Genomic DNA, 118950 nt, shown 5'->3' on the forward strand with positions numbered 1-118950 from the left:
CACCATTTTCTCTCACAACAGATGGAATCTGCAACAGAGCCACTGATGTGTATGTAGCAATGGGTAGACAGATGAGCTACATTTTTTTGTAAATCTCTGAAAATGTCAGTGGGAAAAGAAGAGAGGGAAGGAAAGGGAATGTGAAGGCCTTACTTAATGTTTTCCTGGTTTGCCACAGTATGAACTTGTGCCTGTCATCTTAGATGTTCTTCACAGATGGTCTGCTCCTGTTCCAGCGTTCACAGAGGAATTCTTTCTAATTATTTGATCTGAAATCCATGGTTATCTTATTTTCCTCCAGAAATCAGGACTGGGACACCTTACAATTTTTCTTAATCAGTTCATGGCTAAAATACAGCTTGTGATAGTATCTGTAGTCACACAGTCCTATTCTATGGCTGAAGGGAGAAGCATGAATCACACCTCTATCTTTGAACTGGTAAGACAGACACAACTATGGATAAGCTTCATTTAATCAGATCATAGCTGTGTAATGTCTCTTCTACCACTCATATCTTCTGGCAGAAAAGACCACATGTGAACACTTTAGTCTCACTAGAAAAACATCCTTAGCCAAGATGATCCTTAAAGGCTGCCAAATATATAAATCTTACACCAGCAAATGTAAAAATCCTACTCAGACAGAAAATGCAATTAATGGGGAAGCATCACAGACAGAAGACAGAAAGAAGAGGTCAGCCAAAAAGAACTCTCCTGCTGGAATGCTTCACCAGCGCACTGTTCCTGTACTTTGTAATATCCTGCTCTGATAGAGGCAAACACCACTTCGTTAGAACTGAGTTTACTCTGATCCAAGTTCTAATTTACATTTCACTCACTTCCTCAGTGAACTTATTTTGCTTTTGTAAATAGTTTGAATTTAATTTTTTAATGACATTGTAATGTATGAACCATGCCATTAAAAGACAACACTTTAGCTGTGTATGACATTGTTTATCCTTTAGGAGAAGATTTGGTGCATTAGCCATAATATACATAACCAATGTGTTTATGAGTACCAACTTTGTCTTCATGTTCAGAAAGGTTTACTGGTTCAAATTTACAGATTTGTGTCCTAAGTGTGAAAACAGTAGTTTGCATGTCACATGATATATCCATCTGCTTTTACAGTGCTGCATAAGCACAACAGTTGTGAATATACTCTGGATTTACAACACTACTGAGGTCTTCCACAAAGAGATACATATAAAGCTGTCATTTCCATGACTATGTTGTCTGAAGTTAGAGAATTTTGACACAGAACATTGCTGACTCTAAAGAAGTCCTGGCTTTTCTGTCAATGGGGAGAGAGACAGAGCCCTGAACAGGAAAAAGCTTTCCTAGAAACAAATTTTAAGTATTCATTGTAATCCTGTGTCTTCAGCAGCAGCTACAGCTGGCAGTCTTAGGGCTGACTTTTTTTCGCACTTGTCAGATTGATGGAAGGAAAGATGTGAAGAAAGAGATCTGTTAAAAAGCGAGTTTCCTAGAAGCCTGCAATGCCAATGAAATCATAAGAATGCTAATGTTTAAAGAAGCCTGAACATTTTACAACAAAGCAGTACATGGACTTTATCAATCTGATGTTTTAATGAGAACAAAAATGCCACCACTAGCTTGCCAAGCCAAAATTTCTCTATTTCTAAGGATACCATTGACATATCCTTAGATACAATCAGAGAAACATCTGCTTTGTTTCTACTCTGATGCTGCTTCTGCTAGAAACCAGGGCTGTATTTTAAGATATGTAAAAGCTGACATAAAAATAAGTCAGCTTCCAGGTAGCTGTTGTGGGATTACATTTAAATCCATCAAGGTCTATTTTGAACTGAAAACCAGTATTCAATGCAAGTCTTTGGGGCCTCTAATGAAGATTACCTAGAATTTAATGGGTTAAATAAGGGTGACTCTCCAATCTGTTTCACCATCCAAAGCATTAGTTTGTCAACCAAAACTGTGGGATATACCATCTAAAGCATCATGATACCAGCATATGCTTCCAGAAGCAGAGAAAATATGGCATCCAGCAAAGTATATGGAATCTAAAAACTGAAGGAAAAGCAATGCTTTCAATGGTGTTAACAATTACACTAAGTAATTTGTCACATAAAATACAATGTGAAATTATATTTCTGAGAGCATTTCCCAGTGAGGTGCTATTAACACAACTGATCTTTTTGCTATTCATCCCAGGTTCCTTTGCTTGCAGTCACAAATTTTATCATCTTCATAGAATCATAGAGTAATTTGTGTTGGAAGGGGCCTTCAAAGATCAGCTAGACCAAATGCCTGCCATGAGCAGGGACATCTTAGACTAGACTAGGTTGCTCAGAAATCTGCTGTTTGCTCAGACCAATTGAAATTTCCCAGACTGTTCCTACTTTTTTCTTACAGTTCTTCATATCAGTGTGTGACAAAACTGAAAATCAGTTTTGTCATTAAAACATTTAATGACAATATACTAAGAAAAAGTACTGACATTTATGGCTTAGCAGTCTTGCTTCACAGGAAATACAGAGAACACAAATGGCAAGTGGTAAATTGCCATCAGCATCAGTTTCTGATAAATTAAATATTGAGAAGTGACAGCTGTATGAGCAAATTTTCATTCCAGACAATTGCATTTCCATACATTATGCATATTCTATATATGTTGTAAGAAATTCTTGTTTTAAAATGTTTTGTGCAGTCTTCAGGGCTTAGGGGGTTGATGACACTAAAAAAATCATTAGAATGTTACCATTTTTTCACTAGCTTAACTGTAAAATCTAAAAGCAGTACTGAAAAGTTCCACCATGGCTGAAAGCTCCTTTCCCAAAAGTGAACAAGGTATTTAAAATCCCCAACTTTCATGTCAGACCTCCTGGTTCCTCTTTTGACAATGGGAATTCAATGCTGAGATCCTCCACGTACCTCTGAACACCAGAACTATGAATATAGAGGTGTAGTGGGTCTGGCTGGGACAGATTCTTTTCCTCACAACAGCCCTCACCTTGCTGCGCTGTGAGCTGATGGCTGGAGAGGTGCTGATTGTGCTCTGGCTGCTGCTGAGCAGCACTGGCACAGAACCAGCATTGTCTCCTCAGCATTCTGCCTCCTCCCTCACCTCAGCAACTGGTAGGTGTACTGAAGCCCTAATTCCTGGGAAGTGGCTGGATATCACCTGCAGATGGGAAGTGGACAATAAATCTTTCACTTTCCTTTCCTTTCCTTTGCTTTTTTTTTTTTTTTTTTTTTTTTTTTTTTTTTTTTTTTTTTTTAACTTCCCTCTTCTTAACTCATTGCTGCTTTCTCCATCTTATTTTCTTCCCCCTCATTCTGCTGAGAAGAGTGATAGAGCAACTTGGTGGGCATCTTGTATGCAGCCAAGGCTCTCCCCCACAGAGAGGTCCTGCTCCCATCAGTGCAGCTCTCCAAAGCTGAGAGAGAGAATTATTTCCTAATTACCCACAATTCCTTTCTCAAAAATAACACACTTCCATTCATTACAAGCACTACAATGACGAAATGCAAGGTTGACTGCTGGAATAAGTTAATGAGCAGAAAATGTAGCATTTACAAAGCACTTGAGAATAGGATTTTTATTGAAAAGAATCACTTAGAAAAGAGATAATCGACTTAACACAGACAATGGTAAGAGAAGGAGGAATAGTTTCAATGGTGTTTGTTTGAACATACACAGCAAATGCCACTAAAATGCCAATACATGCAGAGTTATTGTATTGTGCTCATGAGAATAGTTTCTTTTTCTTTTAAGTATGAGAAATCATTACTTTTTCCTAGATAATGTGACATGGAAATTCTTAATGAACATTAGTGTAGAGAATTTTACTTGTGACTGACTGTAATGCTGTTCAAATAAAAGATATTAAGTAAAAACACCAACTATATATATTAGCTAACAGCTGACCAATTAATGGCCACCTTGTGTGCAGGACTATTGTCCTTTCCTTGATCCTTACACAATCTTGATAGAGTTCCTCTAGCTGTTGCATTTTGTTATATTTTGTTATATTTTGTTAATATACAAAAATGCATACAAAATTATTTCATATAGACAAAGGATCATGGTAGGTATTTCTCAGAAATTTGATCTCTGACTGGCAAGATCTCCAAGAAGAATATTACAGCGCTAATTAAATACTTTGTTTACTTCAGTGTATATTTTCTGAAAGACCTAAAACATGCAACAAATAGGGTGGTATCTAAGTCAAGTGTATGCAGTTACCTATATATGCATACGAATAAAATCTTAATAAAAGTTAAAGTAAATATAGAGGTGAAGAACTAGACACAACTCTTTCTTAAGATAGATTAAGATATCTTTTTTACATAGTGCTATCTGTCAGATAGCAAATTAATACATCTTTTCAGAAACACTGCATCTTACTGAATAGAAATTAGAAAGAAACTAGACAGATGAAGTCCTCGACCAGACACTACTTTTAACATGGTAATAACAATGCAGAACTTCAGGGATACTGAAATTACACCTATTTTTTCCCCCTGTCTCTTCCCCTGTATCTTCTAACCCATATTTCCTGTACTAATGAGGCTAGCTTTGTACTTCTGTCAGCCCAGAAGGCTCCAGAGTGAGTTGGAGAGAGAAATATCATGTATATGTACCTTTCACTCATCTTGAAACAAATGACATATTTTCCTTCCATTTAAAATATCCTGGCAGCAGATCTTCCCTTGTTCTAGATGCTCAGGTCTTTTCTAAAATGATCAGTTTTCATACAAAATCTCTCTAGATATCCAATGCTTTTGTTATGATTTGTAAAGAAAAACTCTTGCAATTTTCACTTTCCTTTTGAACAGCTTCAAGTTTCATTTTCCTTTTTATTACTACAACCTCATCTAGTATTTGGAAGGTCAGGGCCAAACCCATTCATATGCCTTAGCACTGCTGATTATGTTTGTTTTTCTCTGAGTGTTACTCCGGGGTTGCCATTTACCTCCTGGACAATTAATGAGCTTTCACTGTTTCACTCTTCCTACATCCTTCTTTCCCTACCTTTCTCCTGCTCCGCCACCAAGAACAACAGTAATAATAATTGAAAATATCACAATGAAAAGAACAAACCTGTGCCTAATATTCACCACAGACATGTGATGGAATGCTACTTTTTCAGTTTCCCATTTCCATATTTGAGGAAGGAATTATCTTTTTTTCTTAAGAGCCTAGAAACACAGACTATATATTCTGATTTGCACCTCTGGGCATTATCAGGCTGGAAGTGTAGATTTCTGGAATTTAAATTTAATGACAAAGACATACTTTTCAAACAGCTATGTACTTACCTTTAGGTGTAAGTAGTTTCATGGAAAACAGATTGCAGCCATAATTTATGGACATGCAATAGTGTTTGGAGAACTGGAATGAACAACTTACTATAATTGGAAATAATATTTGGGGAAGGGGAAAAAAATAGGATCCTATTCAGTTTCAGCTTTTTTTTTCCCTAAGTTTTAGGGTTTTTTTTGCCTTGAAAACAAAGAAATCTTACTGTACATTTCCTCACAGCCATGCTTTACTGAAAAAAAAAATCAGTTTTGCCCTAAGGGATCTTATGCAACCACAGATGCTATGAAAAACAGAACTTAAATGAATGACTATGTGCTAAATGAGATGTGCAATTACAGATAGCTCTGATATCCTATAAACATATAGGCTCAAAATGGTTCTGCCTCCAGCTGCACTATTTTGAAAACACATTGCTGGTATCACCTAAATAAATGCTTTGACCATTAGAGTGGAAAGGGTGACACTTAAAATTGTGTTTGGATACAAAATTTAAAAAGCTTAAAAACTATTCACCATAAGGAAGACACTTATCCGGGGCATAGGACACATTTATTTTGCATAAGTGCATCAGATGACAGGAGCAGTCTAAGCCATTTTACAAGTGGTTTAATAGAAGAGACAGCACATACAATACACTCCATCTTTCTGAAGTCACATAAAGGAAAAGACAAAAAAACACAAACAAAACTTCCCATAAACCTCTTTCTTCATTATTCATGAGGGCAATATACAGTGACTTACAATTTGCAGACCTTAAGCTGTTTTTTTTTTAACTGTTGCATCTCAGAATCATATGTCAGGTCACAATGGCTCTGATCTTTTAACACTTTAACCATTTTATTATTCAGCTGGTATATATATGTACTGTGGCATTTCTTAGTCTTTATGGGATTAAAGCTTGGCTTTAAACTTATGATTTTATTCTGCCAGTGATACATTAAATAAACAAGACAAGTAACAATATGTCAGTGTGAAACTTTATGGACAAAGATCAGTCCTGGAAGAGATGACACACTTTCAGTGATTCAGCCTTGAGAATCAAAAACCCATTTTGTGAGAAAATAAAAGTGAGAAAATAAAAATAAAAGCTCAGTTACAGCAGTCTTACAGAACACAATGCATACTCCAGGTTTTGTCTTGGCAGCTATCAAGCAGTTAACACCGATGAAAGCGCCTACAGAACCATAAAGCATTGTTACATGTACCAGAATTCCTTTACCTGTATAACATGATATACTACAGCAATTTGGATATTAAATATTTCTATATAATGACAACAAATCGTAGCTCATATCATGCCATAGTGCTGAAGGGATTACTAGAATTACTGCCAATGCTAGTACTACTAGAAATCAAAATCTGTCAGATTCTATACGCTCAATAGTTCTCTCTTCTGTAGCCATTTTAAATTATAGAGAGCCTGTAAGAAATAATGAAACATCTCATTACAGACACTATTACTTAAATCAAAGACTGTCAAACAGTAGCAAATTATTCTTTTAAAAGGTTGGTGACTTCAAGAGACAAGCACCCAAATAACACATCAGCTAGCTCTAAAACGCAACATGTTCTGTACACCATAATACAAACACAAGATAGCCTAAGCATATTCTTTGAATAGGGTACACAATCTTTGCCACAACAGCCTTATGTCACTTGAATACTTAGAAATAAAGGAAAAAAAAAAAAAAGGCAAGAAATGACAAATGTGCTTATCTGTAGCTTCTACTCATGTGTAAGGACAAAGGTAATATTTCGACTAAAAGCTATACATCCAGATGACACCTACTCTAATACTTGACCCATGTGGAAAGATAGAAGGAATTGGGGTTGTTTAGTCTACAGGAAAGAAAACTGAGGGAAGAAATGATAACAGTTCTTTCAAATCAGCTTCACTGAAGAGGTGAACAAATTGTTCATGGCTAGGAAAGATGGAAAGATGGTTTTCTGTTGTAGACCCTCTCTTGATTTTGCACCTTTTTAAAAATTTTTAATATGGAGAAGCTATCTCTGTGCAAAGCCACAGTGCATTCAGTGTAGTTCTCAGCACACTGTATTCAGCTGGTATAAAGAGTTTGCAAAGACCTCCAAATTCTTCAAGAAAGCAATGAATAATTAAGGCAAAAAAAAAAAAATAAAGACTTCATAACAAGTTTTTACACATTGTCTAGCTTCATTGAAAGGATTCCTTTCTTTTCACAGCTAGCACAAAGTTTACTGTCAAGTCTGGCTTTTGTGTACATCCAATTTGATAGTCAAGACATTAAACCCCTACAAAAAGAACATGTACTTCTTTTAGCATCAGGAAGAGATTTTCTGTGTAAAATTGACTTTTCACTGAACATATTAAGTTTCTGCCTCTTTTCAAGATTTCCTCTCTAAACATTGTTTTATCTTCTTCCAAAAATTATTTAGCAGCATCACCAGTATACATAAGGTTTCCAAGATAATATAAACCAGATCCCATCTCATCTTCTCATCTTACTGTTTTTTAAATATCTTCAGTGCTATCAAGCACTCCTTTCATTCTTTCTGCCTCATATTGCCCTCTTGTACATGGATGAAACATATTTACACGTCAATAAACAGGGAAGTCATCCTTGCAAACACCAATATTTTTATTGAGGGAGAGTGAATGGGAACTCTTGGGAGTACTGTGACTTGATAGTGTCATTCAACATACCTATACCTACATACACTCTGTACAAAGGAATATTAAATCAAAGAACCTCTCAGCCAGATCATCTTTTTTGTGTCTTTCCAGCTCCTTGCTCATTCTTCTGCACCTCCTGGTTTGAGTCAATGTACTACTCTGAATTGCTCGGAGACAATACAGTCTCATCAGCCAGCTGTGGTCTTCTTTCAAATTCAAAACCTGGAATTAACTGTGGCTCCACCTTTTTCCTTATTTCTTTACACATTCACCTGGTGACCTACATACATTTGAAGTAACAAAAATGTCCTGTCCCTTGCATGTCAAACTTAAAAATACTTCAAATTAAAAGACTAAAAGGTTTAGGTCAGATATTAAGAAAATTCTTTATGGTGGAGGTGGTGAGGCACTGGAGCAGGCTGCCCAGAGAAGCTGTGGCTGCCCCATCCCTGGAAGAGTTCATGGCCAGGTTGGATGGGCTTTGAGCAACCTGGTCTAGTGAAAGGTGTACCTGCTCATGGCAAGTGAATTGGAACTAGATGATCTTTAAGGTTCCTTCCAACTCAAATCATTCTATGTTTCTATGATTTTCTAAACAGAGATGGAAATGGTAAGTTCACACCTCCTGGATTTTAAATATAGAGACTTATGTGATTAGATACATATGTAGACTGAAAATGTTTCTGTCACTATTTGACAGAATCCTTAACTATTGTCTAATGCTTTGATACAGCAATACAGATTTTTTAAAGTTTATATCCAACTACTGGAACAAACTAGTAAGCCTTTGGACTTTTGGATTGTTATATTTCTGCAGTAAATCTTAATGCCAGAGTTAGTTGAGCACTATTGCTACGTGTTTGCAGCACAAGGAATGTAGCTGAATCATAATATTAAATTCTCAGTACCTTATCAAATTGGCAGAGAATATAAACACATATGCAGTTTACTCCGAGTAAACGCTTATATTAGCATACCTGCTGAAAAAGCAGTGACATATTAAAGAATATACCATATGAGACATGTTTCCTTTTGGGCCTACTTTGATATTTAAAGGATATTACTGTGCAATATTGTGCTCATTAGCAATGGGATCAGAGAAGTGCCATAAGCACCTACATACACATGAACTAGTTTTGGTTTACTAAAATGAACAGATCTAGATAGCTACAGGATGTCTTCAATGTCTTGAACCATGTCCTGAAGCCCCATATCCCCTAGTGCTGAAGGCAGGTCCCAGGGGCAGGGCTTTGGTAAAACCATCAGTTGTACAAAATGCTAACACATAATTCAGACGTCAAAGTCCTAAATTAGTCCAGATCACTCTTTGACTTAGGAGCTACAAGTATGTTTTACACCTCTTGAGGAAAAAGGATCTATTTGTGTCAGTTATCAATTAAGCAAAATGAGGATTTGGTGTTTCTGCTCATGTGCTATGTAATGTGGAATCTGTAACCATGCCCTCTGCTGTGCCTGTGAAATTAATTTTTACTGTAGTCGCCTGATGAGAAATCTTGTTACACTCAGATAGACTTGTGCAGGCAGCATGTGGGCAGAATGGAAAAGAGCAGAAAAGTTACATCGCCTATGAAAAATCGTCTGTGATCACCCCATAGAGTCAAAAATGAGCATCAGGGTATGCTATGTTTTGGATTGGATGAGGAATGACTTTTGAAGTGGATCTTTCCAATGTACCAGCTTACTCTGTTTGTTTCAGAGAAGCCTTGCCATACACGAACGAGGTGACTGTCAAGTGTCTACATGAGCGAACATGTTCCACAAGTATGCCTGAACTCTTCAAGTGTTGAAGGCATTTGGTCAGCTGCACAAGCCACCTGAAAACACACAGTGAAGACATTCTCTGCTCATGCAAAAGTGCACCTTTTGCTGCCCAAAACCAGCTGGATGACCAGGCCCAGGGAGTGGAGGTGAATGGAATTACATCCAGCTTGTGGCCAGTCATAAGTGCTGTTCCCCAGGGCTCAGTGTTGGGGACAGCCTTGTTTAAAATCTTTATCCATGATCTGGATGTGGGGATCAAGTGCACCCTCTGTCAGTTTGCAGATGACACTAAGTTGGGTAGCAGTGTTGATCTGCGGGAAGGTAGGAAGGCTCTGCAGAGGGATCTGGATAGGCTGGATTGGGCTGAAGCCAAGATTATAAGGTTTAACAGAGGAAGTGCCAGGTTGTGCACTTTGGTCACAACAAACCCAAGCAGTGCTACAGGCTGGGGGCAGAGAGGCTGGAAAGTGGCCCAGCAGAAAATAACCTGGGTGTGCTGGTCAACAGAGGCTGAACATGAGCCAACTGTGCCCAGGTGGCCAGAAAGGCCAATGATATCCTATCCTGTATCAAAAATGGTGTGACCAACACGACCAAAAAAGAGACTGTCACCCTGTATTGGGCAGTGGGGAGGCCACCTCAAAATGTGGGTTAAGTTTTGGGCCCCTCACTACAAGAAAGATGTTGAAGTGCTGAAGTGTGTCCAGAGAAGGTCAGCAAAGGTGGGGAACAGTCTGTTGCTCAGGTGTGATGAGGAGCAGCTGAGGGAGCTGAGGGGATGTTCATTCAGCCTGGAGAAAATGATAACCAGGGGGAGACCTGATCACTCTTTACAACAACCTGAAAGGAGACTGTAGCGAGGGCATTAGCCTCTTTCTCTCAAGTAGAAAGCCTTAGGACAAGAGCAAATATCCCTAAACTGGAGGCTTAAGTTGGTTATTATGAAAAATTCTTTCATGAAAAGGGCTGTTAAGCACCAAACAGGCTGTCCAGGGAAGTGGTAGAATTACCAACTCTGGAGGTATTTAAAAGACACTTGGATGTGGTGCCTAAGGACATAGTTAAGTGCTGGGCTTAGCGGTGCTGGGTTAATGCCTGGATTCAATGATCCTAATCAATTCTATGAGGCTGTGGCTATTGTCTCTACTACTTGTCAGCTGAGGCACAGTCTCAAGCTGAGGGGTTTGGCAGACATGCAGTGCACGTGCAGTGGTGTAGAGCACATTCTCCCTTGGGCACTGCACCTGAGCTCTGGGCTGGCTTTGCAATTGTCTAAGTGCTATGCCATACACCCAGAACCACAGCGCTGCTGGCTTTAAGCGTGAGTGTGTTTACATCAGCCACTGACAGCTTCCTGCTTGCAGTGTATTGGCATCTATTTTAACTTTCATGTGCTGGCAGCCGAGAGGCCACAAAATTTCAGTGTGTGCTATAATTTACAAATTTTCTAGGGACTGCAGCAGCAGCACCATTTGAAACAGGTCCTGAATGCAAATGACTTTTTAGCACATAATGGCTTGGGAGAAATGTTTGTGTTTGATGAATGCTGTTTATTGTCCAAAGCCAGAGGTGCGAGCTGGCATGGGTGCCAAGCAGTGCACCACCACTGCTAACACAAATGAACCCAAAAGTATTACAAGTGCCTCACAGGCTCCTGTTTCTACTCAGCACATTACATACAACAAATACAAAAGACCAATGACCCCCTCTCAAACTCACAGTATCAGAGAACTGGTCAGGTTGGAAGGGACCACAGGGTTGTCATGTTGGTTGTCCTAGAGCACATGGCACAGGATTGCACCCAGATGGTTTTTCAGTATTTCCAGTAAGGGAGACTCTGCAATCTCTCTGGGCAATCTGTTTCAATGTACAGTCATCTGCACAGTAAAGAAGTACTTGCTTCTATTCACGTGGACCATCCTGTGCATCAGTTTCTGCCTGTTGCCTCTTATCCTTTTGCTGGGCACTACCAAGCAGAGCCTGGTCCATCCTCTTGACACTCTCCCTTCAGATACTCATAGACACTGATATGGTCCCATCTCAGTCATGCTTTCTCCAGGCTGAACAGGGCCAGCTCTCTCAGCCTTTCCTCATAAGAGACATGCTCCAGTCCCTTTCTTGTCCTGTGCTGGACCTGCTCCAGGAGCTCCACACTTCTCTTATGCTGAGGAGAGAGCACTCCAGATGTGTCCTCACCAGGGCTGAGGAGCAGCATCACCTCCCTCCACTTGCTGGCAAACACTCTTTCGATTGCAGCCCAGGATACCACTGCCCTTTCCCACAAGGGCACACTGCTGGCTCAATCTCTTAAGCGTTTACTGTTTTTGCTACTTCACCCACATGTGGGACCCTGCTGGGTGCACAGCCTGGCCGAAGCCGAAGACTGGGCGATCGGGCCCCTCTCAGGTACTGCAGTTCCTGTTGGGCGAGACTGGCCCGGGGGAGGGCACACGGCTCCCCGCCGCCCATCAGGAACCTGCACCACCGAGCCCTCCGCCCCTGCACCCGCCCCAAATCCAGCCAGGGCGCCAGGCCCGTCCTGGGAGCCCCCGCACCCGGGCAAGCGCCGGGAGCGGAGCTCAGCCCCCGGGCGTGTCACCGCTCCTGCCGGGATGGGTGACGGTTTCTCCAGGATGGGTGACCGATCCCTGGCATGCGTGACCACTTCCCGGGATGAGTGATCGCTCCCTGGCATGGATGGCCATTCCCCGGAGTAGATGATGGCTCCTCAGGACGGATGACCTTTCCCCGGGATGCGTAGCATCTCCTCCGGATGGGTGACCTTTCCCCCGAGATTGGTGGCCTCTCCCCTGGGATGGATGACCGCTCCGTGGGGCGGGGGCCGCTCCCCGGAGTCCCCCGCCCCGGCGCAGGAGGAGCCGCCCTTCCCCGGCGCAGGCGCCGCAGAGGTCGGCCGCCGCCATGGCCCGCGGGGCGCTGCTGGGCGCCGTGGCTGCCGTGGCCTGTCTGTGCTTCCTAGCCCCCGCGGCCGAGGCCTTCAAGAGGAGGGGACCCAGCGTGACAGCCAAGGTGACTCTCGCCCGCGGCCGGGACGGTGTCTCCGCCGCCGGGAAGCCTCGGGACGCGTCGGGCGGGGCCCGCGGCTGGGTTGTTCCGCGGCCGGGATGTCTCGGGGCCGTGGCGGCGGTGCCGGGAGAAGCCGGCCGGCCTCTGCCCTGCCCCGCTCCCACAGCCGACCCCGCGCCGAATCCCGGGCACAGAGGGCTTGGGGCGGGCTTGGTCTAACGCCAGAACTTCACCGTTTTAATAGGTTTTCTTGGCTGGTTGGTTACTTGGTTTTTAACCCCTTCGGGCATGCCGCCTTTCTGTAGGCGCTGGCGTACCGCAGAGTTCGGGCCAGCAAAGCCTCCCTCTGGCTTGCAGAAGTGGCAGCTTTTAAATTCCTCACCCCCCCAGCGCTGCTGCAGCCTCTGCTGCTGCCAGGGCAGTTTGTGGCTGCTGGTGCTGCCAGGTTGCCCCGAGCAGGGCAGGGTTTAACTGCGCTGCGGCTCGCCTGTGCCATGGGTTTAATTCATTCCTCCCTGCTCTCTCTGCTATAACTCCTGGAGTTATACCGACCGAGGGCTACTGAGTTGGTCAGGGGAGTGAAGCATCTCTCTTGCCGGGAAGGCTGGGGGAACTGGGCTTGTTCAGCCTGGAGAAAGGACTGAGAAGGGGCCTTATCAATGTCTATGAGTGTGTGAGGGGAGGGTGCCAAGAGGACGGACCAGGCTCTGCTCGGTGGTACCAAGCTGATGTGCAGGAAGTTCCACCTGAATATGAGGAAGAACTTCTTTACTGTGCAGGTGACTGAGCACTGGAACAGATTGCCTAGAGAGGCTGTGGAGTTTCCCTCACAGGAGATATCCAGGAACCATCTGGACACAATTCTCTGCCGTGTGCTCTGGGATGGCCCTGGTTGAGCGGGGAGGTTGGGCCAGATGATTTGCTGTGTCCTTTCCACTTTGACCCATTCTGTCATTGTATGAAGCTCTTGGTATTCAGAGCAGTCCCTTTGTTAGCCCCGTAGGAGGTGTACGTGGTGCGTGCGAGGCGCTGCCAGCAGAGATCTGTGGATCCAGGATCCATGGGGCTCAGTGCTGCAGGGCCCCTGGGCAGGCAGGATGCCTGGGCTGTGCGCCTGTGGCACACGTGGACATTGCAATGGCACTGCCCAGGAGATGGACTTGTGGGCTGTGGGGCTGGTTGGTGGCATAGGGATGCACCTAACTACAGCAGCAGGATAGCATCTCTTTCCAAAAAATGTTTGTTAGGTGCAGGAGATGGGATGTTTAGCCCAGCTTTTGAATTCCATGTTTCAGCCCCCAAGTGTTTTCCATCTGCATTCAGGAGAGAACGCACACATGCTGGGAAAGACACCTACACTGATGGAAGTGTGACAGGGAAGGGCAGGGGCAGAACTGCTTCCTCTAGCATGGCTTCAGCATCCTAAGCCATTGACTGTTCCTTTGTCTCTGTACTTCATTGCCACTGTTGTCTGCAACTGCTTATAGTTGCATTGCCATGGACTCCTAGACCACAGATTTGATTTTTTTTTGGAGGGAGGGTAAATTTGACATCCAAATAATCTTCTGGAAATATATTCCCATTTAATTATGCATAAAGTACTTTCCTTCTTCATTCCTTCTGTCTGGACTATAATTTTATGCCCTTCTCTGATTGTTGTGGCACATAAAGAATTGCATTGCTAATTTTTCGTGTCCTAGGCAGTGGTAACTTTACAAGACTCATGAAATCACACCATTTTTCTCTCTTCCAGTTTAAGTAGTTTTCTGTAACCTTTCTTCATATAAAAGATATTCCATACCTGTTGAGCATCTGTTCTGCCCATTTTTCTGCATTTTTTTAGGTTGGTTTTATCATTCTGTGATAGAGAGGTCAGAATTACATGCAGCACTCAGGGTGTGAACTCACAGTACAGATGTAGCTATGCCCATCTCTTTACTATATCCATTTTAATTATTTCTAGTATTTGTTTTCCTTCTCTGACCTTCACAAGCCCAAAGCCAAACCTTTCACTAAACTACTCAGGATGATTCCAGATGTATTTTGGCCCCCTTGTTGGGGCCCTTGTTGTGGCTCTACACCATATACAGGATTTTTGCATTTATGAGGTTATTACATTACCTGGTCTCTAAGAATCATTAGATCTTCCTTTCAAAGTCACTTTAGTGTCCCTGAATAATTAAATGCTCTTGTCCATTTTTTCAGTTAGATGTACAGCATCTTGTGTAAATTATATGTGAATATTTTTATGAGAACCAGCCACTCTTACTGGTGTTTTCTTTTTTAATTTCAGTCTTGAAATACTTAACTGTAGATTGAAAATACGATTAAATATTTATAAAATATTAATAAGACTGAAAATTTATAATATTTATTTCAGAGTTTTTGGAGAAGAATTTGGCCAGATGTTTTTTGAGATTTAAAAGTGCTGTATCAACCAGGTCACAAATGTCTACATGCTTACTGAATTTCCAGAGAACCTGTGGAAATACCCTCATAAGAACATGGCTTTTCTATACAGAAATAGTGTAAAGGGCTACCAAATATTTCTGTACTTGATTTTGTGGCCAAAAATATGCAGAGACACATTTTTAAAAGTACTGGGTTTGCTGCTTAGGCAAGCAGCAGTGCCACATATGAAGCCCTGTGGCTGTGCTAGGCTTACAGCGTATGACAAAATTGTCTCCTTGTGCTGTCAACAAAGTGTATGATGTTCCTGATCTGTGGGATGATTGTTTGGTTGCCTTGGTCTTGTTACTTATATATGCCTATGTATTTCAGGCAGTCCTACTAGAACAACATTTCCAGGCAAAATAGACAGGCAATGAGTTTAGAAAACGCTGGTAGGCAATACTCCTTACCTAGATAACCCTGGCGGCACAATTCCGAGAGCTTTGTTTATAAAACCGTTAAAATGTTAGTGAAAGGGTGCTGTTAATACTTTGGGAGCCACACATCTCAGAGGCATGTTATTCAGTGCCAAGTGCCAAGGAAATGAATGAGGTGTATCAAAAGGAATTTTATTTCCTTTATAGCGCTTTTATAGTGTTAGCCAAAAGTTCAACAGTCAAAACCACATAGAAGATCAAGAAATGGTAGAAATGTTTAGTAGGAGAGCGTGAAAGAGGCATTCACATTGGAGAGACTGTGGTCATTTATTATCATTATTGGACTAATTTCTTAGCATTACAGACAAGTAATACTTGGTTGAGTGCCACAAGGAACAGCAAATACCACATCATAGGAATACACATTGCTGTTTCCTAGACGTTGTAATAGCCTTTATGTAACTTCTTCAGAACTCCAAAATGCCTCATTTCCTGACAGCTGTTCCTGTTTTCAGTAATTACTGGAACATTTTTGCACGCTCAAATATGCATTCATAGATTCTAAACTATATTAAAATGTCTTGTAACTCATTTGTCTTTTTGAAGTTGTTTTTCAGTGACATATACATTGAAGATGTAGGCAATCAGCTGAATAATCTGGCCTGGTTATTTCTCTGCTGGGTTTGAATTAATGTTTAGGAAGGCAACTGCTTGCTTGAGCCATAGGATTTTCTTCTCACTGTTTGTCAGTTCAACGGAATTTAGGCTTTTGTGTATACGTACTGATGCCTAAAACAGTGAAGATTATGAGTGGATAGCAAATGGTCATTTGTAGGGAGTATCAGTACTATAGTTCTTTGTTTTTTTCCCCCATATGGGAATAGAATTGTTGTTCTTCCTTACTTTCATATTTCATTTTTTCCATTCAGCTTTAAAGATGTGCATGTTTGGGAAAAATCTTCTTGAACACTATCTTCAAACTTGAGATACAGCAGTCTCACCAAGCCAGTTAAAAGCAGTAAGAATCAAAACATATAATCACCGGTTCTCAAACAGTTTCCTGCATAACCTGATTTTGTTGGCTCTGAAAGGATTTCTCTGAAACAGCACCCTTAGGAATTGCAGGATACTATTAATACAGACCAGCCAGAAGTAATTTCTTACCACCTTACTCTTTGAAAAGCTTGGCTGTTTGCTCACATCTTTATCACTTTTGTTCCCTTCATAAAAATATTCAGGTGTTCTTTGATGTGAAGATTGGAGACAAAGATGTTGGCAGAATTGTAATTGGATTGTTTGGAAAAGTTGTCCCAAAGACTGCGGAGAACTTCATTGCATTGGCAACTGGAGAAGTATGTTTGCAGTTTTCTTCCACTGTGTACTCAAGTTTGGCTTGGGAAGGCAGTGTCTGTTTAATGCTGTTTCAGTTGTGAACTGTCAATCTTCATTCACTGGAGCCTGTGCACAAGTGCATCCCCAAGGATGTGCACTAGTGTGTGTCTTCTCAGGTCCTTGGTTCACAAGATGTAATTACGAGATGCTGGATATGAGCACCTCAATTGTCCCTGCCTTGTAGATCTAGCATGTGGAGTTACTGTGGTCAGATACCAGTCAAATAAAGACAATGGCTTTGATCACCTGAATAAATACCACCTTTGTGGTAGTGCAGTCCAGCTGTGTTTACATGCACCTCAGTTTGATGTGTTTCTGGACAGTATTATATCCCTTGGTGGTATATTCTGTGAAATCTAGCTGTTCACAACTTGTGTATTTCCATATAATTGTATATAGAGCTGGATGTTATATTCATTTAAAGAATTATTTCATTTTCTTAGAGAGGATATGGATACAAAGGAAGTAAATTTCATCGTGTGATCAAAGACTTCATGATTCAAGGAGGAGACTTTACAGCTGGAGATGGATCAGGAGGTAACATACTTAGTATCTTCCAGGTTCAAATATCTGCTGAAAGTATGGGTAAACTAGCATATTCCTTCATGGTGTCTGCTCATATAAATGAAAAAACACCAAACCAACCCACATTTGTTTTAGATCGTCTAGTACTTTTCCAAGTGTCTTGTAGTCTAAGCTGCAGCTCTTTGGTTTATCTGATTTATAAATATGTGTAGCTCTTCCTTTATCCTCAATTTTTGCAGATAGCTCTTTTCTCTTTGTGACTTGTCCCCATTCAAGAAGCATGGCTTTATGTGCTGAGCTGGAGCCACGTGACCAGCTGAGCTGCTCCTACAACTTACCGTCTCCAAAAGATGGATGTCTCCACCCTTCCCCTGCTCTGGCTTTGTGACAGCGCTCTTTCCCTGAGGCATTCACTGATTGCATGTATAGGTGAACCAATTCAAGTCATCCAGCAGAAGTCTAATCCATGATGAAACAGTGAAAGCATGTAGAGGGAAGGCAGGTAGGGAAGGAGAAGGCTGTCCTCTCTGGCCTCAGCTCAGTCTGTTCTGAGGAACCTCTGAAATGTGCTGTGAGAAGGAATTTCTTAACAGGGAGAGAGAAAGAAATCAGGAAAGTCATGCCCTCTCCTCGTTTTTCTCTTACTAAAACTGAAACCATAAACTTGCTGGTGCTGAGAGTCCTGGCTGTGTGTATCACTTCTCCCTCCTGAGCCTCCAGAAGAACAGTTCAGTACACTCAGAGGGGCAATGCCAGCACAGCATCTCTTGCACTGCACTCATTCTGGCTGCAGATTTCTTCTCTTCCTTTACATGCACGTTCTTGACATGCTGTGATTTGAACTGTCTTCATGAACTGTTAGTGATTTCCCTGCTGGGATAGAATGGAAAACACACATTCCTTTCCCTAGCAGGCAACAATGGGGAAGACCATAATACCAAAGACATAGTTTTACCATTAAAGGTAGGCGGCATTTATTTGCCTGCTGATGTTGTTTATTGGGATAGCATCTGGTGATGTTGGGAACAGTGTCCTCATTGTGCTAGGCACTGCACAAGTAAAGAATGAGGCAGACAGCCTCCACTTTTCAGAGTGATGGTGGTTTAACCATGACTGATGTGTTTTCACTCTTAACTATTAGAAACATCAGAATCTTTATGTCGTGATTGTACAGATACACACCAAGTATTTTAGTCTAACTTCCATTTGGTCTTTATATGCTTCTAAACATGCCTAAAGCAATTTCTTACCATAAGGGAAAGGTTTAAATACTGAAATTGTCACAAAACATGGCTGTCTTATTGTTAGTGGCCCTAAGTATGTGCTTTAATTTGCTCAATAGGATGAAGTATACTATTGTTCAGTGGTGTCTGTAAACCAGACCTTTGAAGGTATTCAGCTTTTTTAAATTCAAGGGATAAAGCATCATCAGCTTTTACTGTTTTTTCCTTATGTGTGGTGGTTTAGCTTACCTTTACACACAAAATGATTTTAGTTATGGAGTTGCCGATGGTTGAACAGTGATGCTGCTGTGTTTACTCAAACAGTGAATCTTCAAGTCCTGAATTCATACTTCATTTTTCATTTTTGAACAAAAAGGGGCTTTGTTTGATTTATTTTTTTAAAGTTTGTTTTCTTATTTTTTTTGTCATAGGAAGAAGCATCTATGGAGAAAGGTTTCCTGATGAGAACTTCAAGCTCAAACACTATGGAATTGGATGGGTTAGCATGGCTAATTCTGGCCCAGACACCAATGGATCCCAATTCTTCATCAGTGTGACAAAGCCTTCCTGGTTAGACGGAAAACACGTAGTATTTGGCAAAGTCCTTGATGGAATGGTAAGTTTAAAGTATTTGTTGATCTGGACAAATTGTGCCCCATTATACCCCTGTTACCATGGTTCAGAAACAATTGAGTATTCATCTAATATTTACACGGTAGAAGATGATTGTGAAGAGCTCCAGCTGGACAATTTAGAACTGAAATAGCAGAAATGGAAACCTGTACCACGCTTTTGGCTTTCATAGCCCTTATTTCAGACTGCTAAGCACTGACACCTTTGCAAATTACAAACGGAGAAAGGTCAGCTCCTCCTTTCAGTAACACTGTTACCCATGAAATAATTATTTTTCTACAGGCTAAAATCAAATTTCGTAGCACATGCTAGTTATGGGTAACACTTTCACTGTTAAGTTTTTAGAAGCATGTGAATGTAAAGCAGGCAAACACATACTGATGAGAGGCCAAACAGAATTTTAAACTAAAAAATTGTATTTTCAAGTGATTATACTTTTTTTAGTCTGGTTCTCCTTATTATTCCTTTTTAATCCGTGTTTTGAAATTATTGGGGAAAACGTGAGCTGCTGGATGGACTTGGAGGGGTTTGAAAATTTCATCAGAATACTTGCCCCTCACTCCCACATTCATACTGAATTCCATTTTCATGATCTACAGTAGTAGCTGTAAATTTTTGAGAAGTTATTTAGACTTAAGTTTCAGTTTAGTTAGATTAATGGACAAATATAAAAAACCAAGTTATCAAAATTAATTTTGTCCCTTAAAAATATTGGTACCATACTAAAAGTGTGTATGTGTTATATGCTAAAGGTAAAAGCAGTAACCAGATTTCTGGAAGCATAGTTATGCTGTACAATTAGAAAAATAATAATGCTTGCCTTTTCTGTTCTCTGGATTCACTTTCTGCTCATAGGCCACAAATAGAATCCTGTATGTGCTAGCTTAATCAGCTGAATGTACATTTTCAATTGCCCCTTCAAAATGTTTTTGTTGGCTGAAGGATTTTCTAGAAGGGCAAACAGCCTTCCCTGTGCTTCTGTCAGCTGTGTGTGATTTACAGAGTGGCACAGTTGCCAGTGTGGGAAGAAAAGGACGTTGACAGGGTAAAAGTCTTTGTTCGCAAGCTGGTTAATAAGCAGTGATGTTAGGTGCACTTTGTTGTTTCTGTGGCTCCAGACTTCAGCCACTGGAGTTTGTTTGGCTAAAATGATCCTTTTTTTTTCTTTTTTTGACAGTCTGTGGTGCACTCGATAGAACTCCAGCAGACAGATGAACGTGATCGGCCCCTTCAAGACTGTGTGATTGTGAACAGTGGCAAAATAGCTGTAAAGGAACCATTTGTAGTTGAAGTTGGTGACTGGTGAGACCAATAGTCAGCATGGAAAGTGAAACTTAATCACTTCTCTTTAATGCCGTTTTTTGACCAATCTCAATGATCCATTAAATTTTCTTCTCTAAACATATGAAGTTACATTTAGTAATACTTAAAATTTGCCAAATACAGAAGAGATACGACTATTTCTATAATAACTTGTTGGAGCTGCCACTCCTTGAAATTCAAGATATATCCACCGATTTCCAGATCTTGCAGAAAAAGTCTTTAATGAAAAATTATAGCAGTAATTCTATTTTTCCAGGGTTTAAAATACAGTAATTTTGTTCTGTTTGGAAATTTTAGCGATATTTGTTTTTGTCTTTTCAACTGAAAATTTTGTCTTTCCAACAGAAAATATTTACTGTAACATTACCAGCATTTCTAAAAACTTAAAAAAAAAAAGTAAAATATAGAAGTGTTTTGAATAAATAAATTTTGCTTTCAGATAAATACTTCAGAGCATTTTTTACTCCACCCCCCAAGGTCTTTTTTCTTACCTCAGTTGATTCCACAAAATATGTAGGGGTTTTTGTTTTTCAGGAGATAAGGTCGTAAGGTTAGAGTAGAGATGGTAAATTTTCCTAATCTAAACATGTCAGATAAAAGTCCCTACTGTCTTTCAGAGGAGCACAGTATTCAGATACCATTCTGTGATCAAGAACAAGCAGCTTTTCTGTCTATTATTGAATCAGGTAATCAGTTAGAAACTGATTAAAACAGAAGAATTTTTGTTTTACAGCATGGTGAATTTTGTAACACTTAACTAATGTTACTTATTTTAAAGCTCAAACGCTTTTTCTTTACGTTTTGCTGGAAGTTTGAGAACTTCAGGTTCATTTTTGTTGTGATTCTTTATAAATACTCTTAAGCTGACAACTAGTAGATTTCAGAGAAGGTCAGTGTAGGGTAACACTTAAGAGACAGCTGTGTTAAGTTCAGGGCAGATATGTGGATTTTTTCCTTTTGAGTTGACTGTTTTACAACTCAAGATGGAAGAGGTAGTACCAAGATCTGATGAAGGGCTCATCCACCTGAACCACGGGCAGACAGCACACCACTCCTCTTTGTAGTGACTCGTTTCCTGAAAGGTGTCTCGAAGGAGCTCTGAGGTATCCAGAGCCAAAGTGGATGTATCCAGAGCCAAAGTAGATTCCTCTGTAGAAGAGGCTGCTACAGCACAGAGCTCGTAGGTACCTACTGGCACAAGGAAACAGGAAAAAACTGTGGGCAGAGATTTATCCTGGGTTCTTCTGACATGTCATTTGCAGTTAGAGGATGCTCCTACTGGTTCTTCATCCACAGCCCTGGGACCTCTCCTGAAGGTAAATACTGACACTTCTTTTCAGAGACCTGTGAAAGAATTACCGTCCTCTGCAAACAGAACTGGAGGAGAACTTGGCAAGGGCCTCTAAATTTGCCTAGTGCTAGGCAATCAGGTTTCCATTTTACCCCTGATCACTTTTCTTTCTACTACCTCTTTAAAGTAAAATTCTCCGAAAAGCAGTTCTGGGAGCAGGGTTAGCAAGCAGGAGTGAGAATGCCTCAGTCTGCCAGCTGAAAGCCCTCCTGAAGGCTGAGCCTACAGACCTCATAAAGTTATGCTACCTGAACAAGTGCTGCAGTCACAGCCTACCTTTTTTTGAAGTCCCAGCTTTCCACTCTCCCCAAATGCTACCAAACACATATAGTAGTTAGAGCAGGCAACCTGTGTGTCTCCAGGACTTGACTTACATTTGTGCCCAGATTTGCCATTGCTCCTTTTATGTAACACTCCCTTCTGCTGATGAGCCCAGTGTTCCATTAACCTTAATTTTTGTAAGGCTACCATGTTCAGCTAAGCTAAGAGTTAAGAGCTTTAAATGAGCTGACACACAGATATTTTCTTACACTTCATGGGGAGACAGACATCTGTGAGACCCATCTCAGATGACAGAATCTCAGAAAAATTTCAACAGAAAAATTTCACAAAAAAACCACATTCATGTCCCAGTAATTTATTTTGCAATGTCCAGTAGCACACATACAAATTTCCAGTTAAATCTGAACATACATACATATCTATCAGTTTTAGTTTGATCATCATAATATTCTTGCTTTAGTTTTACCACAGAGTTGTATGTTCTGTGACTTATAAAATGTTAATATATGGAATACAGTCAGCAAGTTGGTGTGGAGAGTAAACAAACACACAGGTTAAATGTCATAACTGAATGGAGATGTGCAAAAGCCACATAAAAGCTCCTGGTAAGTAAAATAATTTCAATGAAATTTAGAAAATTTCCTCAGAGAGAGCTATGTGTTTCAGAATGTGAAAGCATGTTTCCAGTTCTGCACACACTCTCTTCAGCACTTTTAATCCATCCAGTGCTAACAATGGGTAATGTGCTGGGAAATATCCTGGTGCAAAATGGTTTAGTGTTTGCTTTAAGAGATATTATAGAAATAATTAGTAAAACTTTTCTCTTCAAAGGTTAGCATAATTCAGTGTATGACTTAGAACATTTAGTGTTAAATAGAGCATGTCAATATATAGAAAGTATAAATAATGTCAATACTGTTGTTTCCGTATCTTTTTTTAAAAGCAGCAACTGTAATGACAGTGATTTCATTTAAAAAGATATAATGCTTGAACTTAATCTGAGCTTGTGTCTCTTGTTTCTGAGCATAATTTTCACATCACAGAATTTTATTCCTGTTAATTCTATTAACCATGACTTCGGCTTCTTCTTGCCTTGTATTACCTTCTACCTGGGCAGTAAGTGAGGATAAAATATTCCATGTAGAATGCCATCTATCACTACATTTGGAAAGTCATCTGAAAAGGAAAAAAAAAAAAAAAGAAAGAAAGAAGCTTACTTTCTTATCCATGTCAGTACAATAAAAATGTTTTTGTGAAAATTAACTAGGTAAGGCCTTATTAACTTTGGGTTACTGCATCACTCAACTGTTTATCCATGTTGAGGATGTGCTATTAGTAATGCTGTTTCAGCACTAAAGCCACTTTAGGGTAGCACTGGGCATTGCATGAATGTGCTGCCAGATTTGTAGCTTATTGATTTAAAGGGATATTCTAATACTTAAGGCTGCTAGGCTCCAGCTCTTTATCTGCATCTTTTCTCAAAAGGAAGATGGATTACACTGGCTATTCAGTTTCTAACAAAATCTCAATATACTTGAAGAAATTTCTAGATTACTACTGGGAATACTTCAAAGCTGTTTTTTGTATTGTGGTTTACAGCAATGTTTAGACTGAGAAGACTTGAGGATGCCTGTACAAAAATGATTATTTGAAGCAAGAAATTTTCAGGTTGTCCAATCAACATAAAATGTCATGTTACAAAATGTCATCCTACAGTACTTGAATGAAAAAATCCCCACTACTTTGTTGTCATGGATGCAGAAGAAACTGCCAGTTAATTTTCACATTCCATTCGACATGAAAGAATTGCCTGATAGAAGACAATAATAGATCCATGTACATGGAGGTACACTGTTGAATTGAAAAGAGTTTTGAAATGCACCAACACCTGAGTTTTTAATGAAGGGTCTATTTAAATCACCAGGCACTAAAACAAAGAATTTCTGATCACATCTTACAACCCTAAAATTGTTAGTATACTAGTACTGGATTTCCTGCTCAGAGCAGATAGTTCCTGATGTGGAACTTTCCACACAAAACAAACCTTCAACTATCAGCCTACAGGTATTCACAAAGGGGAGATGCAACTTTTATAAAGATCATTAGTACTTGATAAATTAGATCACCTAATGTGGGTGGGAATTAGGGTTTGCCCTATTCTTTCACATAAATTATTTTGGAAGTAAAAATACTGAACAAAGGTAGATTTGGACCCTATAAAAGCAATTCTTGTTGTCATAAATGTGTTATTTCATTGTTTAATTAATAAAGTGATTTCAGAATATTACAGATGCTATGAACATAAATAGTTTAGGATGTTTTTATGAACGGTCGGTAACGTCCACTGTAAACAATATATGCATAATTCTACCCAGCTTCTCATAGTAAGTCATAATTATAAATGACTTGCTAATATTTTGTATCCAGTAGTGTTTCCTCATATCCTGTAAGATCATCCCAAGTTACCCTGGCAGAATAACCCTATGCAGTTGTCATTAATGTTACCAAAATATACTCGTAAAAGTGATCTGATGCTTTCCTTGTAAATTAAATGATGCAGTTCCAGTAACAAGTTTTTATTGTTCTTCTATAACACACACTATATATAGGAAAATAAGGATTAATTTTCAAAATTATACAACCTCACAACATTAGATTTAGTGTGAGCCTTTTCTGCTTAAAAAATCAAGCATTTCAATTTAAGTTAAATACAACTAAAGTATATATATAACTAAAAACAACAAAGCACAGTCTTGCAGATCTGTAACACTTGCATGGCTTAAAGAATCATTCGAACAATTTTCAAACAACTGACAGTAAATCTAAGTTACCACTTTTTTAGCTTCCAAAGTATCATCTCGAAGCATATTAGGTTTTTCCTTTATTTTTCTTGAGAACATTAATTTTTTTCTTTCTCCCCATACCCTTACACAAAAAGTAATGAATACATAATGAAAAAGGGAATCTGAAAATCAATGAGGTTCGTAACTGTGGATCTTATCTCTGGAAAAACTGTCTTGCAACTCAACAGTGCTTAAAGCCCAGTCACTAGAATAATGGCAAGATTGTATTTTATAAAGACAAGTCACAGTGCGATGACAAGGTTAAAATTTTCTTTGAATATTATATTCCAGAAATATTTATTTTGTTTAAAACTCACACTATTTCCTATTTATAGAAGTATGTTAACACAGGCATTCCTGTATCCAGGGAAGACTTCTAATTGAAATTCACTGCCTTAAAAGAAAACATACAATAAATAGTTATTTGTTAATGGACACTTACTTTTGGTCATAGGTTGAACAACTTTGGCTGTTTTTACAAAGGAATCAGAGTCTATCAATGTTAGAACTGATCTGAGAGGGAAAATTTTAGAAAGCTCATCTATATTTTCTGTGCTGCAAACTAAAAACAAGAATTAAAGGTAATGGTAGTTTTGTAAAAACTTTGTTTCTTTCTAACTAGACTGGAGTCAACTAGTAGAGGCTCTAGACTCAGGACTTGGTTTTCTTCTTCCTTTTTTAAACCACAATTCACATTCTAATTTGTGTTTTAATTCATTTAGTTAAAGAATGACTTGCAGTGAATTTGATGTTTTAGGGTTTTCAAATACAAAGAATATTCCCTGCCATATAAAATTCTAAATACTGTGGATCAAGGTCAGAAAATGCCTTGGCGCTAAAGTCTGAAATGTCCTTTATATCATATGTCATTAATGAGGCCTACTCAATATTTAAACATGTTATTCATTAGAAGATGACTTTATGCTTTTTTGCATTACTTCAAAGGACAGTTACAAAATTCATTGGAAAGTTACTAATGATTTCACAAAAAGGAACCTTAGCCTTATTCAGAGTACACATTATGGAAGGGAGATAAATACCGTCCCAGAACTGCAGAATCTTGAAGTCTTACAGCAAAATGTTACCTGTGGGCTGGAAATACTAAGCACCATCTCAGTTTTTTGGGATAACTGTATATGAAATCCATTTTCTCTCTTCAGAATGGTATGAAGTTACATGATGTTTGTAATTTATACCAGGATCAAGTATTTTGATTGTAATTTTGAGGATCAAGTATACAATTAGGAGGAGCATTAAACACTAAGATTAAGACATGCAATGTGGCTCACTCGAAATATTAGTATAGGCAGCATCAGGACCAAATTTTAAACAGAGGTTACTCTGTGGGTGATTCTTCATTACTGTTGTCACTTGGGTCAGACATGACCCTGTGCAGTGACCCTCTCCCCTTACCATGCTTTGGTTCATCGATTTTGTGATCTGCACTTCAGCTTCAAATGAACATTCAGTCTGTGAAATCAGACTAGTGCTAAGTCAAAGTAAAAGCTAAACAACCTTGTAATGTGTCTTCTGATGTGGACCTGAATCACACTGGACCTCTGCTGTCTGTGTTTCACTCTAGTTACACATTGGAGTTCAGTAAGATTTCATAGGGTCAATAGTGTTTGGCCCCACTAATAGCTAGCATGGACATTGCCTGCAAGAGAGACTACTTAACCCTCTCAAAATATATGAGCTTGTCCCTATGGTTTTGGTGAAAAAACAGCAGAACCACAGAACATCTGCAGCTTGGAGATGACTGGAGGTGATCTGGTCCAAACCCCTTTTCAAGAAGGAGCACCTACAGGCAGTCACCCAGGACCATTGCCAGGCAGCTTCCGAGTGTCTCCAAGAGTGGAGACCCAACACAACTCTGGACAACCTGTGTCTGGGCTTGGGAAAATGTTCCTTATGTTCTAGTCCTATCACTGGGCAGCACTGAAAAGAGATTGGCTTTGTCTTCCCTATTCCTTCCCCTCAAGTATTTATAAACACCTTGAGAAAATATCAAGGAAGTACACTCCATTGTCTAGGAAAAGCAAAAAAGTGTTCTTTCCTAAATTTATTCCTAAAAATTTAATGAATTTTAAGGCAGTGTGAGAATCTGATTTTGATACAGTATTTTGTAAAATGAAACAAAATGCCACATTAAAAAAGAATTTATGTGCAGCTCAGGGAGAAAATTATCTTCTGAAATCATATTACATTTTCTAATAAAACATTTATTAGAAACAACAAGTTCAAACAAGTAAAATGACAAAGCCAAGAGGAGCCCACTCTGAAAATGGTACATTTTTTCCCTGCACACATTGAATTTGAGACAGGGTAAATTCTTTGAATTATTAATTCAAATAACTTTTTATATTAAAAAGAAGAGTTTCTAACAATTTCCAATGCTTTTTTAACCATGTAAGTCTAATGTAAATGTCCTGTGAAATACATCACTTACACTTAAAGTACACTTTTTTTCCTGATAAAGAACTCCAGGGGTTACAAATGATAAGAAATAATAAAAATAATCCAAATGGAAATACAAACATGCTTGCAGTAGATCAGCTGGTGTTTAGGGAAAAAGAACTTACAAAGGACTGGGCCTCCATGTTCAAATCCTTCAGGCAAAACAGCCAAAGGGTCAACAACAAGAACAGCAAAGCAGTGTTCTTCTTTTGATTTGAATTCTCAGTAAGTTTGCCTGAGAGAACAACTGGGGGGAAAATTCCACCCTTTTACAAATCACCCGCCCCACTTACTGTTTTAATGGTTTCTTATCATTTTATTGGCAGGTTATTAGATTTTGGACCAGTGTCATTTGACTAGGCTGGTATTAATAATAATGTGGTTTATGCAGTGCAGGGTCAGATCAGTAAAGTGCTGTTAACAGATGACAGGTTTGATTACCGTTGGCTTTAGGCAAGACATATGGATCCCTTAGGAACAGCAGCACAGGCTGGTGGGACAGTTTGCTGGAAAGGTCAAGAACAGGGATGTCAGTATCAAGGGACAGCAAACAGACTGTTCTACAAACTAGCTTTGATAAAGTGAGGTGGTCGAGCTGCCAGGAGCCATACAGTGCAGTTCCACACACCAGCGTTGCCCAGAAGGGCAGGCTGCATCTCTGGGAAGCAAAGCTTGCTGCTCCTCAGCCATACAGCAAAACCCTCAATGTCAAGCCGAAGTGAAGGAGCTGCATCCAGGAGGAGTGGCTTGCAGCTCTGAGACTCCCTGATGCTGCTCTGCTCCCTAGCACATGGTGTCATGCAGGCTACAAGACCATCTACAATCCATAGGCTCTCCAGGCCACCGAGTTAACTCAAAATGTCACCATGTTCTTACAGCCCCCAAAGCAGTTGCTGTACCCATCACCCACAGAGAGAAGCCCTTGGAAGCCCCCCCAGCCCTCTCCTCTCTGCTCTGTACATATACATTCCAAGTAGTGCAACCAGATGCAGACGAAGCTCTATCAAATTAGTGGGGAAGAACCCAGACCTCCAATTTCTTCTGCTAAATCTTCTTGCCACAAAAAATACATTCCCAAATATATTTCAGAGCTGGCAGTGTTCTGTCAGTTTTGTAAGGAATTTCTCAGCACTAGCATAAGGATGTTCAAGCCACACTAAAAATATATAGATATAGCACAGCTTTTGGTAATATTTAACAAATACAATTTTAATGCTAAACTACTTCTAATTTGTTAACTGCAAGGAACAAATGAAGTAAATAACAATAATTTAAGTAGTTTATTAATTGGGTGCCCTAAAAAGAGTAGAAATCAAGCTCACCTTGATTCTTCAGATTCTGTTTCATCAAAAGAGCTGCAAGTAAAGTGACAGGAAGCTTTGGTTACAAAAGAATTAATTTTAAAATTAAAACCCCCAAATTCTTTAAGAATCACCAAACGGAACAATCATCTTCTTGTCAGTGGCCACATAATACCACGTAAGGAAATATACATGGGAGATTGTGTCATTTTATAACCACCACTACTTGAAAATGACAGAATCCTGTAACATAATGACAACATACTGTAACAGATTAATTTCCCTCTATCTATCTGTGAAGTGCTGAGGTGTAGTTCCACTGAGGATACTGGCTGATGTCATTAACTGCAAGTGAAAACTGTAAGTCTGATAGCTTCTGAATCACTCTGGACACTGCCCTGTGCCATAGAGATCTCCAAGGATAAGAGGGCCTCAAAATTATTATCAGGTAAATTCGCCTTCTCACTACTGTGGATCCAAAGAGCCTGCCCCAAAGTGGAAAACAGCCATGTGGCTTTCTGGGGAGCACATTCTGGTAATGCATCTGCACTATCAACCATGTCATCTTACATAGCAAAAGAAATTCTGCCTACTATGCTCACAGCTGCAGATGGTTACAGAGCTTCCAGTTACACTGGTTTGGGTATTGCTGTAGCCATTACACTCATCATACTAAGATTCTCTCCTGTCACTCTTGTCAGGATCCCTTCCCAGGGGATGGGCAATTGGGTCATGTCATCAGAAAGGTGAGAGAACCTCATTTTTGAACACACAGAGTGAGATCATAAAATGATCATGGAATGATGCACTGTTTTGTGCAGATACTATGATCATAAAACACATGCAAAGGCTTTTTATGCAATTTTGCTGAGAATATTTTATTTATGAATATCTTACATTTTAGATTCTTCACAATCTACAAGAAAGTCATATTTTTCTCATCTAAGCTCTACTTTGCATTCCAAGAATATTACATTAAACTTCCCTTCTGTCACTGAACATGCTGGATTTATTTTATGACCTTTTGGAGATATATAAACATACTTAACATGAACCTAATGTCCATTTATTTTACAGTGTTAAGAGTTGGCAGCAAGACCATTTTAAGTCAATGGAATTGCATCAGCACTGAGTGGATATGGGCCTTTTGACCTGCATGTATTTTTCAGTAAAGGAGAGCTTACCCACAGCTTTCTGCTTTTGGCAAGGTAGGTACATGACGAACATTCAGAAAATCAAGAAATATCTTAGGGAGCTCTTCATTTTCTAAAATGACTGTCTGTCAAAAAAAAAAAAAAAAGGCACAATAGAAACTCAAGTTCCCAAGTTTTAAAAATATTTTAGATGTTGCACAGTTCCATTCAAGCTACTAGAACATTTCTCTCGCAATACTTTTCAATTCTCCAATTTTTACACCTATTTTGGAATGCCTCATTTCAATAGGAAAACCACAGTTCTTGATTAATCACTCAGAAATACATTCAGTTTATGTTACTACATTGTTTTTCACCTGCCATCACTGGTGCCAACCTATATGCCTCTCAAGCAGAGATGTCTAATTCTGGAACTAAGTTACTGGCATCCTCATTTGTGAATAAAATTCTGTTTATTTAAAATATAAAATAAAACAGGCTCAGCTTAGTGCTTTCATGTTCACCTCACAGAAGACTACCATCTAGTTTATAAGCAGAAGAAGTCTTCATTCTGTGCAGTTTTATTAATGCACGTCTTGGTAAATGACAACAAGGGAAACTCCTTGCTTGGCTTGACAGATCAGCTTACAACATATTCCATGTATCTGCAGTACGGCTCTGAATAACAAAGCTCTGACCACACTGCTGGCCAGACTTGCCACATTCTTCCAGAGTCATGATACAACAGCCACATAAAGGCCAGACTACATCCTCTGTTTTTTCCTTTGATGAGATGATCTATAGTTTTCACAAGGCAAAGAAAAACAGTTCATAAATTCAACCAATGTCTCACCTGAAAGATAAAGCCCCTATTTCTTTACTGTTCATACTGACATGCATTCTGAAGACATGTGTACTTCACAATAGAAAGGAAGCCATTAGCTTTCTTAAAGAGATTTCCTTCATAAAAGCCTGATCTGAAGTGAATGTACGTATGGAAGAAACTTCACTGGATTTAAAATTAAATTGACTCCTAGAAGCAAAGCTTTCCATGTTCATCCTGTTCACTTTACCACCTGTGATAGAAGAAATAAATATAGAGAAGAAACAAGTCTGGAAAACAAAGAAAACAAGTCTCTTACTTTCAGAAGGTAACTTACTCCTGCATGTGTATTCTTTTACATTACAGTATCACAAGGGAGACACAATCGTATATAGAGGATAGCAGGATTGCAAAAAAAAAAAAAAAAAAAAAACAACCCCCCCAAAAAAAAAACCACTAAAAAAAAAAAAAACCACCCCAAAAAAAGGTTGGAAGAGACATCTAGAAGTTGTCTAGATTTTATAGCAAATGATTTGGTTATTTGTGTAAGGAAAACCTGCTTGATATTAAAATTGCATAAGATGTGAATGGACTTAAAAGCATTTAAAAACAAAGGTATTTGAGAACTGGATCTTCTTTTTATGTTACATTTGCAAATCTGAATTCAGAGGCTACACTTTCTTAACAGCTGAGGCCATCACTAAAATGTTTGAAAAAAAAGATTAGGGAAAAATGTAGCTTTTGAACTTTTCTGTTCTAGATTTTAAGGCATGAAACAAACAAGGAGGTCCAAGATGTTTGTAAGTGTTAAGCCTTTCAGTTCACCTCTATATGAATATGCTGCATTAAAAAATGCCACTCTGTTTGCATTCTGCAAAATCAGCACTCTGCTGCTGAAAAATTTATCCCATTCTGCATTCACGTTATGCTCAAAAGACGGTGTGTAGGTGGATGCATAGTCAGAGAGTATGTGAATTGCATAGAAATGTGTATGACTGGCTCAAATAAAACCATCTTGCTAATTATATGCAATGAGGAAACACAAAAATTTGTAGAAAAATGTTTAAGGGCATCCGGGGCTTATGTGCAACTTCATACATACAACTCTTGACAGCTTATTCTATAAGCTGAGCTGCCTGCTGAGGCTGCTGAATGGAGTAGGGAAGAACAGAAGGATACACCATTTTATAAAAGGAAAACAATTGACAGCTCTTACAAACCTATTTGCTTCTACTTCCACTCACTTGAGATTAATATCTCATTCTATTTTGTTCAGGTTTTTTTTCCCCCCCACAACATGTATCAAGTCAACCCAAGCCCTGCTAACCCTGGCCTAACCAAATACCTTTCACAAAAAGATGTAAGCAAATAATACCATTTTAGTGTGTTAAGCCATACAGTTTGTTAGCCATCAATAACTCTGCTTTGCTGATTACTAAACTTGAAAATGTAGAATTTGCAGAGAAGCAAAGGCAATTTGCCCTGCACTGTATTTGTACACCACCTCTGCTGATTGGGAATTTTGTCATTTTGAGAATTTGATGAAGGAAGGAATGACTGCATTTTGTAACTGATGTAATGTAATGTGACACGGATTTTTAAGCATTAAAAATAAAAATATGAAGTTTACAAGTTAATTGTACTAATAGGGAGCAAATTATCTTCTGGCTTGGCTTCATTGGCTTTGATTCAACAAGGGGTAAGGACATAATCTTGCTATTTAAAATACACAGTAGACACCAATGGAAAGGAGAAAAAGAAAAGCCTGATAACAACAACAATAATAAAACTAAACCAAAACAAAGAAAAACCAACAAAAAACATACAAACCCCAGACAGACCAAACAACCAATACCAAAACAAAACCTCTACAAGCACCAACCAGCCACAATGGATTAGGTGTGTGGATCTAGAAAAAAATAAATCTAAGCATTCTCAGCTTCCTATTTAAGTTAAAAGAAATTACTCTTAAATTAGAAATATTATTATAATTGGCTTAATTTACCTGGAACAACCCATAACACAACAGATTTTTTACTTCTGTCTGAAGGCTTGTAAGAAATTAATATTTTGCAAACCTGACCATCTTTACATGATAGGTGTGCAGAAAAGGAACCAGCAGGTGAAGTCTTCTCAACCACCACCTATACTTTGTGATGTAATATGCTCAACTGCAGCATTTGTTCAAGTGAATATATGACATTGGCTTGTAAGCATGACTAGCTACCTTGTTTGCTCTGCCATCAGAAACTGAAAGATAAATATTTTCAAATAAATAAAAACTCACACTTAGTTCTTTGTAATGTGAATTTTTGTTGCAGCCAATTTCTATCAAGATCATAGCAATGAATTTCAAATATGGGTCCCAGAGTGCTAAGTTAGATAATTTAAGAAAAAACCCCAGGATTGTATTTCCTTCCTAAAGTAAATAAAACTCCCTCTTCCCTCAAAACTAAACCAGCTACTACAACCTCTAGCAAGTGATTTGGGAAGTGACTCCAGAAATACATTTTTCAACTCATTGATTTCAGCTGAACTAAAAGTGCCATATTTTCTTAGAAAATTGTAAAGGGTATTTATCTGTTACTGTCACACTTTAATGAACTACTCTGTGCTTCTGGAGAAAAACCCGCAACACAACACAAGGGAAAATCTGATGTTTACATCAGTAGAAATGTATTTTTCATTGGAAGGGTGCAATTATTATTATGTAAGACAAATCATAAAATCCCAGATTTTTCTACCTTATCAGTTTCATAAAATCCTGTTCCCTAAGGATGTCATTGATTAGTTGCACATGTTCTTTCAGTGACATCTGAAATACTTAATTGTCGGTTATCTCTTCTCCTTCAGTAAGTAAAATATAGTCACAAAATTGCAAAGGGACTTGTTCTGCCTTAACCTTAGCTAGATGCCATCATGCAGTGGAAAACAGTGCTAAAATATCACAGGATAATACTCTCCAACAAGGGAGACATATAAACAGAATAATGATTTCCCATGAGTTTCTTTTTTAGAAAATTGTCACTAAAGCCAGGGTAAATGGTGACATATCTTCACAGAGGACACTGTGAAATCGAACACTGGCATTCTAGTTAGGCCCAAACCTACTCATCAGCCAATTATAACAGTAACTGAACATTTTGCTGAAAACCTGAACGAGACCACTTCACTAACCTTCAGAGATCATGCCACAGAAATGCATAATTTTCTATTATTATTATTATTATTATTATTGCTGTTTTTAATGAAGAAAGATTTAAAAATCAATTTCTTACAGTCACCTATCACACTTTCTTGAGGTTGCTGGAAGAACTGTTGGAAAGGGAGAAAAGAGAGTGGGAGCTAAGTTACAGGGTTTTTACAGACTTTTCTATTCAATTGGGTTTCGTTTGAAAGGCTGTACTGTTAGGGTGAAAAAGTTCATGACAGTTTTTCCTCTCTTCACAGGGAAAGATGCTTCACAATACCTAATTCAGTGGTGCAGCTAAAATGGGGGAAAAGAAAATCAATACATTCCAGCTACAGTAAGTAGGCTAGAGTGTCAGTCTCCACTGGGACCAAAATCCACATCTTTTAGAACATTTAAGAGTCTGTATTCTTCTATTAACCTGCTTTTCCTGAACTGCTTTACAAAATCCCATGAAATGATAAAAAGGTTATCAAAAGAACACATTAGCTAAAAAACAAGTAGACAAAGGAACCAGACTTGTAAGATTAAGCTTTTCTTTGTTAAAGTAATAGCAGATACAATCATGTATTATAATATCCATTGTGAAGAACTATGAAGAAACTCACTCCCTTGTTCAGTGAGGCTTGTTAGAGGTTATTAACTGGGATTAATTCTAAAAAGAATTTCCACTTTTCATTACTACCACAAGTATTCACATATATAAGAACAGAACAAGGGCATCAAATGTGCTTAGAAACCTGTATAAAGTTGCAAGAAGCATGCAAACACATGTACAACAACACAGAGGTGATGTTCCATATGAAGCACCAGCTACTTAACACTCCCACACTATGTATCAAAGGGAAGTCAACAGTAAGAGTGACATCCATGCAGTGGAGCTTGAAAGGGAACAAATACTGACTATAGGTATTATAAGACAAAATACATCCAAGGAAGATTCAGAAGTTCCAACTGAATTATCTGAAAGTTAATGTAAATCACAAGAGTTTAAAAAAAAAAAAAAGGACAGAGAGGAATTGCACCTCTGAGCCTCAAGACAGGAGGATACTTCCTGTGAACTTAAAACTCCCCCGGTATCTCATGAGTGACAAATCCATCTATCATAGTAATATCAAGCTATGCAAAGGATAAATTAAATGAAAGGGAAGCCCAATAGTTTAAATGACTACTGGATCATCAGAAAAAATGTGTATGCAGAAATTCATAACAATGTCTATAACTGCAAGGCAGTTAACTGATTTTAATTAAAAATATTACCACATAGGTCTAAAGATGAGAGCACTTCAGTTAGAAAGCTAGTTGAAACACAGTTACAGTTCCAACTAATATTTAACTACTAAGTGTAGACTTGTGTCTAAATCTACAAATATAACCCATTTCATGTGAAAAATAAAATATTCAATTTTTGTTTCCAGAAAACTGGGAACATAATTTAGTGGGAGCAAACAGTGAACTTCTCTTCAGTAGAAGAGGAGACGAGTCCTTGAAAGATTAGAAACAAAGTGCAGGAACAGTTCCTTTGAAAAATACAAATGAAAGAAAGCAGTCAATACAATTTCCTGAAACACTGCTCAAAGGATTGGTGGTTAAGACATCGCTGAATAAGAAATGAAGAAATCAACAGAGCAAAAGGAAAAGGAACAGTCAGAAAGGAAAAAAAGGGCAAGACAAGTTAATGACATGATAAAAACTTAGCAGGAACAAGAAAGGCTTTTAAAAATAAGTAACAGGAAGAAGTAATACAAAGAATAAATACATCCACTAATGACAGACACAAAATTAGATGCTGATTTCAAAATATGTAAATTGAAATATTTTTCAGAAGTAACAGACCACTGGAAACATGGAACATTAACAAGTAATTAAGACGATGTGAATAGTGGTGGTGATAACAAACAGGTGCAGTAATACCTTAAATAACACTCTCCCTCTCTCTCTCCCTCTCTCTCTCCCTCCCTCCCTCTCTCTATATAAAAATCAGTAGATCCAGAAAATACACATTCTAGGAAGACACAGAAATTAGGTAGTTAGGCTTGGAAAAGTTTTCTCAAGAGTATAGGGGAAGAAGTGTTGTAAAAAAGCAACCATATTTACAATTACAATACACACTAGATTGCAGTACTGTTTTCTAAAAGATTAAAAGAACTAAAGACAAATATGCTATAGTAAAAAAAACCACTGAACATAAAGGAGGAGCAAGGTGCCTCATTTACCCTGCCCTCTGCCAGTCCCTCTCCCAGAGCAAGCACCAACTGGCAGTGCCGTGGAGCACCAGGATGCAGACAGGTAGCATCGGAGTCCTCTTACACAACCCCCTAGACCAACAGAGTCACTGGTAAATGCCAGAATTTCCTCATAAAACACTCTAGGTACAAACCAGCCACAAGAACTACCTGCACACAGCACAATTCATATCACCAGAAGCACATTTATTTTCCCTCTTCAGGAAGTTTCTGCTGTCCACTACCAGAGCTTTATGAGACACTAGTTACCGATACATTACATTTGGAGAAACATCAAGGAAAGAGACCACCAAGACAAATAGAAAAACAAAGAAAGAGAAGAATAAGTTTAAGAAATGTAGTTGCAAATAACACCTGGAAAATTTCAAAATTGATAGGCTTTTGTATTCTGTCAGTCATATATTACTGCCCTCCTTCTATGCTGATCCTTGTGCATCAGAGAGAAGGTTGCATGGGAAAAAGAAGCAAAACTCTGCAACAGATTTGACCAGGTAATTGAATACTATCGTAAATACATAATCTACTTCAAAGTGGAAATGTCAGTTCTACATTTTCCAAATTTGCAAATCCTAACCTTCTTCCTCTAAATATCAGGGTTAAGTCTACATTCCTGTCTACTTAGTGTGTGACAACCCTTTCTTAGAATTGTAGAATTATTTAGGTGGGAAAAGGTCTTTAAGACCCACCCTTAACCCAGCACTGCTGAATCCATCACTAAATCAAGTCCCTAAGTGCCATGCCTATATGTCTTTTAAATATCTCCAGGGATAGTGACTCAACTACTTCCCTGGACAGGTTGTTCCAATGCTTAACAACCTGTTCCTTGAAGGAATTTTCGCTCACATAAGATCTAAACCTCCCCTGCCCAAGTAGAGGCCATTTCCTCTTATCCTGTCACTTCATATCTGAGAGTGGAGACCAACCCCCATTCTGCCACAACCTCTTTCATGTAGTTGTATAGTGATCAGGTCCCCCATGAGAAAAACTTTCTCCAGGCTAAACACCCGCAGCTCTCTCAGCTGTTCCCCACAGGACTTATGCTCCAGACCCTTCACCAGCTCCACTGCCCTTCTCTGGACATGCTCCAGAGAAGCATTTCCTTCTTGAATTTAGGGACCCAGATCTATATCCAGGATTCAAGGTGTGACCTCATCAGTGCCCAGTACAGGGGGACAATCCCTGCCCTGGCCCTGCTAGTCACACTAATGCTGCTACAGGCCAGGATGCCACTGGTCTTCTTGGCGACCTGGGCACACCCTGGCTCATGTTCAGCTGCTGTCAACCAGCACCCCCAGGTCCTTTTCTGCTGTGTAGCTTTCCAGCCTCTCTGCCCCCAGCCTGTAGCACTACAGGGGGCTGTTACAACCCCAGGGCAGGACACAACTCTTTGCCTTATTGAGCCTCATCCAGTTGGCCTCAGCCCATCAATCCAGCCTATCCAGATCCCTCTGCAGAACCTTCCTACCTTCCCGCAGATCAACACTGCTACCCAACTTAGTGTCATCTGCAAACTGACAGAGGGTGCACTTGATCCCCACATCCAGATCATGGATAAAGATTTTAAACAAGGCTGTCCCCAACACTGAGCCCTGGGGAACAGCACTTATGACTGGCCACGAGCTGGATGTAACTCCATTCACCTCCACTCCCTGGGCCTGGCCATCCAGCAAAGAGTATGTCCGTCTAAGACATGAGTGGCCATTGTGAAGCCATCAGCGTTTATCACTCTCAGTTTTAAACTCAGAATTCCCACCATAAATTTCCATTTTCCCTTTTTTTTGGATCCTCATCAAAGCACTTCCATATTTGAGATCATAAAACCCACAGAAAAGTATCTGCTTGTTACAGTAATACATCAGCAGGAGCACAGTATTCCTTCAAGGAAAACTCAACTTATTCATTTTCTGGATTAACAATGGTTAATCCAGAAAATGAATGGTTAAAATTCTTGTTTATAGCTGCTTTAGAACCAGAGAATTAAAAAAAATTACAGTAATAATGATGATCATGATGATGATGATAGTAAGAACAATAACAATAGTTATACAATAACAATAATAATAATGGCAATAGAGTACCAAGAGAGAACTGGGCATTAAAGTGATATACCTGTACCAGGAAGTTATTAACTACAATAAGACGTAGAATTATTGACAACAAAGATATACGCATCTGAATGGAAACATATCACAGAACTGCTGTGACTGAAAGAGAGAGACTTTGGAGAGATGGTTACTGACAATATATTACAACAAAGGAATGAGACTGTTTCAATACTTACTGCACCCCTGAAAGGATAGAGCCTACTTTCGTTTCTAAAAAGCTTTCGACAAACCTCCCCCTTCCCAAAAGCCTTAAGGCAAACTCAGCAAAGATAAGTAAGTTGTTACAAGATCCTTGCAAAAATAAATAAATTGTTATAAGATAGGTTAGGAGAACACATAGAACGGACCTTAGAATGGCCATTAGTGATTGGGGGAGTGAGTTGCTGATGGCTACAATAGCATTTTCACTTCTTTTTAGCTTCATGAGGAATCTCCCACAGCTCTAACTCATTTTGCTGGCTTTGCTCAGAACAAGGAAAGAGCCAGATGTTTGGTAAGGTCTGAGGAACTTACCTATGAAAACAAGTCTTGCTTTCCACAAGAATGACAATTTTGTGCAAATCTTGTATCAAAATTTAGAAGTCATCTGAGCATGATTTCCTCATCTGCATTATTTCTACAAGATACTATAACAAAAATACTATTCAACTCTACAATAACTTCTTATTTTGTATCTCTGACATTTTCTTGTCAGATGTTTCGGGTCAGAGTAAACTCTTGAGAAATGATTCTACATTCCCTTTGAAACTAATTAGACTAAGCAGCAGGTACCCACTTCAAAGTCCAAACAAGAGAATGTAGAAAGCCCAGGGAATTCACTGCACCTGGGGTTAATGAACTCAATTGTGTCATTTTTGTAGAGGTAAAACAGGGGTAACATAGCTGACGAAATTTATTTAGATTTATATACTGGTGGTTTTTGGATTTTGTTCATTAGTTTTGAGTGTTGGTAGCCCTTTCAGCACAAAATACAATGTTGAATAAGTACTCCAGACTATTTTGTAGTGTTGGAAGTGTAGTTACAATGAAATTGGCAAGCTTTATTTTAAAAATTCTGAAGCTTACTTAAATTTTATTCAACAAGAACATACATATTGTGTGCTAGACATTTACTTACCTTAATCGGCAAAACAAAAGGTAAAAAATGTGTGTGCAGGACTGAGTTTTTTTGGTTGAGTTTTTTTTTCACCTGAATAGTTAATATACTAACAATTTGATATCTTGACTCTGTTCTTGAGGGGTGGTTGCTAGCACAATGGCAAAGAAGCACAAAATATATTTTGACCACTGACAAACTTAGAAATGCAGAAAATGAAGAAAGCTGGAGTCAGTCCTAACAGTACAGATAGATATCAGAAGTATAGAACATGAATATGAATGTATTTGTTTAAATTTGTGAAAGCAAAGGGCTCTCTCATAGCAAGAGAAAACCCTATTTTAAAACACACACTTATACATGTTCTTTATATTAACTTCTGTTTGTAAACATTCATATGTTTCAAACATTTCCTTAGCCCCACAGGAGAGCAAGACCAAATCAACACAGAACAATGCAGTAAGTGCTGTGCTGATAGCATAAGCAATTGATTAAAAACATCTGTTTTCTGAAAAAATCACAAAGATTTGCTTTGAAAAACACTCATAAGAAATGTCAACTATGTAATGGAACCAACAGGTTAAAGTCAAAGATTCAGACAATGTCTTCTCGCCCGATTATCCTATAGAAACATCGTAAGAAATAGTCAAGATATAGTGACACTTAACCGTATGGATATAAAAAAGCATAAGATAGCATTTCATAAATTACACAAGCAAACTGAAATCAATGTGAGAGAGAACAGAAATTTGAATAGATGAAGTAGTACATTTTTAATGGATACTGATATGCATGTTTAAATTAAATTCTTGATAAATAATTAGCTACTAGCTATGCCGTGACAATGTTTTGCCAGGGGTCATAACTCCGTCATTATTGTCATTAAAAAGAAACACAATATAAAAGAAATAGAGGACAGTAGAGAAGTCATAAAGAAGTAAATAATTTAATTTTATTTTCCTAAATAAGAACAGGAAGATGCTCAAGACTGTCCAAAAGCAAGAGTAAGCATTTCCTGTAGTAAGTCATTGCAGAACAGTCAGGTGAGCAAAAAAGGCTTTAATATGTAACACTTAACTCATCCAGTTTTTGTCACCAAGAGTTTGAATTTAACTATCATACTACAACACTTGTGAATCTTGACAGATGGGTTCTTTCTATGTGAAAACAGATTGATCAAGGACTATACCCTGCACCTCAGTACCACCCACTAAACTACTCTTTCAGGAATAAGACTATAAATTAATTAAAATGTTTTGTTTTAGAACAAACATGCCTATACTATATTTGCTGACACTCTCTTCTATCACATATCTGCATTTTCTTAAAATCTGCCAATTTTATTCATGCCAAAATTCTGCATTAAACATCCTTCCACATACATTTTCAGAGAAAGCTGACTTTGTTATGTTGCATGTCCTCCATTACAGGAGAGATCCAGCAGCAAATTATTAAATTCTGTATTCTTCAGTGAAATTAACTGTTTGCATAATCAAGCCCAACATATTGCAGTATGATTTTTCTTGCTAACGAATCAACAGTCTTTACAAAAGTAGGACCAAACATATATAAATCAAAAAAACACAGCAATTAAGACTCGTTTTGTGGAGCCTGTGATGCTAAATTCTGGCTATTTTTAAAATCCTAAGTACTTGCTTGCTCATGAATTCAATCTGCATTAGGAATTAATGTCATCAGAAGTGCCAGAACTGGCAAAGTAATTCCCTTCCTCTGCAAACACAGAAATCCTACTTTTTGTTTGCACAGGACTTCAGTGTTTTTATTGTAAAAAATCCACAACCCCAAAACAACCCTCATAATCCCCCATCCTGCCTTTTTTCACTCCTACCACCCTGGCAAAAAAACCTCACCTCTCTTTCAGAGAAATGAGCATGCCTTGTTACATGCTGCTCTGTAACTATAGGAGCAAATCAATAGCAGCTGAATGCCATCTGCTTCGGGCAGCAGAACAGCACCAAAAGTCTGAGCAATGCATCTTCCCTTATTGAAAGGTTATTTTATGCAAGTAAACAATTCATCGTCTTCTTGCACGCTTGATGCTCATTTACCACTTTTGATCAATAAAATATGCAAAACAACAAAAAAATTGAATCCTAAGAGTAGTTCTGATGCCAGTGTGATAGGTAATCAATACCAGGTCTCTATTCAGTAAGGCAGCTAGTAGGGTAACTCCTTTATTGTATGAACCAGGAGAAAGTGTGGAAATGTGTCTTGTTACCTATAAAATGTAATAAGAGAGTGAAAACCACAACTTCTATCCTGGAAATTAAAAAAAAAAAAAAAAAAAAAAAGAGGAAAGGGGAGCCACTATTTTAGTTGTGTTTACCCCCCAACTATGCAAAGGTTACTAATGTCAACTTGCTTGATAATTTCTTGCAAAGAATCTGCTGTTATGGTGTTGATAGAGCTCCACTATCATTAAACAGATATTTGGTTAAATTGTAGGCATTACAATTGGATAACAATCCCTCTTCCTTCTGAAGCTGCTTTACCTTATTAAACCTCAGTTTTCAATGTATTTATGGTTCAGGTGAACTCAGTTTTTCTGTTAAAAACACACTGCTATGGGAATTTCTTCTGCACAGTGTTTCTTTTAGTCAGACCACAAACTGCCTTATTACATTAAGCCTCTTGACAATTGATTCAAGTAGAATACCTCTCCCCCAACAATGAAAACAACATCATTTTTACAGATACTGCAGAACAAAACCTCCAATTTAAACAGTTTCCTAAAATAACCTAAAATACTTGAAATAACAGCTGCTACCCACAAATGCTGTCTCGTCTAGTGTACCAGATATTCTAATATTAAAAAAATATTGAAATTACTACTCTCTCATTTGAACAGCAATTTTTCAGATTGTATCACAAAGCCACAAGTTAAGCTGCACACTGTATACTCTGATCTGCACTCCACACCAAATTCTCTTCAGTCTTCTTTCGTGCATGTTTCTAGAAACACAATTATTTGGGTATGTGACCTTTACATACATTTGGTTATTTGAACTGCAAAAAAAAAGCTTGATATTCTTCTGTAGAAGAGTACCTTATGCAGGGCTTCCATTTAAGAGAATTAATCAGAACATTTAAAAAAAAATAAAAACAAAACCCAAAAAACCTTGATTTTTAAAATATTTGCAATGTAAAGACATTTTCCAAGGCACAGGCTTTGAGAAAAGTTCTTTTAAAATAAAACCAAAAAATACTGAATAAAACCCAATTTCACCATAAGATTATAAGCAAACAGTAACTTGTAGTCAAGTAGCAGTGCTTCTACACAGGAAAGGCAAAAAAAAAATCTCTTCTTAGCAGTTCGGTTCTCATTATTATCGCAAAAATAAGGCAACTGGAAGAACATGTCTGTAAATCAGCATGTATAGAATTTTAAAGGAAATCACTAGTACATATTTGCACATGTGGAAAAAGTCCTTCTGAACAATCAATGAAACTTACTGAATGTAAGATAGATTTGGGTTTAGGATTTATTTAAATCTGTGAATTAGAGGCATGTTTGTAAGCGACAGTTCAAAATTTTTCTATTACCTTTTAAGACCCCAAACATTGGTAGTGGTAACAAGCAACTGCCCCTTCTGTATAATGTAGCTTGGATCATGTTCCTCCGGCATCATTTCTTCAAAAATGCTTATGAGTTTACATGAACTTCAATATATGGCTTGCACACATTTACAGAAGCCAAAACAACTTTGATCAAATTAATAATACAGAACATAGTAGTGAAAGTGCAGTAGCTTGGAGTCAATGACCCAACTAGCAGCAAGGGTATAATTTAAAGTCAGAAATTTCCAGTGCATGCACCGTTAGCCACAGTGAACCTGTTACTGCTCTAAAGGGAATTGTTTGCCTCTTATTAGATTTTCTACAGCACAGCCATAAGTGATAAATGTACTGCTGTACTCACTGTCAAGTTAATCAATGCTGCCAAAGTTTTGTTGACCTAACAGTAATCCATAAAGTGAGCGGCATTTTCTCTATCCCTATGACATCTCGGTCCTCAGTGGGGATACAAATCTTACAACAGCTTCTCAAAAAGAAAAAAAACAAAAACAAAGCAAAGCAGGGGGAAAAAAGATATTTTCAAAATTCTGTCTTTAAATTAGCAGACTGTGAGAATGCCTTGCTTCTCTGACAAATTGCTTAAAAATGATGGCCATAAAATAGAATCAGTTTGATGGCTAAAATACTAGCAAATGGATGACTTCATGGAGGACAGAGCCTTGCCTACTAAAGAGAAGGTAAAAACAGCTTCATGAGTCTTTCAAGGAAACAGCTGTGAACACAATTTACGTGTAACTATAGATTAGTGCACTGGTTGGAACAGAACACACTGCAGCAATTCTGAAGACAGTAATGTGAAAACAATAATAAAAAATCACCACCAATAAAACTTGTCTATTGCTGTGTCTAGCAGTAATTCACAGTCCATGCAAGGCATCACCACTAGAAAGAAGAAAAATTCAGGAAATAATCCCTGGTAGAACAAGCTGCTCTATAAACAAACAGCTGCCATGCTCTCACAAGCAATTATAGACATATGAAATATGAATTGCCATTGATTTTTCTTCTAGAGGTCACTCTGCTCCATGTTTTACGCAGTCTAGGCATTTATTTGGGTGGCAAACTGACAAGTTTTTACAGAATTAACAGAGCAACGTAATCCTTGCTCAATCACAGGTACTTGATCATGATTCTATTTCTTGACACTTATCCCTCCCAAAACTCACCAGCAAGGGAGTCCTTCATAAAAGTGAGGAACGATGCAATTACTTATGAAAGAGACCATCCTAACTTGGTCAGTGAATGCTTATTTACCTTTTCTGTGCTGATGGTACACAAGCAGCATCAGCTTGAAGGCTGCACTTGTCACACCATAGCAATTCTGTGGACAATGCTCTGATTTGGCTAAAAACTCTCCACGTTCTTGTTAGTCAAAGACGGATGACTTCTCCAAAACAGAGAAAAAATATTGCAATTTAGCCTGCTAACAGAAGCGGAAAAGTTATCTGTATTTCTGTTAAAATTATCATAACATTAGAATGCTGCAAGAATGCCAAGATGTTCTCTATGAATCCTGTATTTTTGATGTTAGATTCTCACTTAGCAATTACTTGATGTTCCTCACTCAGCAACAAGAGAACTACTTAATTATGGTCAGTAAACTCCACAAATTAGGTTGAAATTGAGTATCACAGATTAATGAATCATATATTCTGACATTTTATACAGCAATCTTCCTTATTTCTATTACTCACTTTGGCACAAGTATTTGGTCTCCGTGTTTCCCACACAAGAAGAATTCTTAAAAAACCACTGTGTTGCACCTCTTCTTCCCAGTGGTTACTCTTTCTCCGAAGGCTCTGGTCTACTTTATAACAAAGCTTTAGCATCTGAAGCTAGGTAAAAGTGTTATTTAAGTCACATTTCTTGGTCCTTCAATGAAAAGGCAACACAATACTATATACAGTGGTACAGAGAGATTAATCAGACTCTAGACTCTACGATGAATAAAAGCGGGTATGCCACCAGATGTGGATGTAGTATAACAGTTCAGGAAGGATTTATAGTAGAACTGAAATCCACAAAACAACTATCATTGTCTGTCGACTGGCCACAGAGATGATCTTCAATACATGATCATCAGAAGACAATACTATAACTGATATGTAGATTGAATTGAGTAAGATTGAGTACAGTCAAAGGGACAAAATTAAATTTCAGGGAAAAAAAACAGAGCAAGAAAAGGCTGTAGGATGGAGAGCTGAAAGAATCTGAAGTTGAAAGAATCTGTAATAGATATAAAAAAAGATAATATGGTGGTTATAACTGGTAAATATGCTACAGGGAAAATAATGTCTCCATACACACAGTAACAAACCCATCAGTCTTGCCTGATGATAGACTTCTCTCTGACTTCCTTGGTGAACATCACTGTTCTGTAAAATTGGGCAATTGTTTAATTGACAAACTAGAGAAATTTTGATTATTTTTGGAATTTTTTGCCACTTAAAATTTGGGTTGAGATGTCAAGCCTGGCTGCTGGACCTCTTCACTGAAATGTTGTCTGTACTTTTACATTAATAATACAGTCCCTGAATTTCTGCATTGAACCCAGTTATCAAGAGCCTCCTACAACATTAAAAGGCAAATTCATCATGAAACCCACTAATCTTTATTTCTAGTACTACGAAAAGACCCCAGTATTCTGTGGTAACTTATTCTTGCACTACCTGTTCTTGTAATTCCAGCACTTAAAACTGGATAACTAATTCAGGTCACATAATTAAACTTGCCTGAATTTGATTAATTATAAAAAAAATCCCCCTGTAAAGTGGGTAAACACTACTGCATGGCATTTAAATACAATATCATTACAGAAACACAAATTGCTTCTTAACTGTAAAGTTATACAACTGCTGCTGTTCAAAACTATTAGCACATATCACTGCTTGACCTTGACTGAGTCCAAATACATTGAGAAACATCTGATGGGATAATGTGGAAATGGCTGCTTAAATGCTCCTGGTTGTAAGACTGTAGACTCTGAATTCTGTGCATGGTCTTTGCTCCTCCATACTCTCCTGTGGTTTTGTGAGTGCTTTGCTTTATGAGTGTTACATCAGGAACCCTTCCCACTGAACTATGTGTGACAGCTGGATCCCAGAGTGAAAGTGCACTTGAAGATCTGGATGCCTCGACATCTGAAGAAACTAAGAGAAGTTTTACCTGTCCAATTTCCTCATGATTTTTGGGAGATAATCTGAGTATTTTTCAGAAGCCAACATTAAGGGGAAGCTGGTCAGAAGACTATGGTTACACAGAATACAACTGTGATCTTATTCAGGTGTGACTTGTCAGCAAAGATACAAAGAAAATACTGTAAAGTACCTGTATTCAAAGTCCTATGTCTGTTAAAGCATGTCTGTTATCATCAGTTCATGTGCTGATATAACACCATACTATCATGGTTATGAATGCTGAATTCCTCCAATGATGATGATATTCCATAAATAAAAAAATATGAAGCTCAAAAAATGGAGGATGAACTCTCCCACTCAGATACAGATAACTGGAATGACATTTTCTCAGAAGGTTTTATTGGGAAAGTTATCACTGACCTTTTTATTTTCCTGGAATAGATGTACCGGTCGGTTGCAACAGCATAAGAAATAAGATTTTTATCCAACCATTTTAAAACTGTAATTCTCCAAAAGTAGACTCCAGCCACATTGCTGTGGTAAAGGCCAGAGATGCATCACACAAACTGATGCTCTAAGAGAGCAGTTTTAAAAGTTGTGGCAGCTGGTATATTTGTGCTGTCAATTTACAGGAATGATGCCAAGACACAGAGCAGCATTACAACTTACCTAGCCAAGGCAGTGCTACAAAAACTGAAGAAATTAGTCTATTTCATGTGCTACCTTCTTGATGGAGTACATTACTCCAAAGCAGAGTATACAAAACAATTATCAACAAGTGAACAAACTTGTAAAACTTTTTTTAAACATAATTTATACTTGGAGCCTATAAGTTTATTTCAATATCTAAGGTGACAGAGAGGCATTTTCCTCATGATGCACTGTCAAAATGCTGACATGTAGGGACAGCATCCAGGTGCTTCTTCTGTTTTGTCATTAGGAGAACTATCCAGAGGACTCACATGCAGGATGATGTTTACACCATGTGGACCAATGCAATTTGGCATGCACAGGCAGCTGGAAGAAAGGAACACCCATCCAAAAGGTCTAGATATATAGGAACACAAACCTGTACTAAAAGAGAATCAAAATACAGTGTGTAGGTTAAGTCTCTACCAAACACAGGGGTTACTGATTATTAACATAAGCAAAGCACACTTGGAGATTACTGTGTCTACAAACACAAGTACTGAAGTATATGCAGGGCTTTCTTATGCTTTAGATGCAATTGGAATAAATCTTGTGATGGTTCTGAATTGTATGATCTGTGATTCTCCCATGTCTTTTATTTCTGTATCACATATAAAATTTTCCTTTGTGCTTAGTGGCTACTCTCAACTCTGATTTGTTGCATCACTGCTTCTTACTGCTTTATGTAAAATTTGCATTCATTGATAATGTTTGTTCAGTCTAACTGTTACACAGAGCTTTGAACTAATTGCTCTCAATTAATCTGTTCCACTTAGCTTATAGCTAAGATAGCTTATTTATCAGATTGGGAAAGATAGATTTAATGGTGCTTGCTGGATACAAGTTATTTAATTGGAAATACCTGGGTGCTTAGCTCACTTCGTGCTCTGGCAATTAAGGACAATTTGGAAAAGTGTTTTTCCCCCTACTTGATTAGGTATCCAAAGAAGTAGACAAAACAAATGACAACACCACCTAGCAATATTGGTTAAAATAAAAGCCCAGCAGCCAAATTACTTACTATGAGAAATGTGAACCATCCCCATCAATTCCAATGCTGTGTTACATTCGTTTTGCTGTATCTTTGCCTACCAAGTAGGTAAATGGTAAAATTTCTTTCAAAATGCATAGCTCTATGCCTGCCTCTATACAATTATCCCTTTCCACAAATAAGCCCAATCAACAGAAGAAATTATTTTTCTTGATTAAGCTCCCACATTTCTCTTGGGATGAAACAAAACAAACAATTAATCTTTCCTTATTTGTTCTCAGATGAACCTGCAACCCTTAAATGTACAATAACCAGGGTACCTGTGGCAGGCAGTCGGCAGCAATTAGGCTTGTGCTGAAAATGAATGGACTAGAGTCAGAATGCCTAATCTGCTGAGAGTTTCTACAGGAGGGCAAGGTTAGACCACGAAAATTCCCTTGCTGTGGAAACACTGTTAAAAATTACCACCTGACTTCAGCATAATTAACAAGGTTTGGGAATTTATATGAACTGAGTAATTGAAAAGAATTAGCAAGAGATATATACATTAATCTTTGCCAGTTACAACATGCCTAATGAAATTAAAGGTTCTACTTCTGCTTCATGCTTTGTTTCTGCAAACTTTTTTCATCTACAGAAGAAAAAGTATATTAGATAAAGACAATTATAATTATAAGAAATTAAAAAGAAGAAACTGCACCACAAGCCTCAATTTTTACATCAACACTTGAAAATTTTATTATATATAACTCACAGTATTTATTGTAAGTAGCCCTGGAAGTTTCTTAAATTAATGTCCCTATTTTCAAAGTCTATAGGAAAAATGCATATCAGAGTTATAAATTTAGGCATCATTCAATAATGTGTATTTGTTTGCAAATGTACCTTCACAGAAATTCAAGTCTATCTCAGTCAAAAAATTCTGTAATGAATGGGTTTAGTAAAATGAGCTTTTTTATATGTAACTAAATCTATATTATATTTGGACAACAGAGACAATAAACAGGAGGCAAAAAAAAGGACAATCAATAGTGATGTGGGTAGACATAGACAATATTAGAGAAGATAACAACCATTTGTTATTCTTCTAAGCTACCCATGACCACAGGACCTTCCCCCTTACTTCACCCTGAAATCCTTCAACATCTTTCAAAAAGGAGTCATCTAAGACATCATAAAAGCCAAGAAAAGGCAGCATGCATAGACACATGGGAATTACACCTAATTCAAGAGCATTCAATTTACTACAGAACCAAACGAGAAGGCTCACTGACCACCATGCCACAGCCTGTCTGAGGAAGACTATTTGCCTCTTTCTCCGCTCACCTCTCTTAGCTACCGATAGACCAGCTCTCATGTTTTGCTGAGCAGTCCTTTTAGCAAAGAATTCTGTTCCTATGCTCCTTCCTTTCAACATCTAAACCAGAAGTTAAAGAATTACTGCTTATTTATTTCAGTATCTTTCTGGTAACCCCCTGTGATTAGTTCCACAACTTGTTGGGTTTTGTTTGCCTTTTTTTTTGTTGTTGTTGTGTTTTTTTTTTTGTTTGTTTGGTTTTTGTTTGTTTGTTTTTTTTTGTTTGTTTGGTTTTTTTTGTTTTGGTTTTGGTTTTTTGGGTGGTTTTTTGTTTGTTTTTTGGTTTTTTTGGGTTTTTTTTCAGAATGGTCTATGTTAAATGATACAAACAATATTGGACAATAAAGTTATTATGGCACACTAGAATCAAGCTGTAATTAAGCTTCCTTATGTATAAGGATTTATTTAACATTGCTTACACATGTAGCATGATCCTACACTACTTTTCCCCCCAGAAGGAGTTCTTTATTCAAAGCATATAATAAATGGTTCAGTTATTCCATATTTTGTTTTCTTCCTCTGGCTTCAGAACACAGGCTGTACCTTATGTGCAGATTCAAATCCTGATGTAAAAAAAGAATTATTTGCTTCTTCATGAACATTTTTCCCCTGCCTTCATGTGCAATTTATAAATGTGTAAAGAATATTAGTGGTGGATCTTCATTCACACAAAGAGTGTATGCAGAAGAATGCTGCTAGATTGTATAAGGTCAATGTAATCTACATTGTAAATGTAAACTACATTCTAATTTAGTGCTGTATACTACTGAACAACCTTAACAAAACATAGTGTATTACACTACACATGCAATAATAAAATACTCCTTCAGTAGAAAGTAAGTTTATCCCTTTATTAGCAATTCATTAACTTTATGGACTAATTTTGACAAAAAAGCCCTTAAGATTTAATTTGCTTTGAAAGTCCAAATTGTATACCTAAATATAAGAATTTGTATACCTAAATATAAGAATTACGTTATGTAAAACAGCACAGAAAAGGAACTGAAAATGTTTTTAAAATGCTATGGATTTATTAAAAAGATGGGGGAAACTTAAGTCTTTCTATCGAACTTCAGGTTGTGATAAAAAGACTGCAGGAATTACTGCCCCTTCCTTCCTTCTTTATTAGAAACATTTTTTGACTTCCCTCCACCTTTGCCAAAGATGTCAAGCAAATCTATTAAATATGTATTAAGGAAAAAGAAAAATTTACTGCCTATACATCAAATGTGGAGCTGCATTCAGGATAAGGAAGATGACCACATTTTCTTTCACCACAGCTAAATGAATTAAGTATCTTATACTTTGTATGGATTTAGAAGGAATCAGGGCTGTTAGCACAGTGACTTAGACAGAGAACTTAAATTCTTTTTCTTTCATCTTAAATATTTTCCACTTATTCTGAGCATGTATAATCATGACAGAGACCATTTCTCACTGTATGGGAATACATGGTTAGTACACTTTGATGTTCATCTTAACTTGGGGAAAAGGATGTAATACAATATCATTATGATAAACAGTATAATGAAAAGAGAACAAGCACTTAGACATGGTTTCTAAACCTGTCACAACAACTAATGTAAATTCTGTGCTTAACTGAGTAAAATTTATTTTGATCACCTCTAACATATAAGAGTAAAATGAGAGAGTTCATGCAGCACAATTCTATACAGCAAAACCAAACAGATTATTGAAGATGAAGGAAAAAAATATTAATCATAAATCACAACATAGCACAAGTTGAAAAGCAAAAATTTAACTCCTAAAACACAAACCAGGTAATTTTCTGAGCATGCTTGAAAAATGCTTTAAATAATTCTTCATAAATCTCTGCAGACAGACATTTTTTTAAAAAGTGTCTCCTTTAAATTACCTACAGAATTGTTTTACTTCCGTTTTCTTTGGCTTTCTGCTTCCTCTTAACAAAAATATGCAATCCTGCATGTGTCAGGCACACTCCTTTAAAATCCACAGCCATCTAAACCCAGCCATGTATCTTTACCACCAAAGAAACACGTATGCACAACAGAATCTTAAAAAAGCTGGTCACAGCAATGATGGATTTAAGTTATTAACCAATCAAAAAAAGATGGATGGTGGTCTGCTTTTCTTAATCTACATCATCATCTAGATCTATTTAAGGATATGTGGTACACTAACAAACTTAGTTAAGGTTTCGATAAAATCAGTAGAATAATCTGCCCTGTTACATTGAGACTGTATCGATCAATAAAATCACTTGTACTAGGAAAGTACTGTTAAGTACTGACAATCCCAGCCATTAATATTATTTAACACTCTGCTCACAATCTTTAATGAGGACAAAGAACATTTTGTCTTTTTATACTTATCATACCATTGCTTTTTGAATTCCTTACAGGAGCTGTTCAGCCTTGATTACTGCACACTAAATGGAGTTAGAGATGGAAGACACTGAATAATTTTGGATGCTGGAGAGAATTTTCAATGTGATTAATAGATGTGGGTGATTCAACAGACTTTCTAGCAAAACATCAGTTAAATCTTATTTCACTGAATCCAACTTTTTTTTTGCAACTTTCTAATGCTAGACCCTTTCTTCTCAGCATATTCTCCTGCATTTAAAATAAAACTGGTTTCCAGAAACATCAATCAGGAAGATAAGCATCTGCTCTGGACTTGCTGGGCATTTTTTTTTTCTGCAAATAAGCCAATTTGATCTTAAATTAGTTAGAAATAGATCCTAATAGTGAATGTGTACATAGGACAAAGGGAAGGACAGCCTCTGCACCACCTCTTTGTGGCACCTAATGAATGATACAAGGAAGTCAAAGTCATTTCTATCCACTGCTCCTCTCAGACAAGGGGAATGGTTAAGCAGAAGCCTAGTGGAAAAAATCCACACAGAATGAGATGAGGAACACACAGAATAAGGTGGAGAAGAAAAAAAAATAAGCCCATATTTTGCACAAAACTTTTATAGCTTAAAATTTCAACCTCTGAATTCAACTTTTAAGTTTACAACCAATTATGTCCCATATATAAAGCATTTGGTCTGAAAAAGACTTGACAAGTGGTTTTTCACAGTCACATCACCTGCATGCCTATTCTTTAGGTATGTATGTATGTATGTATGTATGTATGTATCTATCTCTATAGATACATCTCAATTATTCAAATATGTCTTCTCAACCACATAATTAACTCCTTTTTCTTTTTAGATAGTGGTCATGACATATACAGGGCTCAGTTCCTGAAAACATGTTAATGTTTAAACAAATATAGTAACAAGCTGAAACACAAGCATGTCTCTAACTACTTTAAGGATTACATAAGAAAGGTCATTGCTTCAGACCAAAGATCCAGTTAGCACTGTATCCTATATCCCAAAATGGCTATGAATCGATATCAAGGAAGAGTATAAATGCACAATTCTACCATAGAAGACATTTTTCTTCAAAACAAAATCAGCTTCAAAAGTTATTTTCAACTAGAGGACCTTCTATGCTTGATATAGGCTGTACTTTCATATACCTTTCCAGCCTTCCAATTGAACTAACTCAAAATTTTGTGTTCACAACACCCTTTGGTGAAAGTACACAGGCATGTGGGAACAATTAAATGCTTGATACAGAATGGATTTCTGAAAATATAAAGGAAGAAAAATTGTAATGAATGGATAAATGTGATGAATGAACATGGGCAGAATGGATAAATGTGATGAATGTGAATTGCACAGAAATAAAATTTAAATAGTTGAATGATGGTTGAATATTTCTAAGATCATTTTGCTCCTGCATTTCCATAATTAAATAGTAAGCAACTTGATTCATTTTTATTGAGCAAAGAAAATAAAATGTCCCATAAAAGTGCATGTATCACATACAGTGATCTCAGTAATTCTAAACATCTCCAACAGCACCAGTCACCTCTACAGACATTACATATGTAACATCAAAAACTGTTCCACTTAGGAAGCACTTACAGATTATATCTGATTGTAGACATCCATATCAGCATAAGCCACAATCAAGACCTTCCTTTCTTTATATGAAGTCCTAGTTTTTGTTCTGCTTAAGAGAGCTCAGATAGCTTTTATGTACTACCATGGGACCATTTTTACCTTTACTTCAAAGAGAAAACAATGAAAAACCATGTACATCACTAAGCATTTCTTTTCTCCAAATAGATTTCTTTTCTTTTCTGGTCCTACTCCTACTCCAGAGTTCTGAAGCAGGATTTCAGCTGCAATTACAGAACAAGTGTATTTGGCTATTGAAAGGCAAAGCTCTAACAAACACACTATATGGAGTACTTGCACACTGGCATCAGGAGCCTAAATTCCTCATTTTAGAGCAGAGATCTCTCCAGTCTTCTTGACAATGGACAAGGTTATAAATGGCTGAGTTTGCATTCCTTCTTGTTAGAATAGCAAGAGGTCACAACAGAAATTGAAGCAGTTAAGCAGTGAAGAACTAATGAAACTCCTCACGAGGTGATGGAAAACTCTTTTTTCTTCACAATTTGATAAAAAACCCTGAGAAATCACATTAACAGGGACAATGACTGAAGCTCAAGGAAAGCACAATTCTTGTCCCCAGCTGAATATGAAATGCTGTATTAGGTCTGAAATGCTCTGCAACAGAGTTTTCAAATAAACAAAAAGAACCTTACAGTATTTTTAACTGAATCTAAAACTTTTATAAAGTAACATAATAAAATTAGATCAACTTAAAAGAAAATAGTACAAAAATTTTGTTTATATCCACTGTCCAGTCAGGAAAGGTTATTTACTTAAACTTTACCACAAGGAATTTTCTATCAATGCTTATTGAAGTAATTAAAGAAAACCATAGTGGCCTATGAAGAAAAGACACCTTGAGCCAAATTTTCTATATTGACAGTTTGTCCTCTGTAGTCTAACTAACTACAGAAATAGCACATTTGTCCTCATTTTTTGCAGTTGGGGTTGAACTGTTCCCCCAAAAAGAATTTAAAAAAGCAATATAATAATGCGTGCTTTTCTTCTTTATATTTGTGATGAGCTTACTCATAAAGCAACTACATATTATTCATTACATTATTACATTCACTGTTTTCCTAACTCCACCCTGCTGGAAATCATGACAGCTAAGGAGTATAGAATTGAATTTTAATTTCTTAAGAGAAAAACCATAACAGATATGGTTTTATTTATATTTTTCAGGAAAGATTGGTAGTTAAAATATTTTTGAAGAGAATTGCATTCTGAAGAATACTGAAATATAGGTCAAAGTGCTTCTCAGATCTCCAGATTATTTCCTTAAATGGAAAACAAGTCCAGTTTCTCTAGTCCAGTTTCATAAATGCTATAATTCATTTTTAAGATTTGGATTCCTGAAACTACTGGAATGTTGAAGTTCATCAAGTCTTCACGTCTTACAGCCAAGGAGCTTTTTAACCAATCTTATCTCCAGGAATCAGGACTGTTCTCTTCATAAAAAATTCAAGAATAAATAAAAGACAAGTATGTTTTCTTGACCTCAGCCATGAGAGAAATATTAACTCTACATATTAATTCTGGTTGGAGATGTATGTACATAGAGACCCTATATATATACAGAGCACTTCAGAAGGTCTACAACTCTCTGCTTTATATTAGAGCCTTGCTAGTCACAAGAAGAATTTCTTCAGGTCACCCAGACCACATGAAATGAGTTAGTACCCTGAAACTTATAAAAAATATGGGCCTCCTTCAAAATCTCTCCTTGTAAGCAAATTATTTCAGTGAGGACTAGCAGCAGCTACCAAGTCTCATGCTGAGGTGTGGGTGCTACTTCAAAGTGAATTCTGTTAATGATGCTTGTTATCTTGTTGGACTGATGATATCAGCAAATGATGAGATTTCTTTAGCCCAAGGGGGTTGAAAATATCTATTCCATTGAACTTTAAAAGGCAGACCTGTCAAAGGGCAAGTCCCTGGGGCAGACAGACTGGATGGCAATAACATCCAGTGTCAGCTTACTGGGACAAGGATATGACCTAACTCCAAATGAGCAGGTGGCTAGATCAAATTCTTCCCCATTACCAATTCAGAGGAAATAAGCACTGTAAAAACTGCTCCTCCAATAGTATATCATATGAAATGTATTTGTAACAAATACTGATTTGATCCAAAGCAGCTGCAGCTGCTCTGATAGCCAGTTAGATAAGGTCCCTCCAGTGCCACCCCTCAACGTTCAAAATAAGACCCCAACTACCGTTCACTTGGTCCATCTACAAAATTACTTACTAAATTCAGACACAGTAAAAACTATGGAAAAGGGAGTTTTCAAATGATTTATATCTTATTTAAATACACATACAAACCAAATTATATTTCTGTATTGCTTTATGTAACAGTTAATCCAAGACTGGACAGTGGATGTAAAAAACCCCAAACCAAACAAACACCATCCAGAAGCTACAATGAAGCCTGCTTCATCATCTTCCACACTTACCTTCACCTTCTGGTACTATAAAGCAAATACATTTATCTACACTCACTACTATGAGGAGTCACAGGCTTTCAGGGTAGATCCTTTTGGCAGTCCTTCTCAAATTATAGGCGCCTTATACAACCAGCTACTTAAAATCCTTATGTTCTACATTTCTTCAACACAAAGCTCCTCATGAAGCTCATCAAGAGAATATATTTCTAACCATAAATAAATATTAAGTTCAAATCTTACTGCAGACTAAAACTACTATCAAGAGAGATTTTTGTGAGTAATAGTGTAACCCAGTGATTCATTTTACAAATTTAAAATCAAAACCACCTGAATTCTCATCTCTGCTCTACTGCAAGCTACAAGCTCAGATATACAAGTAAGTAACTATAAAGTTTCTTAGTGATGGCCACCACAAGGTAGTAAAAGCTGGTTAATTGCTCTTCTACTGGCAGTAACAGGTGTTTTGAGATTTAAAGGAGACCAAGGGGAGGCCTCATTTTCAACATCCTCAGGAGGAGAAGAGGAGGGGCAGGCACTGATCTCTTCTCTGTGGTGACCAGTGACAGGACCCAAGGTAATGGCCTGAATTTATGTCAAGGGAGGTTTAGGCTGGATATCAGGAAAAGTTCTTCACCCAGAGGGTGGCTGGGCACTGAACAGACTCCGCAGGAAAGTGATCACAGCACTTCTTGAGAGAGCTCAAGAAGTGTTAGGACAGTGCTCCTGGGCACATGGGTTGACTCTTGGGGTTGTGCTGTGCAGGCCAGGAGTTGGACTCGATGATCCTTGTGGGTCCCTTCCAATTCAGTTTATTCTGTGATTTTTCTTATTTAGCAAAGACTAAATCAGTTCAGCCTAAGTGCTTTGTGCTGTAGTTTAAGCTCATGCACAGAGACATTTACCATGATAAGCAGAGTAGCAATAGCTTATTTCTTCATACTAATTTGCTTGAACATTTGGGGCCACAATCTGTCATTCACTATTTTTGCATCTGTTTCCTCATTAATAAATTACACATAATCCTTCTTGACTCTTGTCAGTCAGTTGATTGTTCTCAGTATTCACAAGGACTCTGTAAATATTATTATACATGCAGTTGAATTACTAAGCATATTAGTGCTCTAGTCAATTGTTTCACAGTATAGAAAACAAAAGTAGCACATTCCAGTCAAACTTGTAAAAGTCTTACTTAAAAATAGTGTAAGGTAGAACATAATTTCAAAATTACATTAAGATTTGTCTACTATAACAAGAAAAAGTCCTGACCCAACCTTTCAAAAACAGATGTAAAATAAGCAGTCTTACAACAATTAGCTGCCAGTGGCTACTCATACATTAAAAAATAATAAATAAATACTTTTTGTAGCTCAAAATTTAATAATACTTAATTTATTTGTAATTTTGCTACTCTTCAGAAAGATATAATGAAATGTTTCTGAGCTCCTGTCTATCCATTTCAAGAAAGAAACAACCTGTGCTGAAAGGATTTAAAAGAGCGGTTTCATAATGAAAAGGTCACAAAAAGTAACAAGGTCCTGGCAACTGCAGCACCTTCTGTCTTAGGGGAATGTCTTGCTTTCTTTACTATTTAGTAGAGAGTGATTCTACTACCCTCATTTAATGTCAATATTTTTATCTGCATTTAATTACAGACAACTACTTAATTAAAAATATCTTAAGAACCCAATATGTACCTTGTCAGGTACAGGTTTGTATTCCATGGCCATCTGCCAAAACAAATTTATTGAATGAACATTACATCTGTGTAAATAGCTCAGTATTTGCATATGGTTCTGGTTGATTTTATACAAAACAATTAATGACTGGTATCTCTTCATAAAAGTTTATCGGCTGCACAAATGTCTGGCTACAAGCACCACCACTGACTAACGACAGTAGTAGCCAAACAACTCCTACAGATAAACTGTCAGTAGTACCACCTGAAAACATGTTTACAATATTTTACATACATGGCGTGAATAAAAAACTGATCATGTGTTCTGAAATTGTAGTATATTTCTACACTGTGCTTTGGCAAATGCTTGGCACTATTAAAAAGAGTCTCATAACTTAAGTGCCTTATTACCAAATTTTCATTGTCTAGAACCAGGCTCTAATTATCTTAAAAGTTAAAATTTAACTGATGATTAATTCTGCTTTCTATTAGTGGAAACAGAAATTAAGTACTTTGACAAAAGTATTAACGACTTTACTTCTTGTTTAAATTAGTATGCACATTAGTATGGATATAACTTGAGGCTTGTCATGTTTTAAACAGATGATGCCCATCAGTCCCTTCCAACCAAAACCATTGCATGTTCCTATGACAGCCAACAGCAATAGATTAGAGGAAGAGTTAATTAAATGTGCAAGACTGCAAAAGAACAAGAATTGACTAACTCTTCCAGTAGGGGGAGATGTTCTTTTACAGTTTATCAGCAATTAAAAATGATAACCAGATTACCTCTCTACCTTTTCAATGAAATCAACTGCTTAAGACTAACTGGTACATGTACCTTGGTAGTGATTATGTCCAAAAGAAAGTTGTATGGAAATCAGAAAAACCAAAAATTCACTGGAAGTGGTCAATGTGAGTAAAAATAGAAGACCATTATTCTGCCTTTCCTCCCAAAACAATTATGTTTTGACACCTTATTTCTGTGAACCCCTTCAGTAAAACAGCACTTGCATTACTGTGGCTGAAAGTGCAGTGAACTCAGAACATGTTTAGAGGAATGCCATCATCTGGCTTTGCCACTAGAGAAACAGCTGTGAACGTACACCACGGGCCATTTTTTAAAGCAATCATGTTGACAATAGAAATTCCATTTATTAAAAATGAATGGGATTTATTCCTGATATATATAGATGTCTATACAACTGCATCATTCCTGAAGACTCCTTTTATTGTCTTTATCAAAATCATGACCCATCTAGGTAGAACCTAAGACTTAAGGCAAATGTCCAAACCAATTGAGATTAATATGAGATGACAGGTGCCTATTTCAGCTAGAGGAACAATTAATATACAGGCATGTGTAACAGAGTGACATGAATATGATGAGCTGATGCTTCCCTAGTCTGTCTAAATAGAAGTGAGATAAATAAAGTCTTCTTATAGTTTTTCTACAACACACAAGTCAGAACAACTTTGGAACGAATAACATTATTTTCCCCATTTTAGGCAGAAGAAAATGAAGGTTCACCAAAGTCACTGAGCAGCCTTTGGAAAATCAGGTAAAAAATGCAAAACAGTCTGGATTTTTAGCTGGTAGGTCTGCTAAGTGAACAGAAATCACTGCTGCTGGTAAGTACACAGGTCACTTCCCACCTCTAAAATTGCTTATTAGTAAAACACTGCACTTCATACTTTCTAATGCTGTGGAAATAGATGCGGCTTTTACTTTCACCAGTCTGCAAGGAGACACACCTGCAAGTACAACTCCAAGCCTTGTCGTCGCTGCTCCAGGACCTTGGGGACCCAATTTCTCACATGCTTTGAAGGGATCTCTGGTGTTCTTATGAACTTCTTGAGCTGCAAAGGAAAAAAAAAAAAAAGGCATAAAAGCCTATGCATTAAGGACAATAGTATAGAAACGAAGTTACTTACAGTCATCTCCCTGAAATAATAGGAGATGTCATACTTACGGAATGTGGTTAAAAATCTTCGTATCCAGTTGCCCTGGACAGTAAAGAGTAGCCCTACTAACAATTTTTTGTAACTAATAGCCTGAAAATAAAATGGCAACCACTACATGAGAATATTTGAAATTGGAATTTCCCATTGGTCTACCTGGGACAATACCTCACAACATTACCACAACATAACCAGAAATTACCTTGCTAAGTGCAGCGAACACATGATGATGGCTTTTAACTCCAGATATAGGCAATTATGAACAGGTGTGAAACATGAACAGGGAGGAGTGCTAACCATTTCTCTAGAGAGCTGGCAATCAAGAGAGTGAAATATTGATGCTCTCAAAGTGTACCAACAGACTGACAGTCCGTGTTTAATATCTTACACAGAGAAATAACAAGATTGTCACTGATTATATTTCAAAGAGAACTCCATAACTATTCCTCTAAAGATTCGCACAGGAAATCTTATACATGCATCTACATAGATCTATATATAAAGTGTATCTATATAGATCTATATACACACATACCATATATATATATATATATTTATATATGCATACATATGATTGTATATAGGTAGACAAAAACATGCAACCTGACAGTACTAAAAATCCTCTTGCTGGAGCAACATATTTATTTGAAATCAAAAAATATTAATGTTTTCCTCAAAACTACAGAGCAAAAATAATAACTGAAATAGACTCCACTGCATTTTAATAGAAGGTGGCATTCTTTCTGTTGGATATTGCCTCTGAGTAAATCTGAAGCAAAGAATGCAAGGAAAGAAATTCAAAACTGACTTTGACATGCATACCCATGGGAGACTGAGAATTTACATTTCATCTTTGAGCTTGCTGGGATGTCACTACAGGAAAAAGCAGTGGCAACGTATCAACGTCTCTGCAGTCACAAGTATCGAAGCTGCAGCTGGGAAACGTCAATTGCTCTGGAAATATTTTGCAACTTCCTTATTTCTTAACAGTGCTAAATTAAAATTAAACGTGAAGTGAGAAAAACAACACTCGAAAATAAAACTCCAAACCCAGCCACATTTACTAATAGATCTTAAAAACAGAATACAACCTCCCATTTTCCCCTCTAAATTGATTGGGGATGTTGAAGAAACATGGTCACCGCTGTTGTGAACTACAACAGCACCTGCAAGGGAGCAACAAATGAGGAGAATGCTCCAGATGAGTGCAGACATATCTGAAACTATACAAGCGTCCACCAAGACCTAGCTGCTTACAAGATAAATACTCTGTGGCTGGTAACTCAGCTGATGATTAACAATCCCCTTGTGCTCTGTGGCCCTGTTACATATAAAACATCCAAAACCCAACTATTTAATGTGCTGGCATAGATACTGGTTCTAAGTTTAAAGTCAACATTATACAGATATACAAAAGATATATTAAAAGCCCACTTTCTTATGCTTACAATAATCCAATCATATATATTGCTATAAATAATTATAACAATATCAAGGAATATTAAGCAAAACTACATATGCATTAGCTGTATTGCTTTAGACTTGTCCCAACACAAAACAAAACATATTTATCTGAGGACTATTACTGCCCATAGTACCTTCCTGTCTGTGACACTGACCTAATGCCTATTGACATACTGTAGTCTCTACTTCTTGAAAGACTTAAAGATGGTGAACATTATCAAGTAAAGAGTTATTTGTCCAATTGTGAAAAGAAGCCATGACACAGAGTATACACTAGTTATTCTAAAATTATAGACAATGTGCAAAACAAGAGGTTTTACACTTTAAATTTTTGGAAATTTCACTGCAGTAGTTTTAACACTGTGAGCTTCTAGCATTATTGTACTTAAAAAGAACGACCAATATTTATTAACATATAGGGAAAGAAGTATAAAAAGATATTTGGGAATAAATATGAACAAATGGTTGTATTTTAAACTACATTATACATGTAGAAATAATTCAATTCTTGCTAAAAAACCTTTCCACATCAGAATAATAAAACTTTTGTTCAGACTTATATATAATACTGTAATGGGAATGGTGCATAGCCTGACAAGCAAGGTTTGTTGTTCATAATCAGGGCAAAGCATAATGGTCTATGCAAACTATTTCATAGAAGCCAATATCTGTGGGTCGTTTCTGTGAAAAGAATAAATTGTACTCCTGGTGTAACATGGAAGTCTTGAAAATATTTTAAACCTTTTCCACTACAGCCAGATTGCACAGGAAGTGGGGCTTTACTCTTTTACACAACTGGAATCTATGAAAGATTGAACCCAAGACAGAAATCTAAACATGTTCTTGGAAACAGCTTTGTTTAAAAAATATAATGAATCAAAACAGTGATTGGCATTCTGATGAATGAACAATGAGCAACAGTCCTCCTTCCTCCACACAGTGCCGGCGAGACACACTGTTCCCCAGCGAAAGGCACAATCTACGTCCATCTTCTACCACAGATGTTCTCTACAGAAGCTTTGTTTCTCCTACGCTCTACAGACATCTCCAACACTAAGGCCACCTAGAATATGCAGCAAGTCTAAAGAGACCTTTCCAACTGCCATGTACTCACAGGAATTTAGAATGAAACATACATTTTAAATTAAAGGGGAAGAGAGGAAGATAAATACCATATTGGCATGCTGATAGCAAACTGATGCAAATACTTCCTCTAGGATTTCTGTAACACTGAAAGCACTAAGGCTCACAGTATGAGCTGTTCAACAATACTAACCAAAACTTTACAACTTCAAAAAGTCAGACTTATTAAAAAGGTATATTGTTGACAAAATATGCTATATTTGCAGAATAATAGAAACAAACAGCAAGTGAATGAGAAAATGAAACAAATTGAAACGTGGTGCGAAGTGCCTGGTTAGAATATCTGTTTTTCAGATTTGTTTGTTTTGCTGCTATTTTTTGCAAAGAGGTAAAGGGGCATCATTTATGATTTTTCTGGCGTTATAAGAAATCTCTGCAAAATGAGTTATTGAAGTGAAAATGGTGTACAAGAAGACAAATGAGTGAGACTGCAGTCATCCATGACTTTTATGTGGAGTAATTGTGCAGCTCCAGAAATTACAGTGAAGTTAAACCTGCTGTGCCATCTCTCTGGACAGCTAGATGTCCACAGTTATGTGATGTGGACCCTCCATCAGTTCTACTACCTGTCCATCCTGCAATGGGCTGAGGACAAGCCCAAGTACCCCCTCTACAAGAGGAGGATACTGTCAGTCTTGCAATCTGGACAATGACTGCTTGGAGCATGTCACCACACCCCCTATGAGTCATCCACCAGTTGAGAGTGGCTCAGGGACATCCAGCTAACCGGGATCTCCATTACTGTGGAGCACCACAAAGGTGGGCTTCAAGAAGGAATGCTTAGGTGTCCTGTGGGTGGCATCCAGCCTCCGTGTGCTGACTGTACTGCTTTCAGAACCATGCTATGCTCCTCCAGACACTGCAACCATGGATCCACCAGGGGATGGAGATATTTGGCAACAGTGTTGGATGAGCCATGGTGGAAGACACCATCACAACTATCCCAACCAAACACAGGATGAATGCAGAGCTGCTGGGGATGCTGGGGATGTCCCTCCAAAACTGCATAGTGACATTCATGCAGCAGCACGTGTGTGTTGCTGTGCAATGCAGCAGCAGAAAGGCCACCTCCTCCACTGCTGCTGGTGGGGATCCTGGCAGTCACCCCTCGGCTCCCATTGCCACTCTACAGAGAAAGAAGAGCCCCAGATTGAGTCAGGTAAGGCTGTGCCCAGGGCTGCAACTTCCAGACGGCACAGTAAATGCTCCCCTGACAGGTCACAGCAACTCCTGAAGAGAAGGGAAAGAGACCCCCAAGGCTCCTCCACCAAACAAGAACCCAGCACCACATCAGTGATGTTGGAAGGTGCCTTGGAACATGGCTAAAGCAGGACTGGGCATCAGCTGTGGCATGTGCCAGCCCTCAAAAGCTCCCAGCCCCAACTATTGAAATAAAATAAATGCACAAATCTATAGGAAAAGTCTCAGTGTTATTGACAGTATAGATTCTATCCTCACTCTTTTTTGCGTTTTTACTAGGTAAGAGGGAATGTTAATCCTAATGGGTCCTTCTACTTGTGCCAGGTACTGTATTATTGTTCCTCTAAAGGCAGGCACTAGCTTGCTCCATGCCTGCATACTTGCAGCTGATCCTGGGACAGGTGATGGGGCTCTCCAGAGCCAGCCCCTGACCCCACTGATCATCACCCCAGGCCTGTTTCCTCTTCTCTATACCTCCTGCTCCATGTCCCTGGGCTCTGCTCCGCTACCAGCCTGCACTGCCTGGTGCAGCCTTTCTATGGTGGTGCCCAAATCTCTCCTCTTGCCTGGAGTCACAATTTGGTGCTGCTTTCTACATCATGCCAGAGTCATACCCTGCCAGAGCAGGAGCCTAAGAAGGGGAAGTTCAAAGTCCTGCCCCTGTGAAGGGTCAGCTGCACATGGGGCAGCTGCCCAGATGGTGAGCAGCCTGGGAAAGGCTTCTGCCCACAACCACAGGCTTTCTTCTCCCTTTTCCAGATCCAGCCTTGATGCTGGCTTTTCTTCTTGTCTGCTTGCAAAAGACCCACCTGTAGTTGCTCAGCAGATAGATGCCAAGTGGCTGAGGACACAGAGTTTGCTTAGTTTGCAGAAAAGTATGATAAGGCGTGATCACATTATTTCCTGAAGAGGGGAAGTAGAGCAGGAGGTACTTCTCCCTGGGATCCAGTAACAGGACACGTGGGAATGACTCATAGCTATGCCAGGTGAGGTTCAGAGTGAACAACAGGAAACATTTCTTTACCAAGAGAGTGATCAAACACTGAAAGAGGCTTCCTCAAGAGGTGGTGGATGTCCCAAGCCTGTCAGGGACATTTGAACAATGCCCTTAATATAATACTGTAATTTCTGGTCATCCCTGCATTGCTTAGGCAGTTTGACTATAAAATTGTTGTATATATTTTCCAATTGAAAATATTCAATTATATTTTTAATTCTAATTCTGTACTACATTGCATTATACAATACTATACTATTCTAAAAATAGCTGGACTGCCTGCTTGGATAGGGTGCATTTTAAGGATATAAATCCTGATTTTTCCCTCTTAATGTCTCCTAGCCTATTTTACTGTATAAACTATATTCATCTGCTTTACCTTCTACTGCAGAATTATTCTCAGAATCATTCTCAGAATTATTCTCAAACAAAGCATTCATATACTGCAAGGCTTAGTGGTGGGTGGGTGGGTGTTTCTGACGCCGTTGCTTATTTGGTTTCATATTTAATATGAACATATGACGGTATCTGAGACATATCTGTACTAAAACAATAAACAAGAAAATGAGTATTAATAAGTGGCAGATGATACCATTACTGAGGCAAGATGCACTAGCACATCTTAATTATGGTGCAGTAAAGCAAATGGGTCTTGGCTTTAGACTTTGATGGGTCAATAGGCAGCTTTTGCTCAGACAAGTTTGCTTAAACCTATACTCCTTACAAGCCTGGCAAAATCATCCTCAGGTTAATGCTTCTTTCCTGAGCTAATTCAGGACCACCAGCAAACATACTGGTGAAACTAAACTCTTCCAACATTGCACTGACAGGAGCTGTAAATACCCATGCTGGTCTTTGTTGTTTGCAGAGCAAGCTTTTCCACAATGAAGGCAAGCAGCATCAGTCGTAGTAGCTGATTGTGCCCACACTCCACTGCCACTCAGACCTACAAACCAAGAGACATTTAGTTGACCCGAATACTGGGACTGAAGCTCTTCAGTACAGTCCCACTGCTAGTAATGGGCTGCAATGCTCCTCCTGAATTCTCCTTCACAATACTTGTCCTCCATAAAGCAGAGAAAAAAAAAATAAGCTTGCCTTTCAGCAGCCTTTCATTTCAGTTTGGAGAGAAAATTTAATACTTTAACAATGGTCAAAGCAATTTAAAGAAGTATTAGTGGATAACCAGCCTTGAAAGTACCGAGCTCCCTTTTATATATTACTAAGATGATTCAGTAGACAAGCTTAGCAGATATTTTATATTATTTTAATTGAGATGCTTTACTCAGTCATTTTCGTATCTGGTTTCCTCATGTACAAAAGTTGTTTCCTCATCTTTACATAGGGCAGGTTAGCAATAAAATTTAGAGAACTAACAAATTAATTGCCTAACTGGGAAAAAATCCACCCTATTTATTTGTGGTTTGCATGGGACTTATTTTGAGACTTTACAAGAAGACAAAAACATGCTACAGACAGCATTTTAGCCATACAGCATGTAAACAACAATCAAAAAAGAAAAGGAGACTTAGTAACACGTGAGAAATCATCACTCCCTTCTATAAAACAAAGAAGAAATTGAGTTAGTAAGGAATTAATTTCCAGAGGCATGAATCACAGGATGTATTTAAGATAAACCATGTATAGTAACAATTACAAGAGAGAGGAAAACATCACTGAGGCAAAACAAAGCTACATATTACAAAGAAGAAGATCAGTACCTTTTTATGAAGTGCATGGAATTCACTATACCTCTTCTCCACAAAATGTTTCCTTCCACTCACCAGCACTTCTATTTTAAAGACCTGAAATTTATAAATAATAAAAAAGAGGGTTATGTTACTTGCAAAAAACAGTTCAGTGATATGGCTGTGACTGCACATTTTACCACAGTCGTCCTTCTAAGTAGTCCCAAAAAACCCTATGTGCCTCATGAGTTGCAGAAGCACAACAGTGATTAATGGTAAATATGGCTGAATCTTCTGTTAACCTGTCAGTTCAACAAACATATATAAAAACAGCTTAAGCATGGACTATATGCTTTACATTAAAAACTAAGCATTAAAAGATCTCCTTTCAGAAAGATGCAACATGCTTTGAACTAATCAAAATAAAAAAGAATGATACGAACAGAAAAAAAAACCAGGGAGAAAACAGGGAGTAAAAATAATAGAGTTTAATTCTTTTCCCCTTCTTACAATGCAGAGTACTAATACATTCACACATGTTCAGTAAGAGCTGGACAATATATGCATTATGTTATGCATGGAAATAGAGAAATAAATGCAAGCACTATATTCTAGGCTAATTTCCTCCTAAACTACAAATTCATCTCTAGTCTCAATTGAACTTGTGCTATGTATGCTCTATGAAAAAACAAAACAAAACGCACACATGGCAGATGCTTGTTTTCTTTGTATGATACATATGACAGCTTTTGTTGCTGCCTCTGGAAGGTTGAAAGGCCAGGAGAAGCAACTCTCTGAATCCACTAATTAGTAGTCACGAACATGACATTTTCTTGATTCTCAGGTCAGCAGGTCAGTTTTGAGGGCGAGTGACGAGAAATATTTTGAGGCACTCAAGAAAATATGGTCTATTAAATGAAGACAAAATCGGCAGAGAAGTAATACAGAAAAGGTGCCTGTTCTATCTAGGAGTTCTTTGTTTTCTGTTTTGCCCAGAAAATGCTGGAAATAATTATTTTCAGGACAATGAGAAACAATGTTCAGCACAGATGATCACATCAAGACCCAAAACTTAGCCAAATAAAATGTTCTTTGAAATAAATTTGCAAATAGTGTTTATGCCTGAATGCAGAAAAAAGGGTTTTCTGTCACAACAAGCCCAGCTAGCACTGATCAGTGCAAACACTGACATACCATACTGGATAAACACTTTCTATTGTCCACTAGAACCTGCCTGTTTTCAAACAGGTCAAAATGCTATGGTTTCCACTGGCTAGCCAAACAACAATAAAAACAGACAGAATTTTATTTAATCCAGACTGAAATGCTTTAACCTTTGTTTGAATGCAGTATGGATAGGACCATAGTCATTTCACACCAATATTTACATTACCAAAATTTGTTTGGGTTGCTGTAATAACCTGTGCTACATTCTACATCTTTGAATAGGACTATGTCTGTGTCCTAACAGTACAAGCAGATGATCTTATTTGGGTGCACTGATTTCAGTCCTGCCCTCATCTATTTGGACTACTTTGGAAGAACAGCCAGTGGCTATTGAACAATTTTCCTCCACACATTAAAAAAATCCAAGGCACCCATACAATTTTAAGTTTAGAGTTGTAAAGAGAACAATATGCAAAGGAAATTCAATGTAGACATTTTTCTTTAGTTAAGACTTAACATACTAATTAAATGAGAGGAAAATTTACATTTCATATTCTACACACTACATGAAAGAAATACTTCTGCAAGGAACAATTTGTTTTGGATTGCACAAGAACAAAGGAGTTTTAAGGATAACTTCTTAGAAGGAATGGATAACAAAATATGAAAGTAGTTAAATGAAAAGTGATCATGGGTCTCTAGCTAAGGTGTTGCAACAGTTTTGTATTTACTTGATATTAAATCTCCAGGAATTACGAGGAACTTATAACACCCACTTACACCTCAGTCAGCTAAGAGCCACTCACCACTTTAAGTTTAGCACTTCTGCTGGCTACAGGATTTGCCAAGCAATTTGGAGAAGTCTAAGGGACTCCTGCCTCAGCTACAAGCACTCCCTTGGTAATTCCCAGTTAACTTGCTTGCAAATCACAGGTTGGCATGTGCAGTTCCATTTTGATTTTATTCATATGTGTGTCTTCAGAGAAGTAGCTGTCCCTCTGAAATCTAAACACTCATCTTTTCATAATGGAGAATAGTTGGATTATGTGAAATGAAATATAGATCTCTATGTGGACCTTCTTTTCAAAGCACGTATCTATTTTGTTCTGTGTTTCATCATGGGTTAAGGAACCACATAAATGGTTTCAGAACACCAAAAACTATGCTACATTTATTCTTTCTCCTGTTTTAATAACAGTTTCATAATTTTTGCTATCATGACATTGAACAATATATTTGACTGTTACTTTCACAGAAGGTGAACAAGAGAATCACAGAATCACAGAATAATGAGGTTGGAAGAGACCTCTAAGATCATTCAAGTCCAACCTATGCCTTAACACCTCAACTAGACTATAGCACAAAGTGCCATGTCCAGTCTTTTTTTAAACACATCCAGAGATGGTGATTCTACCACCTCCCTGGGAAGACAATTCCAGTACTTTATTATTCTTTCATTGAAATTTTTTTTCCTAATATCCAACCTGACGTAGCTTGAGACTGTGTCCTCTTGTTCTGTCAGTTGCTGCCTGGTGGAAGAGACCAACCCCCACCTGTCTACAGCCTCCCTTCAGGAAGTTGTAGAGAGCATAAGGTCACCTCTAAGTCTCCTCTTCTCCAAGCTAAACAACTCCAGCTCCTTCAAACATTCCTCATAGGGCTTGTGTTCCAAGCCCGTCACCAGCCTTGTTGCCCTCCTCTGGACGCACTTAAGCATCTCAATGTCCTTCCTAAACTGAGGGGCCCAGAACTGGACACAGCACTCAAGATGTGGTCTCACCAGCGCCGAGTAAAGGGGAAGAATAACCTCCCTACTCCTGCTGCTCACACAATTCCTAATGCGGGCCAGGATGCCATTGGCTTTCTTGGCCACTAAGGCACATTGCTGGCTCATATTCAACCAGCTGTCGACCAGCACCCCCAGAAGAAGCATAGCTTCGCATGCAAAGTAATGTTATTTCAAAATACAGACACTGCCACCATTATACCCTCAACTCCTTGCACCAGTGTAAAGGCTTTAACTTGACCCTCACCATCCAGAGGCCTCAGATCCAGCTTCAGGAAACACCTAAAATTACAAAACCAACAACAACTCTGCTATGCTTGAAGTTGAATATCACTGTTTGAAAACAAAAACGTGCAAATGATGTTTCTAATCTACTTGCTGTAGCACCTGGACTTCAGAAATATACAGAAATTTGTGATAAATAAGTGGACAACCCAGAAATGTTTTTGCTTTATTTAAATCTAAATATTAAACTGATTTACAAAGTAACTTGTAAAGCAGAAATGCAAGAAATAACACAATTATGTTTAAAAACTTGTATGATTACATGACTTTACTCCAACTGCATAAGTTCCAGGTTTGCCTCCTCACTATTTACTAGATCACACTTCACAAGAGAAAATTAAAAACATATAAATTAGTTTCTGTGACACTGTTTCATAAAATGACATGGCTTTCTGTGAAAGACAAAAAATACATTAAGTTGAGAGAGAGACAGGACTTCTTAATGGATAAAAAATAGCTATAAGCAAATCTTGCACACATTTAACTGTGCAATTGCAGGCCCTGGCATAAAAACAATATAAGGAAACTGGTGAACATAGATGAAAAGTGCCAAAATAAAGATGGAAGAACTATGGGGGAAAAATACAACAGTGCTAGGAAATTACTTTTCTAGTAAAAATATTCATGTTCCTTGAACAGATAACTGAAAGAATATATGACTTTTTATAAGTGACAGATAGTTAAATGAAAAATGCAAGAATGAACCACTGAACTAGACAAGCAAAATACATTTCCCATAGTCACTGAAAGACCAGAAATTACACTGCACTGAACGATTTGCAGTTCACCCTGACTAGGACACAAGGGACCATAGATTTTAAGACACCAATTAGAAAATTCCAAGAGTACTTTGAAACTAGAAACATCTCACTGTTCTTGGTTACTGCCACAATAGTTATCAGCAATGTCTGCATACAGCTAGAAGATTATTACCCATTCAAACCATTCTTCCAACAGTCTTTAACACACATTAACAATGTATAGGACAAAAATCTCTGAACTGGATATCAGTATGAATAATGCTGATTTCTTAAACTAGCAGAAGAACTCTGCCACTGTAATTCATAACCATCAAACTTGTGATGAAAATTTCAAAAAAAGAATTCCTAAGGTCTTTGTTAATAAAATAGTAAAAACTTTCAGGTCTGAGTATAAAACAAATTTACACAGATTTTTTTTTCCTCTTCACTTTGTTCCAATTATATGGATTATATTCAGATCCTGGAAACCATTTTCTTTTCTTATTGTTAGCAACTATGCCTGATTTTGCCATTTTCCTGAATTTATCTGTTTCTGATCATTACTAAACCTCTAAATGAATTGTCCTTTTTTGATACTTTCAAGAAGAACATATACATTTCTCTTTTTGTTGCAGAAACTTGACAGTCCTACATAGCAACTAAATTGGATTGTATGGGCAAAAAATTGGTACTGTATCACTGCAAATTTCGAAGACTGGAAGCACAAATGGAAGAAAACAGAAACTAATAAGATGTACAAAAACTGCTCAAGGTGCCCACAAGTGCATATCATGTATTGTGGGGTAACACTGACACTGCCCCCCTTCAGTTCCTACCTATGTCACATACTTTAGTATGTAGTAGTAAACTACATACTAAAGTATGTGACATAGGTAAGTATGTATAGTAAACATAGTTTACTATTATGGTAGATTAATCCTAACACATTGTGCATACTTATACATGAAAAATTGAATTGCAATACTTTTGAAAAATTACAGTTGAAAAAGAGATTTGGGACAGTGTCATTTAGAATAAAGAGATACAAAAAACAGAAGCAGAAGAAGATAAATTTACAAAAAGCAGATACTTCTGTCTAACATTCACCAGGAAAGAAGACTCTACAAAATTCTATTGTCATGTTTTTATCTCTCAAGACCAAGCTTACTGATCCTAATTCTATTTAATATATTACTTACAGAAATAAATACAACCCTTCAGATGCTTCAGTATACTTGACAGACTTTTGTCTGAGGAACAGCTAATGCATTCAAAGTGTCAAGAAAACTCAACCTTAAACCTTTGTCATGGCCATATGGAAGGAATTCCAGAGCAAATGAAATGACAGCTACGGTCCATAAAACACTAATAGGATTTCCACATGTTTACTGTTTCATTATTGCTCAGACAATGGCACATTTTCTGTCTTGGTTGTGCTACAATTACGACTACGACTAGAAGACCACAGAAAATAGTAGAGATCAAAAGATAACTTTAAGCCTATTTCCATCCTACTGTTTCAGGGGAAAACAAATTCTACATGATCAGTAAGAGTACCTGGGTGGTGGTGGTAACCAGAGCTGCATGCAGCTGCAAGAGCAGCTCTGCGTCTTAGGAGTGTCAGTGCCTCATGGCAATGCTCCACGCTTCTGAATGCCCTCCACAGCAGAGGCGGAGATGAGGACAGTATTCAGAGCCAACTCAAATGTCAGAGTAGCCTTGATAAAACTGAATCTCACTATTTCCCCAAATGAAAACACATTAATTTATTCTGACTTCATCTTTTGGAAAGCAGGGCAGCAAAATTCAGTTCTGCAGCGGGCACAGGGCAGCTCAAGGGCATGGAGGCTGAGATGGGCCACAGAGGCATGAGGTAAGGCAAATCTCCCCTTGGCTCTCCAAATACAGTCCCCCTAGTTCCAGTTCTCCTTTGTCTAGCACCCAGTGTTTACTCTGGTTATCACCACCATTTCAAGTTACTGAGTCTTAAGACCTTCTGTTCCTTGGCTGGGTTACTTATAGTCACATCTGTTGACTCCTCTCTTTAGAAACTGCTCTTCTGCATAAGCAGCCCTTACATGAGCTCCTGCAGTCTGCCCATAAGGAAAGGGCCCCCTTTCTGCTGTATAACTGGAGAAGGAGTTGGGGCACAGTAAAGAAAGAAGCAATACAGCCACAATGAAAACAGTTTGCTGCATGTGGTTCTGCTTTGGGCCCCAAAGAAGAGATGACAGTGTCTGCCGTAAAGGATGAGAAGGATGAGATGTCTGCCTAAGGAATTGAGAGTGTTGGGAGAGAGTATAAACAGGCACAGAGCTAACAGTCACCCACCCTTCCTTGGTATCATCCTCACACATGCTGAACATTTTCCTGAATGTCTATGAGAGCAGGCAGAACACTAGAGCTGCAGTGGGGCAACTCAGCTGGTGCAGACATTTGGGCACTGGTCCTCACAGCTTCTTCCACCTCCCTGCTCGCCTGGTGCAGGTGCTCCTTGTGCCTGCACCTCGCCCCTCTAGCAGTACAGCTCTGCTCAACACATGTTTCACTTCTACTGAGGGACCCCGAAGAGACTCAGACCCACTGCATTATCAGTTACAAGATTTACTTATCTCACCTTAAGTCAGCTCATGAGTTGGGTTAAACTCAGAGTCCCTTCCCTCACCCCAAGCACTGTCATGTCTGTTATATGAAATCAGACTGTTGCATTTAGCCTCAAGTACAATATACAATATTAAGTTATTGCACAAGGAAAAAAGCATACAAATTTTTATTGACTATAGAACTGAAAGCTTGATATTATCCAATTATGACACTGCTTTGTCCAGAGTTTGTGAAGGAGAAAAACCATGACAGAGAAGTGAAATGTTCACTGTAGGATTTCCAGGGAGTATTCCCAACAGCTCCAGCCTGTGTGAAGCAGTTACATGACCCATTCTGGCCTGGGAAAACAGCCTTACTGTTTTTAATTTACGAAAATAGATTTTCTACTGTGACATAAGAGAACATGTCTGTTGTTTCACTGACTCCTTCTGTTAAATCTCATGTTACTGCAATCTAACTTGGGCTTTCATTGCTAAAAAGAATAAATAAAGATGTGTACGTTAGAAAAATCACTTGTTCTTATGAATGTGACTCCTAATTCAAATGCCTCCTTACCAATTTATACAACCTTCAGACACTTGTTTACTTAAAAAGTCTTCTCTTTCCTAACAGTTACCAGTTTTACTGGTACCAGTATCTACCTAAATCAGATTACAGTCTTTTCAAGAACCTTCCAGAGTGCAGTTCGTATTTTCCACCAACAATATAAAATAGTTAAGGATTATTTCCTTACATTTCACCTACATTCTTTTGCAGTATGCGGCTTCTCCAGTTGTAAAATGGCAGTGTTAGTAGGAATAATGTACAAAAGGCATGCACAAGATTCAGGGATATTCTTCCTGAAGATGGCCTTTTAGAGGTGTCTGTCATATTTCTTAGGGTTTGGAGGAAGAGATACTAAAACAATTTATACTGCAACTCAGTCAGGCAGTTTTGTAATTCTTAAAACATGGGAAGCTCAAGGGAGGCTTCTACGGAGCTGTCACTGTTGAATGAAAGAGTAGCTGACATATAAGAGTAAGTAGTTTTCTGATTTTTTCAACTCTCTTTAAACCAATCTTTTTCAAACACATGGTTTATAAAATGCCATAGGAACCTCTCTGTCATTTCCTGAAAAATAACTTACTTGGCTTTCTAAACTAAAAAACCTACCCCTTGCCAATGATACACTGGCTATGGAAATCTAATTTGTAACCAAACCAAGATGCTACAAGATCTGACTGGTTTCTGGCATTTTTCTTTTTTGGCCCTGCAGAGGACAACTGTTTATATAACAATATACAATAATATTGCATATTGTACTTGAGGCTAAACAGATGTCATCTCTACATAGATGACAGACATCCTTCCAAAATCACATTGTCACTGTGGTTACCTATTTGGCTAACTTCCTTACAATCAGACTTAAGGAAAAATGTGTTGATCGTTTATTGAAAAAGGAAAAAGTTTTACAATCCATGCTAAAGCCTATAGTTATGCAACAAAAAATAAAATTAGCCTGATCTGCTCTATTTGCTCATCTGGATCATCTCAATGCCTCTTATTATAGATGTTCTACTAATAGAAAAACTATGAGCCTCTTTCCAACAGAAACAGTAAATTGGGATAAAACACTTGAATGCTGCAAAAAATAAGTGATGCCAGAAGTGTATTTACAAGAAACAGATTAAATCGAAATTGGATAAAATATAAGGAATCTTCTATTTTGCCACAAAATCCTTTGCTATTTTCTCTGGAGAGTCTGTAATGAATCCTCTCACTTCCCCACGCAGGATGCAATTCCTAACCACAATGAAAGCACCCTCATATTGCAGCCAACTAGCAGCAAGAAGCTCCTTTTTGTGAGAGGTTACACACAATATTATTTTTTTTCCTAGAAACATTAAGTCTGTGTTATTCTGTTTGCACTTGAATTTGCTGTCTGGAGTGAATGTACCTGGGTGACCTAATGCCTTAAAAACACAGATATTTTGTTTACAAACAGAAATGTAAATAGTGCCAAAGAGCACATAAAAATATATACTAGCAGCAGGGTAATAAGCATTTCAAAGGAACTGACTTCCTACTGTCTCATTTTCCATGGTATGTCTATCAGAGTACATGAATTTAGTCTTTTTCTCTCTTGGTGACTAACAAAACACATATGAATATAAAACACAACAGGATTTAGTCAAGATACCATACACACAAGCTATTAAAATCAACTCCACATTTCATCATGGTGATTAAATACCAAGGGAAAAAATAATGTATATCCACTTTTCATAATTTCTTATTAGGGTCTCTGCAGTAATCCGTCTGAGAAGTCTCTGTTTCCCTTTACCACACAAGTAGTTCATCCAAGCAAATTTTTAAGAGCAGTAGTCAAAGTAGGTTGTTTTTCCTAAATGTCTGTGCAACTCAGCAAATATCCTTCATGTATTACATTTAAATACTGTGATTATCATATTTCCAGATCCAAAATGGATGATTCAAATGTTATTCTGCTAATAAGAAGATAAGCAGTCAGGATCCATGTAACACCTTCAGGCAGTTACTTCCACAGAGTTAAATCATCCAAACTTCAACTAAATTGGCATTGCCCTGTCTTCCAAAATGGAAACCTCATTACCTCTGCAATTGCCTGCCACTTGTATTACTCTTACACACAACTAACAACACTGGTTCAAACATCAGCACTCATTCCTGGAAAGACAAGTCACTGCATCAATTTATTAAAGAATGGCATCCTGCTCACCAAAGGTTTCCCTTGCCGGGTCAATCTCTTTGGAATGGTAATTCAAAGTGGGGCAAAGAAATAAGCTCAAAGAGATATATGACAGTTTTGTTACTGGACTAAGCCTGCTGTGACTGAGACAAAACCTGAAACAGGTTACCAGGATGTGGTTATCAATATATCCAGCTGCAGAAAATCAAATGCTTCTTCATGTGCAAAGAAGGTAGAGAGAATGGAAATGACAAACTCTGCACAACTACTGAATAAAATGCAACACCAGCTACCACAGTGCTCAGAAATAGTAAAATATTGCACCCAAATTGATATTTAAGTTCTTGAGCTTCTGAATTTACATGCTGTGACTAACAGAGTATTTATATAGTTGGCTTGTTGGAGACAGTAAATGAAAATATTCCTGAGTCAGATTCAAACTGGCTCTGGGACTGGTGACAGCATTAACAGGAGCAGCAGCATGGGGAGCACACACTGCAGAACTCATTGTAAAGTTTGGACAAAGCTCAGTGACAAGAGGGCCAGCCTAGGTCTGTTCAAGGTATGTCTATGGGAACTGCAGTCAGCAAGGCTCAGGCATACCAGAAAAGGGATCACGTGAGCATGAAGCTCAGAGCAGGGTATGGATTTTACTTGAACATAAATAAATAATAAATAATAATAGAGAAGCAAATATTTCCTAACTTGCTTTCCTTACAATAGAAAACATGTAAATCCAAGATACTTCAAACTACATTGACATTAGCAGAAGAGCTTAGGCAGCACAGATTTTGATTCAAACAGCCATGCCTGAGAAAAGGCAACATCTAAAGCAGTTATGGGAACTACTTCCAGTACAATTGTGTCAACAGATTCTATAGCTTCAAAGGCAATAGAAATACTAATACAAACCAATATCCACCATAATATATGTAATAAAAGTATCCTATTAGTAATTTTGTGATGTAAGATTGAAGCTATCCAAGAATACTGGCTATATAGTAATGTATTCACCATTTCAAAGACATGAAAATTGATTCAGTGAATATTATATTATTTTGCAACTGGTCTCTCAAACACTTGGAAGATTGTGAGGCAAATATCAGCTAATTACGTGCCTGCACAAGTATTCAGTCAGATAAGGTTTTATGTATCCAGCACATTTCTGTGAGATTTTAAATAACTTATAAATTGAGTCTGATGCAGGAAATGTGTAAATAAAAGCCAGCATACATAGTGCAAACAAAGCAATGGGATGTGGATGACTGAAAATTGTGCTGTTTTTAACTGCTGTCTGTTGCTAGAATTGATAATACAATGTGGCAGTCTTCTCAAATGTTAACTTAAAGCATCAAACAGTACTATTCACAGGCCTAAAAATCCACAGTTGCCTTTTCCTCAATGAAGACAAAAACAGAAGACACAGCCAAGCACAGACTACCAAAGAACTAACTTGACTTGAACACTTTCATATCAAAAGCTAGTATCTACCTAAAAACAGCATTACGATGAAACAGAATCCATACACTCGTTTAAGCTCAAATATGAGTCACATTTCATGTCCTGGATTCTTGGGTGTGAAAGAAATCTTCATTTATTTTACTAGACAACTTGATGTTCATCACCAGCAGATACCAACCAAGTTCCCTTGGTTAAAGGTTAAGTTCCCAGACTTAAAACCCTAAATTCAGTTGGACAAAAATACTACCAAGAAAATATTAGAGATGCCACTAAGAAGTCTTACAGGTACAACATGATACTGTCACAGGTTTCACTCCTTCCTTCATTCTGAGGCTTCAAATTTTCTTTTTGCTTTATTAGGGACTTAGTGAAAACTTTACTCACCTATCCAAACCTCTTTGCCATTTTCCTGGGTTTTACCTTTTGTACTGAATACAAAAAACTTCTGTCATTTTTATTCACACAAAATGCTGCCATAAATAGCTTTTTTTAATATTTTTTTTCTGTTACAAAGGCTCTGTTACTAAGAAACTGCATCGTGCTCCTTCAGAAGGCATTAACTCAAAGTTTACTCAAAGTTACTCATAGTTAACTCAAAGTTTTTATTTGCAGCAAAAGTTGATTCTTCTACAAATTTAGAGAAAGTGTCACTTTTCTATTTACAGGGCAAAAAAAAGATGCAACCTACCCTATTCTACATGTGACTGAGAAGTCATCTCCAACTGACTCAGCAAGATAATACTCATCTTTCTGTACAGCCTCTGTCCTTACTTACCTTTTATTTCACTTGCATGTTTTTAGTGGGTAAGAATTCTAAAAGGGGTAATGAAGGGGGACATTCATCTTGCACCAACTAATTCCTCACACTCTTGTTTCATGCTGCAGCTCAGACACACTGCTGTTATTTTTCTTTTTACAATCTCAGTAACATCTGAAAAGGACCTGAGATGGAAGTAACTTAATAAAATGCATTATAGAATTCAATGGCAGAGCCAGGAGCAAATGGAATAATTTAATATTTTCCATTACAAGACTGTTCTCGGTTACTTATAGTTTTGCCAACCTTTAATTTTTGGGCTTAGATTTTCTGTATCAGGTATGTGATTCAGAAAGAAAATATTTTTAGAAAGTTATAGCTGAGACAGTCCAAACACATACTTAAAGAAAAATACATTTTACATTATCCATGCCAAAAAACCCAATCAAAACACTAAAACCCAATCCAAAACAAAACTCAAACTGCTTCACTCAAATTTCTCCAAGATGTGGACAAGAAGACCAGGAAGACATCTGGGAAGAAAATTTGGCCAAGTCATAAACTTCTGGAAAACTGCCTAACTACTAACAAAACTTTGCACTGAGTATGTTCATAATGTAGTTTTTCCAACAGGATAGGCACTCCTGGTGCTCTGTTATTTTCACAGCATGTCTGATCTGATTGAAAGCTCATGGCTTCTTCACAAAGTTAGGATGAATTTCAGGCCTGTAGAACACTTTTCTATTCAGAAGCAGCTATAATGTTAGGAAGCAGAAAAACAATTGGAGGACATTTTAAAGTTTTGTGTAAGAGATGCTGGACAGGAATCTATGGCACAGGGAAGCGACACCTAAGAACATCATACTGCATTATTGTTAAAATGAGGTGGCCAAGGAAGAGTAGGAGAAGGGGTCTGTAGTCTGAAATACTCCCACTCTTGTATTTTTAAAGGGAATACACAATTCCACTGTGTATGAATCAGAAGTTTTTGTCACTGCACCTGCTTGCTCTGAAAACCCACTGGTAACACATGGTACTCCTCTCCCTCCCTTCACAGCTGGTGAGGCAGCTGGATGACAAAAACCCAAGCGTCTCTTAGTCAAGAGGTCTGTATTAGGGACCTCAAAGGTTGACATATGTCTGGGGTAGCACCTATACAAACGATATATTCCCTTCCCTTAATTCCCAGTTACCTGCTCAGGGATGAAAGAAGTAAAAGGGTAAGTAAAAGAAGTAAACTGATAAGAAAAAAGGGTTGTGAATTTAAATGCTTACAGTGCCGTTTAAGCTTTTCACATAATGCAACCCACACTGCTGCACATAGCTACTTGCAGCACTCAACCACATGCTCCTTTTTCCCCTCTGAGTATCCACTTGGCTCAGCATGCATGACCAACTGTGGTGGGAACAAATGAACAAAGGACAATGTCCTCATGGCGTTCTTCCATGTAAGAACTAAAAAAAAAAAAAAAAAATTTAACAAAACCACACATACAGAAAAGTATGACAAACAGTTACTTTGAAAACTTTAGATCTAAAATTCAAGTACTTCTGAAATGCTGAACAACTTATTTCATGTTTGTTCTTACAAAAAGTTACTAGAAGCATCCAGATTGGGCACAATTCAGAGGCCTGAAGTTAGAAGTCCAAGCCCTAAACACATATCTTTCTATTATATTATGATATTCTGTTATAATTCTATTCCCACATCTTTCTTTCCACTGAAAACATTTTCTATCAAATCTTCAATCCGTTCTTTTAAAGAATCAATGAAAAATTACTGCACGCAAAGATCACTCAATTTTTCTGGAAAAATAAGACCAGACCTAGAGCCAAATCTGGCTTATTTAATAGTTTCATTGGAAAGTGTATATTAGATAAACACTGGAGCTGGGGCCCAGAGAAGTAGTGGAGAAAGCCAAAACATGATAGGACATAACCCTGTCGAATCTGTTCTACATTGGCCCTGTGTGGAACAGGGGTGGTGGGAGGTGTGTCTGGACCTCCATGGGCCCCTGCCAACCCAAATGACCCTATGATCCTATTGGATTTCCTTCCAAGGCAAGAGGAAAAGAAAAAAGATTTAAAAAATTGTTTATTTTTCTATGCTCATTTTTTGGAAGACACTGAGAAGACCCAGTTATACATTCACAATTATCACAAATTTTAGAGTTTTTTGGGTTTTTTGTTATCAAGCAACAATTTGCTCTTCAGGTTTGCAAAGTTTCTCTGAAGATCTTGGGGCAATATTCTGAAGAAGGTGAATGGGATAGAAGATGACAGATATAACCATTAGCTTCATGATATCTCTCTTTTTAAGAGTCTTTAATCTTTCCCACTAGGTACAGAAAAAAAAACCCTTTAGGTCCAAAAGTTACTACCAAAACCAGCAATTTATTGGCAACTGACAAATTCCTTCCAAATTATAAAGAATGCTGGCTTGTTCTTACAGGAATTCTAGTGACACAGGAAGGAATCTCAAGCATGCCTCACCTTTCTGGTTCCTTCCATTTCCTCTGTGACTTCTGAAGTGCTTTCTTATCCATTTATTATTTCCATTCCAAACAAGGAAAATATTAGCTTTTATGGGTTCTACAAACAGAAATTAAATGTGTCAGGTTGCTGGTGATCTAACAGTGGCTTCACTGCTGTTATCACTACACACTATAGTACACTGCCTGTAACACTAGCAAAAACTGGAGCCTTCCATATGTCGTAGAAGTTGCTGGATTAGTGATGAAGTCTATCGGATTACCAACAGATACTATCAATTAACTTAAAATTACACACTGATTAAGATACATGTATAACACAATGGAAGTTACTATTTAATCCTGTCCTATGTGATTAGGATTTAAGGTGAAGATTCTAGCTGAAGAAGCTTTTTCTACGTTCAGAAACATGCAAACCATCAACCTATGTTCAATGAGACTTAATAAAAATTCAAAGTTTAGTAACATTTCTCCGTAAAATTCTCTGAATTTAACATCCAATGAACTGTATGAATTTACGTAATCAAAACACTTTTTTCATGTTTATCAAAACTGACCCACAGTGCAATAAAAATCACAAGATCTATGCTGCATTAATTTACGCCAATCCAAATCATACGTGCAAAATGTGCCTAATTCTGCATTTGTATTCTAAAATGCATCACAAGAAAGCATTATGCTGTCAAAGCAAACTATTATTTAATGTGCAGCATGTAAGAGGAATTGTACTGTTGGTTAAAAACAAGGGTCTCCAAAAATATTGAAAGTGTCAACCTTTTTTTAAGCCCGGTGTCTATTTAGCAGATAAATGAAAGAAAGACCAATCTCAAAATGTTACAAAAGACCCAAAAATACCAAAAATTATCTTTATCAATGAAAACCAGCTCAGTTACTAAATGAAAAACGGAAGCATGTAGGAGACAGAACAGTAAAAAAAAAACAGTAAAAAACAAATCTTGTAAGCACAAGCTTTTACATCTGACTAACAATACACAACCAAGAAATAATCTTTTTACACTGCCAGATCTATATACATTTCAAAGTTGTTTAGGTTTTGGGGCATTTTTTAAATTTTGAGGTAGCACAAATAACCTAGTAATTGATGAACACATTGAGCTTAACATATCAATCAATCAATCAATCATGTAATCCCCTGCCTGCTTGTAATAAGAGGCTTAAAATATTAGCATATCAGGGATAGAAGCCTGAAAACAGTTTTCATATTTTCCCTTATTCTTAAAATGGGAATTCAAAATTCAAATTTTTAGTGAAAAGTCCCACTACTGACTAAACACTGACACAATACCTCCTCTCCTCTACCCCCTTTATACAAGCTGACTCACAGTGCTGTGATATCATCCTCAATAAGTATTCTTCCACACATCTAAAACAAGAAATTAAGACATGTTTCCTCTTTTCCCACCTTGCCTATAAGGTATTTTAATCAGTGAAAAGTTAGTACTTTCTACACTTTTGTTAATGTGAAGAAAAAGGTTCTCTGACTGAAAAAACCTCAGGTGACTTGCTTCCAAACCAGATTTCTACTGTCCCCTCTCAAGACACCTATTTACATGAAATCTCTTATAGTTTCTCTGCCAGTATAAAATGCAGATGCCACTGCACATCAGGCCTGTGTTTGCCTCTTTGCACAGACAGTCCAAAACAGTTTTCCTGATCTGTTTCAACTTGAAATGTTGTCAATATATGGATTGTCTTGCTTTCTAATTCAGTGAAAAATCTAGTTTTCCATTAGTCTCTGCCTTTCTAATTTTCGATACAGCTTTACTAAATGTAATTATTAAAGGCAGATTCAAGAAAGCAATTACTGAGCTACTGGTTTGTATCTCTGAAGTCTTAATAAGGAACAAGAAGTTGAAGTGACAGAAACACTACAAAATCTGTAAATAAAATAAAAATAATAAAAAAAAAATTAAAAAAAAATAAAAAAGCCAAACCAAACCAGGAGGTTATGTGCTAACTTTATTATGTACAATACATCAGAGACAAAAATAATAGTATGGAAAATTGCTATATGTTTGAGGCAACCACACAACCAATTGTTACCACAAATGAGTTTTAATCTTTTTTATCACTGGGTTATACATTATAATTATAATGTATATATATATATACATTATATATAATTAGAATTAGAAGTGTATTTCAAAACTACAGCAGAAATAGTTCTAGAAAGAATCTTAAAAATATCAGATCCAGAATGGGACTGTGAACAATGGAAAGTAGCATTTTATACTGTCTTTTTGGAGAAATTTTCAATGTGTTCTGGAGGTTACAGTATTTGCAGGTGTTGTACTGGCCTATGAGATATCTAATCTCACTTGCCAGTATAAGGAACTAAGTAAAAAAAAAGGAGACAATTACATTATGTCAGGCTAAACCTATAAAGTATCCTAAAGCACAGGCAGGTGCTAAGTTGAAGCAGATCCCTAGAGCCCGCTTGCTAGTTTCTAGAGAACTTGAATAATTCTCAAGATTTGAGTCCAGACATAAAAGACCATATAGGTAAGATAAAAGAATACCCTAAGATATAGAATATCTTCCTGCTGTGTAATGACTTCCTCCACTCCACAAGTCAATCACTTCCCTTTCTACACCCCCAAAAAAGTGGATAATATCCTGGTCACAATTAATTTAGTTACCAAAGTCCTGCTTAACAGCTACAACTGACATTACTCTTTTTGTTACCATTATTGTATGCACACTAATACTGTTTGGTTGGTTTTGTATGAGGAAAAAGTGACATTTTTTATTTGCAAGACCACATTACTGGTTCTGAGTGACTTCATGAGATAAATTAGAAATAAGCTCAAAATAATTTTCTTATTTAAAATAAACATCAGCCTACACAGAGCTGTCCAGCAGTGTCTCTTTCACAGCAATAGTTTGTAATATACAGTAAATTAACTGAAATATGTTAATAGAGTAACAATTGATAACTTAGCTTCACATACTTTGCATTTCATTGTGCTCCTTACAAATTTATAATGGCAGATGAGCACCTGGTATACAACACAAAGCACCAAATAATTGACAATATAAAGAAAAGGTAGGGCTATGATCTGATATCTGAGAAAACAGGGAATGCATGTAATTTAGAGTGGTTATGCTTGGCTATTCTTAACCAAGTTTCATGCCAGTCTCAAGAAACCTGTTCTAAATGGTCCAGATGAGGACAATTATTGTCTGAAAGCCCTGCAGAAAACCTCTTAGAGAGAGAGAGGTGATGGAAATCTGAGAGCCCAAACTAAGAACTCCAGAAGTCGATGGGAATCATGACACCTGCTCTGAATCCAGGCTTCTTAGCTGAGACATCTAGGTATATATGAACAGTATGGCCAGTGACTGTTGAAGACCCAATCTCCAATACATAAACACTCCAATACATAGGCACATGCCCAAAACCTGGCACAGCAGAAGCACGGGCTTTTCTCCGTACAAATTATACTTCAGTGTAGTGGATAAGAACACATGACAACATTATTAAGGAGCAAAGATATTGAAGAAATATAAAAGAGGTTTGAGTTGGAAAGCAGCATAAATATCATGCAGTTCTAACTCCTCTGCCATAGGCAGGGACGCCTTCCACTAGCCCAGGCTGCTCAGAGCCCCATTCAACCTGGCCTTGAATATTCCAGGGACAAGGCATTCATAGCCTCTCTGGACAACCTGTTCTGTACCTTACCACACTAACAAAAAAATTCTTTCTTATGTCTAATTTAAATCAACTCTTTTTCAGTTTAATTCCATTGCCCCTTGTTTTATCATATACACCCTTGTTAAAAGTCCCTCTTCATCTTTCTTGTAGACTCCCCTTAGGTACTGAAATGTCGCTAGAAGGTCACTCCAGAATCTTTTCTTCTCTAGACCAAACAATCTCCGATTCTCTCAGCCTTTCCTCAGAGAAGCAGTGCTCCATCCCTCTGATCATCTTTGTATCATTCCCCTGGACTTCCCCAACATGCTGGTGTCCCTGCTGTGCTGGGGACCCCAGAACTGGATGCAGCACTGCAGGTGGGGGTCTCCCTGGAATGGAGCGGAGGTGCAGACTGTGAACTCCCATTACGTTCCTGTATGCACACGCAGACACCAGTACACACAGACACCATCACACAGAGATAATACTCCCACTTTTTCAGCAGTTTTGCCAGTGGCCAGGAAAGCAAGGTAGAGTGCAAGCTGGTATCAGTGACATTGCTGTTATAACGTCAGATCAGATCAACACATCAGCATGTGTTACTTTAAGTTACAAAACCTATAGATTTTTCTAGAAACAGATTTTATTTTACTATCATATTTAGTTCCTCTTCAAAATAATAATTTTGAAAATTATTATTTTGAAAAAAATTATTATTTTGAAAATAATAATTTGCTTCTCATATAGCAGCAAATACAGTAAAGAAATATATATGTCAGGATATATATATACACACATATATACATATATACCGTATAGGAAGGATTAAACCAACCCTCAAGATGAAAGGCCAAATACCATGCCCCTGTTCAAAAATCTTAAATGCTTATCTACCTCCAACCATCTGTTACAGAAGCTTCCTCTCTGCACAGAAAACTCTGCTCTGGAACTCATATTGTAAATTTCTTATGGTAAAATAGGAGCAAGTATGTTCCACAGTGCAAGACCCGTAACACAGCAAGTATAAATTAAACACTGAATAGTGCTAAACTCTTTCCTCTTCATCTTAACTCCAGGCAGTTGATCTTCATTGGAATCATGAAGCATCCCAAAAATACTTGAAACTAGAAAAAGCCCTGCATATTCCAGCTACAATTCCCCACTATGGAATAGAACTGTTTTCATAGTTAGTCCTCTATTGCCATTTTTGAAAGCGTTTTTAAGCTTCTTCGCAACTGAAAAACACAAGCAACCAAAATACCTCCAGTTTTTTGATTCTGTAGTAAAATATTGGAGTTCTCTAATGCTTTGAAAGATTATGCCAGCATGAAGATATTTTACTCATTGTATGCTGCCTAGGCAAATATTTTGAATATTTATTTATTCTTCCTTCATTTTAGCATCAAGTAGGACCCAAGATTTAGTACCAAAAGGCAAGCATAAAAATAAAGGTAATTTGTAAGTGGGCCATGCTATTCAGTGCTGTCCTGCAATATAAAAATCCTTTTTATTCTCTTTGGTCTTTTTGATTTGACTTGTACAAGCCAGAACCATTTTGTTGCATGCTTATGGAAAATGAAAAATCTTGTCTGTAGCAATATCAAATCATTTATACACAGCAGACATCAACTGTCATTTCTGTCTATCCCAGCAATACACCCCCTCCCACACTTCTCTCTTTAGTCTAGGTGAGCTGTCAAGTTTCTAGTTTCTGATGTGTATTTACATCACTCAATGACATCTGACAGTAGTGAAAGGCCACAGAAAACTGCTTATTGATCAGAGCAAAACTAGTTGACGGAACAGATGAGGTTGTATCACAGAAATGCAGCCACACTCAGGTGATGACATTTTGCTCCCTTGTATACAAGTGCTTAATGGAATACAACTTCATTATATCATGCCACTAGTGTTTAAGGAATTCCACAGTTCTCATGAGTGTTTTGTCTATGTGGTGATGAGGACAATCTATTTGTACTGGTACCAATATAATAGTGACCTGTTTTGCTCATGAACACTTGCAAACTACCAGCCAATGTGTCTTGATGAATATAATAAGAGACACTGAAGACTCAATCTTGCCAAAATCTAATTGAGCTGACCTTTTAAAAAAAGATGGAATTACCATTTAGGGAGCCAGATCTACTTGAGATTTAGTTCTGCAGAATACTGTGCTGCTTAGTAAAGACATTTTAAATGACCACTCTTATGCTTGGGACTGGTACAGCTTCCCAGTGGAAGTGATAACTCATCATTAGTACTTCAGAGGTTATTATATCAACTTGTATGAGAGTCTTTCAAACTGTATTGATTTAAATGCTGAGACATTCATGAGCAGAGGCTCTCCATACAAAATGTCCTGCAGCTAAAATATTAATTTTCTTATTTTCATTACTTTCTTCTTTTGTTATCTTGGACAGAAAACTCATTTTCCACAGAGTAACCTGTCAGAGTATAATTACACTATACAACCATTTCTTACAGAATCTATGTTTACATTATCAGTCTAACTGGAAAACTCAGGACAATGCTAGCACTAAGTAAACTGCAGTGATTCAAAAAAAGCCCATATGTTACAAGTAGTACCTGGAAGGGCTTGAAATCATGAAATTTCTAGGGGTACAGCACAAACATCAGAACTTGCTTTCCATTTCATGTCTTACAGAAGGCAACAGCAGTAAGTTTTTCTTTCCAATAAAAATCCAGAAGGAGAAAAGATGCTGATGGTCCAAAAGTTGCTCTTTACAGTAGGTAAGTGATGATCAACCTTTAGAAGTTAAGCCTTGCATTTAGCCTAACTGCTTATAAATGAATACAGTGAATGTAAATGAATCAGTCTTCTGATTCAAAACAAAATTATTCACCACCTCAAACAGAGAAATTTCTTTCCATTTCAAGGGGAAAGAAATAAAAGACTCAGTTCTCTGAGAAAGCATTTCCTATACCTTGATTTAGGCAAGCAGCATGAAACCAGGGTTGACTAAATCAAAATCTCACACAACTAGAGAAATCCAAGCTTTGAAAATAACAGAGAAATGCATGTGAATAATGTCTTAAACAAGCAGAATATATTTTCTGTTATTCTACAGTAGAAACAATATAGACTAATCTGTACAAACTAATTAACAACAAAGGAAAAATGTGAAAGCAGTCTTGCTAATTTTCATTCCAGGTGTTATCACCAAAACTTCGTTCAGACAAAAACAATAATGGGGTTAGAAGTGTTTTCTTCTTTTCTTGGGGTTCTTGTAATGTACTTTCTACAAAAACCTAGAAAAATTTTGCTTTCAGAGTCAAAAAACCTTGGGGTAACCTGACATTTTCAGAGGTCATCTGGCTAAGACTGGTACAAAGCAATTACTTTTCCCACCCCAATAAAACTTTCTAATTCTCACTCCAAAGAGGGGAAAAAATAAGGTAAAACAGTAGTTACCTGACCAAATTTATTTTATTAATTCTGGCAAAACAATTTCCTCATTTGTTGGGGTTTTTTTTTATTTTTTTCTTCTCAGAAGCAGATGCATTATCTCACTGAACCTTAAGAATTTCAATGTGTACTAATTATTTGTGATGGAAAATTTCAGCCCAGAAACCAGTATTTACAATTATTCAGGAAAGTGAAACCAAGAACTGATTCACAGCAAACAGCTTTCAAATATATCTTTAACATTTTTTCACAGCTAGCTCAGTCTGCATCTAAAAGAAACTGTCATCTCAGATGCTGTGGCTAGCTGTCAGCATTTATTTGCACATACACAAAACCATGCATATTTAATATATAGAGATCTAAGGGGGAAATGTAAGATAAAGAAACAGTCACACATTCAATGCATATGATGCCAAATGTCTAAAAAGCAAACTGCTAAAAAGCAAATCTTGAAGACAGTGGGAAGAAAAGAGGAACTACCCCAGATAATGGAAAAGTATAGATAGGATGCTATTTTAGGTATATTTATGAAACTTATTTTAGCCCTGAGTTTTCTTTTAACAAAGAAAATAAAGATGTGTTCTGTTTTTTTCTGTAAAATCTTCTACTGCATGAGCTTTTATTCATAAGGACTAAAAGTTATCAAGAAAAATAGAAGAGTATCTTTAAACAAGAAGTTGAAGACAAATTACATTTTGTTCTTTCCAAGTCTGGTCTTTGTACTTTGTGCTTATACAGAAAACAGGAAATTCTCTTAATCTGAGTTGTCAGATATGCATAAATATCTGGGCTGAAAGCCTTGACACTGATACTGGTGACAGCAGCAATTCTTAACCAATTATGAAAAACAAAAATCCCTATGTGAACCTACTGCTAATTTAACCCTGGATCTAAAACTATTTGTTTTATTTGAAATGCAAAGTATCTGTCCAAAGCGCAAGAAACATCTATCTTCCTTCAATGAAGTCACCCTGAAAATTAAGGAAACACTATTCCAAACTGCATTAGTACCTTGGAGTCAGTTCCCTCAGGAAAAATAAGAAGCCATACATGTCCACCCTATTAGAGCAGGAGCTAAGAGAAATGGAAAGAAAAATTGTATAATAGGCTGCTGACATAAGGATGTATAGAGGATGTGCAGAATTTGAAAGTGAATTACGATGAACACACTTTACTCTTTCAGTCTTTAGATAATCTAAAACAACTTTACATCTGATAATGCAATTATTTAATTTCTTTTAGATTCAGCTTTTTTTTTTATGGCCAAAAATCCTAACTGTATCATGCAATAATACAAATGACTTGCTCACATTTAGGGCACCATTCTAATATTTCTTGATTTCCTTACACAAAATCATATATCACAGGCATTTGTTTCTGTTTTAGATGGCACAGAAGACCTTCTCTTCCCTGTGAATAATTTACAGAAAGCCACATCACTTCAAAAGAACAGAAACTGACTCTTTATGACAGGGATATATGAACTGGGTAAATGCCCAAGCCATTGCTCAAAGCATGCCTGTAGCAGTATCATCATGTCTTCCTGGACAGGCACACTTAGGTGAAGCAATGACTTTTCTGTTTTCTTAGTTAAACTCGGTGGAGTCAAAGTCAAAAGAAAAAAAAAAACTAATACTTGGATTCATTATGCATTACAGGCTTCTTCCTTTGTTAGTGAATAAGTATAGATTGTAGTGCCATAGACTGTTGTCTTATAAAAGGTTCACAATACACCAAGAACCCAACATTTCTAAAAGGAATCCTGAAAGCCTAAGGAAAACAAATGCATGTAGTCACAAACATTACAATATTTACTACTTTGCAATAATTTACAGTTCTCACTGTAATTTTGAATTCCAGAGCATGAAGCAGTACAACCTGCATCAACCATATAATCACATCTTTCTATTGACAAACATCACTCAGGAGGACTCTTTTAAGCAGGGATTCATCTTTGCACTGAAGGCACACCACTCAAAAGGAATCCACATTGAGCATCTTATGACAGCTTCAGCAGTGCCACTTTCTGATGTCTCCTTCAGGATCAGTCTTCTTTCTCTGCTCCTTGACAAAATTATCAATTTTTGTTCTGTACAAATTTCAGTGTACATGAAATAACTTTCAAAACCAGTATGACATTTACTACTATATGATGTAACATGTTTTTTCACCATTTTTAGGTGTCTTGACTGACCAATTCTCAGTTATATTACTGCTTGCGCTTTGAAATCTTTTTCCTTTTAACATTTTTTGGTACTATTTTTTATTACTTTTTAAAGTTAAGTTTTAAGCTTTTTATGTTAAATACAAGTATACTTGAAAATGAGATTGAGTTTAAAAAAGGTAAATTGATACATCTGTGATTTAAGAAAAGCCTAAATAGAATCAAACTTTATAATGTACCAGCAGAAAAACAGTACATAGAAAAAAAAAAGAATCACATGTTTAAAAGAAACCATATAAATACTGTTTCAGTCAACAAGTGATAAAGTATTTTTATCTTCTCAGATCTTATAACCTGTTCCCTTTATCTGGTCCGAACAATCGAATCTCGTGATTTTGTCAACATTCCTTAAAAAACATTTTTTTGGATATATTTTGAAGAAAATCCATCTTTTCTCTATGGATGAAGAAGCAAAGGAGTGGCTTGGTTAGTTTTTTTCTGTTATGTCATTCATCAGGTTTCTGTGTGAAAATATAGTACAATATGTTGATATTTGTCATATTCCTAATTCATATCAAACACCTGAACTCTACAAGTGTTATTTCACTCTGACTCCAAATAGATAGCTTTTTTCAAGAAAAAGGTGCATAAATTAATAGAAGTAATCACTGATACAACCACTTGCTGTAACCAAATACTACCTAAAAAAAACCCCAATCAAACAAACTAAAAAACAAAACAAACCAAAAAAAACCACCCAAAAATCCCCCAAAATTCTATCATCTCCCAATTATCACTACTTATTTATCATTAACTATTAAAATAAATAATCTGTGGTCCTGTTAAATAATATAGTGTGGTAAGCATTAGCATTACCTAACTGAAGCTAATAATCTCTGTGCTATCATGTTAGCAACAATACTGTAAAGCTACTGTAGAATTTTGCTACATGCATCAACCGAAGAGGTGGAAATACTCACATGTTAATTCTTTTAAAGTTACAATAAACATAATAAAACATAATGAAGTATTTGCAATTAATCTGAAATTAATTTTGGTGGGGATCTGGAGTTAGACAGAAGCCATGTTATGGTACACTGGACCAAAAGGAAGTGTGCTTGATCCCCACTACTACCTCCAGAATCCTCAGCATAACAGACACATGAAATTCCTGGGGTAGGGCTAACAGAGGGCTTCAAAGGGTTTTAGGGAACTGGAGAATGTCTCTTACGAGGAAGGCTGAGAGAACTGGGACTGTTTAGCCTTGAGAAGAGACAGCTAAGAGGGGACCTTATCAATGCCTATGAGCATCTGAACGGAGGGTGCCAAGCGGATGGACCAGGCTCTTCTTGGTGCTGCCAAGCAACAGAATGAGGCAACAGGCAGAAACTCATGCACTGGAAGTTCCACCTGAAAACGTGGAAGAATTCCACTGTGACAGTGACTGAGCACTGGAGAAATGGCCCAGAGAGGTTTTGGAGTCTCCCTCACTGCAGGATATTCAAAAGTCACTGAATAATGCACTCTATGGGGCCTTCCTTAAATAGGGAGATTGGCGAAAGTTACCTCCAGTGGTCCCTTCCAACCTTAAACGATTTCTGATTCTGTGAAAAGGAGGGCAGTCTTTTCTTTCAAAGATCAGTTTTGGAGAAGGGCTACATATAAAGGTGTTAAAATATGTTACGCTTAGATGACCAGAACAACCAGTATGCCTGGAGGCAGAGAGAATAAAGAAAAGCTATGATTTATTTAAGCCATAATGACTTCACTGGAAATGCAGGGAAAAAATACTGCAAGAAGGAAAAACAAACAGTCTCACTGAAAAAAGTACATTAAAGTTGAATTAATTTTGTAAATTCAAGTAACATTTGCTAGAAAGATGCTAATAGTTTTTATGTTACGGGATTACAAAATTTATTATTCCATTCCAATTAAAAATGCAGCATCATCATTTAAAGACATTTGTCTGCTTGTAAGATACAAATTTTTGGACTACTTAAAGAAACAAAATATCATTTTTATGAACTAAGAATACAAGGAAAATATCAATACTCTTATTTCTTCACCTTTCTTTTTCTTCCCTGCTACACACTTCTAAGTAAAGAGACAACAGTTTACAAAAAGAAGAAACTACAATCTTTAATATAATAAAAAAATTGCCAACATAAAAAGAATTTCAAACACTTCACTGAAAGACAGAGACAGACACACACACCGGAGCTGATCTTTTGTTTTCTCATCAAAGTGCAATGTATGCAAAAGTGGTCAGCACAAGTTTTCAGATACCCTTATCAGTCAAATTAAGCAAATCTCATCAGGCACAGAAAAACAAGCAAATGCTGGTCCTGACTACCTTGCTATTACTTTTTCTGCTCCCATCTGTTCTTGTGTCAGTGTTACTGAAATTAATCACTTTATCCTTACAGGCAGCCTCTGAAGCAAAGATCATGAATATTACAAATATGCTCTTCCTCTCTGTGTGTTTCACCTGACTCCACGTGTTATCCATGCTTTTATGAAGCAAACTACCTGACTACTGGGACTTGCCTGAGTCAGAAACAGAACTCTCAGGTATGGATTTCAGCTAAGCTACCACACTGGAGTGATTTTTACTGGGCTTTTTCCACAGACCATTTACACTGAAGATTCTCTGTGGCTTCCAACTCTTTTGAAATAAGAGCTGAGCTCCTGTGTACAACTGTGGCACAGAAAAACACAAGTACATAAACTACTGTAGTTAAGTGTGGAAGAGGAGGTCATGGAAAGGATAGGAATATAAATAGCATAGCTAGTTTCATCAAAATGTGCAATGCATTGCCATGTGCAATGACATTGTGCAATGTCATTAAGAAATCTTAGTAAAGAAAGTATTATGAAGTACAAATCTTAGTCTTTAATTTAAAACTGGATAAATGCCCCTTTTAAGAAAGGATTAGTCCTTTCACAAGCATTAAGATGCTTTCAGCTTTCTCCAATCTTGTATGGAAAACATTTTAAATCCTAAGATATAGATTTTAGAAGAGAGCAGGAGAGAAAGATATATTTCACAACACTGCCATTACAGAAAAACTGGAAACAGATGGATCTTATATATTGATTTTCAGTGACTGCATTGATCATCAACTAGTTACACAATCAACTGCCTGACTTAGAAGACCAGGATATCTTTACCTATCTATTTCATTTAACAGATACATACATGCTTGATATCCTTCTGCTACAGTTTTAAAACCAGCCTTAAAGTTTGACTTTGAGAGAAATGGAGAAAACATCACTGAAACATTTATGTGGCAAATTGACCTGCCTCACCAGACTTTCCAGCATTTTTTATTGAGTTGGGGCATGGAAATACAGCAACCCCAACCAGAATCACTTTCTTTTCAGCACACTCTCTTTCAGCAAACTATGAAGACTCTTTCAAAAACTCTTCTGAAATTTTATCATGAGATATCCAGTCTGTGATACAGCCATGCTTCATAGTTAGTTTATAAAACATTAACTATTGTACATGCTTTGTACAGATACTCCCAGCTCAAAGAAAAAACCGTAATTTAATAAACAATGAGTAGAATTCTCCTCTAGTATTTCTTCTTTTCAAGAGTGCTAGCACATGCAATTAAAAAGAGTAATTAAAATTACCAACATGTTCCCTAAATTCAATGCATAGAGTGACCCCTACTGGTCTGTTAAGCACCCCAGCAAAGATATAAACTGACAAGAGCCATCACTCCAAGGACTGAACCTGAGCTAACTTAAATGGACAAACCTCAGGCTGAGCACACATACCTTATTCAAGCTACAGAATGACTAATACTAGCAACTTAGTAGAGGCAAAAAATATTCCAGTGCTTCCTATAGCCTTTTAAACTTTAATTCCTTTTGCAATTATAAATACCCAAATGATCAAGTAGATGGCTTATAAAAGAACACCACCTATATACCAGTATCGATAGCTGAAAACCATATTATTATGAAGAATTTTAATTAAAGAAGAAAAGCAACTTAAAAAACCACCCAGAAGAAACAAACTTTAGTGTACTAGATGTTTCTAAATGAGAAAAATGTACTTTCACAATTGAACATTAATGTGAATTACAACAAGCCCCCATGATTCAGATTTTGCTTGCTACTCTTTTATTTTATACATAAAAAGCAATCACAAGAGCATTTCATTATTTGTCTAAATACTGTCTGCTTTAATGCCCAACTAATGAGTGAGGTAACCAATAATGCTCCATAACACACACATTTTATCAACTAATACATTCTTTTATTATTTTAATGCTGTCGGAGAATCTATTCAAGATACATTAACCAGAAAGTAAAAGAAGGGTATGGCTGTTTATTTGAACTGATGAATGTTCTCCTATATTTCTAAATAGACATATTAGACACACATACACATACTTGGATCAGAACCCAGCTAGAATCACGAACTCGAAAACAACAAAATTAAGCTAAGTATGAATTCTAAATCCATTTCTTTGACCATTGAACTTTTTAGTAACAAACACAGGATTACAACATGAAGTGCAGGAGACAAAACAAACAGAACAAATATTTGCTTCTGACTTCATCTAGGAGTAATCCCAACAACCTAGTAAGACAAAACAGGGCTGATTTCCTCTTCTGAGGAAAACCTTTGCTTAAAAAGCTTAAGCAATTTCTCTGCTTCAAAAGTAGCTGAGTTAGCCTCCAGGTCCAGAGGCAAAAACTGGACCTCCAGCGGTTTCAGTGGCCACCAGCAGGCTGACCTGTACCCTGGCTCTTCTAACCACTAGTCAAGCTGTTGAAGCAAATAATTACAGCCACAAGTTATTTTTAAAATGCATTCAACCAGTTCTAACTTAGTACACCAAATCCCTAGAGCCTTCAACAGAAGCTGAGCATTTTAGTGAGATTTTATTTTTGGGAGCCATATTTAAATATTTACAGTGTTACACAAAGGAGAATAAAAAGAAAAAAAAAAAAGAAACCAACAATGACATATTATAAAACATTTAAGAAGCCTGTAACTCAGCTATTTTTCCCCAAACTATACAGTGAACTTTCCTATTGTTTTCACTGAAATACTGAGTAAATATTACTACAGTAAAGTATAAATTACTACAGTAAAGTATAAATTTGGACATTATTCCATCAAAAGAAATACAACAAAATCATTGAGATTAAAAGTCAAGAACTCCAAAGTCACAGAATTGAAGAAAAAATTCTGTCCATATACAATTTAAACAATCCCACTGGGCTTGCCTCAAGTGATAATTAAAAACTCATTCCTCAAGATCTTTGCATTATTCATCAAGCAACTGATCTACCTTTGTTGTAGCTGGTCTTGCTCATTTGATCCCAGGCCTTTTAACTGCCCTCCAAACACAAAACTGAACCAAACACTAAGCTGAGCAGTGCAGTTCATTTGCTGAAGAGAAGGGATGTCATCCAGAGGGACCTTCACAGGCTTGACAAGTGAGCCCATATGAATGTCATGAAATTCAACATGATCAAGAGAAAATATGGGTTTGGTTAACCCTCAGTATCAACATAGGCTACAGTATGAATGGGTCAGGGGCAGGCTGGCAGAAAAGGATTTGGGCTACTGGTGAATGAAAAGTTGAGCACGACGCAGCAATGTCTGCCCACAGCCTGGAAAGCCAATTGCATTCTGGGCAGCATCAAAAACACCATGGGCAGCAGAGAGAAGGAGGAGATTCTCCCTCTCTGCTCTGGTGAAATTTCACCTGAAATGCTTGGGTCCTCAGTGACATGAAAGACATGGATCTGTTGGAGCAAATCCAGAGAAGGGACAGAGAGAGAGCTGAAACATCCCTGCTGTGAAGAGCTGTAAAAGGAAAATAGTGGTAGTTGTTCAGCCCAAGATGAGAAGGGTCCAGGGAGATTTTGTGGCCTTCCAATACATAATGGGGGCTTACAGGGAAGATGGAGACAGGCTAATTTTTACCAAGATTTGTAGTTAACTCTTAAGAGGGTAGATTTAGACTGGAAACTGGAAGAGTTTTTTTTGTGATGAGGGTGGTGAGACACTGGAACAAGTTGCCCAGAGAAGCTGTGGATATGCTACCACTGGAAGTGCCAAAGGTCAGGCTGAATCTAACCAGGAATGTGATCTAGTGAAAGGTGTCTGTGCCCATGGTAAAGAGTTGGATTAGATTTTTAAATCCAATTTTTCCAATCCAAACCACTTCATGATTCTATGCAAGAACACATTTTACATTTCCAAGCTGTCTATAAGAGAAAAGGGCCCTAAGTCTATTGGGAACCTCGACTCCCTTTCTGTGGTAGTAAAAAGTACTGCAATGCCAAAGCTATTGCCACGCCAGCTTCAGTACCAAACATACTACCAGGATAGAAGGTTATCTGATGGAACTACAGCTTTTCACCTGTTTTAGTTTCAAACCTCTGACCTCTGTACAGCAGTGCAAAGCTATGGTTTGACTGCATGAGTACAAAACCAAATTTAGCTGACTTGGGATTTCCTTCTTCAGCTGCTTTTCTGACTATGCTCTCATGGCACCTTGTCTCATCTGCTCTCCACTAGCAGCTAAGCAGTCCATGCATGCACAGAGCTCTCGGGTTAAAAACACCCAGAAGGAGGTTGGTCAGTAATCAAAGTTAAATCTTGTGTCTCCGGTGCTTGCAGGATCCAGCACTGGGGCCTCTGAAAGGCTGACAGTCAACATATGCCAGTCATAAAACAGCTTACCTGGCTACAAACTTTCATTCTCTGGGGAATGAAAAATTAGTTCTCAATGCTCTTCTGCAAGTTTGCTCACAATTTGCAAATGGAATAATGTTTTACTGTCTACAAACAAGCAATTAAAAACTTTTGTAATGTAGGAGGTAAAAATAGGTTTATAACTGGGGAGTGAGTAAATGCCGATTCATGTTGCTTACTTATCATGCTGCCCAGCATAACCCCACCCTGTTACCTTGAGAAGTATAGAAATAGCCTATTTGAGCTATGAGGAGTAAACAAAAATATATCCTTGTAATCATATTCCTTGTCAGTGACCATGATTCTTGCATACTAGGGATATGCAAGAATCCCTGACTATTGAGAAAGACAGCAGTGAAATATGAAAGGTTTCTATTTAGTGTTCAAGACAATGGTACGTCACCATACTGCTGTGCATCCAGTATTTTGCACCAAGCAAAATATTTGATGATTTCCATGGTATGAAGGGTAAAAAACTACATCTACACATGAACAATAAATGGATTACATACATCAAGAATTAAGTGAAGCTGAACTATCTGTGTATGTCCTTGGCTAAGAGTAGCAAGACAGAACTAGAATGGCAAGTAGCAGAGCACCGTTCTTTGGCATTGCTCTGACTTGGACTTCTGGCAAGGCACATGATCACACCATGGAATGGATCACAGCAGTGCCTAACAGAAAGGACATGAGAACAGGCAAATAAGAACTTACTACTGAGAGTCATCACATCACGCCTCCTTGTCCTGGTTTCAGGCAAATTTGGGAGAAAACCTCCAGAAGGAGCCCCCAGAAAGCAAACCCCCATGGCCCCTCCCCCACCTGGTTCAGGAAGAATTTCCTCAGAGTAGTGGGAAAAACCTGTTTATTGAACAGGCAAAGCACTCCCCAGCACAAAAATGAACAATACCAGGTGACAAAAACTCTTTCACCACTCTGAAGAGATGACAAATTCAGAAAGTCTCTCCTGGGAGTGATCGCCCAGTTATAGGTCTCCGGCGCTGGGGATGGCTGCTGCAGGTCACAAAATGCAGGCTCTTGGTGTTTCTTGGTGTTTCCCAGGTCCCAGTCCAGAGCAGGTTCGAATGGTATTCAGAAAAGGGAAAGAAAAAACAGTCCAGGGAAAAAATTCGACTGCCTAGCTAAACTAACTAATAAGCAAAAGCAAAAGCCAGGGCAAAAGCAAAAAGCAGGACGGGAGCAAAGTGAAAGCAAGCAAGCCAGCAAGCACTAGCCTCTCTCCTAAGACACCAACCGTGGGGGGAGGTGAGCCGGCTGGTAACAAGACAAAACAAACCTTCACTTTTCAGAGCCAGTCCTGAAGGCACAAAACATAACATCAAGCATAAACAGAACACACGATTGGGGATACAAGCACCATAATGTCACTCTAGGACACTCCTGCACCAGGGCAGAGACAAGGTCCGCATTACCACTGCACATGCAAGAAACAACAGGAAATGGAGATAATGTTTAAGCACACACTGACAAAGCAGCAACCCTTACAACAAAATTAAAAATAGTACATAATTCATTAATCAAATGAAAGACTAGGTGATACCTACAGCAAGTTCTGCAGATACGATACATAATTTGGATAAAAATTGTTGCTCTACAAATCCCTCTGAAATAATCTTTTAACAATACAATTTTTTCATCAGCTCCTGAAAACACTTGGGAGTAAATGGCAAAAATTGCTTGCTCTTCTATTATTTCTGTCATTTAGTAAACCTGAAGAGTCTTCTATCTTGTACAGTCTACCTTCATGCCCTTCAGATGAGACAGGATTGAGGTGAAACATATTTGCGAGCAGGACAGGGATTAGAGACTCAGACCTCTGACATGACTCCTAACTCTCCTGTTTCCACGCTACTTTCTGCTTCACAGCTAAACCACCAATCTAGTCACCTCTTAGAATGCCACACATCCAGCAATTTAAACACTTAGAAAGCTTTCATTCTGTGATAAATACTATACAGGAAGAGGTATACTGACTGAAGTAACAGTAGCACTGAATTTTTGCATTTTCTTGACTAGCTTGTAGAGGGAGATAGATGTCAGCCCTGATGTTCTGCACCTCCCTTCATTGTTATGTATATTTACAGTCATAGAACCAGATACATGTAGTCCAATTCTGAAGCATGAAACAGGATAAATACCAAACACAAATTTGATTTACTGAATTTAATTTATTTACAAATTTAATTTACTGAAAAATCATAGCTAAAAATGGGGGGGGGGGGGGGAATTTTGAATTTTTACCTCCCAGGAAGACCTTGAAAAAGGCTTACCTGGGCAAATTCACAAATTACATTTTTTCTCTTGCATGAAGAAACAGAGTTGGAGAACTTCATGATCGTTTCAGCAACTGTTCCATTATGAGATGCTTCCACATTCCCCAGGAAAAGAGATAGAACTGGTCTGTGTGAGCTCTTATTTAAGAGTTTTAGAAAGCCACTGAATTTGTAAGAGATAAAAGATTAGGGCATAGATACAAACAAAAATTTTGAAATAATGCAAAGGATGACAGCCAAGTGTCAAGGGGGGGGCTCACAAAAAGGAGCTCGAGGTCTAATCTGGCTCTATGTTTCCTGGAGTTACCTGCCTCTTCCTGCTGTCTCCAGGCTGTACTTCTTACCAACTGTACTTCTTATTCTTACAGAAACTTCTAAGCCTCGTACAGACAAAGCTTCCATACTCTGCTCCTGAGGAGTGTTCTGGTGCTGTAGTATCTTTAGGATTCAGGACCATTTCATAATTAACCCTGTACTTCTGGTGGATAGGACAGATAACTGCACAGCAGTAGACCACAACACTGTCAATACGCAGGCCAACTGCTTCTGTTATTCAACAGCTTTTTGTTGCTGGGGATTGTCACGTGGTTCCTACCTAATGTTTTGTTTTCAATCTAAAGAGCTCCTGATCTAAAGAGCTCCTTCACATTGATAAGAGATCCAGAAAGCAATGTAACTTGTTGTAAGTGCTCCTACATTGCCTTCTTTTGTCAACAATTTTTCTCATACACTCATGTTTCTTAGCATGCAGTACCTAAACTAGACATGGTACTCCATGCTTAGTATACACTTCACATCACTGACTTTTTTGTTACATTCATCTTTTGAAACCCCAATAGGCATTTGCCTTGTGACATTGCCACCTTGTGATGCATGATAACCCCCAGATCCTTTCAGGAATATATTGCCTAATCTTTTGGATGTTACTCCATGTTAGCTTATTCTTTTTTGGTAAATATAACGCTTGGCAGCAGTTCCTATTGAGTTAGCACCTCATTCTCCTTTCTTAAATAAACTTTCCAACTTATGAAAATTATTTTAAACTCTACTCTGTCTCTCCAGCATGATCACAGTCACTACCACCTTGGTGTTGATGGCAAATTTAAATAAGGACATTCTCATTCTATCATGCACATCATTAAAACATCAAGTCATACTGGAACTTGAACAGACCCTTCAGCAACACAACCCAACAAATCCTTCCAATGCTGACATATGCATGTGCTTCTGTGTATCTGCACCCATGAAAATGTCTGTGTGTGCATGCCCATCTACATTCTGAAAATAAGCATATTACACTGATCACAAAACTTTGCTGGTTTTGATGTTGGTGTAGAGGCAATTGATTCAGGTTGCCTTCTGTACAAATAAAGCCTGTGAACACAGCATGCTCACTGGACTTAACTGACTTGTACACTCCACAACCACCCCTAGGAAATCAAGTAGAGAAGTTTTACTGATGCACAGTAGCATACACAAAGCCCAGCACACTGCAAAGTTCTATGTTGTTTTAAAAAGTCCTCCTACAAAAAACTCCACCAAGAAATAAAAGCAAAACATGCTTTCAAAAGTTAATATGAAGCTTAAAAAGAAACTACTTCTTTCTTCTTATGTGCACTATTGAACAATGAGTTCTGGTCATAACACAGAATTACTCTAGTGAATTGTATAAAGCAACACTATTTTTCTGAACATATTTAGAAGAAAACAGAGAAAAAAATTGCAGACTAATTTAAAAAATTTGCTTAGCTATGCAAAGTTGCTAAGCAAATGTGGAAGTTACTGCAGAAAAGAAAGTGTCAGACTTGCACAGACTTGCTAGCGGGGTGCTCAGAGTTATACTGCTGTCAAAAATTCTCTAGGTAAACATAAAAAGAAATAGTTTGTGCTGAAGCATTTTTAAAAATTCATCAGAGATACCTTAAATATTAATAAGAACATATTTTAAAACGGTCTTTTAAATATTAAGGCACGTGCATGTATACTATATTAATGTATGATTGAAAAAAATCTGTTCTTTCCACAAGAGTCACTTCAAGGTGTGGGGATTTTTTTTCGTTTTTTTGATGGGGGGGGGGGGTTGGTTTTGGGTTTTTTGTTGTTTTTTTTTTTTTTTGGTTGGTTTTTTGTTTTGCTGGTTTTTTGGTTGTTGTTGTCTCTCCAGAGAAATCTTTGTTAACCCAAACTAACATGTTCAAAATAACAAAATCCAATTATCTGGCAGTTTTTAAGAACTGATTACTGACATGGTTTTGAATGTTTCTTAGATGAAATCACTAACTAACACTTTCACATTAATCGATTGGTGTCAGCAGAATTCTGGAGAGCTATGCTGCAGGCTCCAACACCGAAGTAGTAACCAATTAAGGAAGTCAGCTGAAAAAAATGATGCAAATATCGGAGTTGTCAATGGCAAAATAATCTCATCTCAGTGGTGTCAAAGGAAGAGTAAAAAAATGCCACATACTTACTTCACAGTGTAAGAAAACAACTTCAAACAAAGATTTAGTAATCAAATCATTTTCAAATAAATACATCAATTAAAATCTATGACGAAATTCTTCAGGAAACTATATTTTGGGCCATATTTATGTAATTTTATGACAGATACATGTTAGTATAATTGCAGAAGCCTTTTAAGATTTTTTATGGTATTATATAACATACTTGCTAAAAAAACCAGGTATTTTTATTCAGAGACAAATAATAAAATTAACAAAAAATAATAAAATGTAGAAAGAAATAATAAAAAGGTAAACACCAAGACAAATATATATCCAGTTTACTTCTTCAAAAATAATTAACATTTTTACACGTTTTACACACTTTTTGAATAGGGACAAAAAAACCACTGTTTTTTTTTTGCTGTATCAATCATCCATAAATAACTCTGAAGCACAAATAACACTGCTTTGCTGAGCTGCTAAGTTCTTGGCCTGCTGAGTTAGCAAGGATGTCCACAGCAGGGTGTTGAGAAGGGCAGTGTTAAATCCTGTTCAAAATAGGGTTCTCATTTCTCCATACTCTTTGTTTGGCTATCATCATCATGAGGGCCTCCACCAAACTACATGTCATAGAAAGCTACCTGACACAATCTGTAGTGCATTCTTTACCTTCCACAAGCAAACCATCAGAATCTATTAAAATTACTTTACGCTGATAGCACTAGAGACATGACAAATCACAGGCCAAGAGTCAGATACCAAAGAATGTGTCTCAGGGCATTGGGGCCAGCCCCATTTGCAAGCAAATGATATTGTGAGAAGCTGGCATGCTCAGTGCATGACAAACTGATGCAATTTCAGTACTGTCGGAGAAGCTGGGTGAGATTTCTCTGATGCTGGCTATGGTTAGTGTACAGAATTGTGCAGAGTTCCCAGATTTGAATCACTTGGGGCCTGAAAGGGCTTCACTTGACAAGCCACAAATAATTACACTACACTCGTTCTATTGTACTCTATTACTTTGCCTCTTATCTCTAGGCTTTGAGCACTCATGAACAAGCAAGGTCGCTTCTATTTTGACCATGATGCAACAAAACATTGTTCTTTTCTGATATGATAAATAAAATACAGCCATGCCGACTAAACATTTTTATCAGGTCCATTTTCCACTTTTATAAGCAACAACAACTTTGGGAGCTTGTTAGAAGAGTGGAGGTTAGAAATAACCATGCAGGAAAGTTCATGAGCTTTTCACTTAGGAGTGTGATATAGATATCTCGTTACTGTAAAACTCATTTGAGCAACAGGGCATTAAGTTCTTAGCCCGTAACAGATAACAGTGATCTGTGATTAGTTTAAGCACGTTTTTACCCCCTTTCAAATCAGCAATTTTTGACAATTTACAGTAGCAAAAGAAAGCTTTGAATGCGCAGCATGTTACCATTTCTTTCCCAGACAGCAAACACACTTCAAAACTAACCTTTTCTTTATCAGTTCTCAAAACGTATTGTTTAAATACGTCAATTAGGAAAGTTTTGTGTTAGAGGTATTATCCTGGCTAATGCATTCACGGAGAGTAATGCTAACATTCACAATTTATAAAAAAAAAACAAAAAAAAACAAAACAAAAAAAACCCAAAAAAAAAAACCAAAAAAAACCCAAAAAAAACCAAAAACAAAAACAAGGAAAAGCAAACAGCACTGACTTTCATGATTTAAGTAACTAACTTCAAGTAATCTTTTCTTAGCACACAGAACAATTTTCAGGAGAAATTTCCTTATTTTCCCCTGGTTAGACAAAAAATTACTCTTTTAATTTAGTGTTCTATACTATGAACCAGATGGTACCAGTTTTTTTCACCCTTAAAACTATGTTTAGAGGTTTCCTAAAGCTACAATTAGACATAAGCCAGGAAAGGATAAATTCAAATATGAAGACTAAATGTACATAGAAAAAAAAATATTCTACCAAGAACCCTCAAACTGTTTCTGATCCCTATTATCATATTCTCCTTATTTTCCAGATAAATATGTAGTAGCAAGTAGGTAGCAGAAGATAAAATGTCAAAAGACTTCTTAGCTGCAAGTGCTGAACTTCTTGCAAAGTATATTTTTCTACTTTGCCTCTAATTCAGACCAAGATAAGGACTGCGTTATTTGAGAGAAGAAAATTACTACCTCAAAATACACTCTCATCAAGCTCTTACGGAATTGTTTCAAAAAATATTATCTCCTTCTTCCCAAATGGAAAAAGAAATCCATGGCAAAACTTGTCTGATATTGAAACATTTCTGACAAGGGTTCTAAAACCAAAATTAGGAACTGATTTTGATAGAGAGGAGAAATACGAAAAGGAAATTAATTTAAAAAAAAACAACAAACCCCACCAAAAAAAAAAACAAACAAACAATAAACACTAAACCAAACAAAACAAAAAAATCCACCCCAAACTGAGCCATACTTCAGAATCTACTTGAGCTTTCTAGTCACCGTGTCAGAGGCAATGGTGCAAAGATGCTGTTCCTACCAATCACACAATCACATCCACATTCTGAGCACTCAGCAAAAGGAAAGGCCTTTGGCATTTTCTATTCAACATTTTCTATTCAACACCAAAAATAGATATTGTCACTAATCACTGACTTTTTATGCCTCTCATTAGAACATAAACCCAGAAGGGAGGTCTTTGGCTTTTAGTGAGAGAATGAATCTCTAATTAGAAATCTGTTTTGAAATGTTCTCAATCTTGTTTGTAAGAATGAAGCATTTCAAAATTTTATAGGAAGTATGTCATCACAGGAGATAATTTTTCTTAGAATTTGGAACAAATCAGAAAAATAATAATATGTTTTTTGATTTTATAATGGCACAACTTTCAAATCCAATGTTGATGTGCATTTTTTCCTGAATATCCATTTCTTCACATATTGAAAGCAAAGCTAATATTTTTATTACATTCCCTGACATTACCATAAATTTACTAGTCCATTAATTTACTATTAAACTGAAGACATACTGCTTTTTTTTTTTTCTCCACATCTTGAAAGAACAAGAAAGTCAGACTGTAATTACCTTGCAGCTCAACTGCATGGAAGACACATGATCAGGAGTCCTATTCTTGGTAAGAGCTTGATTACTAAATAAAGAGTAGAAAAGGGAATCTATACACAAAGAAAGAGTCCTGTGCAAAACCAAAAGTAGAGGCAGTTAGCTGTATTTCTCAACACATATGGTCCTTTTTCATAAAAGCAGTGTATTGTAATCAATGCAGACTTGCTGCTGAACAATTTATTATTTCATTATCTAATCAAGATTTTGTTTATCCTTTTGTAAAAGATTATAAGGAAAGCTTTAGATTTCATTATTTTCCAATCTGAAGATACTGCCACACTTGAATACCTTTGCTCTGGTATAAAAAGGGCTTCCATTTTTTAAAAATGAATCAATTGCAAGAGAGACAATAAATATAAAAAAATAAAATAATGAAGATTGGTAATTCTTATTTTACCATTTTCAAGGTAACCTAGTGGGACAGAAGACTTTCATGGAAGTTTTATAGTGTTTTCACTCTGTTAAATAATTAAATACTCAAATAGTAAGAATATCTTTTTGGATATGCAATACTTTCACAGCAATTCATCAGCAAACAACTATTATCAAGTGTAGGCAACTCCTTTCAAGAGTGACTTTTGAAACTCTGTGCAGCATTCCCCAGCTGTGTCATAGAAGCCCTGGACTTAACTGGGATCCACAAACACTGTGACATCTTAATAAATAATACACTAGATGGAGGTTGCAATGGAGGTTTGGCTGTCACTTCTCATAAATTACTTGCCATAATCAGTACCCTACACTGAGGGCAAATTCAACATCCAAAATCATCTTCTCAGATCTCTTATTTATATACTCCTAGAACAGGAGGTTTTTTGAACAAGAGGTGGAGCTCTCACTGCACCAACAGAGAAGGAATGAGAAGAAATATACTTTATTTCAAACCTGGCATGGACATGGAACTCCTTACTCATTATATACTCCTTCTGTCTCATCTTATTTCAACGCTTGAAGGTATCCAAGCCTGTGCTGTGCCCCAAATACTTTATTAAAAAAAAAAAATACCAAAACCAAACTACTGTCATGGTTTGACACTGGCGCAATGCCAGCGCCCCCACGAAAATGCACCTTCCCTAAATAAATGCTGTGAGATGTTATCAGGAACAGAGCAGAGCAGGCCCAAGCTTAATAGCAAAGGAAAAAAACTTTATTAAACTACTACTAATACAGAAAACACATAAACTAAATCCAGGATGAAGACCTTTTAAACCACCCCTCCTCCTCCCAATTCCAAAAACACCCAGCCATGAAACATCACCCGGGATTCTTGATCAAATTACCACCCTTCAGGTAATCTATACTTAAACAATCAAGGGAGAGAGAAGTCTCTCTTGCACCACAGACCCCCCAGGAAACACAGCTGCCACCCTGTGTTTCCCTGTCACACATGGCCACCACCCGGAAGAAAAAATCTGCCAGTGTGACACTCTCCATTCCATGTCACAGTGCTCTCACCACCGTGCATGGACAGACTGCTCGTAGGGCTCCTTTAAGGATGCTTTGCCACGGACCCAAAGATACAACAGTTCAGTTTCTCATCCTGGGACTACAGTCCCCCCCATTTTCCCCTGGGGCCGAGGGGTCCAAAAACAGGACTCATCTTCTTCCCGAAGACAGAGGGCATCACCATTCCCTCTTCAGCTCTCTTCGTTTCTCGCCATTCTTGTGCTGTTCGAAGCTGAAACAGGTCTCCCTGGGTCACCACTGCATCCCCCTAAAATGCAGTCTCTATTGCAGGAGATTTTGGTTCAGTCCATGGCTAATAAGAAAAGTCCAGCTAAAAGCTACTTCATCATCTCCTCCCACCTAAATATTTCTTCTTCTACCATCTCAGGTCCCGGACTATCTCTCTTCCACTACAAATCAAGGAGGAGTAATACTTTTAAAAAGCCTTCATTTCCTGGAAAGGGTTAAAAGTTCAGACTCCCTGGACGGCTGATATCTCAGTCTGGCGTTCCGCCTCCCACGCTGGGCATTCCCCCCCCCCCTTCTCCTCTCCTCTGCCGGCAGATTTCCAGGTGCTGCCAGGCTCTCTGTCTCTTTCCCTCTTGCGGGGGGCAAAGGCATCTCCACTTCTCTCCACCCTTCCGTCCACAGGAGCTGGCTCGGTTCCAGACCCTCAGCCCCTCGGCCTACCTGGGCAAGGCCGCGTGGCTTCCCCTCCCCCACCCAGCCTAAGGCTGGGCAGGGGAGCGTCTGCACTCTCTGATGACCAGAACCAAAAGAGAGAGTTCTCCTGGGAGTTCTTGCTTTTAACCCCCTGTGTTCTCAGAGGCGTGTCCATACTTTCAGTGGTCACTCCAGGTGCCAATATCCAAACCTGATTGGATTGGTTTGACCCAGCTTCCTGGAAAAAATTCACTTCCATGTCAAACCACAACACCTACAACATTTATTGGTTTATGAAATGTGAAATTTATAACACAATATATAGGTTGAAATAATAATTTTTAAAAGACTGTTTACATGAAGAGGGTATTCATGCTCTAGCTGCAAGACTTATCACAACATCTCAGAAAAAGTTTATTAACAGACAACATACACTTCTCCTTTCATTTTCTATTAAAAATACAATGCCACTTTCAAAGGGAATTACAACACATCTCTTCTGTCTTTAAAATCCTCTCACAGAATATTATCCAAAATGCTATTTTAGTCTTCCCCAAACCACAAAAATTTCAGGCTTACAGAAAACTGAAAATGAAAAGTTGATATGAGTCCTCATATAATTCCTGTAAACACAAAAATATAATGGATACTGATAGCAAGAGTATTCATAATATAGTGGCTTCAAAGCCCCCATTAGCACACTTCCATGGAGCATACCTAAACCAAGTATTTCCACTACACCCAAATGCAGCACTGAAGTTATCCCACCAAGCACTCTGCACAGAAGCACCTCTAAGGTATCATATTCCAAGTGAAATTCCAAGATAACTTAATAAATCCCATAACAATGGTGACTAACTATCAATTAAATCTGGAACGAATTACATCAGGTGTTAAATATTTCAAAGACCAATTAAAATTGCACTGCAGTAAGAAAAAGGGAGAAATCTATTCCATCTTCCCTCATGTTGCATTTTAAAGCCTGGTGTGTTCTCACTCCTGGCTAATGAAGAATGTACTGTGTACTATGTACTTGTTTAACATTATCTTTGTGGACAAGATTTTACAATTAACATGACTTGATGCTATCTGGAAACATCACTAGGAGCAGTTAAGCATTAATCCCCTGATGAAATAATTCCACTGATAGTATATAAAACAAAATTTTGCCACCAATATCTCCAAAAGATACAGTGGAATTCAAATATATCTTTATTGTGATGCATGTCTGAATGCCCAGCTACCACCAATCTTTCTGAAAATGTAAATTCCTCATTAAAACTGCAAACCAGTGGATACTGGAAGATGAATGGATAATGGATGCTTTGCAGTTACAGTGTACTGATAGAAGGTGTCAACTTTTGCTCTTTCAGATGGAAAATTGATAGAGGTAATCATGCTGCTGCTTCTCTACTCAGCTGTCAACCCTCTCATCACAAATAAAGCATAAGGTATTTCCTGCTCAGGGAAATCTTACATGGCCCTTTTCCAATAAGATTCCATGACTGAATCAGGGGCCTTCATGCAGCTGGAGACAACTGGAGCTACATGTGTCTGTCTGATCAGTCCACAGCTCTGATTGCTGTATACAAATTCAACCAGTTTTCATTTTGGTTTTACCTTTTCCTATTTTCTGCTTTAGCTGCCATTGTGCGCACTGCAAAATCCTTTGTGTCTTACTTTATACTCTTCAAGTTACCACTGCATACCAAGTGGTCAGTTTCATACCACTGACAAAGTCTGTCAAACAGGAAAACTGCTGACAAATGCAGAAGTTACCCACTAAAAAAAAAAAAGAAAAAAAAAGTATTTTTAGAAACAGCAATCTGGCTTAAATTACCTAGCATATTTCCTCTCCTAATATATGCACCTTCATTGGAACATCAAACCCAATAATCAAAATAGCATTTTTCTGACATTACAGAATCACTGACATCTGTCAAACTATCTTTTATCGTCTTCACCATCCTTGTAGGAGAGAAATGCATCTGTACAGACCTACTCTGACTCTCCTGTAGAGAAACCAGGAAATTTGAAAACCTCTATGAAGACACTAAAACTGTAAAAGACTAATTAGATCCAATAGATTGAATACTTCTGTTTAATTTCCTTGAACTTGGAGTGACTGCCGTGTCACAGATTTCAACTTGTGACACAAGGTCAATACATGGTGCGCTTACAAAAGCCCGACTGGTGAGTAAGTAGTCTTCACACTGGCAGATTTTATACTCAAGGCACTCAAAATATGTTCAGATTTTTTATAACTACCAAGCTTACACAGTCTAGAAAAGTGGAAGTGAAAGGCCTAGAACAGAAATACTTTGATATCTTTTTACATAAACTCATAATTATTCCCTCCATACTTTATAATTAACAAAACTAAAAAATATTATCCCTTTATAACTTGCTGTAGTGGCTTATTCTAGATCTTCATGGAAGAACAACTAAAAACTTCCCTTTTTGACTCAATGTACATTAATTTTAAGAGCAAAGAATGCTAAAATACATAAAATATACAAAACTTTAGATCCTTGTGATTTTATACTTCCATAAAGAGAAGTACAGCCTTGTAATTAAACTGCTGCTTCTCTGGAGGTAAAGCCAATGAACTTTCAAAAAACCCACATTAGTTTATGATCTTACATGTCAGATCTTGCTTCTACATTTGCAACTCCAGGAGCAATTTGGAGAGTAGTATTGGAAGTGTTAATTAAAAATGCAGTAAGCACTTGTGTCAGTCAAGTATGCCCTCTGCTCTACAACATATTTAAATGTATGTCACCTTGACCTAAAACATAGCACTGTAAAATTTTTTTGGTCAATATTAATCAAATGTACACTAATTTATTCAGTAACTTTCCTGGGATCTGAATCAACATTAGAAATCTAACTAGTATTTATTATTCTGTTATTGACAAAGGGAGCATATTTAAATGACAACAAGAACACGTGGGTGTCATTTTGAAGTTGAATTGTTCTCTAGAGACATACTTAGTAAGCGCCTACATTTAAAGGTCATTCACTGCCAAATTATGAACAACTGTTGCATTTATTAGCACAGGCTCAATAGTTTAGAAGCTAGTGTCATCAATTTAAACTGACAATGAAATTTAATTGTCCACCAAGAAAACTGACATTTCCCATACTCTGTGTTTCATCATTTTATGTACACACCTAACAGAACTGGAACAAGTGCAAGTTTACTCTGGGATCTTTGTTTGGGTTTTTTTTTTTTTTTTTTGTGTAGGGGATGAGGGAAAAAGACTTTCAAGATTTTATATCAGAGGAATAGTGCTTTAGAAAAGCTGAGCTCCTAAAACAAACACTTTTGAAAGAAAAGTGTTTCCCATTTACTTTATTGACAGAACTCAATCTCAAGCATTGTATAATATTTTTTCCTAATTTTTCTTTCTAATCTTTTAAATCCCTCATATTTTATCTCTCTGGTCAATATATCCCTTTCTATTTCATTATTGCACTGTAGTTTTCCCTCTGAAGCTAGAGAGAAATTTCCACTTTCCATGGCAAGTCATTTCCTCCCTCTCCACAGAACTGATGGATGTCTGACCATTCCACTTTCCAAGTGCTACCTAGCCACATCAGGGAAGAAAAGAAAATAATCTAAAACAACAGGCTTAAGCTGAAAACAAACCAGTAAATTGGTAATTAATACCCCTTTTGTGTCTTTTCTTTCCAGGAAGTAAGAACACAGTAAGAAGTAGCAGCCTGCATCCAGGGCAACTGGATTCTGTTCCACCAAAGATAAGGAAATACAGGGATGTCAGGGAAGCGTGCTATGGCTGCAATGCAGAGCCACCATAGAGAGGAACAACTCTCCCTTCAGTCTCTCATTTCATGCAGGAGGTCACCACCATCACTGTTTCTAACAAAGACACTAGGACAACTATCACCACTCTTCTCTAAAAACCATCCTTGACTGCTGCTTGTCTGCAATGGCCCCAGGAGTCACAGAGAAGGCACCCTCTGTAACCCACTGGTATGTGACTGGACTGGAGGGCAGTTTGCAAGTCAGCAATATTCTATCTGCTTCCATCATCCTTTTCTGCTATTAGTTGCATAACCTCTGATAGTTCCTTGTTCCAGCTACTCCAGTCCAACAAAGCACTTTATTTTTGAGCAAGTTAGCATTTGTGGGAAAGACAACAGTAAAATTATCAACTGTGCAACGTGGTACTTTTGTGATCACAGAATTGTGTAATAGTTTGGGTAGGAAGGGACTTTTAAAGGTCATCTAATCCACTCCTTCTGCAAGGAGCAGAGACATCTTCATCTAGGTCTGGTTGCTGAGAGTCCCATCCAGACTGGCCCTGAGTATTTCCAGGGACTGGCCATTTGAAACCTCTCTGGGCAATCTGTGCAGGGTTTCACTATCCTCACTGTAAAAACTGTGTTTCTTATGTCTAATCTGAATCTACACTCTTTTAGTTTAAAAGCACTTTCCTTGTTCCATTGAAAAGGCCTACTACAAAGCATGTCCTCATCTTTCTTAAAAGCCCCATTTATTGCAAAAAATGGAGCACTGGAGTCCTCTCTTCTTCAGTTTGGACACACAAACTCTCTCAGCCTTTCCTCACTGGAAGAGGAAAGCAGAGCTGCTCCATGCCTCTGATCTATTTTTTGTGGCCCTTTTCTGGACTGATTCCAACAGTCCTCTTTCTTGTATTAGGGACCCCAGAGCTGTATGCAGCAGACACCTTCCATGTGGGGTCTCACCTGAGCAGAGCAGAGGGGCAGAATCCCCTCCCTCACCCTGCTGGCCCGCTGCTTTGGTTGCAGCCCAGGACACATTTGGCTTTGTGTGCAGTGAGTGCCCATGGCTGGGTCATGTCCAGGCTCTCATCAACCAGCACCCCCAAGTCCTTCTCACAGGGCTGCTCTTGATCCCTTCATACCCCAGCCTGGACTGATAACGGAGGTTATCCCAAACCAGGTGCAGCACCTTGCACTTGGCCTTTCTGAATCTCATTAAGGTCCCACAGACACACTTCTGGAGCTTATCCAGGTCCCTCTGGATGGCATCCTGGGTTCAGTAGAGTCACCGCACCACTCAGCTTGGTGTCATCTACAAATTCACTGAGGGTGCACTCGACCCTTTTGTCTGTGTCATTAATGAAGATATTAAATAACACTGGTCCCAGTACAAACCCCTGAGGGCACCACTTGCCACTGATGTCCACTGGGACTCTGAGCCCTTGGCCATCACCCTCTGGATGTGACCCCCCAACAAATCCTTGTCCATCTAACAGCTGATCTGCAGAATTCATCTCTCTCCAATTTAGAGAGAAGGATGTTATGGGGGACCATGTCAAAGGCCTTACTGAAGTGCAGATAAAGGACCCCTGTAGCCCTTCCCTTACACACTGGTGTAGCCACACCATGACAGAAGGCCACCAGGCTGGTTGGGCAGGACTCACCCTTGGTGCAGCCGTACTGGCTCCCTGGCCTCCCTGTGCCTTAGCAGAGCTTCTAGGAGGATCTGTCCTGTGATCTTTCCAGCAGGTGACACTGACAGGTTGGTAGTTGGAAAGGTCCTCCTTTCTATGCTTTTTAAAGATGGTAAACTTTTTTCCAGTCACCTGGGATTTCACACGACTTTTTAAGTATCAAGGAGAGTGGCTTGGCAACTCCATCAGCCAACTCCCTCAGGACTTTGGCATGCATCTTATCAGCATCCATAGACTTAGGCATGTTCAGATTCTTCATGACCCTTATCGTCTCTTACAACTTATTTCCCCATTCCCTGCCTTGCAGTCCATCTACTCAAGAACTGTGGGGAAAAGAGACTGCAAATGAAGACTGAAGCAAAAAAAGTTAAGTAGCTCAGCCTTTTCTTGTCTTTTGTTACCAGTTTGCCAGTGGTGTTCATTGGGAGTACATTTTCTTTGACCTTTAAACCAAACAGTTTTAAATGCTAATATTGTAAAGCTGCTGATGAAAATTAACTTAAAGTGGATTGCCTGTATAATTTCACAGCTAGTACAGAGCAATGGTAAGCGTTCATTAACCTCAGTTTTGTTGTAAGGAGGACATATAGTGTACCTCTTTGAATTTCTGTACTTGGAACAATACTTATGCACATTATTTACATAATCACAAACTGGCAATTAGACTGGCATAAGTTTTTCTCATGAATAGTCCATAAGCCCTCTAGAACACAAAGGAAAGATGCAATGTTATTATCAGGGCAGTTTTCCATATACTCTCCTACAAGTATGACCGACTCAGATGAACTTTAGCTACAATTCCTTGTACAGTTTCACGGTCAGCATAAAGTATGACCATGTTTTGTATGGGATGTAGAATAGAATCTCCTCACCTGATTGAAATGGCAAAATAATCATGCAGGAAAAACTACCAAAATCTACTGAACTACAGCAGCTTTCAGATCCATGAGACTGACTCACCACCAGTAAATGACTAGAGAGGAAAAATGCTGTAACAATCAACAGTGTTGTCATAGAATGTGTTTGCTCTCAGGATCATTTTCTTGGAAGACTCCTAGAATCATATAGTTTCGTTTCTGATTTCTTTGAAGTTTACACAGCTTAATATTCATGAAATTTAAAAAAGCCTAGATAGCAGGAGTCATAGACAGTATTACATTTAAAGAAAAAGAAACTCATTAAACACAAATACTAAAAATAAACATTACTATGATAAATCCTATTTGTGTAATATGCACATCTTAGAAATCACTGTCACTTCAATTAACCTGCTCAACTAGGATGTGGCGGAATTGTGGTGCTATTGTAATTACACTCAATCACATTCAGTCAAAATGTTTGAAAGCCAAGCACCCAAAATCACACAGGTGTCTTGTAGAGAGTCACTTACATTCAAGTTCACCCACGAGGCAAAAATATTTATGCTGCTACACTACCACATTAATACAGCTAAAGTGGTTTATCTTCTGCAAGGCCTGCAAACACTTGCTAGTAGTGAGGACCAAATAATATACAGCATTAAGCATAAGGAATATGAACTTGCTTCATGGAACTATGCCTACATGGATTAATCTTCTTGAAGTTCTACAAGATTCAATTTTTTTTTTTCTAAGCTACTAACTGAATTTATTTAATAGGGGAAGCAAGCTTTGAATATCCACTTTCAGATAAATACCCTGGGTTTTGTTCCACCTGTCTCCACCCCGCACCATGTGAATGTGCTACTGTCCAACAGTTTTGTGGGGTGAGAAAACTACTGAGAACAAAAAGGACCCCTAAAAACTGTGCAAACTAATCTGCCTGTTCAAGGAGAGCCAGCTACACAGCTGGCTACCCAGGACAGTGTCCAGGCAAGGATGGAGACTTCACAGTCCTCTGCACAACCTATGCCAGTGCTTGACCACCCTCATGATAACAAACCAGTCTTGCCTTATGTATAAAGAGCATTCCCTGTGTTCTGACGTTTGCCCACTGCCAACTCTCCTGTCACTGGGCACCAACACCAAGAGTCTGGCCACCTCACTCTGGCTATTCAGATCATCTATACACATTGAAGAGACACTCCTGCCCCTTTTCTTCTCGAGGATGAGCAGTCCTGGCTCTCTCAGCCTTTCCACATGCAAGAGATACTCCAGCCATTTCACCGTGTTTGGCCCTGCACGGGAGCTGGACCCCGCAGGGCTGAGCGGCGAGGGAGCAGCTGCCTCTTCTCCCTTGCTGGTCACGCTGCACCAGCCCCTGTCGCTGCTGCCCCGCCCCGCAGAACAGAGCTCGTGTGAGGCAGCAGGTGTCTGGTGGGCTGACACCATCCTTCCCGCGCCGAGAGGGGCCGAGCAGGGATGGGCTGCGCTGGGCAGTGCACGCTGGGCGGGGAAAGGTCAGCCTGGACAAGGGGTGTACAGAGCAGGGCTGGGACGGCTCTACAGGACACGGTTAGTCAGGGCAATGCTGGAAAGAGCAGGGCGGGGCAAGCGCAGGGCAGAGATGGGGAGAACAGAGCAAGGCTGGGCAGACCTGGAGAAAGCTGGCGGGGCAAGGACGGGCTGCGCTGGTCGGGGCAAGGCTGGGCAGGGCAAGCCGGGGCTGGCCTAGGCAGGGAGGGCAGGACGGCCCCGGCACGCTAACGTCTGCCAGACGCCCCAGCGCAGCCCCCGCTGGCTGTCGGCACATGTCCACCCCGAGGCGCGGGCGTGCCCCGCCCCGGCGCACCTCACCGTGTATCCCCGCTCCAGCTCGCTCTCCTCGTATCGGAAGGACGGGATGAACACCTCCATGCCGGCTCTCCTCAGCGCGGCGGGAGTGCCGCCGCCATCTGCGCGCCCGTCACGTGACCATACATCACGTGACAGGGCGGGGCGGGAGTCATGCTCGGCCCCGCCCCCGCGTCTCTTCGCGCTGCCGGGACGAGGCGGGAGAAGCTTACCCTGGAAAAAACGTGGTTTAAAACGAACGGTGCTCGACAGCGTTGGCTTCTGGTTCAGCCAGAGCTGCAGCACTACTGCGGAGCACACAAAAAACGGAGGGAAAAAAAAATTAACTTCTAGAGGATTGTTAATACACACCTAAATTCACACCACAGCTCAAACCTGAATCACAGAATCGTTAGAGTTGAAGGGACCTCTGGAGATCATCAAGACCAATCCCATGCCAAGGTAGGGTCACCTAGAGCAGGTGACACAGGAACACATCCAGATGGGTTTGGAGAAAGGGAAGAGAGAGAGACTCCAGGGCCCCCTGAGCAGTCTGTTGCAGTGCTCTGTCCCCCTCAGTTCTTAGGTTGAGGTGGAATTTCTTGTGTTGTAGTTTATGGCCATTACTCCTGATACTACTGGGCACTACTGAAAAGAATCTGGCACCATCCTCTTGGCACCTGACTTTGAGATATTTGTATGCATTGTTGAGATCCTCTCAGTCTTCTCCAGACGAAATAGGCTGAACTCCTGCAGTCTCTCCTCATAAGATAGACGCTCCATTTCCTTCATTTTTTGGCCTCCTCCAGGCCCTCTTCAGTAGTACCTTGTCCTTTAGTACCAAGACTAGAACACTACACTCCTCATGTGGTGTCACTGGAGCTCCCTCCACCTGCTGGCCACAGTCTTCCCAATGCACTCCAGGATGCCACTGGCCCTCCTGGCCACAAGGGCACTGCCAGCTCATGGTCAACTTGTCATCCATGAAGACTCCCAGGTGTTTCTCCACAGAGCTGCTCTCCAGTAGGTCAGCCCCCAACCTGTGCTGGTACTTGGGGTTATTCCTCTCCAGGTGCAGGACCCTACATTTGCCCTTACTGAACCTCATACCACTTCTTGCCACTACCAAGCCCACTGAATGGCAGCACAGCCTTCTGCTATGACTAGGTCAGTCAATAAACAAATGCAGCACCTTTAGTAGTGCCTGTTGTGAACAGACATGAAATTAAGAGGGGAAAAAACCATGGCACTCAGGAAAGTTCCCTATGTTGTGTGTGTTCCCAAGAAGCCATCTCTTTGTTATTTGGCAGAGAAGACCATAGAAGAAAATCATTTCAGAGAACTGTAGGTGATTGCTCGCCACTGGAGAAATTAAATAAGACTCCAAAATAGGCAGCTGTTTTGATGGTTTAAAGAGTAATGGAGGCAGAAACAGAAGGTGTAATACCAAGTGCATTTAGGAGGCTAGGCTTTTGGCACAGGAACTGCTTTGACTTCACACAAATTTGCCACTTCCAAGCTTACAACCATTTGAAAGCACTGCAAAATTTCAATGAACTGCCACTGTATTAGACAGTCATATCTTAAAACTCACTTTGTGAGTCTGGAGAGTCTTAGGCACTACCTGAGATAACCTCACACTCTCACTGGTTTTTTAGAGTAGCTATAATGATAAATTCATGACCATAGAGGGTTTGATCTTCATAAGTAGATTCAAGTACAAAAACATACCTCAAAAATGGGCAGAAAACAAATTTATTTGATGTCTGTGGTTTATGCTATCAGCTTTTTGAAATTTTTTTGGAAAACGAACTTGTTTCTTTCTAGATTAATAGCACTAAAGAGGGAGAAGGAGAGGGAGATGGAAAGGGGAACATTACTGTAGTGGTGAAACAGCAGGCCAAAGGCCTACAAACTGAATCCTGACTTGAGCTGACAGAAGCCATGAGAAAGCTGACAGCTCTTTTTGAGAACAGAGTTCTGCAGCAGTGAAAAACAACTTGTCTTCCCTGAGAAAGAGCTCTAAGACTGTGGAAAACAACCTGCTTTCCCTGAGAAAGAACTCTAGGACTGTGATAAACACTAGCCACCTGTGTAAACTGTTTTTACGCCATTAGATAGAAAAATGAAAACTATCTCTCACAAAGAACTTTTCCTACACATACAGACTAGGAGTTTGAGTAATCAATAAATACAGGGTAACAACTTGTTACTGGTCAGCAGGGGATAGACATGGCATGTTCTTTAAAAACCCTATAAAAAGAGGTGCGCAAAATAAGCCAAGATTGATCCTTTTCTTCTTTGCACCATAAAAGCGTGTCCTGCATCTTTATCAAGCACCACATCAACACATTACAACTTCATTTTCCCTCCATTTCTCTTTATTTTACTGAAAGGTAAATTTAATTTATTTTGAAAAGTTAACTGAAAGGTTAATTTAATGATATTTTGCTCTAAAGCAAAGAACTGTGACTTGAAGGATACAATACTAAGTAGACATCATTTGACTTAAAACAAGAAGACTTAAGTAAACTAATACAATTTTACTTTGCTAAGCTAAAGTAAAGTAACAAACAAAATTTTAAAAAATTACCTGAAATCAAAGTCAGATATTTCTCAAGCATCTGTTTCTGCACAACACTGCTTCTGGGCCAATGTCCTCAACTGCTGACAACCAGCAGGACAGTCCCAGCACTGCTCTGTGTAGTAGTGACAAAAGCAATGTTTCCAGCCCCTGTGTGCTGTCCATTATGCCCTTTTACTGAAAGGTGTGTATGAAATCCCGTTCCCCCACAAAGCACCCTCTGATAAAGATATTACAATAATCCCAGGGAAAAATTAGCCATATAATAATAGTCTTATCACTCTAGTAAATGTGGTCATACTAGGTAAAAATTACCATGCTATCATTACTGTTACTTCTTGGTTAAGAATCCAGTCTTTAGACGTAGTTTCTGTTCTCCCTCTAATAAAAAACAGAGGGATAAGTCTTAGGGCACCACTTGTGCCATAATGCATTTATGCTGAGAAGTCAGTAGAAGAATTTCATAGGAGCACTGTTTGTGGCTGTTTGCAACCTAAAAAGCAGTAATTTCCAAAAGCTACTTTTCTCTTTAATATCATATAACCTATTAACAAAGAAAAGTTTTAAACATTAATCTGGTTTCAAATTCAATCGAATATAATGGAACTTTTGACTGTGCATCAGCCAAGAGAAACAAGGAAGATTACATGGTGAGCTGAATTCAAATACGTCAATATGTTTTGGGATGTTAAATACTTAATTTACACAATATAACATCATTAGTCGGCTAATCTTTAAAGTTACATCTGAAGAAAGAAAAAGGATTTCTCCCCATGGCTAGCTGGCCAAGATTGTCTTTCTGTCTAACACACAGATAAAAAATTTAAGAAACATTAGTTCATAGAATGCTATCAAAGTGTGTTCAAAATCATCCAGGTCTTTGAAAGCTAACTGCACAGATGTTACAATAATTCTTCCCACAAAACTCAAAGCAAGGTGAAAATACTTCAAATGTAGCTTGACTTGAACTGGCATAACACGTATTAAAATTATGTTAGTAATCCTAAAAGCAAAACTGTAAAATGGTTGAACTTTACTGCTAACAGTGACATAGACTGTCTTCAAACTCCTCTGTTGAGCAGACTCTCAAAAGTACTCTAGGAAGTGTTGGTCTTCAGTGCTGGGTGTTGTTGCACCTATCAATATCTTGGGTTTTATATTTAAATTGATCCAGAATATAAAATTAATTAATAATATACTGTAACTCCAGCTGTAACTGTTCCCTGTCATCAGATTCTACCAAACTGTCCATAATTACAGAAACGAGGAATCATCAATCTGCCCCTTTACTGGCCACTTCTATGATTCTTTTTTTTCCCAAAATAATCACTGTGCAATTCCTCATACAGGGAAGGGGAATTTAACATCCATCATGTTAGAATGATTCACAGGAGAGAAAAAGGAGTAATTGCAGGCAAATCTGAAAGATCACATTCCACTAATTCTCATGATTCAAGGACCTTCTGAATGGGTAATTTCCAGAATAGAAGTAGGCAAAGAAACCCATACAAAAAATGCTAATCTAAGTGATAAGTAAAATACACATGAAAACAAGAGGCTAGATCAAAAAAACAGTCATTAATTAGATCACAATCTAATGTCAATTATCAATTTTTCAATTGCTACAAAACTCATTTTTAAGTCAACTCACAAAATTCAATCACAGATAAATTGTTTATATCTAGTCTATTCTTGCCCTTCCACTTCCATTGCATATTTCTTTAACTGTAGTTTGCAAATGAATATCCTAGGACATGTCTGCCTACACTGCTTTGTGTATTGTTCTTTCCTAATGAGAGAAAAAAGACTTGGATTATTTTATACCCCTCCCCTTTGTTAATCATTTCCTCATTGATTTGGGGTGGGGGAGGGGGAAGGGAAGGAATGACTTCACCAGTAAAGTCAAAAGATTACTAGCAAGTTACAACCACTGCAATTATATACTTGATTCAACTATGGAAGAAAAAAAATTAAAAAAAAAAGGAAAATCATCTTAGCAGGTAACAAGTAACATTCTGAACAACCTGAAAATTCAGCTTCTAACCTGTAAAAATATTGCCTTTTTTCCCTCACCTTTGTAATGGACTCATATTTTGCCACATATATTGTCACATTTTTTGCCACTAGATTATTACATAGCCTGTTCTACGCTAAAGTGGAAGGAGAGAAAAAAAAATAACACCATTTTTTTAAATTAAAAAAAAAATCCCTTGGGACAATCATTTCACTGTACACATAATTTTAGTGGATGTTGGCTGTTCACTTAAATGTACAGGGCCTACCAGCCAGCAGCTCATTTCCACAATTTGAAAGAAACTGACATATTTGGGGCATGAACTGGACAGATGGTGAAACAAACTCCCATATGAGGCTTTCAGAGGAAAATAAGGAAAGGTAGAAGAAA

The 118950-nt window shown here is 38.0% G+C and overlaps 2 protein-coding genes across 2 annotated transcripts; one reads left to right on the plus strand and one right to left on the minus strand.

Annotated features, from left to right (window-relative positions):
• Window positions 1-12418: 12418 nt before the first annotated feature.
• On the plus strand, window positions 12419-21140 carry PPIC (peptidylprolyl isomerase C). The gene is given in 6 exon segments (XM_053968950.1): window positions 12419-12661; window positions 12663-12773; window positions 16837-16950; window positions 17434-17527; window positions 19170-19354; window positions 20549-21140. Coding segments are annotated over 6 exon segments (798 nt in total). The 5' UTR covers window positions 12419-12496; the 3' UTR covers window positions 20678-21140.
• A 1526-nt stretch (window positions 21141-22666) lies between these two features.
• SNX24 (sorting nexin 24) lies at window positions 22667-114099 on the minus strand. Its single transcript, XM_053968952.1, has 7 exons — window positions 113987-114099; window positions 65908-65991; window positions 59176-59280; window positions 30113-30207; window positions 28950-28982; window positions 28069-28133; window positions 22667-23503 (listed from the first exon to the last, which is right to left on the minus strand). Exons 1-7 carry the CDS (start codon window positions 114044-114046, stop codon window positions 23433-23435), a joined length of 513 nt encoding a protein of 170 aa, XP_053824927.1. The 5' UTR covers window positions 114047-114099; the 3' UTR covers window positions 22667-23432.
• Between the last annotated feature and the right edge of the window lie 4851 nt (window positions 114100-118950).

This window comes from Vidua chalybeata, chromosome Z, assembly GCF_026979565.1.
Source record: "Vidua chalybeata isolate OUT-0048 chromosome Z, bVidCha1 merged haplotype, whole genome shotgun sequence".
NCBI classification, from domain to species: Eukaryota; Metazoa; Chordata; class Aves; order Passeriformes; family Viduidae; genus Vidua; species Vidua chalybeata.

Coding starts and splice junctions, on each gene's coding strand:
- SNX24 (XM_053968952.1), bottom strand. CDS start 114,046: ATGGAGGTGTTCATCCCGTCCTTCCGATACGAGGAGAGCGAGCTGGAG. Junction 65,992..113,986: donor AGCTGGAGCGGGGATACACG/GTGAGGTGCGCC, acceptor TATAAATTTCAG/GTCTTTAAAATAGAAGTGCT. Junction 28,983..30,112: donor CCAAAAGCAGAAAGCTGTGG/GTAAGCTCTCCT, acceptor CTTTACTTGCAG/CTCTTTTGATGAAACAGAAT.